Source organism: Phragmites australis, chromosome 15 (genome assembly GCF_958298935.1).
Source record: "Phragmites australis chromosome 15, lpPhrAust1.1, whole genome shotgun sequence".
Taxonomy (NCBI): Eukaryota; Viridiplantae; Streptophyta; class Magnoliopsida; order Poales; family Poaceae; genus Phragmites; species Phragmites australis.
In genome coordinates this window covers 7,672,038-7,816,216 of record NC_084935.1, presented here as the reverse complement: position 1 = coordinate 7,816,216, position 144,179 = coordinate 7,672,038, and the positions used below count along the sequence as shown (strand labels likewise).

General features: G+C 44.6%; 6 protein-coding genes and 1 pseudogene across 7 annotated transcripts; all 7 read right to left on the bottom strand.

Moving 5' to 3' along the window:
• Window positions 1–28,903: 28,903 nt before the first annotated feature.
• On the bottom strand, window positions 28,904–33,557 carry LOC133893671 (G-type lectin S-receptor-like serine/threonine-protein kinase B120). The gene is made up of 6 exons (XM_062334760.1): window positions 32,405–33,557; window positions 31,957–32,292; window positions 30,503–30,613; window positions 30,155–30,381; window positions 29,865–30,075; window positions 28,904–29,777 (listed from the first exon to the last, which is right to left on the bottom strand). The coding sequence occupies exons 1-6, from the start codon at window positions 33,396–33,398 to the stop codon at window positions 29,071–29,073; spliced, it is 2,586 nt and encodes an 861-aa protein (XP_062190744.1). The 5' UTR covers window positions 33,399–33,557; the 3' UTR covers window positions 28,904–29,070.
• Window positions 33,558–43,547: 9,990 nt separating this feature from the next.
• On the bottom strand, window positions 43,548–52,990 carry LOC133892464 (G-type lectin S-receptor-like serine/threonine-protein kinase B120). Of its 2 annotated transcripts, none has more exons than XM_062333260.1 (9): window positions 52,197–52,990; window positions 46,940–47,250; window positions 46,057–46,386; window positions 45,835–45,942; window positions 45,006–45,229; window positions 44,719–44,929; window positions 44,391–44,628; window positions 44,163–44,313; window positions 43,548–44,053 (listed from the first exon to the last, which is right to left on the bottom strand). In XM_062333260.1, exons 1-9 carry the CDS (start codon window positions 52,907–52,909, stop codon window positions 43,745–43,747), a joined length of 2,595 nt encoding a protein of 864 aa, XP_062189244.1. In that variant the 5' UTR covers window positions 52,910–52,990; the 3' UTR covers window positions 43,548–43,744. The 2 variants fall into 2 exon arrangements, with proteins under 2 accessions (XP_062189244.1, XP_062189246.1); XM_062333262.1 differs by having other exon boundaries at window positions 45,006–45,226.
• A 7,653-nt stretch (window positions 52,991–60,643) lies between these two features.
• On the bottom strand, window positions 60,644–65,870 carry LOC133892876 (universal stress protein PHOS32-like). The gene is made up of 3 exons (XM_062333863.1): window positions 64,879–65,870; window positions 61,697–61,738; window positions 60,644–60,914 (listed from the first exon to the last, which is right to left on the bottom strand). Exons 1-2 carry the CDS (start codon window positions 65,672–65,674, stop codon window positions 61,731–61,733), a joined length of 804 nt encoding a protein of 267 aa, XP_062189847.1. The 5' UTR covers window positions 65,675–65,870; the 3' UTR covers window positions 60,644–60,914; window positions 61,697–61,730.
• Window positions 65,871–96,823: 30,953 nt separating this feature from the next.
• Window positions 96,824–98,155, bottom strand: LOC133892098 (cytochrome P450 89A2-like; annotated as a pseudogene).
• A 2,949-nt stretch (window positions 98,156–101,104) lies between these two features.
• LOC133892016 (uncharacterized) lies at window positions 101,105–105,029 on the bottom strand. The gene is made up of 2 exons (XM_062332761.1): window positions 104,376–105,029; window positions 101,105–103,940 (listed from the first exon to the last, which is right to left on the bottom strand). Exon 2 carries the CDS (start codon window positions 103,935–103,937, stop codon window positions 101,397–101,399), a length of 2,541 nt encoding a protein of 846 aa, XP_062188745.1. The 5' UTR covers window positions 103,938–103,940; window positions 104,376–105,029; the 3' UTR covers window positions 101,105–101,396.
• Window positions 105,030–107,440: 2,411 nt separating this feature from the next.
• On the bottom strand, window positions 107,441–112,951 carry LOC133893657 (probable mixed-linked glucan synthase 8). Its single transcript, XM_062334746.1, has 3 exons — window positions 112,591–112,951; window positions 109,364–110,099; window positions 107,441–109,240 (listed from the first exon to the last, which is right to left on the bottom strand). The coding sequence occupies exons 1-3, from the start codon at window positions 112,842–112,844 to the stop codon at window positions 107,597–107,599; spliced, it is 2,634 nt and encodes an 877-aa protein (XP_062190730.1). The 5' UTR covers window positions 112,845–112,951; the 3' UTR covers window positions 107,441–107,596.
• A 23,277-nt stretch (window positions 112,952–136,228) lies between these two features.
• LOC133892901 (putative mixed-linked glucan synthase 1) lies at window positions 136,229–139,290 on the bottom strand. The gene is made up of 3 exons (XM_062333889.1): window positions 138,986–139,290; window positions 138,117–138,846; window positions 136,229–138,031 (listed from the first exon to the last, which is right to left on the bottom strand). The coding sequence occupies exons 1-3, from the start codon at window positions 139,261–139,263 to the stop codon at window positions 136,406–136,408; spliced, it is 2,634 nt and encodes an 877-aa protein (XP_062189873.1). The 5' UTR covers window positions 139,264–139,290; the 3' UTR covers window positions 136,229–136,405.
• Between the last annotated feature and the right edge of the window lie 4,889 nt (window positions 139,291–144,179).

Sequence of the window (144,179 nt, the reverse complement as noted above, 5' to 3'; positions counted from 1 at the left end):
AGTGGTCCTTGGTCATCTCCGCCAGTCATCGATGACCTCACTCAAGTCATTGATCAGATGATCTTTGATTAGTGAGGCTCGACGGTGATTCTTTAGCCAATTGTCGTCCTGGGAAGTCTTGTTCCGATGGTTACGCCTTTTCAAATCTGATACATCTTGCGATGGGGGGTTATGTGACTTGCCCCGGTTAGAACTATTTTTTGCTAGGGTCAGGTGAGAATTTTTGGCTTGGATGATGACCTCTTTAGTTAAGTCAATCGTCGTGTTCATCCATTCGGTGGACGCATGAGGGCCTCTTGTAGAAGAAGGATTCTCTTAGTGGTCGTAGATCTGAAATGTTCAGCTGCCTGCTAATGGTTGGGAGATGGTATAACCAGTGCTCTGTTGAGGTTTTAGGGAGGTGTGCAAATCTTGTGCTGACCATCACCCATACCCGAAACCGGAGGGCCTTGTATGTTTGCTATATCGTCATTATGGTTACCCAGACTGTCACCCCCATCTCCAACGGTGAAAAGTTCTCGGGGATAATCTCCACCAGATGAAGAGTGATCCATCATGGATTTATCATCGGATTGCTCCGGATTGGTATCTTGACAATGCATATTGTCAAAAACTTTGGAGGAGGATCCCGACTTATGGTGAATACGACATTCACCATCGATCATCTTGGTAGCCGAAGGTTCGAACTTGATGCCATAATCCTTGGTGTACTGATCCATAAATCAACTTACCTCATCATTGGAGTCGTCACCGAAGAGTTCCTCGTCGAAGTCCAACTTATCAATCACTAGCTCGCTAGTAGGAGGGGTAAAGTTGTCGTAAAATCCATCATTCAAAAAACCAGTCTTCTGGTGTCGGTGTAGTCGATGGTATGTTCTGTGTAGAATCTTCAATGCCTATTATCATGATCCCCACAGATGGTACCAGCTACCAACGATTAGTGAACTGTCGTTCTAACGAATTTGTAGAATAGATTTGTGATGCTTCGAGTAGATGAATCACAGGAAAACACAGATGGGTTTTTACATAGGTTCGGTCCTCCCTCATGATAATAACCATACATCATGTTTGTTTTGTATATCATAGGGCCTGTTGCAAGGGGTGGCTAGCCTAGATGGATCTAAACCTAATCGATGACATCCTTGCTCTGGTTGTAATGGCTTGTATGCGCTTCTAATGGATCTGTCCTCAGCAAGGGCCCCAAGATCCATATATATGGGGGTATTATACGTCCTTTAGAGTCTTTCTTCTACTCTTAGAGATAAACTTTCCTATTTATGAGATACCCTGGGATCCTACAGGTGGTTTCCTTTCATCGAGGGATCCCTTTTTTGGAGATAAAGATATACCCTGAGAGTTAGGGGAAACCCTGGGATAACCAGATATGGTAGTTACCCAATAGTCATCGTCACAAACCTTCATTTTTAGACGTTGTACGGTGGGTCTGGTCACTTAATGATTCTCGGTATGCCAAAGGTATGCTGGAGGTCAAATCACATCTACTCATAGAGCTTGCACAGACAAAGAGGCGCTTGATGACTCTCCGACTAGCATGGTAACAGTTCCAATTACCACTCGGAGCGACTATTTTTTGTGCTGGTGCCTCGGCACATTTGATGCTCATAATCTCTTTCAACGCATGCGGGAGTTATTGGAACAAAATCCCAGGGAATCCAGTGTACTACCCCGCCAAACGCGTACATTTTTCAAACGTTATCATGATCCTCTGCCAGGGAAAGAATCTCTTCACCACTACACGAGTTTTCCACTGCGACAGCTCAAATTTCAAAACCCATCAAGTGAGAAGTCGCTTTTCCCCGTCCTTTCGAAAGGTTAGGATGATATTTCTCGCTTGACCCAAAATTCCTACTCACATGAAATACCTACTCAGGGGCTTACGCAATCACCTGGAGGTGCTTAAAATCCCAATTACATGACTTGAGGACTTCTGAACACCTGGCTAGACATAAATCTTATCTGGGGACCTGAGTTATTACTCGAAGAAACAACTTGTCATAAGGTTTCTCTTTGCTAGACCAAGGTTTTGATTGGTCATAGCCTCACTTCGCGTACTGATAGGGGGCTTGATGATGGGTAGTATAAAATTACCGTATATAATTGTTCTATACATATACAGATCTCCTAGGGTTTCTTGTATTCTCAGAGCATATGTTCATGTCTATGAAAGGAATTCTTAGACATATGAAAATTGTCCACAGGTATCGGGGTATCCCATAAACAAGGAAGTTTATCTCTAAGGGTAACATAATCGTACTCGAATTGAGCTTGGAATCTACACAACAACCCCCATATGTATACAGAGCTAGGGGACCCTACGGGGCACAAACCAGTCAAGTCACAACAAGCCAAACAGAAACCACAAGCGCTCCACGAGCCTCAAGTCTTCTGCAATTGCGATCTACATCAATATCTCGTCGAGACTACACACGATAAGCCCTCGACTAGGTTTAGATCCCATCTAGACTAACCAAGACCCTTTTGTACTCTGTCTCAAAGATCAATACAAAAATATAGGAGTAGTGCTATTATCCTTCGGGAGGCCTGAACATGTATAAATCTCTATTTTTCAGCGCACGATTTTGCAAGGTGGAGTATCCTCTACTTTAATTACAAATTCGTAAGATCGAAAGTTTACTAATCCTCGACACTTAGTGTTTGGGAGGGCCAAGACGGGAGGGGCTTTCGAGGTCCAAGATGTGCTCCCTGGACTTACAGACATGCCTAGAGGCTAGAGCAGTAGGTTGGCAAATAGTGGTGGAGGACAGGGGTGGGTCGGCGATTGTGCATCTGATTAATAGTTTTACTAGACTCTAGAACATAAGGAATGAGCATAAAAAAAGACAAGGGTTGTGGGTTTCTCACCTGGAGCGACCTCTTGTATTATACATATATACACATAGATAGTTTTTGGTTCACTAATTTGTAATGTTATCCGATTACATGGTTAACTTATTACATTCATTTCTGTTTGGTTGGAGCGGAGCGCAATCAGATATCATGGAATAGCTTACCAGCCCAGTTCAAATCTGTTACACCTCGATTTGGACTGTAACCGGAACACAAAGCCGCACTCGTCCCTTCCCCCTTCAATCCAACTCATGACCCCGAAGCCCCTAACGCCATGTTGCTTGCGAGCGCACATGGCTGGTGAAGGGCACACTATGACGCCATTTTCATGAGCAAGAACGACTGGTGGAGTGTGTGGCGGTGTACAGGGATATGGCGATGAGCTCAGCTGACCGGAGCGCACAACTGGTCAAGATTTGCGTGCACGTGGCAGTGAGCGTGAATGGATTTGGTGGGGAAAACAATTTGGATGAATCTTCCGGCAGCTTGGAAGGTGAGTGTGGCCGGAGAGCACTCAAATCTGTCCGGTAGTGCGGTGGGTTTTGCAAGCCAGTCTGGCTCCATGCACAATGGGCGAGCTCGCGGATCTGGTGGCAAGCACGGCCGATGAGTATGAGCAGCTTGCAGCCGGTGAGCACATGATGATGACCATAATGTTGTGTATAGCAATTAGCACATTATCCGGTGAACAAACCACAACCATTGTATTTGATACCATTTCCAAGTGGAACCAAACATATCAAGTAATCAGCCATTCCATCCCTATTTCCATTGTAAACCATCCCCTTTACGGTGCACGTTACTGATCCATGAACCAAACACTATCATAGTTGAAATAACTTTTACATCTGCTCTAGAGCTTTGTTCTGTACAGTACTCCAGTACAACTCTCAAAACCATTTTATCGGGGGAGCAGACATCGCTCTTGACAGCCGTTTAGGCAAATCCAGACATCCAAAAGAATCAAAGTCATCTATCTGGACATAGGGGCAGGACAATGTACCATGCTACACCGGGTGGAAATAAATTTTATGTAGCGGTGATGTAGATGTATCCTTGTGCAGCATCACTGGATGGCTTCGCTTCGCTCGCTTCACTCATCCAGTCAAGAGCCATCCAGAATGTAAACAAAGTAGCTACCGCCCGCGCAGTTACTAATGAGATCAAAATTGATTTTGCTGCCATTTGTCTTTAACATGGGTCTCAAAAGCGGTGGTGAGATTCACTCAATGCTAACCATATATAGCAAGTAGTAAGCATACATGATAATTTTTCATTTGGGTGAGATCTATCACTCTGAGATCCATGTTAAGGATAAGTGGCGGCCATCCATATGGTGCCGCAAGAGATGCATCCACAACACTGCTGCAAAGAATTTATCCCTCCCCCCCCCCCCCCCGCGTTTGTATGCGAGGGTAAATCAATACTCCTACAGTCCAAAATAAGGGTCATTGTGGGTTATATGCAGCCAACTATTTCAACCTTTGGCTATTTTTTTATGTATTGAATTTAGATACTTGAAAATGACACGGGTTGATTTTTCTCGAAAAGTACTTTCATAATAATATACTTTTGTTATGCTTTATCAATATTATAATAAAAAATAGTAGTCAAAATTGTATTTTGGGAACAATATCGATGTCTAAAATTATACTTATTTTGTATTGGAGGGAGTAATAGCTTAGAAGTATAAGGCATCGTTTCACGTTTGCAGTGGTAACCTAGTAACTTTCATGGGTGGCTAGTATAAACACCCTCCCGTGACTATAATAGGGGATGTTCACGACTTGCGTAACCGAACAAAACAGAGAGCCTTCAGCTAACAGGAGGGATTCGAAGGCTTGGTGGGAAGCACCCACAATTTAGAGTATTGTACAATGCTATTAATATTACTCGTCTTTTTAGTTACAGTACTGCCCTATTTATAGGTTGTACCTGACCACTCTCTATTACAATTTATGAAATTACCCCTCTAACTGTCACAATTGCACCCTTCGTCATCCTCGATTTCTAATCCAAGTCCTTCCTTCTCTTGAGTTCCGAGATGTCTGCACCCTGAGGCACCTTCGGCATCCCCTTCGGTTGTCTCCTTCGTGTTGTCAATCGAAGGTCTTTGCCTGGATTCTGAAGACTCGATGAAAGCTTTGTCTGTGACAACATATTCAATGTCCTTTGGTTGATTCCCTCGTGTTGTCGATCGAAAGCCTTCGGTTAGACTTTAAAGGCACGACACAGGCTTCACCCATCCCAGCTGCAAGAAACGCTATAGCGGTGCTGAGCGACCGAAGGGTACCTTCAAGTTGTCGAAGGATTCCTGCAACATGATCGATCCATAGTGTAAGTTTTGTGAGTAAACAGTGGCTGCAGAGGTCTTTGACCCAACATCCGAAAGGGGTATGTGAGACCATTACCTAACAGGACACATGTAGGACCGAAAGTGGTGACTAGAGGGGGGTTGAAAGGATCGAATAGCCCAAGAGGGGGGGTGAATTGGGATATTAATTTTTCTTTTAATTAACTACCTCTTGACCAAATAAAACTTAAAAGAAACGCAAGTAAGGAATTTTAACTAGCGCAAGATAGCTAACCAAGCAAGAATTAACTAAGAAAGATAATTCCTAAGAAGAACTTGCAATAATAACAAAACTCAAAATAAGATGCAAGAAAGTAAAGAGTTGGAGAAGACAACACCGATTTTTTCCCGAGGTTTCGAGAAGTTGGCACTTCCCCCTAGTTCTCGTTGGAGCATCCACCAAGGATGTCGCTCCCCATTGAGTCACCAAGGCTCAAGTGCTCTCTCTTGATTACCCCTTCTCGATCTCCGGATTGGCGGGTATCAAACCAAGTACATCCTCTTTTTCCGGGGCTCCCACAATTCCTCCAAGAGCTCAACGAGAAATCCTCCAATCACCAAGACCGTCTAGGTGTTGCCAACCACCAAGAGTAACAAGCCTCAAGCTTCACTTGACAAAGACCAAGCCTAGACAACAGCTAGATGCACACTTGTTACTCTTCAAGCACTCAAAGAAGTCCTTAATCCTCAACTAAGAACTTAGAATGGACACAAGTGCTCTCTCTCTTGCTTCTAAATGACACACCAAGTGTATGAGCTGCTACAGGGTCGCAAGAGAGCAAGAGAGGTCCAAATGGATGGGTATTTATAGGCTAAGGATCGAAAATTAGCCGTTGCCTAACAACCCAGAATTTTTCTTAACGCCGGAAGGTCCGGTGTGAATAACACGCTTCACACCGGAATATCCGATGCTAATACTTCTGACAAAATAGCCGTTAACTGTTCCATTAGCCGTTAAAACTCCGGTGATTAATCCTGGCCTACAGCGGATCATCCGGTGCATTGAAGTGGGCCAGATGATAGTTTACAACCTCTCTGTAAAAATTCATCCGGTGATCATATTTTGCTACGCCGGACTATCCGGTGTATAGAATTAGTTCTGGACTTCATGGCTTTCTATTTATCCGGTGATTTCACCTATCGAACGCCGGACTATCCGACGTGGTCTTCAACAATTTTTCAAGTCAGAACTCTTAGGAATTTACTCCGGCGAACTCACTCTGACATCAGAGGATCATCCGGTGAACTGAAATTTTGCTGATTTTATCTATTTCAGAGAAATTTTGAGTTCTACCTTCGAGATTCGGAACCAATGATTTTCTGAGGTTAACCTAGTAATGGAAAGTCACAAGTGTGCATCGACTATGTCTAGACTCTCCTAAGTCAAGCTACAACTCTTTGCCCCTCTTTATAGTACGGTCAAAAGACTAAGAATAAAAAGAACCTATACTACTCTAAGTGTCCTTCATCTCCTTGTGACACTTAGATCTAGAAGATCCTTATCCTTCACGTTCCGGTCCTTTGATTATCACATAACTCTTTTAATGGGCAAGAGTGTAAAGTCACCATTGACAATTAAGTCTTTCTTTGTTTCTTAAAAACTGAAATGTTAGTCACAATGATATGGTTGTCATTAATCACCGAAACCCTTACCTTTTTCTTAGGGGCCTAGATGCTACAATCTCCCCCTTTTTGGTGATTGATGACAACATATATATTAAAAGAATGTGGAATTGAAGTGCAACTATGCAATCATCGGCATATATCAATTTTGAGCAATAAAACATGATAATAATTATGCGCACAAGAAAGTAAAGACAATGTAATGACAAGCGAAACACATCCATATAAAGAACCAAATAGCCTGTCATTACAGCAAAAGCCATAAGATCCGACAATCCGAAATAAAGCTACCCAAAATCTAAGCTCCCCCTGAATCTATAGCCACTACTCACACCACTCTCCCTCTACCCTCTCTACACAACTCCCCCTATCACTAGACTCTCCCCCTTTGGCATCGAAGCACCAAAAAGAGGAAGAAACGACTAAGCATCCGGAGCTGGGGGAGGCGAAGGATCTGACGCTGCCGAAGAGGGGGCTACGACGAACTGAGAGCCGTCGATCTCGGAGTCGGAGCTAGATGGACTGTGCTCCGCAGCAGCTGTCACCGCGTCAATCTGATGCTGCACTGACTGAAGAGTAGCGTCGGGCTCATCAAGTGCAGGTACAGAGATTGATGTGGGCTCAACAGGCTGCTGCTGCTCAGGTACTGTCGGCTGGGGAGTATCCTCAAAGCGTAGAGGACCAGTGGGCAGGGGTGAAGTCAATGATGGTAACATTGGCCTCCGAGATGTCCCGACAGGCTCTGAGAGTACTCCAGTAGCTAACAAAGCCGATAGTGGGAAGCTGGACTCCGGAGTACTGAGCAGACTGGTGGTGGCGTAGGTACGGGGCTAGGACCAGATGCTGAAAGCTGCTGTCCTGGCTGCTGGAGAAGGTATGAAAAGAGCCGAGTGTTGGTCTCTCTGTCGGCCAACATAGCTGCTGTTGCTGCTGTAGTGCTGCAAGCATGGCCTGCTGCTGCTGCTGTAGTGCTGCAAGCATGGCCTGCTGCTGTGCTGGAGAGACTGAATAATCAATATTTGCTGCTCCTGCTGGTGTATGATATCAGCTTGATACTTCAGCTGCCTCTCCTCCTGAGCTGCCTGCTGCTGGATGATCATCTGCTGCTGCTGTACCAGCATCTACTGCTGCTGCTGCATCATCTGCTGCTGCTGCTGCTGCATCTGCTGCAGAAACTGTGAGAACTCTGAAGAGGATGCAGCAGGAGGTCGCACAGGGTGGGTCGACTCAGGTGCTAAAGGAACTGAGGCTGAATGTTGCATACCCTGAGCAGACCCTCCTGCCTCATGATCATGTCGTCGAGGAAGAGGCGGTAAAAACTCGTGATCCGAAGAGTCGGAGTCACTGTCAGACGCTATATCCAAGAACGCCTATGGTAGATCAGCCTCGGCCTCTGCAAGAGCCTCATCCTCAGCAGCTACTCTCTCTGTCCTCAGGTGGGATCCGCTCCTGAGCATGAGCCATCGCTCGCTGGCCACGACGTCTGTCTGTAGGCGGAGCTGGAGCATACACCTTGAAAGACCGAGATGACTCATAAGTCTCGAAGAACTCTGGAGGTCTGGTGGTCTGAGCAAGCAGGAAAGATATGATATGGGCATACGGTTGCTGTCGGACCATCGTCATCCCATCGGCGATCACGTCCTCAATCTCACATAGAATAAAGTCAACAATGTCGAACAGCTGGTGAGTGAAGATGGATAGAATCAGCCACTGCTGAAGGCTAGTGATCGACTCTGCATTCTCAATCCTCGGTAGCAAACTGTGCCTCAACACGTTATGAATAACGCGCACCTCTGGGATCAGCATGTCTGGCAGTCTCCGAGATCCTGGAGGGAATGGCATCCTGACCAGTGGTCGTATCTGATCGTCAGTTGGAAAAATCCCTCCAGTCAGACCACGGCGAGGAGCACTGGCACCAGGATAAACAATCTCATGCAAGCTCCTGTCAGACTCCTGCAACCTCAATGCCTCTAGAATGTCTGTCCTGTACAGCCTCTGAGAGTCTCCCTGAAACATGAACTGCACAAACGAACGATCCTCTGCAATCCAAGCTGTGGCATAGAAAACTCTCACCCAGTCCTCCACGTAGTGATCTACATCTGTCAGCAGGTCAGTGAGTCCTGGGATAGAGTCAAAATGACGCCTCACATCTGCTCCCCCTACTGCTATCCTCATATATCTCTGGTTAAGTGTCTTGTGGATACTCAAGCTGACCTTCAGCTTCTGATATGAGACATAGAAGCTCTCCTGCAATAGGGTGTGGAATCTCGGATCTGTTCCCTCTTCTCTCATCTCAGGGAACCACTCAGCAATAGGGACGAATCGCAGCTTCTTAACTTTTGGTGACTTATAAGATGTCAAGTCACGCAACCTCCTCTCGGCCTGTGGCTGTGGGTCTGCCAACTGCTGCTGCTCCTCCTCCTCAGGCTCTGGCTCCTGACGAGCCCTTTTTCGGCTGTCTGACTGGCCAGAAGGTGTCGAGCTCGCTCCTCTGGTAGACCGAGAGCGAGTCGACCGCCGAACAGGGGTAGAAGAGTATCGAATCTGGATACCCTGACCCTGCTGCTGCCTGTTATATGCATCTACAGCTGCAGTAGCTTGCTCCCACTCTTTCGCAGATGGAGTTCTTTTGGCCTTCTTGACCATCTTGCCCTTTCCTTTGTCAGTTCGCTCACGACCCATCTGAAGAGATAAAGGATAATGCCAGCATGAGAGATTTTGGTGATAAGAGTTTCTTAAACAGATCCTAAGCATGTAAAGGATTGAAAAAGATGACTATGCTAGAATTGGATTGCGATTCAAGATGATGAATCAATTTGCAAAGTATATGAGATCAATTTGATGAATTTTGAGAGACTAAGGAAACATGGGATTATTTTGACGAATTGATTAGTTAAGGATCAGAGATGAACATATGTTTCAAATTTTGAAAATTGAAGTTTTGAATGAAACAATTTTTCAGGATTTTTGAGTCAAATGTGCATGTTTATGATCAATTGTCGCATGAACTAATGAATGGGTTGAAAGTGAAGGTAATGAGGCAAGTGTTACTAGGGATTTTGAAGTTTGAACGAAATTTACTTGAATTTTACCAAATTGGCTGAATTTTCATGGAAATACATGAGTTTTATCAAATTAAATTGCAAATCCAAGAATGTATGTGTAGACTTTCTCAAAGATTTGAAGATTAAGCTAGTGATTAAGTTTTCAACAGAAATTTGATTGAATTTGAATGAAATTTGAATAACTTTGACTAAATTTGCTTGAATTTATCATGAATTTGTCAAAATTCAGTATAGAAAGATGAATGTGTATGGGATTGATGAAATATGATCTAATGCAACACAATTTGCTCAAAGTTTGAAGAAATTTTGATGAATTTCGCATGGATTTTGATGACATTGATCTAGGGTTTGGAATTTTTGAAATTTGAGAAGAGAGTTAGATTGATTTTGAATTTGCTGCACCTTAGCCCCTGGAGAAGTTGCCGGTGAGATTTGGAGAGAGCTTGTCGGTGAGAATTGGCCGGCGGCGTTGGAGTTCGACGGCGTGGAGGGAGAAGAGCGGCGGCGGCGGTGCTTCGGGAAGAGAACCGGCGGCGGCGGCGCTTCGGGAAGAGAGAGCACAGGGAGACGTTGGGGTATGGCGACGCTGCTAGGCGCGGTGGTGATGGATGCGGTCGGCGAAGAGGGAGACCGAGGAGTACGGGCGATGGATTCGGCGGCGGCGTCGGGATGAAGAGAGAGAGCGCTTGGCAGAAGATTTATATGACAGGTGGGGTCTTTTCAATTTTTGAACGCCGGACGATCCGCTGATATAGGTTTTTAACGCCGAAAAAACACCGGATCAAAAATCCCGAGACATATTCGCCCTAGATTGTGAGCGCCGGATGGTCCGGTGATTCGGCTACCGAACACCGGATATGCGCCGGAACAAATTTTCCAGAGAGCTTTCAAAATCGCTGAAAAAACAACTTCTATACGCTGGATGGTCCTCTGAATCATAGATTGAACACCGGACACTTCGTCGGAGCAATTTTTCCAGAGAGCACTTCTAATCTGCCCAAAACAGTGTCTTCTGTACGCAGGATATTCCTCTGAGATGTGATCTGAACACCGGACCTTCCAGTGCAAGACCTTTTTGATTTCATTCTCATTGAACTGACCGGATAATCTGGTGATGACTCTGAGGAGACGCCAGATCATTTTGTGATAGAATGTTGCGCTGAACTAAAATCTCTTACCAAGTCCAAATTTTAAACAAACCACTCAACAAAAACACATATTTGGACCGATTTGAGTGAAATCTTTACCCTCTCAAACACTCCTTTGCAAATATTTGCCAAAAGGCTTTACTATATATATAATTTTTGAAATAGGCAAATAAGATCCAAAGAGCAGGAGATGGAACTCAAATGGAAATGTTTGAGCCATATTTCCTACGAACTTAAAGATTAAGACCTTAAATTCGATAGGATATGACTCAATTGGCATTAAGCACTTATATCAATTTAAACACACTTATAGAGTTGTATGCTCACATCAAGAGTGAACAACCATCTCAAAGAGTGATATTCTCCTTTATGATCTCTCTACCGCCAATGCAAGGTTCATTCATTAAAGTAAACATGAGTGCATACTATATGACATGCGAATGCAAAGCATAGAATTAATCTATCTTGTCATATTACTTCCCTTCTCAAGCTTCTTCATGGTGAACCAAACAACATGCCTTGAGAAGAACTAGTGATCCACCATCTTAAGCAAAACCCATGTTCACCATTATCTTGAGAAGGTTAGACAAGATCCTATTATGAATGCATCTATATGACAAGGTATCACATAACATTAGAAGCATCGATCACATTTAGTTCATTTTGCAATCTACTAAAAGTGGCTTCATCTAAAGGTTTAGTGAAGATATCCGCCAATTGATCTTCCGATCGAACACTACTAAGGGAGATGTCATTGTTTGCCACATGGTCTCTTAGAAAGTGATGACGGATATCAATGTGTTTTGTGCGGGAGTGTTGAACGGGATTGTTAGCAATTTTTACGACACTCTCATTATCACAAAGGAGTGGAACCTTCTCTAGATGAACACCAAAGTCTAACAAGGTTTGCTTCATATAGAGGATTTGAGCACAACATGCTCTTGCGGCAATGTATTCTGCTTCAGCTGTGGACAAGGCTACTGAGTTTTGCTTCTTAGAACTCCAAGAGACTAGGGATCGCCCTAGCAAGTGGCACCCACCCGAAGTACTCTTGCGATCCACACGGCATCCGGCAAAGTCCGAATCCGAGTATCCAAGGAGTACGAAACTAGCGCTTTTTGGGTACCACAAGCCTATGCTAGGTGTATGCTTTAGGTATCTAAGGATTCTTTTTACCGCACCAAGATGAGATTCCTTAGGATTAGCTTGAAAACGAGCGCACATGCATACACTAAACATTATGTCGGGCCTAGATGTGGTAAGGTAAAGGAGTGACCCAATCATAGAACAATAGAGTTTTTGGTCAATCGATTTACCCATTTCATCCAAGTCGAGATGTCCATTTGTAGGCATGGGGGTCTTGATTGGCTTGCACTCTTCCATCTTAAACTTGTTGAGGATATCTCTCGTGTACTTCTCTTGATGGATGAATGTCCCTTCCTTCAATTGCTTGATTTGGAATCCAAGAAAGTAATTTAGCTCGCCAATCATCGACATCTCGAACTCCTTAGACATCATGTCACCAAATTCCTTGCAAAACTCTTTGTTAGTTGAACCAAATATTATATCATCAACATAAATTTGACACAAGAAGAGCTCATCGTCGATGATTTTTGTGAACAATGTGGTGTCCACCCTCCCGATCTTGAATCCTTGGTTGATGAGGAAGTCACGTAGACGTTCATACCAAGCTCGTGGGGCTTGCTTGAGTCCATAAAGCGCCTTGACCAACCTATAAACATGATTAGGATATCTAGGATCTTCGAAACCGGGAGGTTGTTCAACATATACGAGTTCATTAATAAGGCCATTTAAGAATACACTTTTCACATCCATTTGATAAAGTTTAATGTTATGATGTGAAGCGAATGCAAGAAGGATACGGATGGCTTCAAGCCTTGCCACGGGAGCAAATGTTTCCCCAAAATTCAAACCTTTGACTTGTGCAAAATCTTGTGCGACAAGTCTTGCCTTATTGCGTACCACCACACCATGTTCATCTTGCTTGTTACGGAAGACACACTTGGTTCCAATCACATTCTTATCTTGAGGCCTCTCTTCGAGTATCCATACCTCATTGCGGGTGAAGTTGTTAAGTTCTTCTTGCATTGCCAACACCCAATCCGGATCCTTGAGAGCCTCATCTACATGTGTGGGTTCTGAACAAGAAACAAACGAGTAATGTTCACAAAATGAAGCACACTGACGAGAACGAGTTTGTACTCCCCTAGATGGACTCCCAATGATCAAGTCAATCGAGTGATCTTTGGAAATATGTGTATGCTTCACTTATGGTTGTTGAGGTGTATTTTGTGGCGGTCCAACATCTTGAGCTTGAGCTTGAGCTTCCTCTTGAGAGATATGGACGTCATGTGATGGAAGTGGTTGATCATCTTTGTCTTCATCTTTATCAACTTGGGGTGCCATTGAGGTGTGCGGTATTGAAGTAGAGGGTACATCTTCATCATCCTCCTTAGGCTTGATATCCCCAATTGCCATATTCTTCATTGCATCTCTCAAGGGTTCATCACCTACATCATCACAAGAAATATCTTCTCCTTGGGAGCCATTAGATTCATCAAACTCCACATCACAAGTTTCTTCAACAAAGCCGGTGGCATTGTTGAATACTCGATATGCTTTGGAGTTTGATGCATAGCCCAACAAGAAAACCAATATCACAACATTTTTCAAACTTGCCTAGGCGTTCCTTTTTCTTGTAGATAAAACACTTACACGCCGTATTGATTGCTTTCGCTCAAAACTTCTCCGGGGTACCATACTCATCTAACATTGCTCTTGCAAGTGTAATTAAGGTCTTGTTCTTCCTCTCCACTACGCCATTTTGCTTAGGTGTGTAGGTTGATGAAAACTCATGTTTGATGCCTCTTTATTCACAAAAATCTTCAATTTGAGTGTTCTTGAACTCTGTCCCATTGTCACTCCGGATCTTCACAAGTGTGGACTCAAACTCATTTTGAGCCCTCTTTACGAACTTCTTGAAGATTTCAACGGTCTTGCCTTTGTCATCTAAAAAGAAAGTCCAAGTATATCTTGTATAATCATCAACAATGACAAGACAATATAAATTACCACCAAGACTTTTGTAGGTAGTTGGTCCGAATAGGTCCATGTGTAGAAGTTCCAAGGGTCTTGACGTAGACATCATGGACTTGTATGGATGAGGACTTGCAACTTGTTTTCCGGCTTGACACGCACTACACAACTTGTCCTTCTCAAAAACTACATCCTTCACACCAACCACCTTCCCATTCTTGAATACCTTCTTGAGTTGGCTCATCCCAATGTGTGCAAGCCGACGATGCCAAAATCAACCCATAGATATCTTGGTGAAGAGACATGTAGTCAAGCTAGCTTCATTAGAGGAAAAATCCACAAGATAGATATGTCCATGTCTAAAATCTTTGAATATTAGGTCATTATGCTTCTTACTAGTTATGATAACATCAATATCACTAAACAAGCATGTGAAACCCAAATCACATAGTTGAGCTACGGAGAGTAGATTGAAGCTAAGTGATTCTACTAAAAGAACATTGGAAATAGAGAGATCTTTTGAGATAACCACCTTACCCAAACCTATCACATTTGCCTTAGAGTTATCACCAAAAGTGACTTTATCATGATTATCCACTTCATCTTCTAGAGAGGTGAACATCGTTATATTGCCGGTCATATGTTGTGTACATCCGCTATCAAGCACCCAATGTTTTTCACTGGCTTTGTAGTTCACCTACACATATGTGATCAAGCTTTTTGTTTAGGTACCCAACCAAGTTTGGTACCTTTCATGTGAGACACAAGAGATTTAGACACCCAAAGTTGCCTAGGAAGTTTGCCTTTAGCTTGAGTTCCAATGAATTTTGCCATAATTTTACCATTTTTAAGCTTATGCAATAGAAAATGATGATCATTAAATGTGGACTTGTATTTAGAGGGCAAAATAGGGAAAGGTTTAGTAGGAATTGGACACTCCCTTGTGTGGTGTCCGGTGACTTGACAATGTTGGCAATATGAACCAACTTCCTTGATGAAGCAATTCTTGATCTCCGGTGTCTTTATGACCCTTTTTACCGGGTTGGGGAAGCATCCAAGTCCTTTCTTGTTGTAGTACAAAGCATTCTTCATGAGGATTTCCTTGTGCTTGTACTCCCCCTTAGTCAACCGGGCCACACAAGATTTGAGACTAGCAATCTCACTTTCAAGCTCTTGCTCCCTTGCATGGTTAGTCTTAGATGATGATGTAATATCACATGATATATCAAGAAGATCATCACAAGAGGTAGATGCATTGACCTTAACTACATCATTATCAACCAATTCATCCAAGCTACGATCAATGGCATCATAGGCATACTCAAGTTCTTGGTGTTTGTATATTAGGCCATCATGCTCAAGTTTTAGCTTATAGTTACTTGCTTTGAGAGACTTGTTAGATTCAACTACTTCATCATGTTTTTCAAGCAAATTATTGTGTTTAGTGAGCAATTCATCATGTTTAGAACTAAGCATGGAATTAGCATTTTCAAGCAACTTGATTTTAGCCTTTTGCCTTTTGATAATGGTTGCATAGTCATTCATTAGCTTAGATAGATCATTAGGAGAAAGACCATTATCATCACTACTATCTTCTTCCTCACTACTCACCTTGTTGTTACCTTTTGCCATGAGGCACATAGGTGGTGGAGGTAGAGGTGGATCATTATTGACGATTACGAGACCCGCGAAGTTGTTGTCATCATTATCACTTGAGTCATCACTTGAGCTCTCACCAGAGACCCATTCACCAACAATATAGGCCTTACGTCCTCCACCTCTCTTGTTAAAGAGCTTCTTCTTCTTCTTCTTATCTTCATCCTTCTTCTTGTACTTGTCCTCATCCTCACTTGCATCAAGCTTCTTGGACTTGTTCTTGTTTCTCTTGTCAGGATGAGGGCAATCATATGATATGTGACTAAGATTACCACAATTGTAGCACTTCTTCTTGTCTCCACCACCGAACTTGTCAAATTTCTTCGGACGAAATTTGTTCTTCTTGGGATCATAGTTGTAGCCCTTCTTTTGAAACTTAGAGATCATCCTTGTGGTTCTTCTCATGAGAAGAGCAAGCTCGGTGTCGGAGTCATTATCATCATCTTCATCATTATCGTCATCTTCATCACTTTCACTTGATGATGATGGAAGCTTGATCTTTTTCTTCTTGTTGTCGACCATCTTTGCTTTGAGAGCAAGGTTTTTCTTGGATGAAGACTCATGATCTCCAAACAAGAACATCTCATACGCACATATCTTTCCAACAGCATCGGTGATGATCATGTCATTGATGTCCCTTTCATGAAGAAGAGAGATAACAATATTGTATTGTGGCTTGGTAAGTACCATCAAGATCCTACGAATAACGTCTCCATCGGACAATTGAGTGAGTTCAAGATAATTGATTTCTTCCACAAGCATGTTCATACGAGAATACATGTCATTGCATAATTCATTTGGAAACATCTTGAATTGATTTAGAGCATTCATAAGCACATGATATCTTTCTTCACGAATTCTCTTAGATCCCTCATGAATTTCACAAAGAGCGACCCAAATGTCATGAGCGAATTCCTTACTACTAACTCTAGAGAAAACTTCTTCACTAATTCCCTCAAATATAGCATTCTTAGCCTTAGCATTCCACATAACTTCTTGTTCGGTAAAAGGTTGTTCAAACCCAACGGAGGTTACTTGCCAACACTCGAGGGAAATAGCCTCAAGATAGCTCGCCATGCGAACTTTTCAATACGCAAAGTTCTTTCCCTCGAACCTTAGCACGCTACTTCCGCTCCCCGGGGCCATTTCTCTAGGATTTTAAGCCTATCAAGAGAACGTGGCTCTGATACCAATTGAAAGGATCGAATAGCCTAAGAGGGGAGGTGAATTGGGATATTAATTTTTTTTTAATTAACTACCGCTTGACCAAATAAAACTTAAAAGAAACGCAAGTAAGGAATTTTAACTAGCGCAAGATAATTCCTAACGCAAATAAAACTTAAAAGAAACCAAGCAAGAATTAACTAAGAAAGATAATTCCTAAGAAGAACTTGCAATAATAACAAAACTCAAAATAAGATGCAAGAAAGTAAAGAGTTGGAGAATACAACACCGATTTTTTCCCGATGTTTCGAGAAGTTGGCACTTCCCCCTAGTCCTCGTTGGAGCATCCACCAAGGATGTCGCTCCCCCTTGAGTCACCAAGGCTCAAGTGCTCCCTCTTGATTACCCCTTCTCCATCTCCGGATTGGCGGGTATCAAACCAAGTACATCCTCTTTTTCCGGGGCTCCCACAATTCCTCCAAGAGCTCAACGAGAAATCCTCCGATCACCAAGACCGTCTAGGTGTTGCCAACCACCAAGAGTAACAAGCCTTAATCTTCACTTGACAAAGACCAAGCCTAGACAACAGCTAGATGCACACTTGTTACTCTTCAAGCACTCAAAGAAGTCCTTAATCCTCAACTAAGAACTTAGAATGGACACAAGTGCTCTCTCTCTCTCTTGCTTCTAAATGACACACCAAGTGTATGAGCTGCTACAGGGTCGCAAGAGAGCAAGAGAGGTCCAAATGGATGGGTATTTATAGGCTAAGGATCGAAAATTAGCCGTTGCCTAACAACCCAGAATTTTTCTTAACGCCGGAAGGTCCGGTGTGAATAACACGCTTCACACCGGAATATCCGATGCTAATACTTCTGACAAAATAGCCGTTAACTGTTCCATTAGCCGTTAAAACTCCGGTGATTAATCCTGGCCTACAGCGGATCATCCGGTACATTGAAGTGGGCCAGATGATAGTTTACAACCTCTCTGTAAAAATTCATCCGGTGATCATATTTTGCTACGCCGGACTATCCGGTATATAGAATTAGTTCTGGACTTCATGGCTTTCTATTTATCCGGTGATTTCACCTATCGAACGCCGGACTATCCGGCGTGGTCTTCAACAATTTTTTAAGTCAAAACTCTTAGGAATTTACTCCGGCGAACTCACTCTGACATCAGAGGATCATCCGGTGAACTGAAATTTTGCTGATTTTATCTATTTCAGAGCAATTTTGAGTTCTACCTTCGAGATTCGGAACCAATGATTTTCTGAGGTTAACCTAGTAATGGAAAGTCACAAGTGTGCATCGACTATGTCTAGACTCTCCTAAGTCAAGCTACAACTCTTTGCCCCTCTTTATAGTACGGTCAAAAGACTAAGAATAAAAAGAACCTATACTACTCTAAGTGTCCTTCATCTCCTTGTGACACTTAGATCTAGAAAATCCTTATCCTTCACGTTCCGGTCCTTTGATTATCACATAACTCTTTTAATGGGCAAGAGTGTAAAGTCACCATTGACAATTAAGTCTTTCGTTGTTTCTTAAAAGCTGAAATGTTAGTCACAATGATATGGTTGTCATTAATCACCGAAACCCTTACCTTTTTCTTAGGGGCCTAGATGCTACAGGGGTGAATATGCGCCTCAACAATTTCTTGCGAAATAGATGACCTTATCCTATTTAATCACCCAACGCACCTCAAACCTTAAGCGGAAGAAAAATACTCAAAGAAACAAAGCAAGATGGAAAGTTTCAAGGTAATATGACTCTACGGATGGAATATGAACCATAGGTTCTGTTCAAAACCATTCCATGTGTCTTTGTGCCCAAAAGCTCACAACTTTGAAGATGAACGAAACAGAGACTTAGATCACCGGGCAAGTAAACTCTCCAAGATGATGATCTAAAGGTAAGTGAATTCAAGACGCCATCACATATGCATGTGTATGTGAATTCTATGCCTCTAGCATAAAAAAACAACTTCCCAAGGTGTTCAGATTTCAGCTCAAAAAGAAAAATGAAAATCAACAACAAAACACCAAGAACTTGCAAACTTGCAAAGGAACCAATAGAAGGAAACTAGAAGGAGAGAAATTCAAGCATATGCAAAAACTTAAACTTCATTACTCAAAGAGGTTAGCCCTATTTTAGACGGATTACAAAGATTTATCTCTCAAAACTCTCACCTATTACAAAGGCTAAGCACTCATCTCCCTCTCCTCTGAAACCCTAGCATAAGGCTCTCATATGGATGGCTCAAGAGGGTGGACTTCCCAACCAACCATATCCCTCTATTTATAGCCTAGGAAACTTGACCCTCAAATTTTCTTGACTGATTTTAAAATATTCCTCTCTTGTAGTACATGCCTACCTACCACCGGAGGCATTTTGGTCTATTTTCTCCTCCATCCATCAGACAACCGTAGCACCTTCATGACTTAGCTTCGCCTCGACGCAAGCTTTATGATGATGCCACATGCACTCCATCCGCCTACGGTATTGTTGCCAAACTAGGAAACCGACTCACACGCTTCTTAAGGCGTGACTCATAGTTGCTTGCTTTGACCTCAAGAAAGTCTTCCGATGTTGACGCATGTCCTCCCTCTTGCAATCTTGACCACTGGCAAGTCTCTCCCGCTCCCAATCCCTCGGGCCACCTTGTCACTTGCACCAGCATCCCCTTTGCTAGACTTTGTCAACACGCTGTCTTCATCAACCATCATCTCTTGCCTTGCTTGACCTCCACATATACCGCTAGGATCATCCTTGACTTCACCCAACCTCCTTGATCATCCGGCACCAAGCACCCCGCTTAGTCCCGATCACCTGCCGTCAACTGCCAAGTTGCATCCATCACCTACACATAATGAGACCAGCAAACATGCATCTCCAGAACCATATAACATCATCACATGTTAGTCCAAATCGAAATCAAATTGAAAAAGATCAGACATAACAAAAATATGAACACCGGATGGTCCGGCATTCACATCAGTGCAACACTGGACCATCCGGTGAGTACAAATCTACTGGAATCCGGTTTACATTCCTCTCTAGAAAAATTAGTCCAGTGATTACAAAAACCCAACACCGGACAATCCTATGAACACCTCAACATTTGCCTCAGAACTGAAAAGCTCCGATGATACTCATTGGTGTTCACATGCCTATCACCGGACCATTCGGTGAGTACATCATCACTGGAACTTAGTTTTAACCTCTCTGGAAATCTTTATCCGGTGAAGCCTCCAGTGATCACCCGTGCACACACCGGAACATCCGGTGAGGCTACCACACCAGACTTTCATATCTGCACTCTTCTCTGGAAAAATTAGTCTGGTGCTCACTCTCACCCACATTGGACCTTCCGGTGAATGAATTTTTCTCTACCTCTGCGCTGAAAAGCTCCGATACTCACATCTACCACACACCGGACTATCCGGTGAGGTCAAAAACCCTCACACTGGACTATCCAGTAAGTGCAAGCTTCCTGCACCGAGACACCGATACAAACTCTAATTCTTTTCAACTTTGGTTAGACAAAATCAACATTGTAGTATATAACCATGCATATGCTAACTAACAAAAGCTACACAATTGTCAATCATTCATCACACAAGATAAACTAAGACACATCTCAACTTGGTTTCTCAACACTTCTCTAGAGTTGAGATCGATTAGTAGGCCCACCGTCACCACCACCTCGGAAGCAAATGCAAGTTGTAGCTGCCGGTTTGATTTGATCTGCAGTCGCTAGCCATGGACTCAAGAGTCTCATGCCGCTAGGTAGCACTTCTCATGCGCAGCAAGATCAACTTGGACCTAATTTCCTTGTGTTGACTGCAAGGCACTGCGATTGTACGTGAGTTGATGTTGCTAGATGTGTGAAAATGTAAAATCATTTTTCTTTGAGTTGCTCCCTATGGACCTTTCAATGCAATGTTGTTGCACACGTAGAGCACAAGCACTCCTCTCTCCTCCCCCGCCCTACCCCCACCTCATCTTTGCTATGCACCTCACGGTCACAGTGTCGCCCAGCTAACCGAGCAACCACCCAATGCCACAACACACTCTTGTTCCCTAGAACTACTGCAGATGAAGATAGCCTCGCTGATGCCACGGTTCACCACCACTCGCCGTCTTCATCGATTCAACCGTCGGCCATTGCACATCTTGTGAGGAACGATGACGTTATAAGAGGGGGTGAATTAGGACACTTAGAAACCTAAACCAAATTGGCTCCAAAAACTTCACAAGATAAATCTATCTCAATTTCTATCTAAATATGCTCTAGATTTATCTAGTGTGTCTACTCTACCGCTCAAGAGGATTGCAACCTACGCTACCAAGGTAAATTGCAAGTATGTAAATGTGGCAACGTAAATAAGGTAGAGAGATAAATTCGGCATGAGATTTTTTTTATCCCGTGACATTGATGACATGAATGCCACATTTAATCCACATTGGAGCTTCACAAAGGATATGCTCCCAATCACCAAGTCTCTTCCGATCATGGCTCTTGAGCTACAAAGTCACCAAGACAAGATCTCAAGCACGATGAGCCACCAAGCCACCAAGACAACATCTCACCACTAGCCTCTCTTCCAGTCACTTGCTGTCATAATCACTTCGGAGCTTGAGCCACCAAGGCAAGGGTCTCCGCATCCTCGTACATGTGTCTTGCTGCCACTCCACACTAAGTCGAAGGGTCAACAAGCTTAAGCCACCAAGGCCTAAGATGCCGGCAAGTTACCAAGACTCCAAGATGCCGACGTACCACTCGGTACAAGTTAGGATCACTCTTTGATCCCTTCTTCAAGCTACAGAACCTAACTACAACTCACTCTAGGCCGATAAGCACTAAACACTCTTTAATCATGTCTTAATTGTCTTGGATGATTACTTTAAGCACTTTGGTGGTTTGGATGTCTTCTCAAGTATATATATGCTTCCTCTAGATTCCAGCAGCATGCCACTTCTTCAAATGACTGAGTGGAGGGGTATTTATAGCCTTAAACTCGCCAACTAGCCATTTTCCCAATGGCTCAAAAATGTTGTTAACACCGGATGACCCGATGAGAATAGTAGTACTAACACTGGATCATCCAATGAGCACAAACTCATAAACTAGCTGTTGGAACTCCACTAACAGCCTCTATGAACACCAGACACTTCGATGTGCCTTAATCCATCACCGGACCTTCCGGTGAGTTATCTTGAGTCAGTCGAGCCTTTACATCATCTCTATGTAAAATGCTTTGATGCATTCATCCAGTGTTCATTCCATTCACACCAAATCATTCGGTGAGTTGAATCTTATCTTCTTTTTCTTATAAATGGTCCGATGCAACTATCTCTGTAATCACTGGACTATCCGGTGAGTTGATCTTGATTCTTCAGCACTTGCAGTTGCCTCTACAAGAAATGCTGCAGTGCCATACTCTAGTGTGCACAAACCAAGCACCGAACCTTCCAGTGGGTTGATCTTCAATTTTCTGCACTCGAATTCTTCTTTGCAAGAAATACTCTTGCGTTACCCAGTGTAGATCACCGGACTATCCGATGAGGTTATCAGTCTTCTCCTCCTTTGTCAAAAATACTCTGGTGAGTTCAACACACAGAACATTGGATTATCCGGTGAGGCTATCAGCCTCTGTGTATAATGCTCTGGTGAGTGCAAACTCCTCTGCACCAGACCTTCTGGTGAGGTCAATTCTCCTATAACTTATCCAATTTAATCAATTTTATCCCGACTGCGGTGACTTCTTGATGTATTGCATCCATAAGACCAATCGAAAGGATATACCAATTCTAAAGATAGAAGGCATTGATATTAATTAAAAAAGACAAACAAGGATCATAATTCATGGAACTCACATAATATAATCTCAACTCTCTCTTTATGTGTGCATACATATAATGAGACCCACTTGTGAATACCACTTGTAGGTATGTAAAAATATATAAACATCTAGACAATAAGTAGAGATAGGAAATTTAAGTCATATCATGCATGGAGGCAGCTTAAATGTAGAAATGAATTGACAATGATACTAATTGAAGCATTTAAGCATTGAGTACCTCCGGGACGTGTTGATTTCTCCATGAGACTACAAAAGATATATATAGCAACACATGTTAGTCTCAAAATCATAATCCATAGGATATACTCCCTCTAAATGTGTGTATACAAGTTTTGAATACTTGCTAGACATATGCACTTGTTATTAATAACAACAGGAAGCGTACCCTATAGATTGGTTCATGGCACATAAAAGATACCAATTGTGAAACTAATGTCATATAAGGGATCTACAACTGATAAACCATGTAGGTTGCTCATAAGTTAGAGGAAAGCACAAGCAACCTACCATATGAAAACATATACTAAGCATTACAATAAATTGAAATAAGTATATGCAATCCAGACAAGGCAAATGAGCTACAACAATTGAAAGAGCTCCATTACCTTTGCCTTTTTTTATCTTTAGATGGAGATCTCGGTATATGATGATCATGATCTTTATCAAAACGTCCAATCTTATGTACTTGGCTTCTTCGACTAAACCTTCACTTTATCTTGTGAGCCAAATCTCCAAATCCCATAGCCGCCTCGGCCTTTAAGTCTTCTCTGGAACTCAAACCGATTGGGGCCTCTTCATGTTGATAATGACTTCCTTAGCACCTAAATGGGTTGGTTCCACCCCTATTTTTTTTCTCCTAACTATATGTGCAACCACCTTGCCATTGTTCTTCTTCTTGAGCTTGTAGAGGTTGCTCTTGGTCTTGGTTTTATAGTTGGATTTGGTGTAGATGTTGGAGATTTTGTTGGAGAGGTGCATGATCTTTTTCTTCTCCTTAATCTCCTTCTTGATTTGCTTTCATTGAAGGACTTGTGGCCTCTTTGATGACATTTGAAGCATGCCACGGTGAACCCCTCCGCAAGCTTCTTCACTATGGTAGCATGGTTATCTTGATAAAGTTGGATATGGTTCTTGCCTTTTAATCTTGCCAAGTCTTTCTTGAGCTTTTTGACCTCTTGCTTAAGCTTGTCATTTTCTTGCACAATGAGGTCATTAGATGGTTCTTAAAAAACATTCTCAATGCATATCTAATTGCAAAGTGGTGAGCTAGATAAATAAATTAAATTATCACAAGAAGTGCAAGCATCTACCTTATGATTGAAATTAAATAGAGAGGTAAATTGCTCCAAATAGGCCTTATATTGAGATTTAATGCACTCAAATTTTACCTTAAGCTCACCATGCTCCTTATTTAGCAAATTGAATTTGCTCAATAATTATCCATAATTAGAAACAAAGGTAGCATGAATGTCATTGAGGGCATTGAATTTCTTGAGTTCCTTAGATTGTTTCTTTAGATACCTTTGTTGCTCATTGATCAAATAAAGGAGTTCATCATAGGAGGGAGAATCCTTATCGGATTCATCATCACTTACATCACTTTTCATATCTTTGACCATAAGGCACTTGTGTTATGATGGCTTGCGTGATGACGATCTTGAGAAAGAGCTTCTCTTGGAGGAGTGGGTGATGAAGCTCTTATCACATGAGCTTGAATCTTCATCTTCACTCACCCATCTTCTCATATTTGCAAAAGCTTTGTCTCTTCCTCTTGTCTCCCTCTTGCTCTTGGTCTTCTTCTCCTTCTTGATGTGATCAATTGTTTTGATCAAGTCTTTCATGGAGATTCGTTGATCAACCTTGATCTCTTCATCTATATCTTCATCTCCATCATCTTTGTCTGAGCTTGACTCTTGCTTTTGCCTCCTCATCTTCACCTTCATGTATGAGCATGGTGCTTGTTTACTTGCGAAAGCAAGGTTCTTAGCATCGGATAAGGAAGAATCTTCAACCCCTATGTTCACAGTCATCTCATGGGCAGTGATCTTGTCGAGCACTTGACTTGGAGTCATCATCTGATGTCGTTGTTGTCATAGATGATGGAGACTATCAACTTGTACTTCGGAAGAAGAGCTTGAAATATTCTCCTCACCACTTGATCATTGTCAATAGGCGTCAAACCTAGCCCATTGATCTCATTGACAAGAATATTCAAACGTGAGTACATGCCATTAACACTTTCATGAGCAAATTGTTTGATGCTATTGAGCTTAGTAACAAGCACATGATATTTCTCATTACGCATATCCTTTGTGTCTTCATGTATTTCAATGAGACTAGTCTAAATATCATATGCATTGGTGAGAGAATAAGCATGATTAAATGTATCAACATTTAAAGATGATAAAATGATACTCTTCGTCAATGCATCTAATTGCCTCTCCTTATCAATGATACAAGGTCTCATCCCTTTCTTGGTGACTCTCTAAACATCTAGACCTTTGGCTTGCAAAAATCAAGATATTAGAATTTTCCAAACATGGGAAATTTGTGCCATCGAAAAGTTGAGCATTATGGGTATCCATCCCAACTCCGGACGTCACAACTTTAGGATGGTAAGACTATCAAGAGCACGAGACTCTGATACCAATTGTGACGAACAGAGACGTCCTAAGAGGGGGTTAATTAGGACACTTTGAAACCTAAACCAAATTGGCTCCAAAAACTTCACAAGATAAACTTATCTCAATTTCTATCTAAATATGCTCTAAGTTTATCTAGTGTGTCTACTCTACCGCTCAAGAGCATTGTAACTTACTCTATCAAGGTAAATTGTAAGTATGTAAATGTGAGAACGTAAATAAGTTAGAGAGACAAACTTGGCACAATGGATTTTTTTTCCCGTGGTATCGATAACATGAATACCACCACTAATCCACGTTAGAGCTCCACAAAGGATATGCTCCAGGTCGCCAAGTCTCTTTCGGTCACAGCTCTTGAGCTACCAAGTTACTAAGACAAGGTTTCAAGCACGATGAGCCATCAAGCCACCAAGGCAAGGTCTCACCACTAGCCTCTCTTCTGGTCACTTGCCGCCGTGATCACTTTGGAGCTTGAGCCACCAAGGCAAGGGTCTTCACGCTCTTATACACATGTCTTGCCGCCACTCCACACCAAGTCAGAGAGTCAACAAGCTTGAGCCACCAAGTCCCAAGATGACGGTGAGTCACAAAAACTCCAAGGTGCTGATGACCACTTGGTACAAACTAGGATCACTTCTTGATCCCTTCTTCAAGTTGTAGCACCTAGCTACAACTCACTCTAGGCCTATAAGCAATAACCACTCTTTAATCTTATGCTTAATTGCCTTGGATAACCACTTTAAGCACTTTTGTGGTTTTGATGTCTTCTCAAGTGTATATGAGCTTCCTCTAGATTTCAGCAGCATGCCACTTTTTCAAATGACTGAGTGGAGGGGTATTTATACCCTCAAACCCGCCAACTAGTCGTTTTTCCAATGGCTCAGAAAAGTTGTTAACATCGGATGATCCGATGAGAATAGTAGTACTAACACCAAATCATCTGGTGAGTACAAACTCAGAAACTAGCTGTTGGAACTTCCGGTGGGTTGATCTTCAGTTTTTTTGCACTCACATTCTTCTCTTCAAGAAATGCTCCGGTGTTACCCAATGCATATCAGCGGACTATCCAGTGAGGTCATCAAACTTCTCCCCCTTTGTCAGAAATACTCTGGTGAGTTCAACACACAGAGCATTGAAGTATCCGATAAGGCTATCAGCCTCTATGCACAATGCTTCGGTGAGTGCAAACTCCTCTGCACCGGATCTTTCAGTGAGGTCAATTCTCTTGGGACTTCTCCAATTCAATCAAACTTTATCCTGGTTGTAGTGGTTTCTTGATGTATTGCATCCATGAGACCTACTAACATATATTTTTGATAAACATGTTTGTCCTAATGACTATGTTATCATTAATCACAAAAATCATAATCATGGCCTAATAGAGCCTCCCTAGCCAAATCTCCTCATCGGACTACTTCTCCTCCTTCGCTTGACTCCCCACCCAAATCGCATGGCTACCGCCATAGCCGATGAGATCTTGCTCCTTGTCACCCATCACCATCTCACCTCCATCCCTTCTCCTCACCACTCTCCCCCACCGCCCTCTCCTTTTCCCTCTCACTCTTCCTCCTCCAAGTCGATCGTTGTTGCTACATTGATGTCTTGTTGCTGCCACCATGGTATGCTGCTCCGTCACGCGCTACCTGACTCCTCCACCTCTGGTGCCACTCGGCCACCTCCATGGTGGCTCTTAAGGCCTACGCACCCACCTCGGTGACGCTCACCCAGATCTGGAAGAAGGCCCAGGTAGCGTCCCTCCTGCTGCTTCTCCCTACACGTTTGGGCCGGTGCAGCTCAACCACCTCAGGCCATGGTGGGGTGCAATGCAGCTAGGAGAGGGTGGGTGCGAGGTGGGAGGCAGCGGCTAGTGGAGCCAGGGGCAACTCTGGAGGGGGGCAAGCAGGCGGTTTTCCTAAGCCCCTAAAAACTAGGGACTCTACCATATAGATATAGATGTATACTACTTGTGACCCAATAAAACACAACAGTCCAAATTTCAATCGACTAATGGCCACATTTACATGATCATGCATGGGCTTTGCCCTTTGGCCGGTCAAAAAGAAACAACTTTACTGCTTTAGTTCCTTCGCAACTGGTTAGTAGCAACCAAAATTAGCATCCTCGTGCGTAGAGAAGTCGATGAGATCACTTCCTCTTGTGCAATCTTGATCCGCCTCCTATGTTGTCTCCCTTGACAGGAAGACAGCTCTCGTGCTCTTACTCGCCAAGCACCTCGCGCCTTCGCCAACGGACATCGCCACCACCTCCTCCACCTATGATGGGAACATCACGTTATCGCCGGTGTCCGTGTACGTGGCGCTGGCACTGGTGGGTGCGGGCGCGCGTGGCGTCACACTGGAGCTGCTGCCTCCTTTGGGTGCCACATGGTGGACCACGTCCTTGCCTGCTGGTGCAAGCCGTCCGACCCTCGCGAGCCTCGCTTGCTCTTCAAAGGCGACATTTGGGTGGAAGCCTCACATGGCAGGCTCACTGACGTGTTCTACGATGTCGCCGTCGAGACCTACAAGTCCGGGGCGAGAACTGTCAACTTTGCTAAGGAGGGTAGTAGAATGGTTCCCCTTGCTAATTCCATCATCAATTTTTTTTCTTTTACTCCATTTTGCTAATAAAACTTGTTGTATGCAAGTCTTATCTCGCTACTTGTTACTCCATTTTGCAGTTAAAAACATTGAAGTAGTATGGTATTTGATCTCTAAACTTTGAATTTTTTTTTAGAATAGTCATGCATGCTTCGTTCAATGGTAATCGGATTCATCAGTGCCTTCGCATTTAGAAATGTTAAAAGAAATTATTTAAGATGATCTTTAGAAAATGTTTGAGAGGAGTGTTGTTTTTTATATACTTTAAGTGTTTCTTAGAAATAATTTTTTAATGCACCAAATATTATATTTATAATTTATATAATTAATTTTTTGATGTTTCAATTCAATAGAGTAACCGTTTTTAGTTTTATCACGAGCCACAGAATCTCAGGACCTGCCCTGGTTGGAGCATGCGCGGGGTTGCTTGCCGCAACATGAGGGAGACACGACGGCCTGAGGTCGCTCGAGGAAGAAGATGGCATAAGGGTCAATTTGTGTCTGTTGCCGCATTGCAAAGAGAAAAAATTGCCATGTGACTGGAAAAAGGCGCTCAAAATGACAAACGAGCAAATTTTCGTGTGGATCAGGTGACATTTGGGCAAAGCACTCTCATAGGATAGCATTTAGGAAGTTGCCATCCCTAAGGGTGGCAAAAAAAAATTAATTAACCCAATGGTGATAGGTGGAGAAAGGGTGGGATGGTCGCGGAGCTTGCAGTGGGGAAGAGTGGAGGAGGGCTAGGGCGCTGGGGAGCAGGAGTCGCCCACGGCGTCGCGAGAGGAGACGTGCTCCTCACCCATCGACCCCAATGCAGCGTCATACATGCACTTTCTCGTGACTGACAACCAAAAAGAAATGAAATGCCCAATTGATGAACACGCAATTACAAGATTGTGGCATGTGCAGAGCGAAGGAAGACAACCTCGGTAAGTAGTTAAAGCACCCCAAACACCTCCGGTTGAAGACCCTGTGTATATGTACAGCACTACTTGGTCGGGCCAGCCTGCTAGTGCTATGTGCTACCTGCTTTGCAGCACCGTTACGGTGAGGTCGCTGGCGGAGTAGGACTCGTCGGCCTTCTCCCTGATGAAAAGCCCTTCCCCGTCCGACGACGTGCACTGCAGCGTGAACGTCGGCGGCCTCGGCATCGGCAGCACGGAGCTGTCGCTGCCCAGCGCCAGCACCACGTAGGGGATGTCCGGCCGGTCGCACGCGTGGTTCTGCACGCATAGCAGCGCCATGTGCACGCACCGCAGCGCCTCCCGCGCCGAGCACGTCCCTCGGATCGACGGGTCGATCAGCTGCTCCCCCTTGTCCGCGTTCCACAGCTGCCACGCGTAGCCCACGATGTTGAGGGAGCCCTCCATGTGGTGGAAGCTGCTGTTCTTCTGGCCGGAGATGATCTCCAGTATCAGGATCCCGAAGCTGTACACGTCGGACCTGACCGAGAACAGCCCCTCCATCGCGTACTCCGGCGACATGTACCCCAGCGTGCCGACGACGCGGTTCGTGTTCACCTGGTTCTGGTCGCCGCCGAAGATCCGCGCCATGCCGAAGTCCGAGATCTTGGGGTTCATGTCGCGGTCCAGGAGGATGTTGCTAGCCTTGAGGTCGCGGTGCACCACCCTGAGCCTCGAGTCCCTGTGGAGGTAGAGAAGCCCCCGGGCGATCCCCTCGATGATGTGGAACCTCGTCTTCCAGTCCAACAGTCCACGCCTAGCCGGATCTGATCAGAAGTCACATTGTCAGAGACTCGCTATTTTACAAGAAACCGTACTGTACAAGTGTACGAGTTTGGTGGAATGGAGCGTACCGAAGAGGAAGGCGTCCAGGCTCGTGTTTGCCATGTACTCGTAGACCAAGATCTTCTCCTCCCCCTGAATGCAGAAACCTAGCAGCCTGACAAGGTTGCGGTGCTGCAGCTTCGCGATCAGTATCACCTCGTTCTTGAACTCCTCCAGGCCCTGGCCGGAGCTCTGGGACAGTCTCTTCACTGCAATCTCTTCGCCGCTGGGAAGCCTTCCCTGTAAGAAATCGACAACGCGGTTCAGCAAAGTAACAGTATAACTTGTAGCTTATGCGTGCAGTACATTTATGTACTACCTTGTAGACATGGCCGAAGCCTCCCTCCCCAAGCTTGTTGGCGCTGCTGAAGTCGCCGGTGGCCGCTGCCAAGATCTCGAAGGCGAACAGAGGCAGCTCGCACTTCTTGCCGTCCTCTCCTTCCTCTTGATCAGGTTGCTTCGGTCCTGAGAAATCCTGCCATGCTTCCATACCAAGAAGCAGCGATGGGGGCGTTGTCTTTTTCCTACCAACAATGCCAAGTTTCTCTGCACAAGATGAACCAATTTGTCACGCACAGTGACCTCAATGTAAAAATGTAACTGAAAAAATGCCAATTCCATTGTGTGGCAGATTCAAAATTGTCTCAGACATGAACTGTTCCCTCACCTTTGATTCTTCTCCTGCATTTACACAGAAGAAGTCCACATGCCCCAAATACAACCACCACGACGATTACTACAATAATGACAATTGTCGTCCATCGCTTTGTTGTGGAGCCTGTTTCGGACCAGGTAAAAAAGGAACAGAGAGAAAAAAGTCACCAGCAATGTGCAACTGTCAGGTAAGTAATTTTTCTTCAGTAACATAAATCAACACTTAGTTCAGGATATCACAGCAGAATAAAACTGTTTAAGCATTGGTCAAATTTTCAAAGATTTCTTTTCTGTAAACTGTGCATGCTGTTTGCCGAATTCCAATCCGAACATGCTTTCAGACCAGATGACATAAAAATCACCATATATGGTCAGACATATTGATCTACAAGGTCCAATAGTTTGTTTCACATGCTCCCTGTGTGCTAATCGAAATATATTATTGGTAAACCTAACTATCCACCTCATGGCTTCATCCAAAGCTCAGAAAAAGAATAAACCAAGTTGGGTCCATTTCATGGAGACCTCATGGCTTCATCCAAAAACTCATAAAACAATGAACCAAGTTGGATACTTTTCATGGAGCCGTCTGATGGTACTGTTTTTTTCCCTTATCTCGAATATTCTAATTGATGGAAAACTTTTAAGACCTGTCGTTGTCGAGGCAATCTTTAAGCCAAACAAAAGATTGACAATATATTGTTCTTTATGGCAAGCCAGCAACGTCTGGAACAAATTAACTGTTTGCATACATTCAGAAGTCAACATCGGTAAATTTCTATTCAAGGTTCTAGTAAACGAACTTTTAACCTGTCTTAACGCATTATCGAACAATGACAGCTAATAACGCATTAGAAATACTGTGACACTAGCATATGAAAGGGTTGTTTCCCTCATCCACAGATTCAGCTAAGATGTTTTTGGCCATTAATTCAGAAAAGTAAACAAGGCGATGCTTTGATTTTTTTTCCAAGGGTGGAATGTTCACTAGATTTTTCACCCTTCACAGTTGCTGTTCACAAGTCCAAATTGGCAACCATCTCATACTTGTCTAAGCATTTGTGAACTTTTTCACGCTGACTAGTAAAAGCATCACCTAATGAGGTCCCGAGAACTTATACGCATTGACACGGACTTATTGCTACCTCTCGAATTGCAATTTCAGTTCAACCATATCCTAAAGATTCCATCATATTTTGTTTTCCAATTTTCAAAACGGATAGAATTGTATTCTGCAATGACAGAAACCAAAGTGCCATTCTCATTCTTTCTTAAACCCAGTAGTTTGGCATTTGTCTTAGTCACTTTGTCTGTCCTAAGAACCAGCAACAACGAAGAAATTTCAGTAAGCATGTAGCAATATTTTCGGCAAACCAAGAAATCCATTCCCAACAATTTTCTATCCCTAATCTGAAATTTAGTTCACATATCATAAATATATACGAAACATGAACATATTTTTCTTACCTAATAAGGATGCAGGGACCTTGATGTGGAGATCATAGCCCCCCCCATTTGGGAACTGGTAGATGTCCACCAGCTCCTGGCCCCAGGTCAGGCACCCGGTGCCGGTGCTGTAGCTGTACGCGCCGCACGAGCAGTTGGCAAAGCACGACTGCTTGCACGCGTCCGCGTCGCCCACCGTCGACTCCCAGGTGGCGAAGTTCGGCAGCTTCACGCCCGGGAGGTCGGCGAACCCGTCACCGCCGCTTACTTTCGTCTCGCAGGTCAGCGGCGCGCTCCTCACGCAGCCCTGCGTCCAGTTCCCGCTGCTGTACTCCGCTGCGGATCTTGGCTCGAAACCTGCAAACATATATCGCACGGTGTCATTGCATGCATTTCATACGAAACGGTTCGATTCCCGTATGTTCCATGGGTGATGGGGCTTGACTCTTGAGAACCTCAAAAGGCAGACCTTTTAAGCAGCTGCAGATGGCCTGTCCATTGTCGCCGGCGGCGCACTCGGCGTTGGCGCCGCACATGTTGTAGGTCTGGCACGGGATGGTCGGCTGTGACCAGACGGTCTTCCAGTCGCCGGTGCCGAGGAGCATGTAGCACGTCTCAGTGCCGTTGGGGTGGAGCATGAACCGGTACAGCGAGCTGTTGTACGTGTTGAACGTGTAGGACATGACCCCATTGCTCTGCGACGGGTCGCCGTTGAGCTTGAACCCGTACACGTAGAGCGACCGCCACGGGATCCCTACGAAGTTGGTGTTGGCCCACTGCCCCGACCGCCAGTAGGTGGTGTTCTCGCCGCCCTGGCTCCGCCAGATGTAGAGCTGCGCCGAGCCGAACGGGTCGAGCCCGAGCGTGAAGTTGCCCGGCCCCGGGTCGATGGGGCTCCGCCACGACGTAAACAGCGTCCGGTTGACGGGGATCCCGTTGCGCCTGTCCAGCGCAATGCTCATCCCGGGGAGGAACGTGTCCGCCGGGTGGTCGAAGCTCTGCCAGATTAGCACCTCCTGCGCGCCACCGGCGGACAGCATGAGGTTCCCGTTGTCGAGGATGGTCAGCGTGACGTTGCCCAGCAGCGAGGACGTGTTGGTGCGCCAGACCACGCGCTCCCCCTCCAGCACCTGCAGCTCGCCGGAGGCCGTGACGGCGGCGGAGTAGTCTCCCGACGCCGCGCTCAAGGGGGCGTCGCGGTTGGCTACCCACGGCACGGTCTGCTCGGCCGCCTGCGCGTACATGACGCCCAGGTACCGCCGGCTCGGGTCCCCGCCGCGCGGCGCGAAGAAGGCCAGCGTGAAGGCGCCGTTGGCCGACACCAGCGCGTCGTTCGCTCCCAGCGACTGCCCCTGAGACAGCGTTGCCGCCGCGCCGCCGACATGGCCGACGTGCGCGTAGAGGAGGGAGAGCAAGGCGAGCCCCGCGACGGCGGCATGGGCCATCAATGGAGCCGGCCGCATTCAGCTTCTCCTGGCTCGAGCTTAAGGGAGAGGACGGGAGGGCAAAGTCAGAAGAGGAGCTCGATCGAATGGCAAAAGAGTTGCTATTTCTGCGAGCGAGGATATACTAGTCTCATGCACGAGCGCGCGCGAGCCGCGTGGACGAGGAATCAAGCCCCACGGTTTTGAACGGAAGGAGTAGTCGATGTCAGCAGTAACCTTGTCGTTCATGTTTTAATGTCAATCATGTTGGTCGTGTCAGAGTTTGAGTCGTTTTTGTTCAAAGTCAGAGTCAGGTTCAGAGCTGGAACGCTGCTGAACTAAGTTGCCGGCTGTTGTCATGTCTTTCCATCAGTTTGTTTAGTCGTCGATTTGGTGCGTCGAGCACAACGAGGCTAATAAGTAGTGGACAGATTCTCCTGGGTGCCACGAACGCCACGATCGGGTCATGCACAGGAGAATCGGGTGTCTTTGTTGTAGTGCTCCCGTCTGAATAAAAGGTGAGAGAAAAAAAACGGTCGTTCAGTGCGCACCAAAATTTATTGTGTTCTCCAGTTCTCGTGTGTGTGTGTGATCCATCTGAGTTAAATCATCAATTTGCAACAACAATTGACATCAGAGCAGATCAGATCGATCCGGCGATGTCTGAGGTAAGCAATGGCGAGAGGGTGTCCGGTGGTTCACAGTCACCACCGTGTCCCAGGAGCGGCAGTGGCATCGGCGATGGTGGCGACTTGGTGGTACGGCGGGTGGTGAAGGAAATCAGCGGATCGTCCACATACCCGATGCTAACGCGAACCAACTACACCGACCGGTCCCTCATGATGAAAGTCATGATGCAGGCGCGAGGGCTATGGGACGCTATCGAGCACGGCATCGATGACTTCTAGGAGGATCGCATAGCGATAGAGGCGATCCTGCGCGCAGTGCCAGCCGAGCTGTTGGCGACCCTCGCTAGCAAGGCCACTACGAAGGTGGCGTGGGATGCTTTGAAGACCATGTGGATTGGCAGTGATCGGGCGCGCAAAGCAAAGGTGCAGAGCCTTTGTCGGGAGTTCAAGGATATCTCCTTCCGTGACGGTGAATTAGTGGACGACTTTGCTGTAAGGCTATCTAGCCTTGTCAGCAACTTGCGTGTCCTCGGCGATGAGCATGGCGAGGAGGAGGTGGTTCAGAAGTACCTCTGAGTTGTGCCGTCACACCTCTCTCGATTGAGACCTTACTCGATCTTGAGACGTTGTCAATTGAGGATGTGACCAGCAGACTTAAGGTAGAGGAGGAATGACATAGAAAGAATGCCAGCGCACAGTCCATCTCGGGCGAAGCAAAATTGTTGTTGTCCAAGGAGGAGTGGATGGCGAGGTACAAGCAGTGGCAGGCCAGAGAGGAGGGCTCTGGTGGTTGCAAGACTGGGCATGCTGGGTGCGAGCATGGCTGGTCTCCCAAAGGGAGAGGTGATGACACCAGCGGGCGTGATGCCAGGCCTCCCCAGAAGGACAAGTCGTAGGACAAATGCCGGAATTGTCAAAAATTCGGGCACTGGGCACGCGAGTGCCGGCGTCCACGACAGGAGGAGGATGTGAATCTTGTGCAAGCACATGAAGATGAAGCCACACTCTTAATGGTGCATCACTGCAATCGAATCTTGACGGAAAGTACTGTCACACAGTCGTTGTCCAGTAACAAGAACACACATCAGGTATTTCTCAGTGAAGAAAAACTCATCCCTGTAGATACTGGAAAGGAATATTGGTACCTAATTACTGGTGGTAGCAATCATATGACAGAGAATTGAAAGGACAATGATGTCGCATAGAGGGGGTGAATAGACGTTTTTGTAAAAATTCATCTCCTTTTATCATTAGTCTAAACTTGTAGCGAAAAATAAACTAACGAATTTTTCACATGTAAAAATCCTAAATATGCTAGGCTCAACTAGTGCACAATCACCCTAAATAAGTATGAAAGTTACAATACTATGGTGACAAAAATTATTCAATTCTAGCAAAAGATATACAAGAAAATATTAATTGAAAAACCCTGAAAATACTGTTCACCAGAGTATCCGGGCTAACCCAAAGTATCCGGGTTGAGAGTAGATTGTACAGTATACAGAGTCTCTGGGTTCTGTACAGAATGTGTTCAAAACTGAAATTAAAGTACGGCTAAAGAGTTCTACCTCAAACCAAATGAAGTCGTGTATTCCAAGTGATGATTCTAAGTAGATTCACGAAGAACCTACAATCAATTTTACACGAGTAAGTAGATCTAGCAAAATGCATAAATATTAAGCAAGAACACAAAACATGAAAATAAGAGAGGAGACACGCGATTTGTTTCTCAAAGTTCGGACATCTCTTCTAGAGGTTCCTACGTCTTCGTTGAGGGGCTCGGTCACACTTAAGTCTGGTCTCTCTCAACCCTTTTTCTCTTCAAGCTCGGTCATACTTGAACTTAGCTTTCACTCTTGATTTCTTTCCTTGCAGAGGCGAAATCGAAGCATTCACAAACTTTTCGTGGCACACCACAACCTTGGGTGCTCGTCGGCGACGCTTAGCCTCCTAAGAGCTCAAAGCTCCAAGAGTAACAAACACAACGATGAACTTCTTATCGATGAACTCGAGTGCTCAAGAATGAATTTTAGCTCACTTGCACTCAATCTTTCAATCTCTCAACCCAACTCACTTTTTTTTCTCAAATCTCTCACTAAAATGGAGTGGGAAGGAGTTCTTTTGGTTCTAAAATTTGTTCTCTTTCGTGCCCTTGTGCCGCTCCAAAGGATGGGGGTGAGGGGGTCTAAATACCCAACCCCTAAAAATTAGCCATTACAGTACTTTTTTTACTGACCCGAAGTATCCGGATCAATCCGGAGTCTCCGAGTAAACTAAAAAGGCCAAAACCGAGACCCTATCTCGGAACCTCACCCGGAGTATCCGGGTCAACCAAAAAGGCCATAACAAACCACTCAGCTCGGAACCTCACCCAGAGACTCTGGATAACCTGGAGTATCCGGGTCAACCCGGAGTATCCGAGTTTAACACAGCCGACCCTCTCAAAACAGCTATAACTTTTGATCCCGAAGTCCTATTTTGACGATTTTGGATTCTATGGAAAGCTTATTCAGATGGCTACACATCCCAACTGAATTCATGATCTCAAAAATATTGGATAAAATTAGGAACACTCCGAAACCAAATTAGGATACTTTCACACTTTCTACACCGGAATTTCTAAAAAGAACTCTCACTTGGGTTTGGTTAGAAACTCTTGAGCACTGAGACATGGCAATTAGCTCTACATTGCATCCCTCTTAATAGTGCGGTATACATATACTCAAATTCGAATGTAAAACTCGTTTGAACCACTTTTAGCCTTTGAATAACTTTCAAGTACCGCTTCTTTCATTCAAACATTGAGAGTTGCCAACTTTTATATATTCTTCACTTCATCTCTTCTTGATTCTTCATATAATTGATGCAAATCACTCATAGCTTCGCATGGTCTCACACGGTCTATTGGTGCAAAGCCTTCAGTCGCTCTTCACCACTGCCTTGGTCCTTCGGTGTCAAGCCATTTGCTTACCCTTCACCACCGGATGGTCCATCGTAGCCGAGTCTTGCTTGCCCTTCACCGTCTTGCCATAGAAAACCACTTTGTATTTGACATCTTCAAGAAATTCACTTTATCAATATGCAGTCCACTCTTGTTCTTCACTCTTGGCATATATGATTTAAATTCAACTTATACCTTCTTATGTATCCTAACCCCAACTCACTCTCGAGCACAAAACACATGGGTTAGTCCATAAAACCTAATTGATAACTTTTGTAACTTAAGTTACTTGATCTCCACACGTAACTTATTAGCCTTCATGTATATTGTCAATCTTCATATAGAACCTAACCCCACTCATTCTTAAGCACATAGCACACGGATTAGTCTATAAAACTCTATTAACAATGTCATACCTTTAGTTACTTGATCTCCACAAGTAACTTAGTCTTCAAGTTTATTGCCAATCTTATTGAGCTTTTCCTTCTCCTTATGAGCATCACTAAGAGCTCAATGACAACAATGTATTTCTTTTATTCTCATGAAATTTCTCAGGAAATTCATGATTCATCATTTATGCATCTCCTATGGAATAACCTAATAACAATTCTTAACACAATTGTTGGTCCATAAGTATTGTCATCACTTACCCGAGCATCACTTAGAGCTCATTCATCTTGATGCATTTTCAATCTCCCCAGTCACCTAGAGCTCATGCATATCTCTCAATGCATTACCTATGGAACAACCTACTAGCAAACTCAATACCATTGTTAGTCCATAAGTATTGTCATTAATTATCAAAACCACACATAAGGGCTAGATGCACTTTTAAGAATGAATCTATGTTTACATACCTTGACAAATCCATGAGGGGATCAGTAAAATTTGGGGATGGATCACTTGTTGAAATAGAAGGAAAGGGTATAGTTATGTTTGAGTGTAAGAGCAGCGAACATTGAGCCTTGTCTAAGGCATATTTCATACCACAACTGAGAAGTAACATTATTAGCTTGGGGCAATTGGATGAAAATGGGTGTAAGATTGTAATAGAGGATGGAATACTCAGTATTTATGGTCGAGCACGTTTACTGTTGGCCAAGGTGTCTCGAGCAGGCAATAGAATGTATAAGCTGCCACTGAACATAGCTGGTAATGTGTGTTTGCTTGCAAAAATTGACGATTTGGCATGGAAATGGCTTGCAAGATATGGGCATATCCATTTCAGAGCTCTAAAGGATATGGTAAGGAAGGAGCTTGTAGAAGGTATACCTCTGATTGATCATGTTGAGCAATTGTGTGAGGGGTGTCTGATTGGGAAGCAACATTGTCAACTTTTTCCATTAGCATCTGCTTACCGAGCTAAAGAGCCACTAGAGTTGCTTCATGGAGATTTATGTGGACCTATCTCACCAGCAACACCTGGAGGAAAAAGGTACTTTATGCTTATTGTGGATGATTACACTCGGTTCATGTGGCTTGTGCTGATCAAGACCAAATATGAAGCTCTAAAGGCATTCAGATCAGTACATGCAAGGGCTGAGCTAGAAGTTGGTCTCAAGGTGAAGGAGCTGAGGATTGACAGAGGAGGTGAGTTTCTGTCAAATGAGTTTGCAGACTACTGTGAACAGCTGGGGTTGAAGAGAACACTAGTAGCCCCATACACTCCCCAGCAGAATGGGGTAATGGAAATAAGAAATCAAACAGTAGTAGCAATGACAAGGAGCTTGCTGAAAAGCATGAAGGTGCCTGGGAGATTATGGGGTGAAGCAGCTACTACTGTTGTCTATCTCCTGAATAGAGCTCAGACTAGGAGCCTAATTGGGAAAACTCCATATGAAGCTATGTACAAATAGGAAGTCAAAGGTGAAGCATCTTCGTGCTTTTGGATGTGTGGCACATGTGAGAGTTTCAAATCCCCACCCGAAGAAGTTGCAGGACAGAAGTAAGGCTATGGTGTTCATAGGCTATGAAAGTGGTTCAAAGGCATACAGGTTCTATGATCCTGACACAAGGAAGCTTCGTATGTCGAGGTATGTAGTGTTTGAAGAACATAGAAGCTGGGGCTAGGAGCAGTCAGCGGATACCTGTGATGCAAGAACAAATGAGGATACATTTGTCATACAAGAGGAGACAGTGTACAATGGATATGTAGCTAGTGAGCCCTTATGTGTTACTGCTGGTGATCAGTCAACACCAGTAACACCAAGATCAGCAGAGCCACATAAGGAAGTCGAGTGGGTCTCACCTCCACCAGGAGAAACACAAGATTCAGAAGGTGTACCACTTAGGTACAAGATAGTGGACAATGTGTGGCAGACAACTGAGCCACAGAATCTAGAGTATAGTGGCTTGTGCTTGTTTAGTGTTGAAGAACCTGCCAGTGTAGAAGCAGCAATCAGAGATGGCAATTAGAAGAAAGCAATGGAAGATGAGTTGAAATCAATTGAAAATAGCAAGACATGGGCCTTTGCAGTCTTACCAAAAGATCACAAACCAATTGGTCTAAAGTGGGTGTTTAAATTGAAGAAGGATCCAAATGGAAATGTGATAAAGCATAAAGCAAGATTAGTTGCAAAGGGCTATGCACAAAAAAAAGGTATTGACTTTGATGAGGTATTTTCTCCGGTTGCTAGAATGGAATCTGTGCTTGTGCTAATGGCATTGGCAGCACATGGGGGTGGGAAATCCACCACATGGATGTGAAATCTGCTTTTCTCAATGGTGAACTGACCGAGGAAGTGTATGTGCTACAACCTCCTGGGTTTGTTGATAATGAGAGAGCTGATATGGTATTGAAACTTCATAAAGCACTATATGGTTTGAGGCAGGCACCAAGAGCTTGGAATGCAAAAATAGACGAGACACTGATTTCACTAGGTTTTGACAGAAATTCTCTTGAGCATGCTGTCTACAAAAGGCACAAAAATGGAAAGCTACTACTGGTGGTAGTATATGTGGATGATCTAATTATCATAGGCTCAAGCACAGAGGGAATCACTGAGTTTAAGGCACAAATGATGAGGAAATTCAGCATGAGTGATCTGGATCCACTCAGTTACTATTTGGGTATTGAGGTGGAGCAATCTGCTAAAGGAATAACATTGTGCCAGAGAAACTATGTGAGGAAGATAGTTGAGATAGCGGGTATGACAGCTGTAATCCCTGCTTGACTCTAATGGAAAATCGATTGAAGCTGCAGAAACAAGATGGAAGCTCTTTTGTGGACGCAACTGAGTATAAAAGACTGGTTGGATGCTTGAGATACTTGGTTAACACCAGACCTGACATAACCTTTTTAGTGGGCATGGTCAATCGATTCATGGAAGCACCAACAACTCAGCATTTGGCAGCTCTAAAGCGCATTGTGAGATATATCAGTGGTACAGAAGGTTATGGCTATTTCTTCAGAAGAGGAGAATCTAAACTGACGATTACTAGTTTCACTGATAGTGATTTTGCTGGAGATTTGGAGAACAGAAGAAGCACAACAGGTGTGTTGTTTTTTCTAGGTCCTTCTGTAGTATCATGGAGTTCACAAAAGCAAAAGATTATGACATTATCGAGATGTGAAGCTGAATATGTGGCGGTTGCCACTGGAGCATGTCAGGATATGTGGCTGAGTAGGTTGGTCAAGAGCCTGACGGGAGGGATGACTGAAAAATTTAAGTTGCTGGTGGACAATCAATCGACAATAGCTTTGAGCAAGAACCCAATGCTACATGATCGAAGTAAACACATAGACACGACGTATCACTTCATACGTGAGTGTGTTAAAAAGGGAGGAGTGGACATTGAGTATGTGAACACCGGAGAGCAAATGGCAGACATACTGACAAAAGCCCTTGGGAGAGAGAGATTTCTTGAGCTGAGGAGGAAGATAGGAGTCGTTGATGTCAAGGTACGCCAATGTTAAGGGGATTTGTTAGTAGTAACCTTGTTGTTCATGTTTTAGTGTCAGTCATGTTGGTCGTGTCGAGTTTGAGTCGTCCTTGTTCAGAGTCGGAATCAGGTTCAGAGCTGGAACACTGCTGAACTGAGTTGCCGACTGTTGTCGTGTATTTCCATCAGTTTGTTCAGCCGTCGATTTGGTGCGTCGAGTCAGGCCTGAGCTGTGCGATTTGTTCACAACGAGGCTAATGAGTAGTGGACCGATTCTCCTGGGTGCCACGAAAGCCATGATCGGGTTGTGCGTAGGAGAATCAGGCGTCTTTGTTGTAGTGCTCCCGTCTAAATAAAAGGTGAGCAAAAAAAAAAAAAAAGCACAGTCGTTAACTAGCTAGGTTTGCCATGGCGCGACCAAGCAGTAAAGTGGTTTGGAAAGGAAGGGGCTGCGAAGGTTGGAGTTCGCATTATGGAAAGCTAGAGCATGACTGCACGAGAGAGACAAACTTGCGTTTGACTTTCATTAAAAAAAACTCGCATTTGACCGACGTACTGGTGGCAAACTAATTTGGTCAGCGAGAAAGATGAGAAGATGATGTTGTGAGGGTCTGATCGATCATCCGAGATGATTATTTCTATCTGGATCGTGAGCATGTCTAGCATATGATAGGGTTACTTCATCCATCGGTCCAGATCAGCTCAGTTGCTCTCGTCAATCTCGTGTCAGTTTCTGCTTGGATTGATCTGGATTATGAGAACGGGCTAAGATTAAGAATATATATTTCTTAGGTTCCTTGCGTGGTTCTTGATCGCGACATTGCCGACTGTAGCCGCCGAAGGTCGAGCGCCTGGCCGGCGCAGGATTCGGATGGTAAGGGTTTTAACGGAAATATTATCAGGATTGATAAGCTAAATATAAAATTAATATACAAGATATGATATTTTTTTAACAAGATTATGTTAACTTGTATATATCTTCGAAGTACGATTGCAGACGCTCTTTCTCGTATTCTTACAATAATAATATACAATATTTATAGATAAAAAATAAAAATCTGACTATAACTCTGTTTCTAGTCACACCAAATTACAATTTAAAATTATCTATAACCAACTATGCAAAAAACACATATTCCAACACTGATGCCCAGCAGTGTGATCCGTATTGGATCCAGGGTGAACAGCGCTGGTGAATCCACCACACCATGCACGCACTAGTTTTCCCCTTGTGGCACATCGAACGAAGAGGCGCCGTTCTACTTGCAACATCCATTATCCGAGACTGGATGATCGATGAACCAGACCAGCCGACGTGTCTCCGATTCAGAACAGTAATGGAGCCGTCAGTGTGGCCTGGTAACAGTTACGGTGCTGATGAGTCGACGGTCGGTTTCTGCACTGTAGGTCAAAGAACACGAGGCGAGTGACACTTTGGAGACGACCCGGCCATAGCTACCGCAGCAGAACACACGCCCCAGCATGGGACTATTCAGAGATGTCACCACTCACCAACCCTATGGCGCCGGGCCTCAACGACGAGAGAGAAAGAGAGAGCACAGCACAGGTCGTGTCTGGCGGAGTTGCCACGGAAACGAAATTCTAGAAGATTTGGTATTTCAGCTACACATGCTAGTGGTTGGATTAGAGAAAAACAGCACTGACCAGAATCTCACAACAACAGTCGCGGAGGAGAAAAATAAGCGGGGCGGGCACGTGCTCCGGGCTGGAATTTGGAACATCCGGCCAGCGAAGCGGCGTTGTTTTCTTGGCTGCTGCAACGACGCCAACGCGCCGAGGCGATCCGTGGACGGGCGGGCGTTGCCTGGCGTAGTGGCATGTGCCGGCCGGTTGGGAAAAACAAGGCGAGGGGCAGCCAGAATGCTCGAAAAAGCCGAGAAATTGCGTGAAATGAGAGAAATTGCGTGAAATGGTTGGGATCTCGACGGCCTCGGCGGGCGACGACAAGGAGAAGGTTCCGTCGCGCTCAGTATAAAACGTAGTAGAACAGTCCTATCTGGTAGCCGGTTGAGCTGCCACAGTACTACTACACCTGCTTTTGTACGGTACTGCGGTTGGTGGGTCAATGCGCGACGGAGCTATCGTTGCTCCCAGCAACTATTCGTCCCGGCAGTTGCTTTAAGGAAACGTTTTTAGAGAAACAAACGTTATCTGAAGGGAGTATCAAAACCGAAACAAAAACAAGAAAAAATGATGCTGTGTTAAGGCGGATTCCACGTTCCATTCATGTTTAGACTGATATATACATGTATAGATTTCGTATATGCATGCAATCGGCAGCAAGCAATCTGCGTGCGTGAAGCATGACCTCCAGTGAGAAATATACGGTCGCCTGGTGGGCTCATAGGTCATGGCTCTGTATTTTCCTGACAATGCATCAACTTCAGAGTGACTTGTACTGGAAATCTGGAGTGATGCAGACTCCCTTGTGATGATATACATATCTTGTTCAGCAGATGTCATACCAGATTAGATAAAGGGGGAATATAGCTCCAGGACAAGGTTTGTAGAGCTATGCTATTTTTTTTTTCAAATGAAGGGAATAAAACAAAGAATAGCAATAGAACTGCGAGAAACTAGTCAGAAATTCACATCCGATTCTGTAAAAAAAAAAAGTACTTTTTTAGCAAAGTAAGGTTGTATCAAGTTTTGTATTCATCTCATGATTAGCTTATGCATGCCCTGGGCAGTGGGCACACAAATGACAGTACTACAATCACCTGCACAATTTTTCTTTTGGAAAAATAAATGTCACATTGTCACTAGGTATGACTCAATGAATTTTTCATACAAAACAGGAAGAAAAACAATGACTAATCTACACAAAACAACGCTTTATTAACATCAGAAAGAGGGAGGGGGGGGGGGGGAGCACAAAGATACCATAATTCCGATATATTGTTCTTGCTATCCTATCTTCCATGCAACTGCGTCATTGACACAGTGCCTATGGAGTGGCTCTGTTCATTCTCACTTGATTTGCTCGTCTCAACATCACGGCCTCGAAGCATCAGAGTAGGTGGCCTCGGATTGGGAAGCCTTGAGCTGTCGCTGCTCAACATAAGGATGACAGTGGGGATGTCGGGACGCTCATCAGCATGATCTTGCACGCACAACAGTGCAATGTGGATGCATCTCAAGACTTGTCGAATTAAGCATGATGCTCTTATCATTGGATCGATCAGTTCCTCACCCTTATCTTCGTTCCATTGTCGCCATGCCTGAAAAATGGTTGTGAAGCATCAAGTAGCAAAACAGAATATGAGTGCAATGCCTGTTTGTTTAGGTAAGACCCCTCTAAATGTGGATATAGAAGAAGCATGTGCTTACATATCCACCAATGTTCAGGGAGTCCTGTTGACCATGGAAGCTCACAGCCCTCTTTCCTGTGATGATCTCCAGGATCAGGACTCCAAAGCTGTAAATGTCAGACTTGACTGAGAAAATGCCTTCCATTGCGTATTCAGGAGACATGTAGCCACTGCAAAACAATAATCAACTAATCACAACCAAGTGGGAGTGGTGTGGTTATTGTATGGTCTATTGAATTGTGCATACAATGTTCCGACGACACGATTTGTGTTGAATTGGTTTTGGTCCCCACCAAACATCCTTGCCATCCCAAAATCTGATATCTTGGGGTTCATATCTGCGTCCAGGAGAATGTTGCTGGCCTTGAGATCACGGTGAACAACACGTAGCCTCGAGTCCCGGTGGAGATATAGCAACCCTCTAGCGATACCTTCAATTATATCAAACCGCTTTTTCCAGTCTAGAAGCCCTTGCTTTTCAGGATCTATTCATCCACAGTGATCACGATTCAGTCAGCATATTTGTTCATTCAGTGGGGCAATAGAGATGCATGGGAAGTGGAAATGATACGTACTAAAGAGGAATGCATCTAGACTTTTGTTAGGCATGTACTCATACACCAAGATCTTCTCTTCTCCCTGTATGCAGCATCCTAGAAGTCTTACAAGATTGCGGTGCTGCAACTTTGCAATAAGTAAGACCTCATTCTTGAATTCCTCAAGGCCTTGACCTGAATTCCTACAAAGCCTCTTCACCGCTACTTCTTCTCCCCCAGGTAATTTTCCCTAAAGTGGTTCATGATATCCATTATTATGCCAACTATAACACAAAAATTACTGTCATTGATGACATTTAACATACCATATAGACAGGACCAAATCCTCCTGCTCCAAGCTTGTTAGAGTCACAAAAATTACATGTGGCAGCTCTTATGCGGTCCAGGGAGTATACTTTGAGTTCATGACTTTTCCCGTCCTCCACTTCATCATTAAAACGAATCGACTGTGAGATATCCAGCATACCACTAGTCTGCTGGGACTGGGTAGATGAATGTCTTGACCTCCAACTTCTGTGCACTGCATCTGCTACAGAATGGTTGTTAACATTATACATGCCACCAAGAATTCATTTTGAAACTGCCAGTTCACACCTTTTCTAGCGAGTTTATGACAGCATTACAGCAAAGTTTATGGTTTTTCTAATCACAGTTCTAACTAGAACACTTAACCCAGAACACTGACTAATAGGAGCACTTAAAAGACTTTTTACCCTAAAAAGATCAGTATGGCAACAGAAAGGAGTGGGCTTTTGCTACGCTTCAATCAGTGAACCAAAATTTCACTGCACAGGTGAGTAAAGACTATGATTTACATCACCTTGGCAAGAGAATACCTCAATTTTTACTGATGATGGGAATGTTTTCCCACAGCAAACGCATAACAAAAATCCATGGACTAATCATGATTAGTTACCACTATCTTGTTTTAGGATCACTAAAGCCTCTAATTTTGTTGATGAAAATCAAGCCCACAAACGTCTGAGCATGATGTTTGTTTATCTTTTATTACAGCATAATAATTATTGCATCCCATATTTGACTGAATTCTTACATTCAAAATATTGGTAAGTGAACAGTAGCGAGTGCCACATGGATTTCTCCACATGAAGGGTATATGGAAAGGAACCTTACCTTTAATATTTCTGCCACGCTGCCACCAGAGAACAAGGCAAGCTACCAAAACAAATAGCACCACGACAGATACTATTGTGGCTATTTTCCAAATTGCATGATGTTCTCCTGCTCATTAAGGGACAGCAGACAGTGGCATAAACATCATATTTTACAGGTGGAGAAATATAGAAATGTTGTGCAACGTTAAAACCTATTGGTTAGATAATCATCATTACTTACTTAACTCAGAAGCAGGAAGCTTGAGGTTTAGGTTATATCCCCCACTCGGCAACTCGTAGATATCGATTAGTTCGTTACCCCAGGCTAGACACCCTATTGTAGTCAAGTAAACATAGGCACCACATGAGCAGTTGTTCTGGCAGGCAGTCCTGCACCCTGTCTCATCTGCCACAGTGGACACCCAATATGAGAAATCAGGCCACTTCACGTTTCCAATAGCAAGAAATCCATCCCCAGATTGGTTGACCTGACAACCCAAAGGCGGGCTCCTGATACAACCTTGACTCCAGTTTCCTGCATTCCACCGATCCAACAATTTCGGCTGAAAACCTATTGAAATAAATAAAAAAAAAGGAAAGTCAGACCCTGGCTAGTATTTATTTTGTAAGCATGTATGAAAGAAAGCTCTATAAAGAAACAGACATAGCAATCCTAACCAACGTTTTTCATACTGTAAACTGTTTTGAACAATTGAAGAACAAATTGAAAGCACGCCCAAAGTAAGAGAAAAGACAAGCAAACAAGTTTTCTTTTAACCAAGTAAACAATCCTTCCAATGCAAAGCCCTGGACTTGAGCATGTTCCAAAAACTTTAGCCATCCAGCAAATATTGACCATTTTACAGCTAAATCAACTGGATGTTAAATAAGAACAATTGAGTTGAAGGATGAAGAGAAGGAACTAATGTTTTGGTGCATGAATTTTGCAGGAACTTGTGCAATTTTTGCAGGATTGCTATAAAAAAACCTGTGTTCCAAAAGGAGCCTTTATCTTGAATCCTTCAAAGTTTGAAAATCGAAATTGCAGACCTATTTTGGTGTGGGTAACACCTTTTGCATTGCACAGAAGATATTGCATTCTAAAATTTTGGTCAGAGACAAACCTTTCAGACACGTGCATTTTGCCTTGCCATCTTGCACCACAGTACATTTTGCATTCGCACCACATGTGGCATAGTATTCGCACTCATTTGATGGTTGCATCCAGACAGTCTCCCACTTTTGTGAGGACTTCTTAACCATGTAGCAGACGTCTGTGCCATTTGGCACAACAACAAACCTCTGCAGAGATGTGTTTGTTGCAGTGTAAGTGTAATATTGTCCTAAGACTGGATCATTTGCCGGTTTGTACCCATACATGTAGAGTGGCCTCCATGGAATGCCTACAAAATTCTGCCCAGTCCATTGTCCTGACCTGTTAAAGGATTCAAATCAAGTCATGATATATCTTGAAAAGAGATATTCAACCTTTTTTAAGTTGGACACTTATTATATTGACAGCCTATATTCATGAATCTAAACTGCTACTAATACTATCATTTGCATGGCCAAATTCCACTTCATTGCCCATCCTAGGTGCTGTGACGCTTGTGCTGCTTATTTCCTAGGTATTGACTTCTCTTCAAAGCTAGCTATTCATTTATATCCATCAGGCTATTCAACACACAGGTATTGGGATTCCACAGAGGCAAGTACTACAATGTAATGTCGAAATGTTTGTCTTTACTGGACTATTTCATAGAGGGATACCAATTACCAAAGATTCTTTCTCAAAGATTTGTCCGAATGGCAACTCCACCAATCTTGTTTCAACATAGTCAGAACCCCGCCTATGTTGTACCAACATAGCCAGTCCCAAGCCTGGTTTACGAAGGAGGGTTAGGCTTGGCGAGCCAACGTATAAAACACAGCCACTCTTATGGAGATGAAACCCAAAATAAATCCGTTGGGGTGTAACCCTCTTAGCACGCGCCATATATGAATCCGGGTGTGGTGTTAAATCGGCAAGGGCCACACCGTCACCCTCTTGGTGACACGTCGTATATTGATCCAGATACGGTGATAAGTGGGCAAGGATCGGGTCGTCTCATCCTTAGTGGTGCGCTACATCAGCACCCGGGTGTAGTGAAAAATGAGCAAGGGTCTCCCATATTTGACTTGACGGGTGCGAAGGGTAAGGAAGCTAGCCGAACCAAGTAGGATTCGTTTAGGTAAGTTGAACGTAAGGCCCCTAACGGGTAAGTTGCGAGAGTTAGTCGATACATCGATTAGGAAACTAAATGGAAGGGACAGATGGCGAAGGAGGTGAAGAATATCGGCTTCAAGCTATGGTACATGAGGACCGCGAATAGAAATGGAGTTGACATCTTGATCAACAAGAGCCTCAAGAACGGAGTGGTGGACGTCAAGAGGCAAGGAGATAGGATTATTCTTGTTAAGCTGGTTGTTAGGTATTTGATTTTGAACGTTATTAGCACGTATGCCCCTCAAGTAGGTTACAATGAGAGCGTCAAAAGGCAATTCTAGGAAGAACTGGATGACATGGTTAGTATTGTGCCTATTAGCGAGAAGCTCTTCATATGAGACCTTAATGGCCATGTAGGTACATCTAATGTAGGGTTTGAGGGGGTGCACGGGGGCTTTGGGTATGGCAGTAGCAACCAAGAGGGAGAGAATATCTTGAACTTTGCTATGGCCTACGGATAATAGCTAACACCGTCTTTAGAAAGAGACAATCCCATTTAGTAATGGCCAACACCCTAGCCAAATCGATTTTGTCCTTGCAAGAAGAGATGACAGACATGCTTGCTTAGATTGTAAGGTGATACTTGGAGAGTGTGTTGTCCCTCAACCTAAGCTTGTGGTGGCTAACTTTCACTTCCGTATACGTGTTTGACGGGACAAGCGCGCCAAAATCGAAAGAACAAAGTGGTGGAAGCTCAAAGGAGAAGCAGCACATAACTTTTAAGAGAGGGTTATTGGCGAGGGCTCTTGGAAGGAAAGAGATGATGCAAACAACATGTGGATGAAGATGGTAACTTGCATTAGGAATGTGGCTTCAGTGGTGTTTGGGGTGACCAAAGGAAGCAGGTGTGAAACTATAGACACTTGGTGGTGGAACGAGGATGTTCAGAAGGCTATCAAAGAGAGAAAATAATGTTTTAGATGCTTACACCTTGACAGGAGTGTGGACAACATAGAGAAGTACAAATTGGTAAAGAAGACCGCAAGCGAGCAGTAAGTGAAGCAAGGGATCTGACTTATAAGGACCTTTATCAGCAACTGGGCGCAAGAGAAGGAGAAAATGACATCTATAAGATGGCCAAGATCTGTGAAAGGAAGACAAGAGATGTCAAACAAGTCAAATGCATCAAGGATGTGGCTGGTCGACTTATGGTGAGATATGATGAGATCAAGACTAGATGGATGGATTGTTCAACCGGGAGAATGCAAGCTCTACCATTGAGCTGGATGACTCTTTTGATGATACCACCAGACGATTTGTACGAAGGATTCAAGAAGCTGCGATCAAGAAAGCTTTAAAAAGGATGAAAGGAGGCAGTATCCCCATTGAGGTGTGAAGATGTCTTGGAGACATAGTGATAGTACAACTAACTAAGCTCTTCAACCTCATTTTTTGGTCAAACCAGATGCTCGAAGAAGGGAGAAGTATATTAGTACCAATTTTTAAGAATAAGGGAGGTATTGAAAGTTGTACTAATTACCGTGGAATTAAGTTGATGAGCCTTACAATGAAGCCATGGGAGGGAGTTATTGTCACCTAAGAAGAATGGCGGGTATTACCAAAAACCAATTTGGTTTCATGCTCGGGAGGTCGACCATGGAAGCGATTTTTCTTGATGAGGCAACTTATGGAGAGAGATAGGGAACAAAAGGATTTGCACATGGTATTCATTGACTTAAAGACGGTTCACGATAAAATACCGAGGGATGTTATGTGGTGGACCTTGGAGAAACACGAAGTCCCAATAAAGTACATTACCCTCATCATAGATATGTACAATAATGTTGTGATAAGTGTTCGGACAAGTGATGGTGACACCGATGACTTTCCAATTAAAATAGGACTACACCAAGGGTCAGTTTTGAGCCTTTATTTATTTGATTTGATGATGGACGAGGTCACAAGAGGCATACAAGGAGATATCCTTTTGTGTATACTCTTTGCTGACAATGTGGTGCTAGTTGACGAGAGTATGATAAGAGTTAATAGGAAACTAGAGTTGTGGTGACATACTTTAGAATCAAAATGTTTTAGACATAGTATGACTAAAACTGAGTATATGAGATGTGATTTCAGTGCTACTAGGCATGAGGGGAAGATGTTAGTCTCGGTGGAGAGGTGGTTTCCAAGAAAGATACCTTTAAATACTTAGGATCGATACTATATAGGGACGGTGATATCGATGAAGATATTAGTCGTAGAATCAAAACCGAATGGATAAAATTGTGCCAAGCATTTTGGCATCCTCTGTGACAAGAGGGTGCTATAAAAGCTAAAAGGTAAGTTCTATAGGACGGTGATTCGACCCGCGAAAGTTGTATGGCACAGAATATTGGCCAACAAAAATACGACATGTCCATCAATTAAGTGTATCAAAGATATGTATATTGCGATGGATTTGTAGTCATACAAGAAAGAATCGGGTCCGAAATGATGATATACGCGATAGGGAAGAAGTAGCACCAATTAAAAGAAAATCTTGTCCAACATCAGTTGAGATGGTTTAGATATATCCAACAGAGGTCTCCAGAGTTACCTATGCATAGCAAGATACTAAGATGCACTGATAATGTAAAGAGAGGTAGGGGTCAACCAAACCTGACGTGTGAGGAGTCTATAACAAGACTTGAAGGGATAAAATATCCTCAAAGAACTATCTATTGATAGAAGTGCGTGAAAGTTAGCAATCCACATGTCAGAACCATAACTTATACATCGGTCTTCTTGTACCGTTATTGTTTTTACTATATTTTACTATTACTAGTACCTTTATTATTACTGTTGTTTTCTTATTATCTTTTTAACTGAATCTTATAGGTTTCATCTCTAGCCTAACCCAATTTGCTTGGGACTAAAAGGTTTTGTTGTTGTTGTCCAAATGGCCCTCTATCATGTAAAAGAATAATATTTTCAAACTATTGAGCTTAAGCATAACAACAAAAGAAAGGGCAACAAACAGACCGATCTATCAAGAAACAGAGGTTAAACGTGTTGGAATGGCCCACCCATCCTGACTAGCTAGCCAGTACTGCCTTGATAGACTATAAGTGAGATGTTTGGTTTGCATCTGAGTTTGTCACGTCTAAGGTTGTGACATAGATTTTAGACAACTGTTTGGTTAACTTTCACAATTGTGGCAAGCCACACTTTGTTAGCCCCTTTGCCCACACGTCATACACTCAATTTTTTGACTACCTTTGTCACACTTGTGCCTAAAAATTTGTTAGCCACACTTAGCTAACTTTAGACATAGCAAACTTAGACGCGAACCAAACAGGCCCGTAATGTTTCTCCAAAGATTTCTTTTTTTTTTTTGGCACGCAACTGCGAGGTTCTCAGATTCTTGAAATGACACTCACAATAGATGTTCCCATAGGTGCCACTGCTTTCTAATAACGCTGGTCCTGGCTTTGGCACAACCCCATCATAGATTATGACTGAACAAATTTGGTCAACAATGGCACGGACAAGTGCGTTTTTGAAATTCAGTGGCGGCTAAGGGAGAGTCAAATTTGCAGTGCCACTTCAGCGGTCCAGAAACTGGCATATAGAAAATTTCGCCTTCCCCAAATGGCTACTTTCCTACAGCTAAACTGAATCTTTTTTATGTGTCTTCTCCATCTGTCCTCTTGTACTGAAATGAAAATGATGTTTTATATGGACCATGAAAGGGAGATGCTAGAATTTCCACGGGGAATAACCGACAGTTGAAGGTGCCTTGCTGCACACTGAAGCAACTAGCACGGGATTAGCTGAAAAAGCCAAACCAAACTAGACTACCTAACCTAGCGAAACTAGCTAAATTCGAGAAATCTTGCATAGCAAATAAGCACAAATCTAGATTGCTCCCATGAATCACAATTCAGAAAGATATATCCTCCCAAATTCTGAAATTCCCGGGTCAGACGATGAAAGAACACAACAACCAGCAGCTAATTACTAGTTAGTACTACAGTACGTTCCTAACCCTGAACTGGTCAAAGGCATGATTACTAATTGTTGCCCAAATCGAACCTAGTATTAGCAAAACAATCCTCACAACCTCTCCTATCAAGAAAACTAACCAAAGGAAAAGATACCAAAAAGCTAAACTATCTCGAAACCAAGAAGCCAACCTCCAGATGATGACATTGCCGTCTTTCCAGATGTAGGCCTGGCCGGAGTTGTGCGGGTCGAGGCCGAGTGCGTAGCGCCCCGGCGAGGGGTCCGTCTCGCTGGCCCACGACGTGAACAGAAACCGCTCCACGGGGCCCCTCCCGGGCGCGAACACGGGGATGCGCATCCCGGACAGCATGGTGTCCGTGGGGTGCCAGAAGCTGTCCCACAACACGCCGTCCTCGCCACGCACCTGGAGGCTGCCGGAGTCCTGGATGGCCGCGGAGTAGCTGCCCCGCGGCACGGAGGCGCGCGAGGAGGTGTTGGAGGACCAGAGCAGCGGCGCCGGCGTGGCAGTGCCATTCGCCGCGCCGTCGAGGACGCGGAGCTCGCCGGTGTCGGTGAGCGTGAGCGACGGGGAGGCCGAGGTGGCCGCCGCGGCGCGGTTGGCGACCCAGACGACGGTCCTCGGCGAGATGACGCGGTACCAGATGCCGAGGTAGAGGCGGGAGGGCAGGTTGGTGTCCGGCGCGAAGAAGCCCACCTCGAACACCCCAGACGGCGAGGACACCAGCGTCGCCGCCCCCGACAGCGACTCCCCCTGCCGCAGCGTGTCTGTTGCCCCCGCCACCGCCACACTGCAAAGCCAGGCGAGGAGCGGGAACAGGCGCTGAGGAGAAGAGGCCATGGAGCAACAGCGCGCTCCTCCTCCTCCCCCTAGCTCCCTCCCCATCTCTCTCCCCCCTATTGGCCAGCCACCCGCAGCACCAGCCACTCCACTGTTGAGAGAGAAAAAGAGAGGAGAGGCGAGAAAGAGAGAGACGTGTTCGCTGGCTCGCTGCAGATGGAAGTGGGAGTGAATTAGTTGGTGTGGTTAAGCATAGCGTTAAAAGTGTGTGGCGTGGCAGTGACTGGGTGGAGGCTGCGAAAGCCGCGGCTCGGAGTAATTTAGCGGCAGGCGCTGCCGTGAGCTCGATGGGGGCGGCGACCCGCGCGTGTGTTGATGCGGACCTGTGGACTGTGGTAGGAACAGAACGTCGCTCGAGTGTGGAGGTTGGCTTAGTGGTGGAGATCCGGACGTATTCGTGGTGCGACACTGCGTGGATGCCCTTAAATGGCATGGAAAAGGAAGGGTGGCAAGGGAAAAGGACGGACGGGGGTTTTAGCCGCTTCAGAACTCGAGGGTGACTGCTGAATGGTTCGAACTCGGTCCTTCCTGCATGTTTCTAGGTTTGATGTTGTTTGGTTCTTGTTATTACCGGATGTGAAGATGTAAAACTAAGGATGTACTAGTGATTTCCGTTAAATTCTTAAGTGACACCGTGGTTTAGGATCCTAGCCATCTCTTAGCTCAGGGGCGGAGCTCCCACTGGGACAACCGGGTTATAACCTGGGTCACGGCTCATGTTCTGCTCTTAATTCTCCTGTAGCTCTCACGAGTCACCAGACTTTGGTAGACCTATGTCTGGACGTGGCTTGGGTCTTGGATCAAACCTAGTTTTGCCCCCGTCTTAGCCCATGGTCCTTGAAGAAGAGTGATCGATGGCGAAACAAGCTATAAAGCACTCGGATCAATTGACGCCTCATGCCATCCTTAGGTCATGGCTCTAAGCATGCTATGTCATGGCAGGCTCGCTTTTTATGTATGGCCTAAGATAAAAAGAAAGTTGTGTCGAGATTTTGGCAGGGCGAATTTGGCAAAATCCGATTAGATTTCCACCACGAAGGATGCAGTAGAGGGAGATATCCACTTCAAAGCAAGATGAGGTACAAGATGTGTCAGAGGAAGATATCCACTGCGACGCAAGAGGCAGAATTTAACTGAAGAGAGGTGGAGGCCAACACCAAAGCTTGATAGCAAAGAGGCTAGAGTCAGAGGAGGAGATGCCACCAAGTGGCATAGTGGAAGGCCGTGTGGTTGTCTTAGCTTGACACGTTGTCAAATGGGTACGATCTTTGAGACTTAGTTGGTAGGGGATTATTTTTCAAGCACCAGTTTGTAACTGGTCAAAAAAATAAAGAGAATTCTTAGTGTGTCTCCTGCCAAGCATTAGACATCTAATATACCAATAGTTGTGATGCACATGCGATGTCTTCAAATTTTTGTAGCGTATATGGCATGACGGAGGATCGCTAGACAGGCGCAAGGCAACATATTTTAAGGGCCACCATCACGACGAGTCCAAGATGGTAAAGGCAACGGCATACGAGGATGTGAACACACGGGCTATCTCTGCTATCCATCCATCTCACATAATACTTATCTAATTCTCTCACATACTCTATAATTTTTTTCACTTACCATTCTAACGAGAATCTTAATACAAATGAACGGTCCTAATAAAACATATATTTGTATAGCCCTAGGGTAATTTTGCCTTCCTTCCATGACCTTTGAATTAAAAGAGGTGGCCTTGGCTGGCCACCTGCTCTGTCCCGCCGCCATGAAAAACACAGTTTTTGCTGTACCTACATGTTCCGAGGAATGATCATAGTTCGTGCCCTCTGCCTGACTTGGAAAGGTGAATGAACTCAGCCAATAATGGCGTCTTTGGGTACTGTGCTTGGATTAGTGCAGTCTTGTTAAATCTCCTTTTCAGGATCCTTCATTGAGTACCAGGAAGATTCTTCTTCTGATGTCGGCTAGGATAGCAGTAGCACTGTCTGTGGTCAAAGGTAATCTGTGAATTTGCAAAGCGTCCATCGTTCAAAGACAAATTGGCGGTCAAAAGATATAGCAGGTTCTTGTCGTTGTTGTGCTGGAACTGTCGATTGATCGATACAGATCGGCGGTTCGGATCGTGTCACAGCGGCTATAGTGCTCACAGATCGTACCAACCCCGTAGGGTCAGATTTTGCATCAGCTGAATGGACTGGAAAAACACGGGCAACGCGGGCACTTTTAGAATTGTCATTAAGATTCAGAGCGAAGAACTGAAAACGACGATACTGATGGAGACTACGATAATGTGGTTTAGTGACAACCAAAATTCTTAATGTAGCCGCAACAATGGAAAAGCACATGTAGGTTAAGGACAAGATGCGTCCCAAATAGCTAATGAATGGATCCATGCTGCCAGCTTGTGCCTGATGATAATTAGTCAACACACGGCAGGTGGCTGAAATGAAAATTTCGCCGCTAAAAAGGGGTGATGAGAGTGGCCAAAGATAAATTATAGTATCGCAAAAGGTGACAAGTTGAGCTGGAAAATGAGCAGCTTACATGCATGAACACATTATAGAAAAAGAAAAGCATACAAACAAGAAAAGTTATAGTAAATCTATACCTCTATATAATACACAAGTTCAACTCTTTTCTACGTTCACACAATCTTCTGCTCCTACACAGATGATCTTTCATGCTTCCTCAAAATAAAACGCTCAGACCTTCATCAAATCCGATGGCCCTAAACATCCGGTTCATCCAACACTCACAGGTCCAGCCAAGGAGTGGCGCTAGGACCTTCCTCGCGACCTCACCAAGACGGAGCCGACCCGGTCTCCCCCGGTCACACCTTCTTCTTCCTCTTTGTCGGCCGCCTGAGCGCCGCTTTGCCGCCTCAACCGATGACCCACCACCTCGGCCACCCTCCGATCAAGCCGACACCACCAGGAGCTCCCCCACACCAAGGTGAAGCTCGCCGGCCCTTTCCCTCCCTCTCTCCCTCGCCAAATCACATCGTCGCTGTCGCACTTGACAGCTGCCACTGTCATTGCCGCCGTCGACCATGCACGCCGACATGCATGTTGCTGCTACCGCCTCAAACGGGTTCTTTGTGACTTGCTGATCATTTTGGAACCGGTCCCTGACCGAGATCCGTCATCGTTTGTCGATGACGAGCGGTCAAGCGTCGATCAACCCACCATTCCCCCTCCCCCACCCTGCGCTGGACCCTTCCTTCCTTTGTGGCCCATCTCTTTTACCACCTCCCCAGTTCGAGCCTCGGCCTCCACCTCACCATCACAGCTCTCTCTCTCTCTCTCTCTCTCTCTCTCTCTCTCTCTCTCTCTTCATCGCCGACATCTGCTTGTGGCGTCACGGAATTTGAATTCGAATTCGGATCCTCTCTCTCTCTCTCTCTCTCTCTCTCTCTCTCTCTCTCTCTCAGTCGCACACGGCAAGCGGAGCCGGCCGGCGGACCTGATCCACAGGATGCTGCAGAAGCTAGAGCACATGGAGGAGGAGGTCGAGGCACCCAAGGCAGCAGCAGTGATAGGCCCGGAGCTATGGTTCTGGGGGGCCAAGCGGTGGCCCCCGACGACCCCTTCTTCGTTGCCGGGGACCTCGAGCGCGAGCTCCTCGCCAAGCACATATGTTGAACCCCTTTCCCTTCCCCTCCCATCCTCTCTCAGCTTCACTCCCACACCGATCTCTTCTGCAAACACCTCGGCAGGGCATCCATGAGGTGAGGAGATTCCTCCGGTGCCATTTTTGGGTGAGGCGAATTTCGCTTCGAGTAAACAGATTCTAGCGAAAGATTAGTCACGGCACTTGATTTCCCTTTATGAACTGGTGCTGTAGCGATGTTTCTTGGGAGCTGAATTAATATCCTACATGAACTGGCACCCTGAATGACTGTTGATCCAGATTTGCGAGGTCTAATTTGCTCAAGAACTCGAGCTATCTTGATTACAGATTAGGGAGGGAAGAAGCTTGCTACTATACGTCCTTCCAAGCGTGTGTCACGATAAGAGCACCTTGGATTTCCCTAAAATTAGATACTTTTATCTCCGTCCTGTTCCTGCAAATGGCAATATTGCTATTCAGCTTGTTTGACTCCAGTTGTTGTGCAAGGCTTGCCCTGAATTTCTCTTTACTTGCTTGTTTATTGTGTAGGTTGCCATGGATCTCTCGGAAGATGAATGGAACCATCAAGAGAAGATGGACGTAGCCATCACGTGGTAAGAACTTATCTTTGGTAGTCATTTTAACCGAGGAGGGAAAAAGTTATTTGCTTTGTTTTGACCTAGCACCTTTTTAATACATAAATACTCTTTGATATGTTTCATAGAACCCATATGAACTTCCAGGTGATCGGTTAGTGGTTTGTGATTGCTGTTGTGAATGGATACCTTTCTATTTATCGCTCAAGCTAGATAAGAGTGATCATACTAACCTTGAGTTGAAATGACTTGTATTACAAATATTTTAGCAGGGAGATTCTAGCTGGCAACTTGATGTGTCTGTTGTGTTGCAAATGACTTGATTTGGTTGATTTCTTGCAAGATAATGCTAGAAGGGTATATGACAGAGGATGTGGTGGGCATACCAATTTTGGGAAGTTCTCGAAATTAGGGCTTGCACCTCTTCTTTGGTGCATTATTATTGGTATGTTTATTACGTGCATACACTCTGTTATATCAGGTAAGTTAATTAGCATTTTAATGTAATGTTTTGCACTCACTTTGATCTTCTGTAATGTGGTATTGATGATGTTTCCTTTTTTTCAGGACAATATGTCATGGATATGATAGCACCATTTGGGCTATTTGCATGGTCAGGAGTTATCTTTGCAACTGCTTGGTTGATCATGTTCTATAAATGTAGCAGGTATTTCTAAAATTTTTGCATTTGGTTGATAGTTATGAAAAGGTGAAACCACAACTTGAGGGAATGGATCTATTGCCGGTTACTACTTATTACTTCTTTATAATATTTCGGGTCAGTGACAAAAGTTTGTTGCATGTGTGTAAACGGTCTAAATTTATATTCTATGTAGAGTGGGGAAAATTAATGACTTTATGTGATATATCTAAAACCCATATATTTTTAATTATCTAACTGTTTGACCTGACTCTTGCATGTTCAGATATACAGTGGCTACTAGCCGCAGTCAGGTATGTCACACGTATCAACTTCATAGTTTGGTATGAACAAACATCCTTGTATTGCAGGCTCAATACTGATTTTCTTTGTTGTGCAGACGCATTTCATACTCCTAGAGTAGTTGATGCAGAGAGATAAAAAGCAAAACTTGCACGAGGCAATTGACACTCTGAAGCGTGCTGGCATCCCTGAGGATGAGATGGCAGCCCTAGAAAGGCAACTAGCTCCTAGACCATCCTCGGCACCACCAGCAGCTCCAAGCACCACTATGACACCCGCAAACAGGATGATGAACTTTGTCAGTGTTGGGGTAGAGGCACAGACTGAGGGTAGCAAGCAACGTAACAATGAGGACATCGAGCTACACGACGAGAGTGACGATGAGGAGGCAGGTGTCCAAATTGCAGAGAAGAGTGTTCCTGTTGTGGAGTTTGGTGAGCTTGGCAAAAGAGCTACAGAGAAGAGGAAAGCTCAGGTGCAGATGCCAAATGAGTAGCTGGGCGCCCTTGAGAGGATAAAGAGACGACGCCAATAGTCTATCAGTGCTAAGATCTGAACCTGTGTCCACCATTATGTGACATCAAACCTGTTCAAACGTCGGGTCGGGTTGAGTTTTGGGCGAGACTTTGAAAAGCCCAATGGGAAAACAGCAAGCCAGAGCCCAACGTCGAGTCGGGTTCCTAAGCCCGAGCCTGGCCCAACATTGGTTTTTTGGGGGCCGTGCTCGTCATTTTTCGGGTTTTCTCAGGTTTTGTGCCTATTTTTCAAGCTCGAGCCCAGCTTGAAAGAAACTGCGGGCATGTTTTTGAAGCTTAAGCTTGGCCCGTGCATTGGTCGGGCTTTTTCAGGTCGGGCTTTTTCAGGTCGGGTATGTCGGGTCAGGCTAGCCATGACCAGGTCCATGTGACATGAGCTTAGTGATGTTATAGTTGTTACTTGTAAACATGTTTTGAATAGCGCTTGCTCTTCATGTATAAGAATTTATTGAAATTAATCAGTGTTGATGCATGACCATTTTTGTGTAGTTTTGGACTGGTTTCTTCTATTTTAAAAGGAATTAGTACTATTTAATTTTGTTTTTCTCATTGTGGACAATTGTTCTATCAGCGCTACGTGGTGCCGATCGGCTGATGGGATAGGGTATACAGGATGACCAGGCGCTGCACTTCTACGCTGGTCACGACTTTGCTTGCCAGGAGTAGGTGCATGTGGAAGGAAAATATTGGAGTGGATGATATTAATTGAGATTAGACTGATTAGGTGGGTCCTGCCCCGTGATCAGCGAGGGTTGGTCATGAGGTTTCTTTCTACGATTAGGGCACTGGTCACGTGAGCCCCACCTGGTCGCGCGATGGGCGACGGTCTTGAAAATATCTATTTTCATCTGGCATTTACCGATGTGAACACTCCTGACAGGAGATCCCTTTATTCTTTACATTGACAATGAGATAATTGGTTTATGATTTTAGTACTAGCTTTGTTCATCCCTACTCATGAGTATGCAAATATATAATAGCTGCTCATTGAGATCTATAACATACTCTGTTATGTTCATAGAGCTTATATATTTCCAGAACTCCAAATTTCATTTTACATTTTTGAGCCATATTTGATGATGTATCATGAATGCAACTACACACGAAAGCATCGCATAGTTTTTGGTTTCATGTCTACTTGGCCAAGAGAAGCAAACTAATCATAAAAAGGCTTAGATGAAATTGATATGACAGCACACTAATCATAGTAGGGTTGCCCTGCGGTCAAAGAGGCAAGTCAAAGCAGAGATACGATACAACCCTAACCATGCGAGTTAACGAGTATTGCAGCTACATGATCATCCTGACGCGCACCCCTTATATTGGTTTCTTAGTCGGTACTACTTGAACATGATGGTTTCGCAATTACATGAATATGAGCCAAGTATAAAGTATAGAAACCTCTTAGTTTGTGTTTAAGTTGATGTGCATTAAAGGAATATGTTGCAAGAAAACTGGATTTATAAAAATGTTCAATTATTGATTAAATATTACTGAATACTTGCTGATAGGATAGGGTTATTTTAAATAATTTTAATACATATCTTATTTTTCTTATAGAAACATTAAGTATTGCTCCTCTAATCATTAAGTATTTAAGTTGCGTTAAGTGCAATATAATATGTGTCGATAGGTTTAGAAACTGTAGCATTAGCACGGGTAATCTACTAGTTGTTAACCTAATTATTCACTATTCCCGTCCGTGCGTGTAATAGGTAGGATTAGATGAACCGTACAGAATAACAAATCCAAAGAGTAACAAGAAATGCCCCCATCAAGCACAAAGTTCTAGAGACTGAACCTTTCCTCTCCGAAGTAGCCCATCTAGTATTTTTCTCAGCCCTATATTACTGGCGAGACCAAGGATTCGCCACTTGCTAGTGAGAAGGAATTTGATCTTTCTAATGGGTTCCATACTTCCATGGTTTCCACGTGCCAGAAAGGTCGTCTGAACAATAGAATATTCCACAGGACAATAACTAAACCAAGCTAGGGAACAAGGCTCTAGTACAGAAACATCTAGCTTTTTTAAAGCACATTCAGAAAAATAACGGAAGCTTCTCCAGGCAGGAAATTGGCAATGAACATCAAAAGATCAATGAAATATACCACAAAGTTACTTTTATTTAAAATAAAGCAAAGCAAAAGAAAAATATTGCCGAGGTGATGTACTTGGTTCTAAAAGTAGTCAAACTGTAACTTTCGTCAGAAACAGTAGATTTGAAGAAAGTACTAAGGAGAAAAGGCAACTGAAGATACAACAAGGAGAAATCATAGATAGACATGAGCAACGAAAGTTCAACAAACACCAGATGTCCTCAGTAGAAACCACACCTAGCACCCGGGCAACAGTTGACTGCTAGAATCTTTACATGCTGTGTAAGGAAATAGAAGGAATTAGAGGCAAAACAAAAAATAGAATGAAAATTAATCTAACATATGCATGGAAAATAAAACCTTTTGGTCGTCGTAAAATCAGATGCTAGAGCTTTGTAAAATCATGCTTAAATAGTGCAATTTCCCCCCAAAAAATCAGTTAACTGTCTACGAAATTACTAGTGACACGTTGGAGGCGGCCGTACAACACATTAAAATAGCAAAGTGCTAGTAGATGGGAGGAAAATGATCAAATCAAAGGGAGCAAAGATTTTTCAGTAGCATCAATTACCAAGGGTAGGGCAGACGAGTTTTTCAATAGTATTTTAACCTTAAGAATATAACATCGTTCAGGTCCATCTGGGATTCAGCAGTGTAGCTTTGAGCATGAAATAATCATGTTGCCCAAAGCCACAATTGATCACTTTGGGACAATCAAGCGGTCAAGCTTCACCTATCTTTCCCATTGTGATTATTAAGCATACTCGAACCTCACCAGTTATAGTAAATACTTCATTTGAAATTTTAAACTGTATTACTTGTCGTACATGTACCTAAATTACCACAAGCTACAAAGATACCAAAATTCTTATTGTATCTAAGGTTATGATCTTAACAGAATACCAAATGTGCTACTAAATCGCTGTCTTGACAGAAAACATAGAAACTTTGGACCCAATGGGTAAGGACTTACTGCTAAGAAAACATTGGATAGTTGAAAACTATGAGACAGCAATGATACAAACTAGCGGAGAAGTTTAGTTCTATGCTCACTAGTCACCTGTATCCAAGGGGGCTTCACGATACATATCCGATCAAGTATCTGCAGAAATATCATCAATTCAATATATTAGCTTAATTGATCGTGTAGGATCCTTGACATGGTAGACACAAATGGATATCGTCATTTAATCTAACACAAACATCACTAATAAGGAAACAAGAAATTTTGATAGTCAGAAAAAACCTAAAGTACAGTTCTCAGTTTTCCAGGCATCATTGCTAGCATTAAGACACAGCTTATTAGTTAGTACAGACTGATAACACACAGAAAAAAAATGAAATTTCATCTAAAATAATCCAAAATGTTAGCTGATACTTTTACTAATCGAAAGGTAAAGAGTGTAAACTACTTACTCTTTTAAAACAAGAAAAAAATTGTTAATATTTTCAACTATTTCATAAAGCTATTTAGGAATTACAAAGTTAAGCCACAGTCTATATCAGCAGACAATGTACGTACGCAGAACATACTTCTCTAAGTATATGTTCACTGCTAGTTACTAGCTAGTGGGAATCTCCCTGAGATACATTGACTAGTGGAGGTGGTTGTTACCCAGCCAACCAGGGTTTGATTCTCACCTTCTACATACCTTCTACATATTAATGCTAGTGTGGACGTCTCCCCCCCCTAGTCGAGTTTTTTTTAGTTACTAGCTAGTTAATCATAAATACTAAATTGCATGGTGCTATTATTTCTGCAAAATTAAACCATCCTAGAGAAGAGGACTTGTTGAAGCATACACATCAGACAGTACAGTGAACCGGGGTTATACAATTCAGATATATACCATTAACTTTTAAGTATCATTTTCCCATAACATGTTCATGATTAATGATTGGTTACAAAAGTAACTGTCTGTGTAAAGCAGGTTTGACTAACTGTTTATTTCCTAAAAGCTTGCCACTTTTAAAGCAGGTTCCACGCTTACTTTTCTATAGGATGATCTGGATTAATAAACACAAATGGATCCCACTGCCTAATAGTTAACTCCCAGAACCTCCCTGTTCCCTTCCCGTCCTATCTTGTTAGGATAAACACCTCTGAGAGGATAGCCGAGCGGCGTCGGCTGCTAGGGGGAGGGGGGGATTAGAATATAGATTGGGAAGACTTAGATTAATTCTTCTCTTGCTTGATTACAATGATGTGCAGCTGCCCTTTTATATAGAGTGGGAAATTACAATCCTAAATCAATCCAACTACTAACTTATCTCTAAACAAATCAACTCGAATCCTATCTCTAAATGATAGCAAATCCAATCTTACCTTTTAAATGACCCCTAACAAATCTGATCTAATCTTATCTCTAAATGCTATCTAATCTTTCCAAATAACTAACTAAAAGATAAATTAAACGAGGTGATACAGTAACACGCGCTACAGTAACGCCCATAACATGCCTTTATAATAGTTTTCCTGGAACTGGATAGCAGAAAAATAGTTATTAATAACTAACCCACACAAGCAGGCTAAGCTGCAGGTACAGTTTATCTCCATTTCAGCTGAAGTCTGAAGCCAGGACCATACAGGGGAGTTCATTTGAGGCATAACACCGTAACAACCCTTTTACAAAGGATAGACTACAGGTGAGTCACGGTAGCTACAGATGCTGTAGGGTAGGCTTACGGCTTAGCAATGGATAACATGAATATCAATTTCGTTACTCAAGGCATATCTGAGTTCAGTGATCAATTATTCATACAAGCCACAAAGGATGTCAAGATCATTGTTCACAAAGAAAAAGTGATCGTTGTGATCAGGTGCTGTTGGACCTCATCAACTCAACCTCCAACCAAGGCAACATAGGGTACATGCATCGCTGGCACAGATGGCTGTGCAGAAGCTAATTGATAGGCTGCAATCTGCAGGTGACACTCATACTCATGCCAATACAGGAGAGAAAGGAAGATATGCTCAATCACCAGAAGGCACAAGCTCAGTATCCTTAATTGAAATTGGTAGGGGAGAAGTCCATGCCATGGTTCATTCCTAAGCTGTATGTTAGAGGAGGTCGGGTTCCAAAATATTAGCCCTGCCTTAATGGGATATGCACTTCTTTACAAGCTAATTCTGTTTACTGGAGAACCATTGGCATCGGTATTAAGAGGTTGAATACATCCAACTGTATTATTGTACGCACATAAGTGAAGGAGAAGGGACAAGCAGTAACATAATGAGTATTGCACCTTAACTTTTTGGGGGGATTTATCGCTTTACCTAAGACAATATGCTACCCTTATAATAAATTAATAAGCCTAAGCATGAGCAAACAGGCTATAGTAAATTTATCATCGAAAACTAATCCAAAATCTTCCCGCAAAATGTCCAATCAGGCGGAGAACAAACGTAAAGTACTTGTCAATACAACAACAGCAGCAACAGCAGCCTTTGTTCCAAGCAAGTTGGGGTAAGCTAGAGATGAAACCCACAAGATCCAACTAAAAAGATGATGTGAAAACAATAATGATAATAAAGGTACTAACAAAATAAAAGTAATAACAGTATAACTTTATAAGGAGACTGATGCATAAGTTATGGTTCTTGCACATGGATTGCTAACTTCCACGCGCTTCTCTCCGTGTAAAGTACTTGTCAATAAACAAAAAATTTCCTTTCAAGCTCAAAATAAAACTAATTTTCAGAATTAATTGTTTTCAGACATTAAGAACTATCTGGAATATAACGGAAAAGCTAAAACACTCATGGTCTATCATTTATAGACTTGCAAAGGAAAATGTGAAGCAAAATGACCAACCATTAAATTGGTAGCCTAGTTACTGCAACGTTACATGTACAATTGTACATGACTAAACAAAACCTGTAACCCTTAAACCTTGAGATTAGGCAACCGTAACAGTGCAACCCAGCTAAATCCTTACCTTATATACCATACACCAGTTTGCTTGACCCAACAGTCAAGTTCCACAATTTATTCGATGTTACATGTTAAGTGAACCTACTAAAATGTAACAAGATCCAAGTGAAATCCGTATCAAAGGAACTCTCCCTTTCGGTTTAGTATAACTACTTAGCAGGTTAGCTAGATGTAGAATAACTTATAGTATGCAACTACTAAATTGTAATGCACATCTTATTTTGAGTTGAAGCTTTGGTTTCGTACAAATAATGACAGCAGGCACAGACACATGCTCAAGCAGCTATAAAAGTGCAAAATCAATTACCCTTGTGCTCCTCAGTAGCATCATGGTACTCGGTCTCCTCCTCCGGCACAGGGTGCAGCACCTCCTCTGCACCAACCGCTGTCTGCACACCACCGGCCTCACCACCCTCTGCCACACCGTCATCAGGGAAACGCACCACCACCACGGGGCAAACACAGTGGTGCACGCAGTAGTCACTAACGCTCCCGAGCCTCCCCTTGCTGGTCCTCCGCGAGGCGCCAATCCCTTTGCTCCCCATGATGACCGCGCTGAGCCCAAGCCTCTCAACCTCGAGGCAGAGCCGCTCCTTCATGTCGTGATCCTTGACGATGTGGATCTTGTAGGGGATGTCCGCGTCCTTGAGCGGCCTGGCCAGGTCGTCGGCCTTGGAGGCGGTGAAGGCGTCGAAGTCGTCCTCCAGCCTGCGCGCGGCGGCCTCGGCGTCGTCGCCGTCCTCGCCCTCTCCTGTGCTAGGGTTAGCGTTGGCGGCGGGGAGGGAGACGACGACGGCGCCCCAGTCGGCGCCGTAGAGCACCGAGGTGGGGCGCACGTGGAGGAGGATGACGGCGTCCCCGGGGCGGAGGTAGTTGGCGACGGCCCACTGGACGGTGTAGGCGGACTCGTCGGAGAGGTCGACGGCGATGGCGATGCGGCGGTGGGAGGAGCCCGAGGGGACGGCGGCCGCGGCCGCACTGAAGAAGACGCCAGGGGATCCGGGCTGCAGGGACGCCGGCAAAGGGGGGCGCGGGGTCGGCGCCTTCACCGGCGGCGGCGCCGCCAGCGGCAGGTCAACGGAGGGGCTCACCGGGTTCTGCATCCCGGGCGGGATCTTCTGCGGCTTCCGGTGCGTACGGGGCGATCGCGAGGGGAGGGGATCGCTCGCTCGCTCGCTTTGGGAATTGCTTCGTGGGGAGTGGGAGACTGGGAGAAGATACTGGAAGAAATGGAAGAAGCGAAGGCGTCGAGTGGAAGTCGAAGGGGAGGATAAACTTGTCACGGGTCAGGACGACCGGACTTTTTTTTTTATATGGAGACGAGCGGACGTTTGGACGACGGCAACACCACACATGGAGGATGGATAAGGACAGCGTTTGGACGGGTCTGTAATCTAACGGCTTGGATCAGCTTGCACACTCGCTGTTGCTACACTTGGAGACAAAAATCCAAAAATACATACCGGACCATATTTAAAAAATAGATAATATGGTGTTATATTTATAAAAATAGTAAGTGTATTCGACCTTGATTTTAGCATATGATGTGATGAAAATATATAGGATAAATAGTATTCAGTATACAGTGTGTCAAATATGTGGAATCTCAAGCGTATTTGATATACTGTATTCGGTATATTGTGTGCCGAATACGGATAATAGTGTCGTATTTGACACACCATATGTCAAAAATGTCATGCTCCCGTCTTGTCTGTCGATCGGCTCCCTCTCATGTTGAATGCAGCGTGCTTCTGTCGGCCGGCTCCCTCTGCCATAATTCGGTGAAAGCACAACTCGATCATATCGATCCACCGGCCTGCAATAATGAAGATGCATGCAGATTGCTATAATTCGGTGAAAGCACAGCTCAACCATATCGATCCATCAACCTGCAATAATGAGATGCATACATTTAGGATTGCAGGATTGCTTGATCATGGAAGCTCTAGTTTTCAAGATATATTTAGAAGACGGTAGCCATTTGAATTATTGGTTTATTAGTTGGCTAATTATACTCCACGCATTGCCAAATTAGTGTTCTTTTGCGTAAAGGAATGTATTATTTTTCATATGCGGTCACAATGAATGGATGCAACCGAATTTGTTAAAATTACATTTATTAGTGTTTATTCTTCTAAAATAAATTTGAATATTCCATCACAATAGTTTATTTCGTGAATAATTTATTCATTTTTGACATGGATGAACAAAGTTGGTTAAATATTAGTGTCCTTCTCGATCAATCGACGAGACTTCGACAAAGTCTATTGGACTAAGGACCCCAAATCAAAAAGGAATGAATATATTGGTTTAGGGTCGCTGTCATTCTACATGATATACGAGGGAAGCTCTATCTTTTTGGGTTTAAATTTTAAGCAGCTGACATCTTCTTCATCTCATGATCTAATTGCATTGTGTTATGATTGTGCCTTTGCCCAAAGTTGATGTTAAAGGAGAAAAAGATCGCAAGAGATTGCTTAAGCCATAAACAATACCATTATATGCATAGTGCATAGCTGTTGAATACCTAGATCATCTCAAGATGGCGGTGGAAAGTGGTGATGCAATTAGCAGAAGAATACTAAATGCGTTAGTCAATGCTATCAGGATAAGATGGTTGTCGTCTCCGATGTGGTGATGAGAAGTTGTAAGGATGGGTACAAGCAAATTCATCATCATCTTCAGGATCATCAGTGTCCTCTGAAGATAGAGGCCTCAGAGGGAGGGGTCATTGTGACATGAAATCATTGTCATCGTCGTCATCTTGAACTATCACGGTAGGAGCATATCTTATTTCCTTGTTGGTTTACGTTATCTCGATATGGTGCGTGAATGTCTTCTTGCAGTGCTCCTTGAACCTTTTCCTGTATTGTTGTTAAAATGTTGAGATATTGGTCGCATATATCCTCGTCGCCTCATTATTTTCTGGTTGAATAGTAGAGGGTGCCCATGTACCCCTTAGATTCGCTGATCTTCATCGTCTTCTATGCGAACAAGGCATCACACCCCGCCGAATAGCATATACATTATCAAGAAGTTTGGGATGTCTTTGTTGATCAACTCTACATCTTCTGGGAATTCCTAACGCAAAGGGAAGCATTCAAATCAATGGAAAAAAGATAAGTAGAGTAACCAAATAGAAAATAATGAACCTAAATACGGGATGCATACTGGTCAGGCAACATCAATATCCTTCTTTGCCTCCTAGAGAAACCTAGTACAAAAGGATGGTTGGCTAGTTCGCACACCCTGAGATCCCTTTGACGCCGCTCGTGTATGAGGGTCATAAGGTCGTCAGTGGTTACATGCTAGAGTAGAGCGGTTAACGCAGAATAGAAGGGTCTTGCATGCAATTTGGACACGACTTGGATTAGGCTGTTCTCCTAGAAGGGATCATACTTCCCTTCATGCACAACCTACAAGGAGGTATTAAGTGCTATATTGATCGTTATAGGTGTCCATAGAAAGCTTGTACTAGAAGATCTCGCCACAGATTTATTTATCCTTGACTGTAACGTTCTGGCTCTGCACCAAAGCACGAATCCTTGATTATTTAAGAAACATTAAAGAAGTATTAAATATCATAATTAATATGTAACAATGCTTAATAATAACTAATAATAAAGTTATGTGCCATAATTATTTGATAAATATTAAATAGATTAAAAGTAATTACATTAACAATACAGTGAATAAGACATAATAGAGATGACTACAACAATAAAGTGAATAATACATGTGTCATGAACAAGTACAAGTGCACCGAACAATTGCACTGGCTACTCAATGACGATGATGTCGCATGCAATCTCGAGGAGTGTAAGCCTCTGGTGGGTGTGTGGCCCTCATCCCAGTAGCCTGTGCTGGCCCCGACCACGTGTGCCCTTATTCGTCATCATCATCATCCTGCCCTATGGGACCCCCACCGAACGTGTATCCAGACCTGCTAACTTGGCCATATATATACCATGATGAAGGATCCTCATGCCGAAGTGTAGACGCCTCTAGTACGTGCTCTAATGGAGTCCAATGTGCCGAAGGCTCACCCTGCTGGTACCAATATGAACCCCCATGTGCATCGGGATAGTGGGGTACTGTCCGCTGAGGAGCTCGATGAAGCTGGCGGCCTGTATTGCAGCAGCCCAGTCAAAATCATGCATGCCACTCTAGTCAGGCATCTATTGTGTGCAGTCAATGACGTCTTTGTGATAAGTCAATGCTGCAGTCGGAGGTGTCATCGTAGTTTGAGGAGGCTGTGTCCACTACGTGAGATGTGAACCCAGTGTATATTGCTTGAACTTAGAAGCCTGCATGCACTCCTCGGCCTCAGCACGGGAACGTGACATATGATGCTCCACAGCTGAAGGTGCCTCTCGCGACTATGCTCAAATGGGTTCATGATGGGCGCTAGACGAGCCTTTGTTGTGGGAGGCATGGGACGAGTCCATAACTGGTAGGTTGTACCCCCTTCAACGCGGGGCATAACCACCTAGAACATGTATAGCGGACAACAAGCGGGACCCTCTCATCCTCATGTAGTCCTGGAGAGGGTTCGATCCCTCCGAGTTGATGACCCGCTTGCTTCCTCGCATGCTTGCTCCGTCTGTGTATGCATCTCATATGCCTCTTCGGTCTGTAAAAGTTGAGGGTCATGTCAGTAATACAGAGGTTTAACCAATAAAAATCGTTAAAAGTATCGCATCACTTACTACAACATGAAAAAGGCGGGCACGATCCTCGGGGAAGGGTCTGGGGGCTGGCTCTACAAGTCCGCTAAGTAATGTGGCACGCATACGCGGATGGTACCACGAAAGGTACTCCCAGTACGTGGCGTCGTCCGTCCACTTCTGTATGCGCTCGGCATGGATGCCTAGTCCTGCATGCCTCCGCTCCCCTGTACGCTCCTCCTGTATGTGACATAAATAGTTATAACTTCTTAACATATATCACCTAAGGTACTAATGCTACCTACAATAACACACTTATTCGTGGGGGAGATACTGGCACCACCTGTTGGTACCCAAACTGCCTCTGTACATGCTCAGGAGAATATACTTCCACGTTGTTCATGTACAACAAGAAGCATCTGGCCATCCATAAGTCTGAGTCACGCAAACAGAGGATGTGATGTGTCCTCTAGTTGAAATTTCGGCCACTCGTGCCATACGCCATGGATCCTACTCCACGAGATCAGCGCTGAGGATGTCCAGATCACTAATCACCCGGGAGTAGCTACCATGGTATTGCTGCTGACTCCATCTCAGCTTGACATGAATCCACTGATATCCCATCGTAGGCCTCATGTCATCTGCAATACCATCGAAGATAGGGATTGGATAGTAGCTCTTGCTCACCTAAGACCGATAAATCGGAAGGTACTCTCAACTCTATAGCTGTAAGAGGTGTAGGCAGCCTATAACATATCCCTTCTTCTTTGACCATTGGGTTGCAACACATAATCTGAGAAACCAAGTTGAAATATGACTTGGTTCAGATGTGATGAGTGATTGACAATGGTGTTGATTTAGTTTGATGACTTTGAGATTGCATGGGCATGGTTATGTACTGCAATTATGATGATAACTAACCAAAGTTGATGTGGGTTTACCCGATCTTCCGAAGGTAATATGATAATCGATTTGGTGGAGTTTCAACATTGATGATCCAAAGGCTTCGACCAAAACAGATCAAGAACCCTCGCAACCACTACACAACTACTCCGTGCTAATCAACCACTCCAAGACGTGGTTGACCTTGTCAAGAAGGTTTTTTTATGCAAGAGACTTGAGAAATACAAGAAAAAACAGGTAGATGTAATTTGAATATTGCTGATTACCAATGAAGTGCTCAAGTTTAGGGTTCTACAAACCGATATACAGCGAAACTGTCTAAAACAGAATAATCTAAGTAAAACCCGAGCCCAAACTATGATAGCTATTGTACATTTATAGGGGGCGTGAGGAAATCAACCTAAGGTTGTGCAGCTATGGAAAGAGGCGTACACAACCTGGACTCCATCCCCGATACGATTACATGACCCGAGAAGGTCCAAAACGGTGACGCAATACCTTATCCCTTTGACTCTGATTAAACTATATGGAATATTTAGTCGAGTCTAGATCCATTGGAATGGTTAGTCATAATCTTTCGAACAGGTTTAAGAACGTCTCAATTGGACTCCGTATGCGAGAGTTATGCCCATTTCACTGACATATTGTTCGGAGACTCCAAACCGAATTTGGAGTCCAACTTGAGCTCAACTTGTTATTCGAGTCGACTGGCACTCGAGTGATTACGTTCAGGTGAGCTTATGATGCCTCTTCTATATTCCTAAACAATAAAATATCACAAGAATTTAGTAGTAATTCATCCAAGAAGGTATGAACAGCAAGGAACGAGTTCACCTTGTGGTTTAATTATCGCGTACATGCTCTTGTAATTGGCCCTTGTATGATTTGAGGATTATTAGTAGTATTGCTCGTATCCGAAGGAACCATGTCCTCATCAAAAATTACAGAGAAAATGGAGTTGGCGTGTTTGTCTCTGAGTCTAGGAAAATTGTACACACCGGATGGTCTGGCGTTGAAGAAAATAAACTCACTGGATGATCTGGTGTTCACATGCAGTATACGCCGGAGCATTTCAACGAAGAAGCAAAAATTAAAGTACACGCCGGATGGTCAGGCGTTGGGCAGCAGTGAACACTAGAGCTTTTCTTGCAAAGAGGTTGCAAACTGGCTCTGATGGACTTATATACGTCGGATGGTCCGGCACTGGGCAATGTGTACACTGGATGTTTTGCTAGAGTAATTTTTACAGAGAGGGTGCAAAATGGGTTCCTTTAAGAATGGATACGCCGGATGGTCCGGCGACGGGCATGAATACATGCCAGACTATTTCTCACAGAGTAGATTTTAGACGGCCTAGTCTGCTGAGTTTAACACGCCGGATGGTTCAGCGCTCAGGAGTAGTGACCATCAAATCATCCGGTGTTCATGATTTTTCAGAGACGTGTCATCAGGATTTTGATTTCAACTAACTTGTGATGGATTTAAATGGTGTTGGATGCACATGTTTGCTTGTCTCATGATATGTAGGTGATGGATACAATTTGGTGGCCGACGGCGAGTAGATCAGAGCCAAGTAGGGAGCTTGGTGCCAGACGATCGAGGGAGCTGGACAGAGTTAAGGGTGATCCCAACTATACACGTGGTGTTCAAGCAAAGCATGAGATGGAGAATGAAGACAGCGTGTTGACAAAGTCAAGCGAAAGGGATACTGGTGCAAGTGATAAGGCGGCTCAAGGAATCGGAAGCGAGAGAGACTTAATGGCGATTAAGATCGCAAGATGGGAGTACACATGTCATCATCAGGATGCTTGCATAAGGTGTATGCAAGTGGTTGTGAGTCATGCTTTGAGAAGCATGTAAGGTGGTTTCCCGGTTTGGTCGCAAAAAGCACGAGAGAATGGAGTGCAAATGGCATTATCGTGAAGCCTGCATCGAGACGAGGCTAAGTCATGAAGGCGTCACGGCCATCTGATGGATGAAGAAAAATTCGGATGAAACTACCCCCGTGGTAGGTAGGAGTGTATTATAAATGAAGAGCAGTTTAGGGACATAATTGCTTAAGGGTTAGGCAAGCCCCCTAGACCTATAAATAGAAGGGTATGACTGTGAAAACACAAGAATTTTTGGGAGCCTTTCGCTTGTGTTATGTGGAGAGGGAGAGAGAGGGGTGCTTAGCCTATGTTTAGGTGAGAGATTTTGTAAGAAAAACACTTTGTAATCTGCCAAAATATGGTGTTCCTTTGACCTTAATGAAGAGAGTGTTTTTTACATATGCATGAGTTCATCTCCTTCTAGTTTACTGCTTTTGAATCTCTCATTTTTGTGCATGTTTTTGGTGTTTTCTTGTTGATTTTCGTTTTCCTTGAGAGATGCTTGTTTTGAGCCATGTAAGAGGTGTTCTTCTTGTTGCTAGAGGGTGAATCATCTCATATGAGTTGATCTTGAACCATCCTAGGCCGCTAGATCCATCAACTTGAAGAATCCCTTCTTCTGGCGACTAGTTCTTTTGTGTTTAAGTGTTTTTCGTCAAGATTGCTTGATTACTTGTGCTATGACTCTTAATATGGCCTTAACCGGAACCTAGTGTTCACATTCTTCTAAGAGGAGCGTTGGTTTTGGAAGTTTTGCATTTGTTCTTGTCTCTCTTACTTCCGCATGTGGTTTTGAGGTGCGTTGGGTTCAAAAATAGGAGAATGCCATCAATTTCGAAAGAAATTTGTTAAGGCATCTATTCACCCCCCTCTAGTCGCTTATCTCGGTCCTACAATTGGTATCAAAGTCGTGTTAGATACTATTTGACCTTAACCGGCTTTGCGATCCATATGTGATATGGAGAGACATGGGAATATTTCACTCTTTGAAGGATGTAACTTTTCATACTGGAAGGTGCACATGAAGACTTATCTCTTAAGCCAAGGAAGTGTAATATAGGAGGTTATAGACTCCAACTTTGGGATTACTGTTGCTCGCACTTTTCAAGCCTAGAACGAACAATATGAAGCCAACAACATGGCTAGAAATATATTGTTCATTAGCTTGAGTCATAAGGAGTTTGATAGAGTTCAGTACATTCATACTGCTAGGGAAATTTGGACTACTCTTAGTGTCTTTGATGAGGGCACTAACCAAATCAAGGCTTGGTGTCAAAGCACGTACAATCCAGAATATCAGACGTTTGTGCAAGGCCCTGGAGAGTCTTTGAATGCTATGTTTGCTAGATTTGATGGAATTGTGAGCAACCTTAGATCCACTGGGGTTTTGCGCTACTCTGATCATAAGAGGGCAATGAAGCTTCTCTATGCTCTTGACCATAGCATATGGTAAGTAAAAATCTCGAGCAATGAAGGATCATATAGTTATGACATAGTGACTTATGGTGAACTCTTCAGCAAGCTCAAATCCATCGAGATTGTCAAGGCAGCGAGGATAGGCCTAGGAAACCCCTTGGTCTTAGAACATGGCATCCGTTTCAAGACCTAGCGGTGGTAGTCAGTCTAGAGTTGGTATTTCTTGTGCTAACCCTTCACCGAGTGTTTTTGCTTTATCTTCTTTAGTATCCATCGCAGAGGAGCAGATGGATTCTCCTGATAATGAGGATCTTGTACTGATTGTGAAGAAGTTTACTTGCTTCTACAACAACCACCGAGACCATAGAAGGGGTGGTCCTCAAGCCTGCTTTGAGTGTGGTGACACCACCTAATTCAAGGCGAACTGCCCTAAGCTCAAGAAGAGGGAAGACCGCAATCATGACCACGACAAGCACAAGAAGTCCAAGAACCTTCTTCAAGAACTGTGATAAGTTGGCCAAGAGGCAGTCAAGGCAGCATCTCGAACTTTCATGGTGGCGCTTAGCGACGTCGACACCTCCTCAAGTGAGGAGGAAAGCTCAGAGGAGGAGACCGTGAAGCACAATGGGAAGAACAAGGACTTCACCGGTCTCTGCTTCATAGTGGACGACAATGACAGCGACCACGAGCATGATCCTTCTGAGGTATCCCCTTCTACAACAAGCTTTCTATTCAGGTTGATAACTTAAATAACACACTTGTTAGTCAGGATAGGTTACTTGAGAAAGCAGTTTGTGAGTAGGAAGTCAAGTCAAGATATGAGTGTGTGACAACCGAGTTTGCCTTGTTTAAGTTTAGGGCAAAAGATGAATAGTGTGAGAATTGCCTTGTGGTTATGAGTGAGCTTGCCGAGCTTCAGACTTTACATGCTTAAGTCACCAGTCGGCTTGAGACTACTGAGAAGAAGTTACTTAAAGAGGGGTCTAGGTCTACTCTCTTGGGTGCTTGCAAGAATTGCCATTTGCTTGCAAAGGATGTTGAGATGGAAGACAAGCACATCAAGGACCTAGAATCTAGATTGGAGATTGCTGAGAGCTCTAAGGATGTGTAGCTAACTGTTCTACCTACATTATCCTTAAGGACTAACTCAGCTAGGTTAAAGGGCAAGTGGAAAAGCTCATGGTCGAGAATGAGTATCTCCTTTCTCTTGTGAAGAAATTCTCAGAAGTTAAGGGCAAGATGAACTTGACTTTGGCTAAGACCAAAATGTGCGCAGATAAGGCGGGTTTAGCTTTGGTGTTGGGTTTGAGATGGTGTAACGGAAATGGCACTATTAGGATATGATTATGATTTTGGTGATTAATGACAACATAGTCATTGGGACTAACATATTTGTTCAGAATATATGTTAGTAGGTCTCATGGATGCAATGTGGTATAAGGGTACCATTGTACTCGTCACTCAGAAATGTGGCATCCACGCATACAACCGGCCTGCAATGTCTGAAAGCTTCGATGTATTGTCCAAATGACTATAATAACCTAGTGAGGTATCGATCAGTGGTGCTGTATGACCCATCCTCTAGCTTGATTGGCTCATCCACCATGGCCCAGTGAGTCCCTAGATTCGTTATGACAATCTTCTACAGCAGCCTTGAAGCATAGTTGTAAGACTATTCGAAGCTTCTAAACAACATATTCAACGCCTTCTGCTTCACTCGTAACACGGTGTGGTAATTGATCAGTATACTCATCTTAGTCTGCACCTCCTCCATAATCGATTTTCACGACAAACATATGTTCGTGCTAACAAGGGTGATGAGGAGTTGGGCTATCAATCTCGCATCAATATCGTGGCTCACATTCCTAATAGCTTCTTTGCTGCATGTATGTGGGGTGTGTCTATTGATCACAAAATAGTTCTCATATTTTGGCTTATGCACTCATATGAAGTAAGGACAATTCAGGTGCTTCATACACCTGATCTCGTACTCCACAGGGTTAGATTGGACACACTTGTTGTCCCTTCTTGTGGTTACAACATAGTTGCTAATAAAGTGGATGACCTTCTCTCTGTTACGAAACCGTTGTCCAACCTAGATGTCGCTATTCTAGTATCCCTAGTTAGATAAGGTGTTATACTCAATGACAGCACGATCCAGCAGCCAAATACTACGAAAGTACTGGATCACCGGCACTGGGTCCTCTTTGTCAGCAACTTCTTCATCCCCACTACCACCGACTTCATCATCCATGCATTCTGCATCTACCTCAGAAGGGTCCACTCCAGCTCCCTCTGTACCAAAACTGCCCTTCCCGACATGCCCTCCCTCCTCTTCATACATCACATGCTGGCCTGATCCTTTTACACTAGTCACTGCATCACCTTACACCAGTCGTGGAACTATTTTTACGTCCACCCCTATTTCAAAGGTCTCCTCCAATGCCTTGCGTGAGTACAAAGCCCATGCGATGTTCCTTCTCATCTCGAACAATGTATGGAAAACGACCGAGCTGTTTGAAACAAGCTGCGACCACACATCCTTCGGGACAACAGTATCAGATTGTTGGTTCACACACAAAAAGCTTATAACATGTGATTTCAGATCATCTAGGTCGATAGGTAGCTCAACCGGATTCTTTATGTGTTAGCAGTTCTGAATTGTTACGAACCTCCCGTGCAAAGTAGTGAGACGTTCTTCATAATAAATATGGATAGTCATACCATATCTGCTAAACAAACGTATATGTAATAAAATAACTATTTATGTATATGTACGATACACAACTAATTATGTCTCTTAATAAATAATAAGTAAATTAACAATACAAATTAAATAGTACAATACTTAACAATGCTAAATATTTAAGTTATTAACAATGCTAATTAAATCATCAACATTAAATACAGATGAAATAATTAATATTTAAGATTGAATTAAAATATTTAATAAACATTAACTAAATATTAATATACAACTATTGTGATTAAATATTTAATAAACATTGAAAGTAACAATAAATATTTACTGAATAACTATTATATAAACATTAAACAATTGGAATACCAGAATAATTAATAAATAATAAACATATATTAAAAATCACAATTAATATTTAAAGTTATGTGCCATGATTATTTGATAACCATTAAATAAATTCATAGTACCCTATTTAAAGAATCTGATTAATCATATTACTTTACTTAACCTAAGTTATTAAGGTAATTAATCAAATTAGTTCAATTAAACTAATTAATCCAATTAATCATATAACTCTAATAACTTTAATTAAATTACATAAATACTCTAGTTATACTGGTTAATGACATTCATACAATTATATAAAAATAATCTAATTACACTAATGAATGAAATTCATGTTATTAAACTAAGTAAATAATCTAATTACACTAACTAATCAAATTCTTATAATCAAGTTAAGCAAATAATCTAAATACTCTAATTTATGAACTTAATATAATTAAACAAATGTAATTGAATGTATTAAATAATTTACTTACTCTAATTACTATTAATAATCTAAGTATTATTTAAATACGTAATATAAGTATTTACTATAACTGAATGGAGCGCTCTTGAAGTGTTGAACTCGTGCTGCTGCTCATCGCGTTGCTCCTCTCATGCTGCTGCTCCTTTTCTCGCGCTGTTGCTTCTCCTCCTCTCGCGTTGCTGCTCCTCAACTGAAGCCAGTTCTCATTTTATAGCACTTGCTACAAAGGTGAGTGCGGGGGAAGCAACAGCACGAGATAATGCAGCAAAGATCAGGTGTTTTCGGCACCTCATATGCCGAATATGACACCGTGCATCGTATTCAGCACCTCATGTACCAAAAATTATATTGCAAAAATAGACACGTTTTCGGCACATGAGGTGCCGAAAACACCCGAACCCCTCTCTTTTTCGATACACGGTGTATCGAAAACTCATTTTCGGTGAAGAAAGTGCCGAATATATATACTATATTTGCAAATACAGCAACATATCATCTATTTTTACAATATAAGTTTTGGATATTATCTATTTTGTCAATCCTGCCTACACTTGGAGCAGCTTTGAATTGCATAATCACCACTACTACGTATTTCCTCTTTTTTTTTTTGCGAGGATACCTTAATTTGTTTTTTAATATCTTTTATTTGACGAAAACAGTAGCACAGTCCAAGTTGGATTTTGACAGCACCACGTTTTTGCTTATATGATACTGAGTCCGAATTCCAATTTTTTTCAAATAGAAGAGGAACAGAGGCCCCTTCCAGTGCCAGCGTCGGGGCTCGACCCCCAGGGCTCGAACCCGGGTCACCGGCATGGGAGGGGGCTTAGGAACCAACTCGACTCAACCCCTCCTTTCCGAGTTCCATTTTGACACATGTGTTCATGTCTATGTAACACTAATACGAACAATAAGAAAATAATGTACAACAAAACATATAGTGTAGCTCCATGTCTCGTGCTGTTTTTATGCATCAACTGATACATCAAGAACAATGCAGCATTTTCATGTACGCTTTTTTCGAAATTTGTTGGGTTCTCCCCTAAAATTGTTGGCCAAGCCATGGTCAAGAGAATGAATGTTCCAAATGTCACAAGAGGAAAGCATAATACCGATTCAGACTTCCAGAGAGAGATGTTTAGAGAGAAGAGCTTACTGAATTAAATACAAATTTAAAATTGGAAGCGATTAATCCAAATGTATGTTGCTTAATCCTCTTGTATTGCTTGTTATGTGCATTGCATCCTGTAAAATTTTGCATAAAGTTCTACATATTCAAGTCAGTCTAGTGGTGTCAATATAATAGGTAAGGGGTACCCTGCCAGATAGGTGCCATGCTGTCGAATGTCAGTCGGCGGACGGATATCCTTAAGACCATGACCTCATCTTGTGACCAGGACAGAGCTCCGTTGACTAGCCCCCTGATCAAGGATAAAACCCTGCGGTCAGCCTCTGCTAGTTGTAGGGCAGGTACGCACCTAACTAGTCAAATCACATTTAATACCGTCACTCAAATGTTTTTCTTCTCCAAGCATCTCCTTTCGACGAGCAAGGTCCTGGGCGAACATGGAGATGGAGTGACCTGTCCTGTAACATTTAATGCTACGGGATGGCCTCGTCGAAAAGCATGACAGCGTTCGGCGAACGAGACAAGACCTGGAGGACAACCAGAGTAGGTCGGGCATGCCTACCCCCCGTCATGATGATTTAGGAGTAGGTCTGCTATCGTTAGGAATAGACCGTCTACAGGGCTTGGCCCTGTCCGTTTGTACGTTCTACATTTCCTCTACTGTATAAAGGTGGAGGGGAGACCGAGAGAGGGATTATGGAACCAGTTCATCCAATCTATAAGAAAATACATATGACATAGAGCTATTATCTCACGGGAGGCATGAATCTAAATAACTCCCCGCGTTCTTGCATCCATTTGATCCCTCCACAAGAAATGCAGACCAACGTACCCATTGTTCGGTAACCTCAGATTCATTATTAGGGATCATTCCCTAAAGTACTCGGGTCAAGCTCACATCGGCAAGGAGTGAGACTCCAACTCCGACTCTGACTCCGATGATAAAGGGGTCGTCACCATTGCTATTCACTCTTCTACACCAACAAAGTCATTTTTTGGTGACATGAGCGACGATGACGACACTCCCAAGTGTCTCATGGCAAAAGAGCGCAAGGTAAAATTGCAACCCAAGCTCCTAGATAGTGATAGTGGTTGTGAAAACATGCTTAAAGGTCTTAGTAAAAATACCATATCTAAAATGAAAGAACTAATGGAAATAATAGAGAGTTAAGAGGAGATCCTTGAGAAGCAAGAGGACTTGCTTATCCTTGAAAAGGAAAGAAACCTTGAACTCGATGAGCTCTTTGCTAAAGAGAGTGAGAAGGTTGAGGAGGTGACCAAGCAACTAAGCTTGGCCAATGAATCATTTGCTAGTCTTGAGAGTAGGAATGTTACACTTCAAGAGAATTTCAAATGTTTGGACGAATCTCATAAAACTCTTGAAGTGCAATTTGATGCTCTTAAGAATAGCACTCCCACATCTAATGATGCAACCTTACTCTCTAGTGCTTCCACTAGTAATAGTTGCTCTCGTTGTTACAATATTGATATAAATACTTGTGCTACTAATGTTTAATCTTTGAAAGCATTGTAAAAATAAAATGAGAGGCTAAACGCCTTAGTTAAGTATAGGTGCATTAAGATATACAAATTCAAAGATGCACTATATAAGACCATTGAGGCCAAAGACAATAGGCAAAATAGAGGACTTGAATATTATATGCATACAAGAAAGCCAAGTGAGTGTGTGGTGATCAATGGTAAGGAGTGCCTCAAGTTCATCAAGGGAGGCAAGCAAAATGGTCTCATCACACAAGCCAAACAACCCAAATGCCATGCACCTCAATCCACATTTTATGCATCTTATGTGCTTAAGAGAAACCATCGTGGTAATGTGATTGCTCTATATGTTAGTACCCACATAAAAGATAGAGTTGAAAAGGAATGTATGGGTACCAAAAGTGCTTGTGACTAATATGAAAGGATCCAAACAAATTTGGATACCTAAAACAAAGGCTTAAAATTGTTTTGTAGGCATACTTCTCCTGTGGATCAAGCTAGGTGCTAGATAGTAGATGCACAAATCATATGACTGGAGAGAAGGAAATGTTCTCATCATTTGAATAAAATGAAGGATCTCATGAAAATATTGTTTTTGGTGATGATGGGAAAGGAGAGATAATTGGCTTAGGTAAAATTGCTATTTTCAATGACCATTCTATCTCAAATGTCTTGTTAGTTAAATCTCTTAGTTATAATTTGTTATCCATATTACAACTTCGTGAGATAGGCTACAATTATCTTTTTTACTAATGAGAGTGCGACTGCCTCTAGAAGGGATGACGCATCAATAACTTTTCTCGGTAAGTTGAAGGGTAAACTTTATCTTGTTGATTTTTCAACGGATGAAGTGAGATCTAAAACTTGCTTAATTATTAAGTCTAGCATTGTTTGGCTATGGCATCGCCGATTAGCCTATGTTGGCATAAGAAATTTGTCTACTTCTAAAGAGGGAGCACATCCGTGAACTAACAAATATTTCTTTTGAGAAACATATAATTTGTAGTGCGTGTCAAGTGGGAAAGCAAATCGGAGCTCCTTACCCCGCCAAAAATGTGATGACCACAGAACCATTGGAACTCCTTCACATGGATTTACTCGGACCAATAGCCTGCATAAGCATTGGTGGTAACAAATATGGTTTGGTTATTGTTGGTGACCATTCTCGTTTCATTTTGGTATTCTTTTTGCATGACAAAAGTGAAACACAATCCATATTCTATAAAATTTGTAAGAAGAGCTCAAAATGAATTTCATATGAATATTAAGAGGGTGAGAAGCAACAATAGAAGCGAATTCAAGAATACACAAGTTAAAGAATTCCTTGATGAAGAAGGGATCGAGCACGAGTTCTCTGCACCTTACTCCCCTTAATAAAATAGGGTTGTTGAGAGAAAGAATAGGACTCTCGTAAAGTCAACAAGGACAATGCTTGATGAATACAAGATTTCGGATCAATTTTGGGCAGAGACCGTCAACACTGCATGCCATGTCATCAACCGGTTGTATCTCCACAAGATCTTGAAGAAGACCATTTATGAGCTTCTAACCAGTAACAAGCCTAATATTTCATACTTTAGAGTTTTGGTAGTAAATAATTTATTCTAAATAATAAAGTAAGAAGTTCTAAATTTGCTTCTAAAGTAGATGAAGGTTTTTTCTTGATTATGGATCAAATGCCTACGCCTACCATGTTTTCAATAAAACCACCAGTTGTATTGAAATTGCGCGTGATGTGACATTTGATGAATCTAACGGCCTCCAAGTGGACAAGTTGATTCTAATGTTTTAGGAAATGAAGAAATTTGAAGTGAGGTGATAAAGAAGATGGCAATATGTGAAATTAAGCCTTAAGAGCCCCAAAAACTACAAATAGCCAATAATGATCAAGTTCATCCATCTTCATCAACTAAAGTGGAGCCATCTACATCAACTCATGATCAATATCAAGCTCATGATGACCCCAACAAATTTCTTGATGATAATGAAGTAGAAGACATTCAACCCCAATCCCAAGTGCCACACCTAAAAGTTCATCACAAAGAGATCACCCCGTCGACAACATACTTGGAGATATAAAAAAGGGAGTAACCACTCGTTTTAGAATTGCAAATTTTTGTGAATATTACTCTTTTGTCTCCTCTTTGGAACCTTTGAAGGTAGATGATGTACTTGGAAATCCAGATTAGGTGATAGCCATGCAAGAAGAACTCAACAACTTCAAGACAAAATGAAGTATGATCATTGGTGGAAAGACCTAATCAAAACGTGATTGACTCTAAATAGGTCTTCCGCAACAAGCAAGATGAGAACGGGATCATGACAAGAAATAAGGCAAGGTTGGTTGCTCATGGCTTTACACAAATCGAAGGTTTGGATTTTGATGGGACCTATGCTCTCGTAGCTAGAATTGAGTCTATTCAAATATTATTTGCCTATGCTAATCACCATGATTTCAAGTTATGTCAAATAGATGTGAAGAGCGCTTTTTTTAATGGACCAATCTTCGAATTGGTTTATGTGGAGCAACCACCAGGATTTGAAGATCCTAAGTATCCTCATCATGTGTATAAACTCCATAAGACGCTCTATGGGCTTAAGCAAACACCTAGAGTATGGTATGAATGCCTTAGAGATTTTCTTATCAGGAAAGGTTTTGAAATAGGCAAAGCCGATTCTACTATTTTCACTAAAAATATTGATAATGATTTATTTATTTGCCAAATATATGTCGATGATATTATATTGGTTCTACTAACAAAATGTTTTGTGAAAAGTTTAATAGAATCATGATCAAGAGTTTTGAAATATCAATGATGGGAGAGTTGAAGTTCTTTATAGGATTTCAAATCAAACAACTCAAGAAGGGACCTTCATATGTCAAACCAAGTACATCAAAGATATGCTCAAGAAGTTTGACATGGAGAATACGAAGCCTATCAAGATTCCCATGCAAGCCAATGGACATCTCAACCTCAACGAAGATGGGAATGCCGTGGATCAAAAGGTATATCGCTCCCTGATAGGATCTTTGCTTTACTTTTGTGCATCTAGGCTCGATATTATGCTTAGTGTGTGTATATGTGCAAGATTTCAAGGCATTCCAAAAGAGTGTGATTTAGTGGTTGTTAAGAGAACTCTTAGATATTTGGTTCATACTCCTTACCTTAGCTTATGGTATCCTAAAGGTTCATCCTTTGAACTCACTGGCTATTCGGATTCTGATTATGCCGGTTGCAAAGTGGATAGGAAGAGCACATCTGGGACTTACCAATTCTTATGTAGGTCCTTGGTGTCTTGGTCATCAAAGAAACAAAATTCTGTAGCCCTATCCACCGCCGAAGCCAAGTATGTTGCCGTAGGCGTTGTTGTGCTCAACTTCTTTGGATGAGACAAATCTTGAGAAATTATGGCTACAACATGACCAAAGTACCACTTTTGTGTGACAATGAGAGTACCATCAAAATAGCCAACAATATCATGCAACACTCAAGAACCAAACATATAGACATACGACATCATTTCTTGAGAGATCACTCAACCAAAGGGGACATCGATATTCACCATGTGAGAACCGAAAAACAATTAGCCGATATCCTCACCAAGCCACTAGATGAGCAAAGGTTTTACGAGTTGAGAAGTAAGCTAAATATCCTAGATTCTCGCAATGTGGCTTGATATGTTGCATACAATTAATTGTTTTAGCTTTATAGCTTTGGTATCTAGAAGTTTGAAAAAATGTCATTCGTGTGCTATTTTCAAAAATATTTGGTTCTTTGATATTTTGATCATAATTTGCTATTTGTGATCATAGTTATGTATTTTTGTTTGTTGGTTGATCACAAGTGGTAAAAAATGTCTTATATGTCCAACTATCCAATCTCCAAAAGATCCGTGTCGAATCTCATTGCCAAAAAATCAGTCATCTCCAAAACCCGGAGTATCCGAATTTTGGAGGTCTTCATGCCCTTCTCTGTTCTGTCGGGTTGACAGTACTAAGAGTGTCCGGATTCACCCAGAGTCTCTGGATTCTGTCACTCACCCCGGAGGGTCCGGGTTCCCCTCCGGGAGAGCTTCTCGGTCTAAAATTAATTTTCAACCCAGAGTCTCTGGGTTCACACAGATACTCTGGGTCATCCGGACTTTTTTATCTACTCGAGAAGTGACCCCTTCACTTCATCTTTTACAACTCCTCTTTCACCCTCTCACCATGGAGAAGCCCCCTCCAGCAATTTCAAGACTCCACCGTGGAATTTGCGAGTTCATCACCAAATCACCTTCTAGGTCAGATTCTCCGGCCCTCCCTCCGAATCGACTCTCAGTGCATCGTGTGACCTAAAGGTACTCCTCAAGAAGGATTAACCCGATCTCTCAGTGTCTTAATCTAGAGTTGAATTCCTTTGAAAGGAAAACAAGATTACATAAATGTTGCCCTGGTACGGGTGCTTCGCCCAGGGATGCGAAGACTTTCACCGCTACTACACGTAGAACTTGCGTAGGTAGTCCACATTCCAAGTATGTGGGAGCTGGTCACCCTCTAGAGTAGCCAAGTGATAGGAACCGGGCCTTAACGACCTCTTCACCAAGAAGGGGCCATCCCACTTGCTTTGTAGTTTTCCCACGGACGAAGCATTGTTGAGTCTTCGTAGTACCAGATCCCCAGGGGTGATGTTCTTTATGGATATTTTCCTGTCTCTCCACCTTCTAGTCTCCTCCTGGTATTTGTTCAAGTTTTCGGCAGCCTGCAGTCTCATTTCCTCAAGCACATCTTTTGATGTTAATTCTTTGCTTTGTGCCAATTCATTTATGACCCTAAATGATCTGTTCTTACATTCTTCTGGAGTCATCGCCTCTTCACCGAAGAGCAGACGAAATGGTGTGAAACCGGTCAGTCTTGTTACTGTTGTTCTTACATACCATAAGACCTTCAGCAGCTCTTTGACCCATTTTCCTTTCGGCAGGCCTTGCAGACGCCTCGCGACACCAGCAAAGACGATGTCGTTTGCCCTTTCCATGGTTCCATTCGACTGTGGGTAATACACGGATGCGAAGTTGACTTTGATTCCCAAACCTTCGCAAAAATGCCTGAATCTTGCACTATCAAATATGGTGCCATTATCCATGGTCACTTCGCGTGGGACTCCAAAGCGGTAGATGATGTTCTGCCATAAGAATTTTTTGGATATTTCTTGATGTTATATTCACGAGCGGCATTGCCTCCACCCACTTGGAGAAGTATTCTACTGCAACGACAGCATAACGCAAGTTTCCTGAAGTGGCTGGCAGCTGGCCGATAATGTCAATTCCCCACCGCGTTAATGGCCAGATTGGTGGAATGAGTTGTGTCTTTGTCGAAGGCTTGTTTGATCCCTTCACCTAATACTGGCATTGCGTACAACTTTGGACCATGCAATCCGCATCACTGACCGCCTTCGGCCAAAAGAATCCTAGTCTGTATACTTTTCCCACTAGGGGTCAAGTGCCTATGTGCGAGCCACGCAGTCCTCCATGTATTTCTCTCAGCAAATTTTGCCCTTCTGCCTGAGATATGCATCGCAGAAAAGGTGCACAGACTCCGACCTTGTACAAATCGTTTCCCACAATTTGTAGTTCCAAGCTCTCTGGGCCATGCGCTTCGCTTCAACATTATCTTCGGGCTCATAGTAGCCATGAAGGTAAGCCATTATGTAGAGCGTCAATCTTCACTTTCAATTATAGTAACTGATCGTGTCCGCGAAGTGTTCTCTACAGCTGGCACACTCAACTTATGGTAGAATACATCTGGCGATATTGGCAGATTTTGTGTTGCGGCCTTCGCGAGGTCATCTGCTTTGAAGTTATCATTTCTTGATATAGTCTTGACTGTGAATCCTAGAAAGTGCTTCTCCATGCTTCGGACTGCTGCCATGTACCTAACAAGCTCTGGTTATTTTGTCTGAAACATCTTGTCAATTTGGTTTGCTATTACTTTAGAGTTCGTCTTAACCAACACCCTTCGGGCACCCAAAGCTTTCGCCTTGCGAAGGCCAAGGAGGACGACTTCGTACTCCGTTACATTGTTTGTTGACCGAAATTCTAGTCTGGTAGCATATCTTAATTTTACTCCCGAAGGCGAAGATAGTACCACCACCGCACCTTCTCCTGAAGCCCCCCCAGGCCCCATCACAATATGCGATCTAGACCAGGTCTGATGGTTCTTCTGCTGGGGCTTCGGCATGCGGCGTCCTTTCTGCTACGAAGTCCGCTAATGCCTGGGACTTCATCGCTGTTCTTGCCACAAAAACTATCATGAGTGGAGCGATCTCTGCAGCCCATTTTGCCATCCTCCATGTAGCTTCCCGATTTCCAAACATGACGCGAAGGGGTAGGGAGGTGGGCATTGTAATCTTGTGAGCCGTAAAGTAATGGTGAAGCTTGCGTGATGCCATTACCAGTGCATATGCCACCTTTTCCATTTCGGTGTAGAATCTCTTCAGGCCCGCTAGAGCCTCTGACACAAAATATATGGGAAATTGTTGTAGCTTGTTATTTTCTTGCCTCTCCTGCACAAGTACGGCACTTACTGCCAAAGGGGATGCTGCTATGTACAACAACAAATCAGCCTTGGGGTCGGGACTAGATAGGGCTGTGAGCTTCGTTAGATAATTCTTCAGTTTGTCAAAGGCTTCTTGCTGCTCCGGCCCCATTTGAATGGGTCAAAGCCTTTTAGCGTCTTGAAGAAAGGTAGGCTTCGCTCTGTGGATTTTGCAATGAACCAATTTAGCGCCGCCAATCTCCCTGCCAGACGCTGTGCTTTTTTCCAGCTTTGTGGATGTCTCATGTCAATTATTGCCTGAATTTTTTGGGGTTCTACTTCGATGCCCCTCTTCGACACCAAGAAGCCCAATAGTCTCCCAGACTGTACTCCAAAGGTGCATTTTTCGGGGTTTAGCTTTAGGCCTGCGCTTCGCAAGTTTCTGAAAGTTTCTCGTAGATCTTTGAGATGTTGGTTCTTTCTGGCACTCTTGGCCACTATGTCGTCGACGTATGCCAGGACATTTCGCCCTAGTTGTGAATTTAACACTGTTTGTACCAACTTGGTGAAGGTAGCGCCAGCATTTCGAAGGCCAAAGGGCATCCTTACAAAGCAGTATATGCCGAAGTAGGTTCTGAAACTTATTTTCTCCTCATCTTCCTTCGCCATCCAAACCTGTTGGTACCCAGAGTATGCATCTAGGAAACTCAACATTTCACAACCAGCAACAGAGTCCACCAGCTGATCAATTCTTGGTAGTGGGAAATCATCCTTCGGATAGGCTCTATTTAGGTCTGTGAAGTCTATGCACATTCTCCACTTGCCATTACTTTTCCAAACTAGCACTGGGTTTGCCAGCCACTCTGAGTGTAATACTTCACGTACCACGCCAGCGTCAAGCGGCTTCTTTACTTCAGCCTTCACTGCTTCTTCTCTCTCTTTCGAAGCTTTTCGAAGCTTTTTCTTCTTTGGCTTCTCATTGGGGTCTACATTTAAAGTGTGCTGAATGATTTCCCTACTGACTGCTTGCATATCCTTTGGAGACCAGGCGAAGACATCCTTGTTGCTGCAAAGGAACATTATCAATTTTTGCTGGTCTTCCTCTAGGACCTCCGCCCCGATAATGATTTTTTTATCTGGCTTATCCGGACACAGCGGCACTATCTTGGTCTCACCTTCCGGTACAGCCTTCACCACCTTCTTTACCTTCGGTTGGTCCTCACATTCCTTGAGATCCATCGAAGGTCCTGCCACCACATGGACATTTCACTGACCTGGAGTGATTCCCACTTCGATCATATGAGCCACTTGTTGATCTCCGAGCACTGTTATGACGCCTCCAGGACTCGGCATCTTCATACACATATATGTATAGTGCAATATTGCTCCGAATGTATTCAGGACTCCTCGTCCAAATATTGCATTATAGGGATAGTTGATATCGACCACATCAAAGGTAATATCCTCTGTCCGGAAATTTAACCCTTCGCCAAATGACACCGGGATTGTTATCTTCCCCAAAGCGTTGATTGCGTTCCCGCCGAAGCCTAGTAGTGGAGACCCAGCCTGGTCAAGGTCACTTCGTCGTAAACCCATTTTGTTAAAGGCATCCGCAAAGATGATATCTGCCGAGCTTCCGCCATCTATCAGGATTCTATGCACTTCATTTTCCGAAATGTTTGCGGTAACCATGAAGGCGTCTGTGTGTGGGTAATCTAGAACCCTCATGTCATCTTGTGAGAATGTAATGGGCACATCAGACCACCTTGAGTGAACATAAGTTGGCCCTACACCAATGTGGTTAACCCTTCGCACATATTCTTTTCGCTGCCTCTTCGATTTTATCTCTTGATTGGATCCTCCTGAGATTGCCAACACCACGTTGTATCCATGATTCACTGTGTTCACTGACCTACTGGTCTCCGATGGTGCTTCGATCACTGGTCTTGGTGGAGGCGGAGGTAGCTCTCCTTGGAAAGCCAATTGTCCAGTCGTCTGATCCGGCTGGGTCGAAACTATGGGAACATATTGTTAAGCCGGCACGAGCATTGGTCGCCACTAGTTAGCGAATGTTGTGCCTAGATTGCGGTTATGATTGTTTTCCCATGCTTCGCCGCACCTGAACTGTGTGGCGTGATGCATGATTCTTGCTTTATCAAAGTATTGCTTCGCTAAGCTTTCTTTCATGGCCATGACCTGTGGACACTGCTTAGTCCTATGACCAGCGCCTTCGATATGTAACTCGCAGTAGAATGTGGCTGGGTCCTATGGAGCCCATCCACCTCGACCTCCTCAGCCTCGGCCTCTGCCACTTCGGCCTCCTCGAGTAGCCCCACTTTGCCCTTCGCTTACTGCTTGAGCAACTTCGACTGGCCCGGAGTCTATCTAATTGACTTCTTTGTCACTTCAGGTACAATATGGTTCTATTTATAGTCTGTATCCAACCACTTCACGCTAGAATTTACAGTTTCACCCTCTCAACTGCCACATTCTCAACATATTCAGGGGCATTAAAGTACAATCGAGTATATTTGCATAATTACAACTGTGCCCTGGGCAGTTAAGTGTGCCTCGACGTCCATTTGTGGTCTTCGGCCAGTCTCATGACTGCGCTGTGGGCCCCTCTCCGACTTCTAACTGAAGGTTCGCCACGACATTCGCTCCTGCTCTCTAGCGCCGTGGGTCGATCTTTGGCCTTCGGCCGAAGACACGCCAGTACCTTCACCTGCTCCGGCGAGCAGAATCGTCGATCAACCTTCAGCTTCCGACCGAAGGCCTACCGCAGCCTTCGCCTACGCGGGCGGCAGAGGTCGCAGACCCACCTTCGGGCTCCAGCCGAAGGTTCACCATGGCCTTCACCTGCACGGACGGAGGATGTTGCAGGCCTACCTTCGGGCTCCGACCGAAGGTCCACCATGGCATTCGCCTGTATTTCCTGAAATACAACTGCAACACCCATCAGTGCTCAGCCACCGGTAGACTTCGACTTGCCATACGAAGGGGGGCGAGAGATCATCCCCAACACCTTCCTTGTTTGGGGACTTAGGTTCCGACAGCTGCCTCTTCAATTCTGTTTCCTAATTAGATCCTCTAGAGATTACCAACACAACATTGTATCCACGGTTTATTGTGCTCACTGATCTGCTGGTTTCCGGGGGGGTGGGCTTCGATTGCTGGTCTTAGCGGAGGCAGTGGGAGCTCTCCTTGGAAAGTCAACTGACCAACAGTCTGGTCCAGCGGAGCCGAAGGCACATGAACATATTGGTGTGCCGACGCAGCCATAGGTTGCCACTGGTTAGTGAACATTGTGTTTGGGCTGCGGGTCTGATTGGTTTCACACGCTTTGCCCTATCTGAAATGTGTGGTATGATGCACAATTCTTGCAGGATCAAAGGATTGTTTCGCTAAGCTTTCTTTCATGGCCATGTCCTGTGGGCACTGCTTAGTCCTATGACCAGCACCTTCGCCATGTAACTCATAGTACAATGTGGTCGGGTCCTGCGGAGCCCGTACTCCTCGGCCTCTAGCATTCCGGCCTCCTAGAGTACCCCCGCCTTGTGCTTCGGAGAACCCCTGGGAGACTTCGACTAGACCAAAATCTATCTGGTTGATTTGCTTCGATGTGTATTCAAATGCTTCGGCTTTTTTGACATGCTTTGATCTGTCTCTGGAGTGTCCAGCATTTGTTTCTCTGGTTGATGCATTGGTCTGGCATTTTTTATGCTGCCATCTCACTCTTCCTCCGAATGTGGTACAACTCGAACCTTGCGTACTCTTCCATCTTACTGAAGATCTCATGTACACTCTCCGGCCTCTTGCGTGTAAGCTTTCCCGCCAAAAGCCCTCCTCTGATGCCCTATATAGCAGCATCAATGATGGTGTCTTCACTCAAGCCTTCGCTTGGCAGCAAATGTGTACAAAGCGACGCATATAGCTCTGCAGTGTCTCCGTGGGCTGTTGCTTGACTGCGAAGAGGTCGCTGGCGGTAACCTTCGCTGCTCTATTTCCTTGGAAATTACTATATAGGGCATTGCGCAATTGCTCCCATGAATAAATGGATCCTGGAGGCAGCGCGGAGTACCACGACCTCGCTATCCCCTTAACCGCCAACACAAAAGCCTTCGCCAGTGTCATGTCATCTCCTCCAGCAGATTTGACTGCCAGCTTGAAACTCATGACAAACTCCTTCAGATCTGACTCTCCATCAAACATTACCACCCTAGGCATCTTAAAGCCCGAAGGCCACGGTCGGTTCTGCAAGCCAACGGAGAGCGGTGATTCTGGATCACCCGTGCATGATCTGTGTCGAAGGTCCTACGCCGGTTGTGTTACAACTTCTGACGGAGTCATGTGGCGAGCCAGTTCATTTGCGTGCTGCAGCATGTCAATCTCTTCTTGCATTTTCTCCAGTGTTCTTCTGGCTTCTTTGGCTAGCCGACGATACTCCGTGGCCTTCCGGCTCGCTGCCAAGCTATCTAGTGTGCGCTTTTTCTGCGCAATCTGCCTCTCCAATTCTTCAGCTTCTAGCCTGGCTGCTCTTTTCTCTTCTGTCTCATCTTCGTCTTCATATTCTCTGAAGTTACCAAGGTCATCTCACTCTTCAGCAACTTGCGCCTTTCTTCTTTCTTCTGCCGAACCCTCGAAGCGGGTGCAAATATTAGCTTCTACCCTTTGCATTACTGCTGCTACGTCTTCCTAGGCAGCCACGTCATGGTGATCTCCATTATCACATGGGGGCACCACATCTACATCATCGTATTCTTGCTGGCTACCGTCGGCTCCACCGGTCAAAGCGTTGCTCGGCTCCGGGTGGAACCAGGTGCTCCGGCAATGCCGCCGATGTACCGAGTGCCTTCGTCTTCTTTTTAGGTGGCATGGCTTCAGATTGTTCGATCCCTATGGACGGCGCCAACTTTGGAATTTAAGTCACCGAACAACAGAGAAGTCCTTCGCTTAGAGGGAAAGCCAAAGGCTTCGTAGTGTGACACGTATTCGTGGGGTGGAGTAATCTTTTTTCATCTGTCACCTCAGTTACTATTTATAGCCCATACTCAACTACTCCACGCTATAATTTACAGCATTACCCCCTAACTGCCACATTCTTGATATATTCGGGGGTATTTGGTACCATCAAGTATATTTGCACATTTACAATTATATCCTAGACGACTACATGGGCTTTGACGCCTTCAAGGCACCTTCGACTAGCCTCGACGCTGCGCCGCGAGTCGACCTTCAGCCTCCGTCCGAAGGCCTGCGAGAGCTTTCGTCTGCACTTCCTGAAACACCACTACAATATTCATCGGTATGAAAGCCGCTCCGTGCCTGTCCTCATTGCTTCCTAGTGGCGCAACATCAATACCGCTGTTCGCGCCCACCCGAAGCTCCTCCGGTCGAAGCATTGCTCAACCCTGGTAGCGCCGAAGGGGGTCTTTCGACCAAAGCCCCGGTTGCAGCCGAAGGATCCGGCAACGCCTCCGATGCACCAGTTGGCTTCGTCTTCTTCTTGGGTGGCATGACTTCGGTCCATTCGGTCCCCGCGGATGGCGCCAATTGTTGAAACTGATGTCCCGAACAAGGAGAACCTCTATTTATAAGGAAAGCCAAAGGCTTCTAGGTGTGACACGTGTTTGGGGTAAATTGTCTCAATTGATTCCACCCGTCTCGGGCACAGTATGGCCCTATTTATAGTCCATACTCAACCACTTCACGCGGGGTTTACAGTTTTTACCCCCTTACCTGCTACATTCTCGGAATATTCAGGGGCATTATGGTACAAGCAAGTGTATTTACATAATTACAGCTCTGCCCCGGGCAGTTAAGTGGGCCTCGACATCCAATCGTGGTCTTCGGTTGACCCCATGACTCCGCCGAAGGCTTCTCAACTATCAGCCGGAGGTTCACCACGGGCTTCGCTCCTTCTCTTCGGCACCATGAGTTGATCTTCGGTCTCCGTTCGAAGACGCGTTGCTACCTTCGCCCACTCCGGTTAGCAAAACTGTTGGTGTAGCCTTCGGCTTCCGACCAAAGGCCCGTTGTCGCCTTCACCAACGCGGGTAGCTGGGACCGCGAACGTGCCTCCGGTCTTCGACTAAAGGATCGTCCGGGTCTTCGCCCGCACAGATGAAGGATTTGGGCCAACCTCCGGGTTGCGACCGAAGGTACTTCGTGATCTTCACCTGCAGTCCTTGAAACATCCATGTAATCACCCGAATGCGTAGCCACCTGTAGACTTCGAGTTACCCTACGAAGGGGGAGGGCGAGAGATCATCCCCAACACTAGTCCACTCGGCGCCAGAGATTTGACACTACTCCAGACACGTGCATTTTTGAAACTCAAGCAAGTCGAGAAAACGCACCTAGCAAGACACACAAGTTACAGCAGCCTAGCGGTTGCAACCCAGACTTTGAATCATGCGACCTGAGTTTGATTCCCGGCTGGGCAAGCTAATTTTTGCAGATTTAGCAAAAAAAATCCGGTGGAAAGGGTGTGCATGCTTACCTTCGACAGCCACCGAAGGTGGGCCGCACCGCTGGCCAGCCGAAGCATGGCCAAGCCTTTGCCAGGCGAAGGACATCCACTGGCCGAAGCCCGACCGAGCCTCGCAAGCGCCGGACGGACCGGCCGAAGCCAGGCTTGGCTTGACGAGCCGAAGGCCTGATGAACAAGCCGAAGACCGGATGATCAGATGGGCCTCACTGGCCGAAGGCCAGAAGCACCGGTCGAAACCCGGCGGGGCCGGTCGAAGCCTACCCAACCCTCGCCAGCCGAAGGACACGACTGGCCAAAGCTCAGTTGGGCCTCACGAGCGCCGGATGGACGAGCCGAAGACCCAGATGATCGGACGGGAGTCATGTGCCAAAGGCCAGAAGGACCGACCGAAGCCCGGATGTGCCATCCGAAGCCTCTGCCTAGCCTTCACTAGTCGAAGGCCATGGACTAGCCGAAGACCGACTGGGCCTTGCGAGCACCGAATGGACCGGCCGAAGACCAGATGATCGGACGGGAGTCACATGATGAAGGCCGGAAGCACGATCGAAGCTCGAATGGACTATCGCTAGCCGAAGGCTGGCTGGGCCTTCGCCAGCAGAAGTCTTTGAACTGAAGGCCACCCCTACGAAGGGTATTCCTGGACGAAGGGTTCCCTCGCTCTTCGAACCCGTCCTCACAGACGAACAGTTGTATCTATGCTCCAGGCAAAGAGAGGAATGGAGGTAGTGGGAAATACCTGTATCCTTGACCCTAGGGTCCTTTATATAGGAGAGGTAAACTTTCTTTTCAACCTACAAATATTACAAGAAGACCTATAGGCTACCTTTTTATGTGTGCTTCTTTGTAAGCCTGAGCCTTTCCCTCAACACATGTCATACTCATTACATTTATCAGGTTCACAAATACTTGTTGCACCCCATGAGTGCTAAGATATAGGGGTGCTCTCGCAAAAATTCCTTTAAACATATGCAAATTTAAATTTCAATCAATGCACATATTTAGTGGGAGCTCACCATACATCTTAGAATTTAAAAACCTTTAATTCAATTATCTTTTATAAGGTTTAATTGTGTTATCATCAATCACCAAAGGGGAGATTGAAAATGCATCTAGGCCACCTATATGGGTTTTAGCTAATTGATGACAAACGATTAAGGTACTAACGTATTTATTGAGGTTATGAATAGGTTTTATTCACGATGGAGAAGTTAAACGAAAATGACGTCCCTCAAAAGAAAAGAGAAGTGACATTTAGTTACTCAATAGGTTTTAATTCGCTTTATTTTTGAATTTGAGTTTTGGAATGCCGTTCTATCAAGAGGAACGTGTATTGATAGTTTTGATTGTGTCTCAATGCTCAAGTTTCCTTTTAGAACCAAAAATTGAGAGACTTAATAATCCGCAGAAACTGGGAAAGTGTTGTTTTTGTCTGAACTTGGAGTCTCCGGATTTTGGACAGCAACCTAGAGTCTCCGGGTAGAGCTCCGAGCCAGGCTCTCGGAATGGGTTTAATGTTTTAACCCGGAGTCTTTGGGTTGTCCCGGATACTCCGGGTGACCGGAGTCTCCGGACTATACTCCAATAGAGAGTCTCGGTTTGAGCCTAAAAGTTGCACCTGGACCCTTCAGGTTCTGTGTTTATCTGGACCCTCCAGGTTGGGTTCCGAACAGACTCGTGGTTGTGCGATTTGTACCAACCCAGAGTCTCTAGTTTGACCCGGATACTCCAGGTCAGTTTAAAAAGCACAGTAACCGCTAGTTTTTGAGGGGATGGTATAAATACCCCCTCACCCCCTCCTTCATTTGCTGCTGAATAACTCGTAGACAAACTCATTCATAGCCATTCAATAGCCCTCCTAACTTCTCTAAAACCTTAAATCTTGAAAGATTTGGAGAGTAGAGTTGGGAGAGTGAGACTAAGAGCTAGTGAGCTTAAATACAATCTTGAGTACTTGAGTTCATCGTCAAGTCATCAATCCACATTCTTTACTCTTGGAGCCTTGAGCTCCTAAACGGTTAGGCATCGCTCGGAGAGCACCCAAGATTGTAGAGTGTCCCGAAAAGTTTGTATTACCCCAACGATTTGAGTAAACAACCCTACCTTGATCTTGATGGTCACTTGGGTGAGGAAATGGTTGAAAGAGACCCGGCTCCTTGTGAGCTCCTCAACGGAGACGTAGGCACTTCTTTGTGGAGTGGCCGAACTTCGGGATACAAATTCTTGTCTCATTTACTTTCTTGCATACTTTTTTGTTCTAGTTGATTTTGAATGATTTGCCTCGATCTACTTGCTTGTGAGTGTGTAATTGCAGTTTGTTGATCAATAGGTCTTTAGACATCTATTAGAACATGTGATAACTCATAGACTAAAGTAGATTTGCTTAAAAGTTCTTAGTTTTTTATTTCATGTTCGGGCCGGACTATCCGATTCACTCGGAGTATCTAGGTCTGTATAACCTAGAGTCTCCGGATTGACCTGGAGTGTCCGGACACTGTAATCCGTTGCGAAGTTTTAAATTTTAGATATTGCCTATTCACCCCCCCCCCCTCTAAGCGACATCAAGTACTTTCAAGTTGCGAAGGCCGCCACCACCGCGCAGTCATCAGCATCTGCAGTGTGTCGTCTTCTTCCTCACGCTGGCCACATCCTCACTGAGCTCCTTTATCAACACGTACGACTACATCAAGCAAGCTACTTCGACTACACCGATAGTCTGCACGGCTACACCGATGCACCTCTTCTCACCCATTGCTCATGTCATCACCGAATGTAGGTTTGAGCTTCACACTCTTGTTTTTATGGGTGTTTGATTCGAAGCTTGTGAATTGATGATCACCAAAGTCTAACACCGGCCTCCCGCGAGCGAGCGACGTCTGTGTGGCGGCTTCCGGCTATTTCTTTCTGAGAGCCCAGGATGCGTACGAGGTAGCCAGCGACCAGCGAGGCAAGGGCTAGCACATGAAGCTAGCGCTAATCAGATCCAGATCGGTGAGTGCAGTGATGGCCCTGCTGCCGGTGGGCTAGTGGGTATCTGTGTGTACGGTGTGTTGCTGTGCGTGTGATGGGTTTGGGAGGGGGTGCTCTGTTTCGTGGCTTCTAATTTACACGCGTGCCAGGACACCAAGTAGTAACTTTCTTTTTTGGAAAAAAATTCTCTCTGCAACTTTCCTTTTTTAGAAAGTAAAAGTTCTTGAGAAAAATTATCGGAAAAAGTTACCAAGAAAAGTTATCGAGAAAAGTTTTTGAGACAAAGTTATCGAGAAATGTTTTTGAGAAAAAATTATCAAAAAAAGTTATACATCAGGAAAACGTTTGCTTTAAATATCAGCACAACCTTTTTTCAACAAAAATGTCAGCACAAAATTTTGAGAAAAATTCCCAACACAAACTCGCACATGGGCCTCAGCCAGCCCCACTGGACCTCCCGCCACACCCTGTGGCATCGGCCCGCAGGCCGCGTGTCCCCCGGCAGCCCCGCAGGCCGCGTGCCTCAGATTCGGACACAGGCGACCGGCCCGCGACATCCCCAGGTCGTGCGCACGCTCAAAAAGAAATTTTGGCTGTGTTTAGGGGAGCACTCTCGTACTGAACTCAAACAAGTGTGCACTGTGCAGTGACAAATGCTGCTGCTGCTCTAGGAGAACCCGGGCCGGGAGACATGAACTCAAACTGCGCGTCTGAGCCAGGACCGGCCGTGTTGCTCGCTGCATAGAGTTTCTATTTCGATCCAGGTTTATTTGGAACTTGGAAGCGAGAGTTCTTCTGATAGTGGATGATCAATGTGGTTGATGCTGGTAAAAGACCCAACTCTGTCCGACTTGGTTGCATTGCGTAGGCCTGCGCAGAAAATGTACTTTTGATGAACTGGTCTGCAGTGAGCCGATGAAGTCGACGACGAGGAGGCGTTGCAGTGGGCCGCGATGGAGCGGCTTCCGTCTTTCGAGCGCCTGCGCACGGGCCTCCTGCGGTCGGACGGCGACGGTGGCCACAGCAGGTGGACGTGCGCGCGCAGGGGCTGCCGCACCGGCAGCCGTTCATGGAGCGCGTGTTCAGGATAGCCGAGGAGTGCAACGAGCGCTTCCTCAAGAAGCTCCGCGAGCGCATAATCCGGTAGGTAATACATGCATACGCATCTGTTCTTTGGAATTTAGTTGTGCCGAGATGCAAGTGGCCCGTTTGTTCCCATCGAAGGATCCCAACACAAGTGGAAGAGTATGATACAGCTCTGACTTCATAGGGTGCATGCACTACTGTATTAGCTCTCTCCGCCGTTGGTAGAGCAAGCAGGAGGATGCCGGGGTGGATCGGCATTGGTCCAAATCTAGGAGACAGGAATGAGCAGGGATTGTGCAGCAGAGTCTGCGGAAAACATGAATGAGGATGAACGCAAGTCCGCCGTCCATCACCGCCCTGATGTACGGGCATCTCGCGGACGTCCTCCGATCCTCCGAGACTGCGCCGTCTCTGTCTCCGCAGACGGTCTTGATCTCGTCGTGGAACTTTTGCTGGACGGCCGCGTTCTTGATCAGCTCGGCCATGATCCACAGAAGCGCGGTGGATGTGTCGTCGGCCCGGAGTTCAGGAACTCGGAGCAGAGCGTGACGATCTCTTCGTCTGTGAGCGCGCGGTCCCCTCCGGCTCCTGCGGGGAGCCTGACGTCTAGGAGAGTGTCCACGTACGTAAACAGTGCTCGAACGTGGCTTCTCTTTCTCCCGAGTCCCGCCTGGCACGCGCCGCCCGGGTTGTGGCCGAGGAGCTGTTGTTGTTCCCTGTAATCCCGTCGCGCGTCGATCAGCTGCACGAACAGCTCCCTCTGCCGGCGCAGCAAGGCGCGCGCTGTGCGGAGGCGGCCGCGGAAGAGGTGCCTGGTGACCGCCGGCAAGAAGGACAAGACGCCCATCTTGGTCGAGGTGTGGACGAGCCAGGCGCGCTCCGCCTGCTGTATCGCGCGCACCGCGGGCTCATCGAGCCGCTCGCCGAAGCAAATGAGCACGAGGAGGCAGAACATGGACTACCGGAGCGCCTCCGCGACGCCGGCCACGGAGGAATTAGCGGCCCCTGCCCGCAGCTTGTGGGCGAGCACACGAGACGCACCCAGTCCCGCGCGCGCGCAAAATGCCAGATGCGCAGCATCACACCGTCGAGGTTGCGGCTCAGGGCGTGCCACGCGGGCCCGTAGCTGGCGCGCGCGACGGTGCTGCCGACGCTAACGCCGAGGAGCGCGCTCGCGGGGTCATCTTCGTCCGGCCTGTCCAGCAGTGCGGCGCCGCAATGCAGGGCGGCGGCGTGGGCGAGGCGCCGGTCGGCGACGAAGACGGAGAGCCGGGAGCCGCCGAAGTCCCGGAGCTCCACGACGGGGCCGTACCTATTGAAGAAGCGCAGGAGGAGGGGCTCCAGGTCAGCCGGGGAATGTCTCAGCGGCTCAGCCACAGCAGGCTGCCCAACAGCGGCACGGCCGGCGGGCCGGGAGGCAGGCGGCCCGCAAGCCCGCGGTTCTTGGTATCGCCGACGCTGTGCAGGATCAGGAGGGGGACAACCACGAGGAGGGCGATGGCGACAACGAGGAGCCAAGCCTCCATGGCGATGCCGGCCGATCTTTGAGCGTTGTTGTGTCATTGTGTGACTTGGCGTTGCGAGTTTCGGGTATGCATGCATAAGCGTGCTGCACAAAATCTCACACGTAGATCTTTGGTTCCCATATGACACGTGATTTTTGCCACGTCTATATGTACACGTAGAGTCGTTAGATTCAAAATGTATGATATAGATGGAGGTCTCGTGGAGTCTTTCTTCCGAAAGTCTGCTTCTGTGCTCTCATAGTATAAGACGTGTGCACTTTGGACTTCGGACTCGGACGCGGAGTACGTACTCGTTTCTTCGTATTACGTTTTCAGGTGTGGATGCCCCAGCTCGTATTCACATTGAACACAACGGTTCATTCGTATTGAGCGTCTTTCAATCATATTCGTGTTAGGAAAAAAATTTGAGAGACAATCTGAACTTCTGTTGCGTGTTGCACGGCTGCCCGACGGGAGAAAGCGCACAAGATAAAGGATCGGCGTGACCCTATCTTTGTCGCCTACAAGTTACCTTCTGCTGTCGGAATGCAGAACCACGAGCAACTGCACATAAATATTAAATACTAAATTTCAAAAATCTACCATTATTTTGACATATATTACTGAAAGCTCACAACCGGAGACAGCTTCTTTGCCGAGTGCCTCAGGCACTCGGCAAAGGACGATATACACTCGGCAACGGCTTTGCCGAGTGCTACACTCGGCAAAGGGCGCTTGGTAAAAAATTTGTCGGCAAAGACCTCTTTGCCGAGTGCAATTTATCGGGCACTCGGCAAATGCTTTGCCGAGTGCCAATGAATCAAACACTCGGCAAAGGTGGCGTCTGTGCCGAGTGCCACCTGGAGGACACTCGGCAAACAGGCCATCTTTGCCGAGTGCCTGGACCGTGGCTCTCGGCAAAGCGGAGGCCTCTTTGCCGAGTGTCATGGCCATTGCACTCGGCAAAGTGACTGAAAACAGCCTTTTTTATTTGTTTTTGACATCCCATCCAAACAAACAGATATATATATATATATATATATATATATAACAAACATCACCAACATCACATATATATCATCAACAGCACATACATATCACCAACAACACATATATATCACAAACATCACATGTCTCACAATATATCACAAATAAGTTCACAAGTAATCCAAGTGCTCCATCATCTACAACCATAATTGCAAATAGAAGTACCATTAACAACTACAAGTATCATCACCAAGATGGTCAATGAAACTGATTTGGTGAATGATTCGCTGAAGCATGAGGATCGTTCGATGCCGCCGATTGATTCTGCACAAAGGAGAAGAGATTGCATGTGTGAGACAAGATAAATATATACCATACATGAATAAAATTTTCATACTCCACTAGGTCTGACCGTAAGCATGAACATACAAACTAAAACATTTATACTCACAGGAGTAGAATAGTGAGGAGGTGGAGGTGGAGGTGGAGCGAATAGCGAAGGTGGCGGAGTCACACCCGTAGCGGCGCCAATACTTTGCATGTACTGAAGAATCTCCACCATCCTCCGCTGCTCGGCCTCCATCGTCGCCTGCATTTGCTCCCGTATCCTCCTCTCTTGTTCCAGCTGGGCCTACAATATATTCACCCTAATGTTACAATAATGCAAAGGAAAGGTATGAAAAAACCAATGAACGACGAATAAACCAGGAATAACCTCGAGTGCCTCCACCCGGTGGTGTGAAGTGTCCTTCCGAGGTCGTATGGCCGGGCTCGTGCTCGTGCTGCTTGCTCGAATCTGGGAGAGACTGGGAGTAGCGGCCGAGTCGATTGCGCCGTCGCCAATCCAGTATCGCCCATGCTTCTTGCCTCCTCCCACCCTCATGACGACTTCTCCATCAAGGTCCTCGGTGCTCGGATCGTACTCTGGCCCATGGACCTCCCTTGCCATCGATGTGTACTCACTAAGGCGGTTGTGGACGGTCGCATTGCTGTACGCCTCGGGCCCGTCCTCCGGGTTGTAGTCGACGTCGGACGTCGCCTTGCCCTTGTGGGCCATAGCAAATGCCTTGAAGATGGAGCAAGGCTGGCCACCATGTGACGCCGACTGCGAGAAAAACAGCAAGATGATTAGAAATCATGCAGAATTGAGCGTTAGAATAAATAAATGAATTCGCGTACCCATGTTTCTGCGTATCCGCTGAGGTTGCGGCTGCCTTGATGGTGTGCTACACCTGGCATCATCAAACGCCGCTCCCGGCACAAGTTGTGCGTCTCCTCCCACTCGCGTGAGCACCACTTGTCCACCATCTGTTCCCAGCACTGGGGATGCGCGGCGCACCAATAAGGAATCATCTACAGGCCATCAAGTACATGACATATCAGAAGATGAAATTAAGCCTACTTAATCTCAAAAGGAATCAGTATTAATGTTCTGTATTTACCTGCAGGTACTGGTCCCGGGTCAGCGTCATGGTTCTTGCGTCCCTTTTGGTGACCTTCGTTCCAACGACGGTCCCGTGGTAAGTTACGACGGCCTGGATGCGCGCCTCGTAATGCATGTCCACGACGAGTTTTTTGCAGCATTTGGTAGCCACCGCATCCGCCCTGGCCTCATGTCCGTCCTGGCATCTAAAGAAATCCTGCATACAAACACGATGTATCCATTCATTATTTCAAGAATGTCAAATAAATACGATGTATTGAGCAATGTAGTGCGAGGAAGACTTACCCACAGCTCTTGCTTCACCCGCTCCGCCGGGCGTAAAAACTTGAGTTCGTATATTTCTTCAATTCTTCCATAATACTCGACCTCATCAACGCCGGGCGTAAAAACTCCGGAACTTGTGGTTCTTCGATTGGGCCGACTCTGCTCGTAGCTTGTTGTGCGAAAGCGATATCCATTCACGTCATAACCAGAAAATGACATGACCCTATAGGCAAAGCCATCGGCAACCTGTCTCAACTCGGCACACATAGACGCATCCCTCTGGCCCTGCAAGCTCAAGCAGGATACATCGTTATATTATTCGCACGTACGAGTAACTTGGAATGTCAAACTACGTACGAGCTAAATTGGACGGTACCTTCCGTTTGAACCAAGAAATGAAATCGGGCATTCCATTTCCCGCACCCTGTCTAAGAAGGGTATCTACCTGCTGCGGGGTAGGATCCCTTGATTGACGCCAGAATTCATGAAGAAATTCCCTGTACCAACGAGAAACAAGGGGGTTGGATGCAGAATAGTGATGGCGTATTTAACAAGTTCGTTGAGAACTTACTGCATGTACGGTGCCACTTCGTCAAGGTTGGTCAACACGTATAGCATGATATGGCGCCACTCTTCATGATTCAAGGTCTTGGGGGTCGATGCACTTGCGCTTCCGAGTTGGCCTCGGAAAAGGCTGAGGTTCGATTCATTTTCGCCAGCATTGTAACGAGGGGGTGGATTATGCACGCTAGGGAGGTTGTCACCATAGTATGTTGTTGTGAAGTTCGCCACCTCCTCCAGAATGTATGCCTCTGCAATGGAAGCCTCGATTTTGCATTTATTTCTACATTTCTTTCGAAGAACCTTTAGACATCTCTCGATTGGATAGCACCAACGGCCCTGCACGGGCCCCCCCATTCGTGCCTCGTACGGGAGGTGCAAAATCAAATGCTGCATCGGATTGAAGAAGCCGGGTGGAAAGATCTTCTCCAACTTACAGAGCAACACAGGTGCCATTCTTTCCAAGTCAGCAATCACGGTCCGAGATAACTCCTTGGCACAAAGCTGGCGAAAGAAATAGCTCAACTCTGCTAGCACTAGCCAGACATGCTCAGGGACATAGCCCCGAACCATCGCCGGAAGAAGCCGCTCAATCCATATGTGGTAGTCATGACTCTTCATCCCTAAGACTCGCATAGTAGATAAGTTCACTCCCCTCCTCAGATTAGCTGCATACCCATCAGGGAACATTAACGTCTGGATCCATTCTAGTACTTCCCTCCTTTGAGGCTTGCTCAAGACAAAATCGGCCTTAGGCCTTCTCCATGTCTTGCCGCGACTAGGAGGCTTCATATGTTGGTTTGGTCTATCGCATATCGTTGCCAGATCCACTCTAGCCTTAACGTTGTCCTTTGACTTGTCAGGAATGTCCATGATTGTTGCCCAAAGTGCCTCGGCAACATTCTTTTCAGTGTGCATTACATCAATGTTGTGTGGAAGAAGAAGGTCATCAAAATAGGGGAGCCGAGTCAAGCCCGACTTATGAGTCCACATATGTTGCTCACCATATCCCACAAAACCACCTTCTGGATTGACCACGAGACCATCTATCTGTTCACGAACCGTGGCACCAGTCATTATCGGTGGTGCAGGGTCTGTCACTACGACACCTTTCGTAAAGTTCTTGATGTCTCGTCTGAATGCATGGTCAAGAGGGAGGAATTGCCGATGTTTGTCGAACGATGAATACTTGCCACCCTTCTGCAACCAAATGAACCTCAGACCTTCCTTGCATACTGGGCATGGGAACTTCCCGTGAACACACCAGGCGCAGAATATCCCATACGCCAGGAAGTCATGCAGGGAGTAGTGGTACCAAACATGCATTTTGAAGTTTTTCTTTGTAGCTCGGTCGTATGTCCATACCCCTTCCTCCCAAGCACGGACCAATTCATCAATCACAGGCTCCATGAACACACCCATATTATTCCCCGGGTGTCCAGGAATTATCAACGACAAGAATACGTTCTGTCGTTGAAAGCATATGCCGGGGGGGAGATTGAGGGGGATAACGAACACGGGCCAACATGTGTATGGGGCAGCCATCATTCCATAAGGATTGAACCCATCTGTTGCCAGCGCAACACGTACATTACGAGCCTCTTTAGCTTTCTCATGATGAATGCCATCGAAGTGGGTCCATGCTTCACCATCGGATGCATGTACCATCCTGTCAGGATTGTATCGTTTGCCATTTTTGTGCCATGTCATCTGTTTCGCGGATTCCTCGGTCATGTATAGCCGTTGGATCCTCGGTATGAACGGAAGGTGCCGTAGGATTGTCACGGGAATGTCAAGCTGCCTCTTCTGGCCATCACCAGAATCTACCTCCAGGAACCTAGATGATTTACACTTTGGACAGTACTTTGCTTCCACGTATTCTTTCCTAAATAGGACGCACCCCTTCGGGCAAGCATGTATCTGCTCATACGGCATCTTAAGTGCACGAAGGAGTTTCTGTGACTCGTGCATGCTCTTTGGCAGAAGGTGACCCTCCGGAAGCAGGCTGCCAATAACTGTCAACATACCATCGAAGGCGTCTCGACTCAGGCTATACTGGGACTTCAACGCCATTATGCGTCCAATGGCATCCAGTTGAGAAACCTTTGTCTGGCCGTGAAGGGGTTTCTGTGCCGCGGCAAACATGTCGTAAAACGCCTTTGCGGTTGCCTCTGGCTCCTCCTCCGTACGTCCTTCAGCGAACTGTGCCTCGTGATAGTCATTTAACATGTTTGCTACCCCGGCCTCAGCATCATAATCCTCGACGCGTGGCCTCACCACCTCCTCTCTCGTACGATCGGCTTCACCATGGTAGACCCACCGGGTATAGTCTGCCGTAAATCCATTCTTCCAAAGATGTTCCCCCATTACCTTCTTCGTTTGTCTTTTCCTGTTTGCACATTTGCTGCAGGGACAGCAAATTTTACTCGCTCCTTTAGCAGCCACGCCAAATGCCCGTTCCAAGAAAGCATCGGTCTTGTCGATCCATTCATTGGTGACCTGACCCTGACTTGCGCGGCCCGTGTACATCCACTCACGGTCCTCCATCCTCTAACATATATAGCGGCGAGTAATATAAACATCAATTGCATCTACACGACGTTCCTACTATCTTATAGGTGAGGTTAGGTCCTAATCCCACACGAGGATCCGTAGATGAGGTTAGTTTCCATTCTCTACTCCTATTCGAGACAGAATTTCGGCAGCACCTCCCCGCTGTTCTCCAAATACATGTCCTGCTAGGGAGAGTGTGTATCCGGAGAACAACAGGGAGATGATGCCGAAACTCTGTCTCCGATAGGAGCAGATCATGAAAACTAACCCCACCTACGCATCCGCGTGCTGTCCAAAAAACGTGGACAATTCGAAACAGATACGGTTTTAGATATGCAAATATCTGCATATTTCCAACCGTATCTCTTTCGAACGGGAGACGCCTAACTGGGTTACGTGATCTACAACATGATACGGAAAGAGGGGTTATACCTAGGGTGGCGGTGGAGTCAGGCGACGTGGTGCAGGCAGTCTCGCAGCGCCAAGGAAGGCGATCGGGGTCGCCGAGGTACTCCGGCGCCGCTCCGACTGGCTCTTCTCTGCCAAAAAAGAAATATAAAACTGTTAATACAAAATTTCGGCAGCACCTCCCCTGCACGGTGAGGTTTCCAAAACCTGCAACAAAACCAACGGCACGATAGCCGACATGCACATATATATGAACGGCACGATGGCCGACATCCACAAGATTATATCCAACCGCATATATATAACAATATCACAACCACTCCTACGACTACTTTGACTACCACCACAACTACTTTACCACTACTACTACCGCAACCATTAGTAATACTACGACGACGACGGTATGGCATACCTAGTGATACGGAAACATCGGGAACGTGACAACGACGACCGGAGCGCCTCCTCCTCCTCCTTCTTCTTCCTCCTTCCTCCTTCTTCCTCCTCCTTCTTCTCTTCCTCCTTCTTCCTCCTCCTCCTTCTCTCCCTCCTTCTTCCTCCTCTCCTTCCCTTCCTCCTTCTTCCTCCTCTCCTCCTCCTCCTCTCTTTCCTCCTTCTTCTTCCTCCTTCTTCCTCCTCTCCTTCCCTTCCTCCTTCTTCCTCCTCTCCTCCTCCTCCTCTCTTTCTCCTCCTCCACCGGCGGCGCGTGGCGGCGGGCGCGGCGGCGCTGGCGCGGGCGCAGGGGCCGGCGCGGGCGCAGGGGCCGGCGGCGGCGGGCGCGGGCGGCGCGGGGGCCGGCGGCGCAGGGGCCGGCGGCTGCGGGCGCAGGGGCCGGCGGCGGCGGCGCAGGGGCCGGCGGCGGCGGGCGCGGGCGGCGCTGGCGCGCTGGCGGGCGCGGCGGCAGGGGCCGGCGTCGGCGGGGGCGGGCGGCGCGGGCGCGCTGGCGGGCGCGGCGGCAGGGGCCGGCGGCGGCGGGCGCGGGAGCGGGCGCGGGCGGCGGCGGCGGCGGGTGCGCGTGCGTGCGTGCGAGCGGGCCGGCTGGGCCGGGTACTTAAATCCCTGCTTTGCCGAGTGCCCCCGATCTGGCACTCGGCAAAGAGGGGTTTTTTAAAACCATGTGCAAATTCTTTGCCGAGTGCCCCCGATCTGGCACTCGGCAAAGAAAACCGGGATTTTTTTAAAAAAAAATTTCAGGGTCTTTGCCGAGTGCCAGAAGTATGGCACTCGGCAAAGACACGCTTTGCCGAGTGCCAGACTTATGGCACTCGGCAAAGAGGGTATTTGCCGAGTGTAATTTTTTAACACTCGGCAAACCCTAATTTTTTCCCCCTTTTGGCCTCCAAATTTTTCCTACAGTCCTCATACAGTACCTGTTACTCCATGTTCCAATGTGGCACATTTCTCGGACTTTTTCTATATTTCTTTAATTCATTTCAATTAATTGAATTTTCTTGGATAATTCAAATTATAACTGCTAGTCATTCGAATAATGAAAAAAAATGAATGGAAAAATGATATTCATGTTATTTAGTATAATGTGAGGCCGTATCCAGGAACATACCACCAATTTCGAATATCAAGGTCACGAAACATGACCACGAACTTGCGATCGAGTTGTTTTTAAATTGTATAAAAATCAAACAAAGTCCGAAAATCTTGAAACTTGTCAAGATATCATGATATCATATGTGGAGGCTGTCATAAAAATTTGAGAAGATTTTAAGCAAGTTATCACGTACGATGCTTGCAAACCGAAGAATCTTCGAAAAAGTTGCTTAAAACCTTGCTGAGATTCTTCGGTTTGCAAGCATCGTACGTGATAACTTGCTTAAAACCTTCTCAAATTTTTATGACAGCCTCCACATATGATATCATGATATCTTGACAAGTTTCAAGATTTTCGGACTTTGTTTGATTTTTATACAATTTAAAAACAACTCGATCGCAAGTTCGTGGTCATGTTTCGTGACCTTGATATTCGAAATTGGTGGTATGTTCCTGGATACGGCCTCACATTATACTAAATAACATGAATATCATTTTTCCATTCATTTTTTTTCATTATTCGAATGACTAGCAGTTATAATTTGAATTATCCAAGAAAATTCAATTAATTGAAATGAATTAAAGAAATATAGAAAAAGTCCGAGAAATGTGCCACATTGGAACATGGAGTACCAGGTACTGTATGAGGACTGTAGAAAAAATTTGGAGGCCAAAAGGGGGGAAAAAAATTAGGGTTTGCCGAGTGTTAAAAATTACACTCGGCAAAGACCCTCTTTGCCGAGTGCCAGATGTTTGCCGAGCGCTTGCTCTCTGGCACTCGGCAAAGATACTCCTTTGCCGAGTGTCCTATTTCTGGAACTCGGCAAAGAGGGTCTTTGCCGAGTGCTAGATGTTTGCCGAGTGCTTTACCTCTGGAACTCGGCAAAGACCCTCTTTGCCGAGTGTCCGATAAAAAGCACTCGGCAAAGTATGGGACACTCGGCAAAGACGCCGTCTCCGGTAGTGGCTATAACTCATGATATCTATTTAAAAATCTATAACTATTTTGACATATATGTTATAAAAAACTATAACTTTCTCACTTATCATTTCTATGACATGTAATAGCAAAATTAACCGTAAACTCACATATTAACATAGGATGATAAATGAGCTTATAGTAAGAAAATTGTAGTTTTTTATAATATGTGTCAAAATAGTTATAGATTTTTTAAATGAGTATCAGATGTTGTAGTTTTTTCAACATGTGTCAAAATAATTGTATATTTTAAAATTTACTCAATATAAAATTATGAAAACAAGAAGAAAACACATAATTGATAGATGGAGCTTGGAGCACAACTTGAGCTAAGCTGTGCAAGAGCAGAGAACACATGTTGGGTTTTTACCAAGTACCAGGGTTGTCGTGCATACTCGTATCTATAGACTACCGTCATAGTCTGGTCCAGGTCACTGCTACCACACAGATCCAGACGGTTCTTCACCCCAAATCGATATTCAGGGACCATTTACTTTAGCCCAAGAAATCAGTGCCACATTGCACCCACATGCCAGTACGCGCCAAATGACGAACATATTTTTTAAATCTTTTTTCCCAGGCAAATGGCTATTTTTTCCATTCACTAAACGAACTTGTACAATCAATCCACGATTTACATCATGTAAAAACTCCACAACGAAGAAGAAACTCTGAGGTAGGGCAACAGGCTGTGACTGGCACCACTATGCAAGATGGCCACAAGCTAAAAACCCCAGCTTGTAGGGAAGCTGGCTCCACCTGAATGTCTAAAGTGGAACCGAACAAAACCAGTACGCATGGCCTGAATGGCAACATCCACCAATGCGATTACAATAAACGCAATCACGAACAGAATGAAAAGGACATAGGGTCTCTTGCTCCACCGCCCCATGATCCCTAGTGCAAACGGGTAGATCAGAAGCAAAATCCACGCGTTGAACACCAGCCCGAGGGCTGCGTCCGCCATCTGCAAGAGCGACCATCCTCCAACGATCGCCTTGCCAATCGCTGTGCCAATGGCGCAGACGTTCACGGCGATCACCACTATTGTTGGGATCAGCAACGGTGTCCACTGCACGGTGTACAGTTCAGCAAACTTCTCATTCACGCCGCCAGTTGCCTGCTTCGCCGTCAGCTTGAATGAAACACCCTTCCCACGAAGGACTAGCTTCAGCACTATATGCAGCGTTGCTAATGGGTACACGGCTGTTGCCCCAATGATGTAGAACTGCTCGTTGCGGATCCAGTCCAGCAATGGGAGGCCTGCCCACTTAATTTCAACCATACCGATCAATTCTGTCATTACTATGATGATGACGAGGTACAACACGTATGTAGGAAATGGCTTCTGTATGTAGAACTCGCCACGGAAGATCCATATGACTGGGAACAGGAGATAGAAAACAAGGAAGATGGATGAGATTGGGTAGGCTGTCATGTTGGTGTAAGCAATTCGTTGCATAAAGTTGAGTCGACGACCAGCAAGGAGTGGGCAGTGTGAGAAGAACATTTCAAGGGAACCACCCGACCAGCGCAGAATCTGGTAGAGGCGCTCAGTGAGGTTGATCGGTGCAGTGCCACGGAAAGCATCTGGTTCTATGCGGCAGTACATAGAGCGCCACCCTGTCCGGTGCAGTCGGAAGCCGGTCACCACATCCTCCGTAGCAATGTTGTACACCCAGCCGACTCCATTGCCCCACTCACCCCCGTCCTCATATGCACATTTCATGACATTGGTCAGCTCTGCCATGACCGACTCATCAAGTGCCGGTGGTGACGTCATGGACCATTCTTGGTTTGCGGCTGACGGTATGGAGTTGATGAAGGACATTGAGTTGCCAAATTTGTTGGGGTTGTTAACAATCTTGACATCATCAGATCTCCAGCGAGGCGGGTCAGTACCATAGAGAGCAATCCGGCGGAACATGCAGCCAGTGCCGACATAAGAGGGTCCCTGGATGCCATTTAGACCGAGCAAGGTGGCATCAAAGAAGACACGGTTGTGATTGCAGTACCTGTCTGTCGGGTCGACATCATCAAAGCGTTGTGGGAACTGAACAAAAGCGGTGTTATCGCCGTCACGCCGGTCGAGCATGAAGCACATTGCAGCACGGAAGGCCTGTGAGTTGTTGACGTAGTGGTCGCCATCAAAGTTGATGATGAAAGGTGCGTTAGTCAGAAGGGCAGAGACTCGCAGTTGCACGTTCATGGCGCCTGCCTTCTTTTGATGGTCATAGCTCGGGCTCTTCTCACGGGAGATGTAAACGAGCATTGGGAGCCGCACATCGACGGCACTGAAGTCTAGAGGGTTGTCAGCACTTGCTGGCAGACCAACTTGAGGTTCATTACCGGGGTGATTCAACATAACCTATTGAACAGCCATGTCAGGGTGAATATATTAATATACTTTCTAACTCATGTATGACTATGCTAAATTACCACTACAGCAAACTAAGTATTTTCCACACAAAAAGGCGAGTAAATTGTATACCTTAACAATTCCAGCATGTTGTCCTTTCTTGTGGTGCTCAGCCGGGTCAAACCATGTGCCAGGCCACTGTGTTCCATCTGCCATCCAGGTTGCCTTTGCACCTTCTTTGGCCTCTGCATTGTATGCATCCGAGCGTTGGGGGATTTTGGTAAAAAGCGCATCCAAACGCACCTTGAGCTCATCATACTTCCTAGACATGCGCCTATGATCATCAACAAACTCATCTGGTGCATTTCCTGTGTATGGGCGTGCCTTCACTGCAAAATAGCTCTCAGGAGCTCTTGGCTCAATGCAATGTTTTCGGCAAAAGGGAACCCACAGTGCAGCAAACTTTGCAGTCTCAAGCAAGCCCTCATAATGGATTATTGACCCGCCATCATCTGAGAGGTAGGTAGCACTCCTATCAACCGGGTAGTCTGCGGCAAGAATAGATAGGATAGAATTCATAGTGTATATCATAGGCTCATTTATGGGATCAACGGTGTTGATAAAAACATCAAGTCTTGGGAGATTAGAGTTGCCATCGGGGAGATCAAACTGTTGTTTCAAGAGGGCAAGGTCTGGGACACGCTTGATAGGGTTGAGCTTTGCGACTTGGTTTAGCAACCAAGTGATGCCAAACCAGAAATCTCCAATAATCGATATCCACCAGAGCCACATGCCATCGGCATATGGGTGCCTGATACGCCATATGAAAAATAGGATGATAGCAATCAATCTGGCCAAAGTCAACAACCTGTTGCACATAAATGGAAAACAAAATTAGAAAATCTACTCAGTGAATACCGTATAAGCCCTAATATTATAATTAGAATATTATAGAATATTAGACTGGAATATATTACAGTACGAATGACTTGGGTCACTGTACCTGAATGATATATATAGGACAAAGAAATTATGTCAGTCAGTCCAAGACAGCTGATTTATAAAATTCATTTCTACATGTCAGTAATGATTTGAAAAAGAAGTAATTTTACGATAATATGTACGTATAATTTTTCTCATTGTCAAATAGCAATGGTTCACCTGGTGATCGATATAGTACTATGTCATGGACAACAGAGTTGTCTGCGCTCTGTGTCACCAGTAGCCGGAAACGGTTGCTCACCTACTCCTCCAGTGCTCCTACGCCAAGCTGGTTACTTCTCAGGTTTTGCTCTGGTTCCACCTTGCAGGAAATGATGAGGCAGCCGAGCTGTAGGACAATCTCACGGAGTGGTTGCATAGGGTCACGACACCAGGGCCAAGCACGGAGCGCAACGTGAAGATTGGGGCAATCCTATATGCTTGGTGGAACATATGGAAAGAACGAAATTGACGTGTGTTTGAAGGACGCGAAGAAGACTACGTGAAGGTGGTGTTCAGAGCAAAGGCGGATATCAACAATTGACGCATGGCTATGACGAGCGAAGCTCAAGATAACTAATGGATTACCCCCCGAACAACATCATGTTGACAATTACGCTTCTAAGGCTATTCTGTAATATCTGCATGTAGGCAGCTTCGAGCTGCCACATCGAACTTCTTTTACTCTGTTTCTGAACTCGATCCTTACTTAAATGAAATGGTAGAGCACCTGCCGCCTTGCTTCAAAAAAAAAAACACTAAAGCTAATACCTAATTGTGCTAAAATTAAACCACAACCAAAGTGGTATTTGGCCATTCTCAAAATACATGTGTTTCAGACGCGGACTCCTGATTGGCAAAAACATCATTCAGATCAAGCTCAAGCTTGTTCTGGTTGCTGACAACCAAACAAACACCTTATAAATTCACCAATGTTTGACTCAGTTTAAGAGTTACAAGTACTCTCCATTACCAATAATTGCTTTCGTCACATAGCCATAACAATCTTAGTTACTGTGCATTTGCAGCAGCAAATTAGCATACCACAGAGCTCATCTGCAGTGCTGCTGCCCGAGACTCCTAGCCTAAGTAGCCTTGCAGATCAGCATTGCATTTTGTTCATACATTTCATTTGAAGAACCTAAATCTTCAATTTGACACTCGCAGATTCAAGATTGCACAATGAACACAAGCCATCTCAATTCTCAGCCACAGCTCATAGCACTGCACATTTAGAAACTAGAGGAGCCAGCGTGACAAACATACCTAGCGGGGAACGCCGAGAAGACGGTGGAGACCGGGAGACACCGTCACACCGAGAAGCTAAGAAGGTGCGAGCCGGCGTCTACACCACGCGGCTGCCCCGCGAGCAGTAGAGCCGGGTTAGCCGGACAAGGGAGGCCGCGAGGGCTCCCGCGCTGGACGTCGAAGGTTGGGGTCTGGGGAACCAAGTAGAGGAGTGGATACGCGACATTGCTCGGACGACGACCCGCCGTCGAGGTTGGTAGGGTTACGTCGCCGCCGCCGCCGCCGTGTGTTGGGACGGGGAAAGGGTGGAAGGGGGTTAGAAGCTGGTGCCGCTGACCGGTGGGGCCGGACTTCGGCTGCAACTTTTTGCCGGGTAGCCCATTGGGCCTTTGGCTCTCGCATGTAGCTGAAAAAAACCCGATTTTTTTCCCGCGCATGGTTTTGACTCCGGTTTCGTTCGAGTTGGACACACGTCAACCGGGTCGAGTCAGCTACACGCAGTGGGCCCCACGAACATTTTTTCTTTGACTCTTCACCATTGAATATAACTGTAGTATTTGAATATGAACGGCCCCACAAACATCCACTGCAGTGAAGTGTACGCGTCATCACTGGCCAGTGAACAATGTGATTTGCACACGATTACACGAACTAATAGCTCGGTCCAGTGTTGAGTATTCTTTCTCTCTCTAAAAAAACTCTGTCCAGTGATTTCCGTACCGACCTGCCTTCTCCGTTTGAGCGCCCAAGGAGTTGACTGCTGAATTTGGAAAGTGTATTTTCAGAAAGAAAAGAAAACGAATTCGCAGCATGGTACTGGTACAATTCTGCGAGACAAACGATCTGTTAATTGTTTTTCTTCTGGGAGAAGGATCAATCAGTTCACTTACGAAACAAATAGCAGCAGTAGTAGAAATTAAAATTGCCCGATATAGAGGCCGAAAGTTGTGTTTTCTTCGTTAGAAAGAAAAAACGAAAATGGACAGTTGGATGTGGATGTGCTAGCCGTCTCTTAGCGCCCCAAAATAGCAAACACGAGCTTAACCAAAACTGGATATATGCATGCATTTGCGCGTGAGCGCGAAATAAGCCGTGCTAGTTAATCAGGCCTTCGGATTTACTGTACGCACCTGTAGGGGTGTAGGAGGATGCCCTTGACCTTGAACGTCCGGAACAGCAGCGGCCGGCGCCCGTCCTCGCCGCCGTCCTCCACGGCCGCTGCCGCCTCCTCCTCGTCGATGGGCGCCCAGTACTTGTCTCTCGGATCGGTTGACGACCTCCTCGTGCCGCGGTGCTTGCCGTTGCCGTTTGCCACCGGCCGGTCGACGACGGCGGCGCCATTGCCTCCATGGCCAGCGCCGTTCGCCGCTGCCTGAGGAGCCATGCCTCTTGATTGATTAGTAGATAGCAGCCGGCTAGCTGCTTAACTAGCTGGGCTTAGGCCCCTAAGCTAAGTGGCGCAGCTGGTCACTCGGTGCACGTAGAAGAGCATAGCAGCTATATACACTGATCGCTTGCCTCCCCCCCCCCCCCCCCCTACTCCCACACAAACAGAAGGGAAAACACTGATCGCGAACGCGATCGTCGGTTAGAAGCGACCGACGAAGGACGGGCTGTCGGCCTCAATCGTCTCTCGGCATGCATCACAACGAGGGTACGCAGCTACAGTGCTATACTGTTATTAACAACTGGCATCTATAAACATGCCAGGACCAATCGGGCATGCCTGCATCCCTCTCGGGTATTTTTGGCCTATCTATCACCTAAATTTTAGCCCGTTGGATCTCTATGATCTCTCATCCAACGGCTCCTCTTCTTTCTTTCTCCTCTGGCCTTCTTCCTCGTTGTTGTGTGCCCCAGACGCCGACGCCCGACCAGCGTGCCCCGTCCCACCCTTCTCGAGTCGTCTTCAATTTCTCTTGCTGCTAGATCCGCCACCGTTCCCGTCATCACGCTAACCCGTCGGAGTAAATTGCCCCTGCCTCGACCCTCCCCACCGGCCATCCTCCACCACCACATAAGGCAGCCTCCTCCGCCTCGCTACTCCGTATCCATCGTTGGTATGATCTTCCTTATTAGAATATATAGATTTGGCACATTATATTTGAGTAATTCCAAATAAATCTTAAATGCCCAACTGAAGGAAGTGGAGGCGTATCTTTTAGTCCCATCTTACTAGTGGAGGTGGACGGAAACTAACTTATAAGAAATTATCTCATCCACTCACTTAGCATGTATGAATGAGAGAACTAGCCGAACATATAGCGCGCTCGTTTGCCTCGTCGGGTCGACACGAAAGGCGCCGACACACGGCACCTGCATGAATGGTCTGCTAAAATTGGGTCCAGTAGCTTGCGTAGGTGCGGCCTCCTTTTACAGTTATATTTATTTTGCTGCGTGGACAATATATATATATATATATATATATATATATATATATATATATATATATATATATATGCTAACCACCATCACAAAGCATATACACAATTAGGGTTTTACCTCTCTCTCTGCTATGTCACCATACGTAGTCTGCTTTATCCCGCTGCACTAGCGTGTACCGACGAATATGAGAGTAGGTCTCTGAAACCCATTTGCTCTTTAGATCCTGCATCGGGAGTGGGCGAATAAAGTTTTTAGAAAGCGCTCATCGTGACTGCTCATGATATGCTTCCTTTACATCATCACGGACAGCTTCCTCTACGTCCTCTTCGTCATCGATTGTTGCATCACCATCACGGGGGCTTCTACATCTCACGCTACCGTCAGGTACGTTCAATATGATATGTTATATTTATTATGTCTGTTTTCTTACTGATTTTATCATGAAATATACTAGAGAGTTATATATTTAGGATAGACTCTTGAAGTATTATAATAATAGTTGATATGTTCCTATTCCTATTATATTTAAGAATTAAATTAAATATGAAAGTGCGTATTTATCCAACGTTTATCCCTAGCCTTCCTTCTCTGCCTGGGAATTATAAGAGGACTCATCGGAGCTTGAACCCCTAAACCCTAACCCCTCATCCTCACCGGAGTTCTCTGAAAGTATTGCTGGGGATGGAGAAGACGAGATTGGATCTCGCCGGAGATGAGGAATCGTGTGGACATAGGTGGAAGAAAAAAATCAGGTGTGGAAAAGGTGAGAAATACCCGGGCATCATATAGCTTTTCCGTAAAATTGTTGACATATTGCCATACATTGTCGTCGCGTCCCATTCAGAGAAGCGATGATGAAGAACACTACACGCCAGAGAATAATTAAGCACCGGTCTATCAGATACTAATACGATTCCCACATCGAATCATCCAAGCCGTACGTTCATGGCGTTATGCATGGAGGACGATTGGTGCGGCCTAACCGCCTAACGGATCGATGCTAAAAGACAAACTCTCCATGCAGAGAGCAGGCATGCACTGGATTCGTAATCACCCATGTGCTGGTAGTGCGCAGATCACTGATCGACCACGCATACTGACATATTCCAGCCTGGAATTGGACAGGGACGCATGGCGTATATAACCTCTTATCATAAATACATATTATTTTAGAAAAAGATTTGATCAAATTTTTAAAGCTTTAATTAACTATATTTTTAAAATATTTAGTTTGAAAACCTTAAAATTACATATGTAGATTTATCTTAAAAAAATATTTTTACAATATCATAAATTCAATAAATTTTATAAATATATTTTAATAGAAAATAGTGGACAAATCTATGTATTGTAGACCATATTTTATCTAAAATGACATGTATTTATGATTAGAGGGAGTACAATATGTGAATTCACAGTTTCACACTAGTGCGCGCCTGAGGTATATGCACTACTACATAACCTGTCATAGATAGTGATCCATTACTACCGGTTCACCAAAAACCGACAATGGTACAGTTATCACTGTCGGTTCGTAAAAAAGTAACATCACTGTCGGTTCTTAATAAAAACCAAAATGGATGCTTACTTATCATTGTCGGTTCGTAATAAAAACTGACAGTGATAGTACCACTATCGGTTTTTAATATTAACAGTAGTGATGGGCTGTTCGGACCTGAAATTGCAATCCAATCGGATTTTGGCTTGACCTCTCATCCGACTCTCTCTCTCCCCCCCCCCCCTTATCTCTTCGCGTCAGCTCTCTCACTCCCTTATCTTCTCGCCTCTACCTCTCTCGCTCTCTGCCTTCGTCTCTCTCGCTCTCTGCCTTCTCTCCCCACCGCCGGCCTTGCTACTCTCCCACCCCACCGTACCCCATCCCAGCAGCAGTGGAGGCTAGCGAAGGTGGAGGCCAGCGGCAGCGGAGCATGCCAGATCCCCTTTGGCATCCTCCCCTCGCAAGATCCACGGTGAGATCCGGTGGAAATCTGACCAAGAATCTCGCTAGGGTAGTGGGCGTGAGGAGGAGGCGAAGGTGAGCAACCGGGGCCGAGGGCACCGTTGGTGGTCGTCGTGTGTCCTATGGCGGAGCCTTCGTGTCGCAGCATGTGCTGAGGTCGTGTGTGCTGAGGGCGTATCACTATGTGAACAACAGATAAGGAAGATACAAAATTAATAACATATTATAATATGAACCGTCACTTATGATAATAGTGATGGGTTATAGTAATGACCTGTCACTTATTATTAGTCATAAGTGACGGGTCACCTTAGATCAGTCATAACTGACAGGTCAAGTTATGACCTATCGCTTATTACCAGTCATAAGTAATGTGTTATCCTTAGCCAGTCATAAGTGACGGGTCAAATTATGATCCATCACTATACCAAATCATCAGTGACGGATCAAGTTGCGATTCGTAACTAATTACCAACTCATCAGTGACGGGTCATCCTAAAGAGTTATTAGTGATGGGTCGAATTATGATACGTCACTAATGATTAGTTTGATGAAACAGAGCAGATGAAGAAATTTTTACTTAACCAATCATTAGATGTATTAATCAATCAGTTTCCTATCACAACTTAATTTTTTACTTATATAGTAAATATATACATAGCATGATGCTATAATTTTTTTATTTTATTTTTCTCTTATTTTTTTCTCATCTCAGCAATACTAGAATAGGAATTATTGTATATTTTTGCTTAAGTTTGATGTAAGGGGTGGCGACTATGGACACAAATGCACGTTCTGAAAACGGTGCAGAAACTTCAGGGGGGCAAGAACTCAATCTTTTAGGCTATTTTTGGCCTAAAAAATTTGACAAACCTGACAAAGTCGGAAAGAAACAGATGTAACTTTTTATGTAGATATCCGTAGAGCCCAAAAAGTTAAAATCGGAGTCCGTATACAAAAGTTATGCCTATTTTATGGAAGATCACTATGGATCATCTATCAAATTATAATTTGGTAAAAAAGCAGTCATAAGTGATAGATCATAACTATTTCCATAAGTGATGTGTTACGATTATGACTCATCACTTATGACCTTCGATAATAAATGTTTAAAGGATAAAATATCCGGCTTCCTTTAGAACGCACACGAGGGTGTGGTGGTAAGGGGCAAGGCATGCGAGCAGAGGTTGCGAGTTCGATTCCTACGGAACGCGGAGTTTAAAAATAGTGTGAAAAATAGCATATGACACGTGGCGAGTGGTAATGACAAATACGTTGGGATGACTCGGGTAAAAACATATTTTTTTGACTTTTTTCATGTACGAAAAATATGAAAAACGTTCATCAGTCATAAAGTGACGGGTTATAACTGTGATCCGTCACTTATGACTTTATAAGTGATTGGTCACAGTTATGACCCGACACTTATAACTTTCATTAATGATAGGTCAAATTGTGATCTGTCACCAATAACTTTATTGGTGACGGGTCTTTACCCATCACTTGTGACTAGTTATTAGTGATGTATTTGGAGTGATGAGTGCGGAACCCGTCACTTATGATTTTTTTTCACATAGTGTGTGTGCTTAGGGCGCCGTGTGTGCTCGTCGTCGTGTGTGTTGTGATGGCGACCTTCGTGCAGTCACATTTTCTTGTGTAGGGTGGCGGCGGTGGAGCTATGTTACGGCAGTGGCAGACGAGCTGAGGCACCAGATCAGCAGCGGCGGGCCCAGTGGCGACGATGAGCTTCATCATGTGGGGTCGACGGCGGGCTCGGCTCAATGCATTGAGCTGTCTCGTTTGCCTGACTTTTTTCCTTTATTTTATTTTTTAAAAACATTATCAGTGTCGGTTCTAGAAACAACACTGCTAGTCCTTTGACTAAAGGTTTCGCTGATATAGTGTCGGTTTCAAAACTAACGCTGATGAGAGTTTGGAACCAACGCTATTAACCCGTTTTGGTGTAGTGATGATCTTCAGGTTTAACACGTGCAAAATTTAGCATAAAAATTGTCTGCTGTGCAGAGCTGTAGACCATTTATGTTGTAGAGCACTAGTATATAGTCGCAGATCCCCAGCGGCCGGCGATGAGTTATAATTCAATGTGGTTCCTGTCGGTTGATTTTTCTGAGTATTTGTCCAGCCCATTGTGTCCTCCCTTTCTCTTCTGCACGTGATGTTTCTGTTCAACGTATGTTCCATTCCTTTAATATCTTTCTATATGTGCATTCTTCTAATTTTCTAAGGCGCAATATAAGTTTTATAAATATATAGACAACTCGTATATTTCAGCAGAGATGGATGATGACCCTTCATGATTTTAGAAATCTGATAACCTTTGGATCCGGGGATTCAATTTGTTTTAATATTACATTTTTGCACAGATATTTTTGAAATAGTACCGAAAACGAGGAAATTTTAAAAATAATATCTATTTGCCCTACCATATGGCGAAATCTTGTTTTCGCTGTACCGTACGGCAAAAATACTATTTTACCGTACGGTATGACAAAAATTGCTGACATGGCGCCGGTGACATCACAGGGGTGATGGCTGCATTTACGAGGCAGTTTTCGCCGTACGGTTTGGCAAAAATTAGTTTTCGTCAAACCGTACGGCGAAAACTGTATTTTCGCCAAATGGGATAGTGAAAAATACGGATATAACCGCGGCCCTGCGCCCGCACGCCGCGCCGTCTCATTTCAATCCGCATTGTCTCGGTTCTCCTCGACCGCGTAGAGAGGAGCACGCGAGTAGAGAGGAGAAGAGAGAAGAGAAAAGATGACCAAGAGAGGAGGAAGAAGAGAGGAGGAAGAAGGGAGGAGGTAGAAGGAGGAGGAGGAAGGAGAAGGGGTGGAGGAAGAAGAAGTGTTGAGTAAAAAAAATTCTATTTACATTTAGATTGACTTAGAGATTAGCAAAATAATGTGGCATTTGTAAATGTTTATTTTAGTAGAAATCTTTGTATTAATTATTGTAGTATTAGGTTAAGAAAATAAAATTTATGTACATGCAAAAATTAGATATTGGTACTCTAGTTAAGATGATATATGTAAGATTATATTGTAGGATTGTATTATTATGTGTTACACTAAAGTGCGGTAATTATTGAATTATTTGTAACTTAGAACTAGTGGTTTGCAACAGAAAACAATAAAACAAATTGAGGATCCAAAAAGCAATGTAGCACCGAAGTATTTATGTTAAAATTTTAAAATTTAATGAACATTATATTTTTGAAAATTCGCAAGATTTCTAATATCAAATGGTATTTGTCGGATGGTGAACTCCTCAAGCGGGGATCTGAAGGGACCCCCTTTGAGATTCGGCCGGGGGGGGGGTGATTCTGAATCCGCCTCGTACGTGAAATAAATGGGAGTAAATGAGATGTCGGTGGAGTGGAATGATCAGATACCGGAGAGAGTAAATGCTCAGGGAATTTTTAGACAGGTTCGGGCCGCACTAAGCGTAATACCCTTCTCTTTTGTGTACGCTATAAATGTCTCTCTAAGGATCTACTGTGTTACAAGAATGTTTGTCTAAGTCTAGAGCTTCGTGCTTCTTTTGTCATCGTCGTCCGGAGTTCGTCCGATGTGCTTTGTCCGATCTCCGTGTTTTTTTTCTTCTCCGGGGAGCCCACCTCGCTTATATACCCGTCGGGGCGGTAGCGTGCCTGGAAAGGATTGGCGCAAGTTCCAAGGCGCAATAAATGGAAAGCAACCATCATGGGCTACTGCGTGAGGTGACGGGGAGGGTTGAAAACGCGCCCCCGTCCGGTCTTCATCGTCATCATTCCGCTTTCCAGCGGGTGCAGCGGGGAGGGCCCGCCGGGTAGTCACCGAGTGGCCCCGCGTGCCCGCCCGGTCAGAGCAAACCTGACACAGCAGGGCGGCAGCATTGCGCCTCGAGCCCTGCGACGTTATCCCGAGGCGCGTCGGATGACGTGCGATGGGACCCGTGCATTAAATGCCCTCACGCCTCCCTGCCAGACCGTGGCAGGGACTGACAGCAAGTGTGGGGGGTGGTTGGAAGTGACAGGCCACGCGCCCTCTTAAATGCAGCATTGAGCCTCTCACCAATTGACACCTCACCGCTAAGCCCCTATGGGGACCACCGGCGAAGGACTTCTCAGGCCCTCGGGAAACCGGGTGCTCGGGGACCACTGTTCACGGCCCCGAGCACTCTCTCCCGGATCTTGATTGCTCGGGTCCTCAGGGAACTTGGATACTCGGGGGGCCACTGTTCACGGCTCCGAGCACTCTCTTCCGGAACTGACTTCTCTTGTCATCGGGGAAATCGGGTGCTCGGGGGCCACTGTTCATGACCCCGAGCACCCTCTCCCGGAACTTGATCTTCTCGGGTCATCGGGGAATTCGGGTACTCGGGGATCACTGTTCATAGCCCCGAGCACTCTCTCCCGAAACTTGGTCTTCTCGGACCTCGGGGAGATAACCCCCGAGAGAGCGCCACGTGGCACTCTGCTGTTCTGGCCTCAGGACTCGGGGACCCCTAGTTCCCATATCACCAACAATATTAATAAGTAAGTTGTTGCGAATTAATTATATTAAATTTTTTGGTGCTAGTAATATATTTGTTTAATAATGATATCCTCGATGTAGATTTAGGACAGTAATATGCATTATATTTTAGGCACCGAAGACTATAGTACGTTTTATTGTAGGACAAGCAACACTGGATCGGTATGGTCATTACGTTTGTCAATTTTAAGGTAGTCGTAATGTATAAATGTAATTGGTTTTTATTTATATTTGATATATTTTTAGTGACAGTTATGTCAAACTCTATAAAGCTTAGAATATTCTATGGAAATGGTCAAATCCGTAATGGTCCAGCAGGTGTTGATTTGAGCAATTTTTCATTTAACATCCTTGAGCATCCAAATCCTGAGGGTACAATGATGAAGGAGATGAAAATGTGGTTCACCTAATTTTTTCAGCTTGACCCTTAGATTTATTCTATTACGGTGCAATGCATGTGGATTCGTACATTTGGGAGTTAAAGTCGGTGCATCAGACGGACAAGTGGTTGAAATAGTTGGAGTGGTGCAGGAGGCATCGAGCTGAGTTCAATATCTTGGTGCAACCATGTACAAGAGAAGCGTATGATTGTAGCAGTGCAGCACCTCCACCGAAAGAAGATGATACACGCGGGTATGCAGTGTCGACGGAGGAAGTTGAACAAATGCAGACGACTAAGGCGGAGGTTGTTGTGCATAGGCGGGGAGTAGAGGTTGAGGAGGGTCAGGCTGATACAGGGGAGGAAATTGAAGAAATCATTGTGGAGCTCGAGAACGTGGACCGTAACACAATTCATGAGGAAGAAGTTTTATTGGAATCTGTAAATATAGATGAAGATGATGGTGATAATGAGGATAATGAAGACGATGACTGCTCTAATACTGTCATCGCAGATGAATGGAACTTGCCTGACAAAGCGAGGATGCAAGTTATGTAGAACCATGTCTCCCCTTGGGTGTATGGTTCAAGTATGGTTCACCTAAATCAGGTGTTCTCTAATCAGTTTGAAATGAAGGATGTAGTGGCACGGTGGGTAGTGGCATCACACAGAGAGGTATTTGTTGCTGTCTCAAGCCCAGGAAAGTACAGTCTCAAGTGCAGAACACCTGGATGCAGCTTTTATGTTCATGCATACAAGTCGAAGCATTTGACCCATTGGGTAGCCTCAAGAGTGGTTCAACGCAATTGTATCCTAGAAAATGTTGGTCAAAAGCACTGCAACCTCACTGTTGCACTAGTTGCAAATGAATTGTTCATTGAGATTATTCAGAAGCGGGACATGGAATGCTTATTCATTCAACGATCAATATTATGATAGTTCAAATATGAGATTACTTATCAAAAGGTTTGGCGTGAAAACAAAAAGCCTTGGAAAAGCGGTGGGGTACATATGAGGCTTCTTATTGCAACCTAGCCCGCGTGCTTGAAATTCTGAAGATTAGGAACCCTGTCACATATACTGCTTCTAAGGAGACTGAACTTGAATAAAACCAGCCTAGGATTTTCCGGTGTGCTTTTTTTTCTTTAGGTCAGTGTATTCGGTCCTTCCAGCACTGCCGTCATTTGCTTTACGTGGATGGTACATTCTTAACTGGGAAGTACAAAGGCTAGATTCTCACTGCAATTGGTATTGATGCAAATAACCAGATACTTCCTTTGGCATTTGCATTTGTGGAGGGTGAGAGCAGGTTGAGCTGGCTTTTGTTTTTTAGGCATCTTAAGGTTGGAGTTGTCCGTGATCGACCTAACATTTGCATAATACATGACCGGCATGCTACGACATTATCTGTATAAAGACAATTCAAGAAGATTCAAGTGAGTCGTTCCCTTAGCATGACCTGTAGAATAGGTGGTGCATGCATCACATGGGAGCAAATTTTCACAAGCAATTCAAGAGCAAAGCATTGATGGACATCTTCAAATGCTTGTACAACCAGAACCAAAGTCGCAAGTTTGATGCTTTGTGGAAGGAGTTGGATAAGGAAACAAGGACGTATGTGCAGTAGAGAAATAAGGAGCCGACTACTGGTGATGACACTATACCGGAGGCGCTGCCGCCTCTTGGAGAAGGCATCGATCCTCCTAATATGAGAAGAAGGTCGGCAAGAAACATCAAATGTTTCTCGCACTAGATTGAAGCAGAGCCAAAGGAGAAGTAGTCCTTACTCTATGACACCGGAGGTGCTAGGTTCATGTATTGGGCCACGTCTTTATCGAATATGTGTAGTATGAGCTAGTATATTTGAAACTTGATACCTATTTATTTTGATATTATTTGATAGGTATGGCGTCATGATTACCAATATAGTAGAGGTTTACAATTGGGTCATCAGAGGGCTGCTAGGACTCCCTATTATTGCAATCATTGACGGAATATTGTACGGTATTATTGGTTACTACCAGAAGAGGCATGCAGCTGTTGTGAGTCACTGTACAACAATGAGTACACCGTATGCCCAACGGATGATGGAGTACCTTCAAAAGAAGAACACGAAGGCAGTACAACATATGGTTCGTAGCATGGGCGTCAATGATCACCGCTTTGAGATAACATTAAGATCAAAAGAATGAGTGGGGAGAGATACCAGAATTTTCACTCATGAGGTGAACGTAGGGCAAGTTTTCAATGGATGATGCGAATGCTCCTGCAACAAACCGAAGCTTTTACATGTGCGACTCTATCAATTCAGCACCGTGTGGTCACATTGCTCTGAAAAGGTTGCAGCGATAGGTTACGTCATTCTAAAATGTTGACAGCGTTGGGTCACCTCAACACACTGTAGTATTGATGAGCTCGCCAGCGTACGAGTAGGGTATGGGACAGTGCATATTGTCTTAGATACTGTAGCCACAAACAGGCAACAAATGCTTACGATGGCTCTTGATTTGATGTACTTTACTTTCTTCAATAAATTAGCCAGGATTTACCAATCTACCAAGACCTTATTTCTAAGGACAATGATTTCATTGAATTCCATGCCTTGCTTGCAGAGGAAACAATAACTACTAGCCCAACTTTTCCAGAATGAAATGACTACACCAAGCAAGAGCTACCAAAGGGAATCTCTACCACGCATCAGTGCTACAACTTTTCCAGGTTTCATAGGGCATTCTATGCTCCACCCCCCCTCCAAGCCCTTGCACTCAATCCATGCACCAGCCTCCATCCATTATAAATAACACCTCCATCATCCATGGATAGACCACTGCTACCTCAGCTCCCTCAACTGAAATGTCTTCCTCAGCTCCACCAAGAAATATTGGAAGATTTTCATCCCCCAAGGGGTCGAACCACCGATGTGCTTCTGTGGTGATCCTTGTAGGCTTCGCGAGTTCTAGGACATATCCTGCACCTATGGCCTACGCTTTTTCATGCATGCCAACTACGAGTACGACAAGTATCGACATTGACCATACGAGTACCCACCGGTATAGTGACATAGATCACTCATGTGGGTCTTTTCATACGATTTTATGCAATCTCTTACTAATCCCTCCTCTTGTTTCTTTTGTCCAGTCTCCTGCACCTCTCTGTGACTTCAGGCAATAGCTTGACATGGAGTAAAATGAGGATCAGAAATGGTGGGTGGACATGGAGATGCGGTGGAAGAGGGAAGCTTACCAACGCTGAGAGTACGAGAGACATCAGGATGGACTACTGATGAAGCAACAGTAGGACGAGCGCATCAGGAATGCCGCGAAGGAGCGCGCCGCGGCTCAAGCAAGCGAAGCAGGGAGGGAAAGGAAGCGAGAGAGGGCCCATCGCACTAAGGCGACGTGACCTGATGCCCAAAGAAAAGGCAAATATCCTAGGCGTACTTAGTAGAGAGCATCTATTGTACCCCGACCTATTTCCATTTTCTAAGGCATGCTTGGTTTAGTAGCGGCACGTTATTAGGTTACTCTTTAGGTGTACCGTACATGCCAATATTTATTGACGGCACCTCTTTATGGTTAGGGTCTATTCACGCTACGACGAAAAACCCCATATCACATGTAATGTTCATCAGCTTATGTAACCTCTGTACCGGGTTCTACGAAACTTATGCTTTACAGCTACTACTGCAGCCTACCATGTAATATCTATCAGCTACCTCCTATTGTCCTACAAGCGATTCTACGATTTATTTTACATCTTTCCATTCCATTTCATAAATAAGTTCAATCGCAAAATAAAAAAAGATACAATATTTTGTCGATAGAACAAAAAATTTTGACCATTATGACGCAAGAGATAGGGCTCGGGCCCACGCAGGAGGGAGGGTCCATGCTGCGGGATTTTTCTGGCCTCCCGTTTGGCAACATTTATTTTTTGCCGTATATTTGGCGATAACTAATTTTTGCCAAACCGTACAGCGAAAACTGTCTCATAACTATAGCCATGAACCCCAGTGCTGCCGCCAGTGCCACGTCAGCAATTTTCGCCATACGGTACGGTGAAAACGATATTTCGCCATACGGTAGGACGAATAGATATTACTTTTAATATTTTCACGTTTTCAGTACTATTTCTGTAATCTGTAAAAAAATGTAATATTAAAAAATTCCCAGGGATTCCGCCTGTAGTAGGGGTGCACTGATGCGGCCCAACCAGGCTTTGGCACATAGAAATCCTTCCTCTTTGGAATCCACCTAGAGGATAAACTTTTTAGATAAGCTATGAAATGCAACCCTTCGCAATGCGCCATGAAAAAGCTTTTGCCATGAGATTCAAAATCGCACCGATATGAAGGCATATATCTGGAAATGTTACAGAAACTTTTATGTTCTGTTCTGAAGCTCGGTAGAACTGAGCTTTAAATGGGGGCCTGAACCGTTAACTGAAATTCTGTGCCCCATATTCCCCTTCCCAAAGCTGAAATCGATGTAGTAGCAGATGACGGGCTGCACATCTGCGTCACGGCCGGTTGGTAGCCTCGTTGTCGTTGCCCCCACGCCGGCGCCTCATCGATAGGGTCAAATTCGGACGAGACATCACATCTGATCCTTCGGACGAACAGACAAGATCTGAAAATATTCGTCTTATGCTATCAGTTCGGCCACTTCCGGCCAGCTTATTTGCTCGCGCGCCGTTGCTCAGTGCTCGCACCGCTCAGGTGCTCGTCCTTGCCTAAAATGTCCGCTGCTTCGATCTGGCGCGCATGCAGCGTTGCAGGCTGCCCAGAGCATTATTTATGTGAGACAGGCTGCAAGTTGCGAGTGTCGGTTAGATGTCGCCGACGTTGATGAATCGCCTGTGCGTACCCTACCGTTAAGGCAAGCTCTTTTAAGGTACTCCCTCCTGCTTCTCAAGAAGTAAAAGTTATGATAGATCATACTCTGTTGATTAACAATTGTCTATTTTTCCTAATAAAAGCTATATTGGCCGCTTCTAATTACTAAGCAGCAACTAAAAGGAATGTTCTAATACATATGCGTATCCTTCGCAAGCAAACGAGGACGAGCGGTGGGACTGCACACCGCACAGCCGGCTGACACTATCTCAAACACAAGCTGCTACATGAACCGAAAACATCTACCACGAACTAGTGATCAAAACCGAGACACAGAAAGCTTGCTGCCAGCTGCTACACGAACCATGCAGCTGCAACAGAGACCAGGCACGACTACTCGCATGCAGCTACTGCCTACTGCTACCAGCAACAGCGAGATCAAGTGATTAAACTAATGCTTAATTAATGAGTAAGCTAATGATTACATTGATCATTGCTTACTGTAGCATGCAAGAAAAACCAGAACAGGTGCTGCCGAAACCAAACTCCGATTGGCTGGAGAGCTGGACTGCAGACAGGAATTTTGGGTCACCCTAAGGAACGGTGACATGACCGTAACATACGGTGCAGCACAGTATCACAGTGTACAGAATTTCAGCCAAACCGAGCCACTTCAAAAATGATCAAAACCTTATCAGATCAACTCCAAATCCTACGGAACTTAGAGGACATGTGGATGAGTTTAGAGTTTTTTTTTTCAACAAGAATTAACTCTGGGTCACAAGTTTGAAGCTTTTTCAAAATTGATGATTGCCGGTGTGAAAGATAAGGGGTGCCCCACGGGGCGAGCCCCACATCCTCAAATGTTAGCCGGTAGATATTTTCAAGACCATATAACTCATCGTGCGATCAGGACGGGGCTCGTGCGAGCAGCCCTCTGGTCGCAAACTGAGACCCTGCAGTCAGCCCTTGTTGGTCGCAAGGCAGATACTCATATAACCAGTCAAGTCTCATTTAATGCTACCCACTCGAGTATTTTCCATTCCTAGACGCTCTCTTTCGATGAAGAATGGTCGTGGGGTGGCATGGTGTTGCAGTGTCACGTCCCGTAGCATTTAATGCTGCGGGGGAATGGCCTGATGGGTGAGCATGACGGCGTTCGGGTATGGTATAGGGCGTGCAAGATGATCAAAGCTAGGTGGGCATGCTTACCCACCGTCAAGATGAGCTAGGTGGGCATGCTTACCCCCGGCTGGCTTAAGGCAAGGCTGATCGCTTCGCTGCTAACCAACACTGCTCACAAGACCTTCGCCCGCAGTCAACATTTGGCTTAGGGTAGTTTGGCCATCGCCGTTATCGCGCAGGTCAGAGGCACGACCAGCTGGGTTAGGAGTAGGTGAGGTCATGCTTGTTGGGCATCGGGATGGAGGTCACAGTGAAGTCCTCTCCCTAAGGCGGCCTGATTTGAGGTCTCTAGAACCTCATCGATGATTGGGCATAGAACGTCAACCTCAATGAGGCCCTACAATGGCGCCAACCGTGAAAATCTAACTCATGAAAAGGCTTGGGGCGGGAATTTTGAAAAAGTCAAAGTTACCATCTTGTGTTGTGCTCTCTCCAATGGGGTGAGATCACACAACGGAAGTGCGCTGGTCGAAGGACCATCTTTCCTCGGGGAAGTCAACATTAGAATTCAGATCCATGAGTTGACGACGTCGTCAGTAAGATTTGAATAACAGAAGAGATGTGAGAGGTCGCACACCTACATAAAAAGGCGACATCAAGGAAACGGCGGTGGGGTTACCTGTAAAGCTCTCTTGGGTGACATCGTTCGGCCTGGAGTACAGAAACACTGGATGTGCTTGTCTCTGCAGGAGGCACAACCGGTGCTTGATGAAGTAGCGGACGACGTCCAACCCTGTCAGCCTGGCTTCTCGAAGATGGCCAACCCGCTTGGCCAAGGTCAGTCTTTGGGGTAGTCATGTGCAAATCCCCCCAGTTCTCTGTAACCTGCGCCGGCACACTCGGCACATGGAGGTTGTCCAAGGAGCTGTCGGCCGTGAGGTGGAACTAATCCTCCCTTCAGCCCAACTGTGATGACTTGAGGCCCACCTCGATGTAGAGTCTGCGGCGTTGTCGCAAAGGTAGAACCCATAGCTTCTAGTGGTTGGCCTAATCACCAACTAGCATGTGTAGAAGAACCGGAAGAGGTCGAGGCATGGTTTGACCTCGATGAAGTTTTCACACAGATGAGTGAAGATACTTAGCATAATAATGGAGTTGAGGTTGAGATGGAGGTGGCAAATGTCATAAAAGGAGATAACAGCTGTGAAGAACTCGGAGAAGGGCGGCATGAGGCCTGCCAAAAAGAATGAGACGAAAAGCACGATCTCCCCCTAGTAGGGAGCAGACGCACTCTCCCAGGAGTAGTACCCCGTGGAAAGGCGCGGGTGAGCAGGCCGATGTCGTACATCACCTGCAGCCTCGTCGCATCGCACTTGGATCCGGGGAAGATGGGCTTGCTGCTAGTGCGTGCCATCGGATGACAATAGAAGATGCTGTGAGGGTGAGAATATAGACAGAGATGAAGGGCTCTAGAGAGAAAGATTAGAGACTAAGGGAGGTGATGAAAGGATTCATGGGGAACCATGGGTGCTCCAATTTAAAGGGCCACCACGGTATCTCAACTGTTGTGGGGTCCGATCCGCTCAAAATTCGAAAGGCTGCATGTGGGGAACAAAAATACCCTTGGTTCCAGTGGAAATTAATGTTTCTCTCTCCCACATTCTTTCTCACATTCTCTCTCTCTCTCTATCTATCTCTATCTCTTTGGACATTTAACCTCCCATCAGGATGCGGTTTCCTGAGTCGACCACGAAAGCAGGCTGCATCAACGACCACTCCCAAGGGCAAACATGAGTTCACCTGGGATCCAAGTGGTGCAACCAGGCCCGACCATGACCACTCCTCGCGCAGTGACCATGGTGTACTGTGGCAAACTACTCAGTCCACCCCATCCACGATGGAGCTTGGGGGCTACTGTCAGTATAATAGATAAGGGGGTGCCCTACGGGGTGGGCCCCACACCACTAAATGTTAGCCGATAATAGATATTTCTAAGACCACATGACTCATTGCGCGATCAAGGTGGGGCTCATGCGACTAGCCCCCTGGTCACAGACTGAGACCCTACGTCCAGCCTTTGCTGGTCGTAGGGTAGGTACTTATTTAACTAGTCAAGTCTCATTTAATACTGCCACTTGAGTATTTTCCTTCTCCATGTTCTCTTTTTTGGTGAAGCATGGTCGTGGGGCGGCGTGGTGTTGCAGTGTCACATCCCGTAGCATTTAATGCCGCATGATGGCCTGATGGGTGAGCATGGCGGCGTTTGGGGATGGTACATGGCGTGCAGAACGACCAGAGCTAGGTGGGCATGCTTACCCACCATCATGATGAGTTAGAAATAGCTAGGCTTCGCCAGGCATAGGTCTGTCATCTATTTTGATATGGTCTATTTGTATGAACATCTTTTCCCCTAGCTTATAAACGGGGTGAGGACCCAGCTTGTAGAAAAAAGAAAACAGACTTTGTAACAAGTTCACCCAATTCATAAGACAATATACATGACGTAGGGCTATTATTCTACGGAAGGTCTGAATCTGGATAAATCCTTGTGTTCTTTAGTCCAGTTCGATATACACTCACAAGGAACATAGATCAACACGTATGCCATTTGGTATACCCTAGATTCATTATCAGGGATCATCCCCCGACAATTATTTCAAGGCAACACCAAAAAACTTGACTTTTTTTGAGCTTGTGAGGGTTGGACACACTAGATGTTATAGTTATTATCCCCACTGGTCATGGCTCACAAAAACTCAATAAAATCACCACTAAAACGAAGGGAACAAGAAAGTAAAAATATTTCCATGAAAAGGCCTAAAGGCTAAACCGGGTATACTGGACAAAATCTACAAAAACTTCACATGTGCTAGGGGCTTTGCAACCAGATCATAGCTAGATCAATATCCCTATCCTTGCACACATAAAGAGCTCACCCAAAAACAAAAAAAAATACTTGCAAAACATGCAAATGAACTAATAGAGAGATAGACTAGAAAGAGAGACACAAGAAATAGAGAACAAGTTGTTCCATGGATTTTGAGTGGAACTATAGCCAAACCATCTGTCCCTCTTTTGTTTGGAATACAAATTTTCTCTCAAAATCTCATCTCTTTTCTCTCTTCTCTTCCTATCCTTAGAGCTCTTTCCAAACTGGAAATAAAAGCTCAAGAAGCTCACACAACCAACCCTATCTATTTATAGACTATCTTAGGATATTTTCCTAAAATTCCCTCGTACTAACACACTCACTACTTATCCCTAGGAACAAAATGATCAACTCTTGATCCGTCCATCCAACGGACCCGTCATCTTCATGACTTAGCTTCATCTCGATGTGTGCTTCACAATGTTGCCATGTGCACCTCTTATTGGATTTAGTCCCACATCAAAAATTAATGACGGGAGAGCATGACATAAAAGGTGGAGGGTCCCTCACCTATTAGCTTAGTCTTTTGGGTTGAGTTAGTTCGAGACCTTGGTCGTGGCTTCGATTGGACTTGTGCGTATAGCAGGCTCATTGAAATCTGGGCTGAGGCATCGACTCGTGGGTATAGTGAGCTGGGCCTAGCTGTTGTAAAACTTAACAAATGGTATCAGAGCCCAAAGTTAGTAAATCTGGAACATCCCCAAGGTTGCATAGTTGCTAGTAAGCCCGAAACGTCTCAAGGATCACATGGGTTATGTGTGATGAGGGAGATTTTTAAGACCCGATGTGTGATGGGGGAGATCGTTGGTTTAATCCCACATCAGAAATTGATGATGAGGGAGCATAGCATAAAAGACGGATGATCTCTTACCTATCATGCTAGTCTTTTGGGTTGAGTTAGACTAGAACCTTAGTCGTGGCTTTGATTTGGCCTGTGTGTATAGCACGCCCATTGAGATCTGGGTTGGGGCGTCGGCTCGTGGGTATAACGAGCTGAGCTAGGCTTAAAGATGTCAATGGGGGACCCGATTCCCTATTCCTCGCAGGGAATTCCCCTATTAGGGGACGGAGATGAGGAGATTTCGTCCCCAGTGAGGATACAAATGGTAGAAAAATAATCCCCATCAGGTCTAATGGAGATGGGTATGGGGAAGTATTCTACATCCCCGTTTTCCCGCGGGGACTCATTTAGACCATAATACCTGTATATGCATACTTGTATTATGTAACTATGTAAGGCTCATCCATTCAATGTCTTGCACTCCACCTCATCCCAAGGTCCAATTGGCTAGCAGCCAAACACCCAACCACCCATCCATTCAATTGTTAGCGGGGATCAGTTCCCTGTTGGTTCCCTATTCCCCGCGCGGGGACGGTGATGGAGAGAAGATATTCCCGTGAGCGGGGGTGGGGACAGAGACAAGAAATTTTCTTTCGTTTGGGGACAGGAATAGGGAACTATTCTCCAATGGGGAATTCCCCATTGAATCCTTGGCCAAGCTGCTGCGTACTCTAACATTTCTATTATGAGGATCGGTGACGTTTTAAGAGGGGTGGGGTGGATTAGGACACTTAAAAAATCTAACCTAATTGGCTCCAAAAACTTCATAAGATAAATCTATTTTAATTTCTATCTAAATGTGCTTTAGGTTTATCTAGTGTGTCTATTATATCGCTCAAAAGGTTTGCAACCTATAGTCAATCCTAGCAAACTACTTTAGGAAAGTAAATGCATAAATGTAGATTGCAAGAATGTAAATACGGAAGCATAAGTAAGGTAGAGAGACAAACTTCACACAAGAGATTTTTATCCCATGGTATCGATGACATTAATGCTACCTCTAGTCCACATTGGAGCTCCACCAAGGATATACTCCCGGTAGGCACCCAGTCACAGCTCTTGAGCCACCAAGCCACTAAGGCAAGGTCTCCGTGTCTCCGTACATATGTCTTACTATCGCTCCACACCAAGTCAGATGGCCAACAAGCTCGAGCAACTCTGACTCAAGTTGTCGGCGAGTCACCAAGACTCCAAGATACCGACATACCACTTGGTACAATCTAGGATCAATCCTTGATACACTCTCTAGGCAGCAATCTAGCAACACTCTCTCTAGACCTATAAGCACTAATAACTTACTAATCTTATGTTTAATTGCCTTGGATGGTCACTTTAAGCACTTTGATGGCTTGAATGTCTTCTCAAGTGTCTATGTATTTCTCTAGACTCCAACAGCATGCCACACCTTTAAATAACTAAGTGGAGGGGTATTTATAGCCTCAAACTCGCCAACTAGCCGTTTTCCCAACGACTTATAAAAGCTGTTAACATCGGATGATCCGGTGAGAACAGTAATACTAGCTGTTGGAATTCCACTCAAAGCCTCTGTGAACACCGAACAGTCCGGTGTATACTACATCTCTATCACTAGACTATTTGGTGAGTATATTTGAGTCATCTGAGTCTTTGCATCCTCTCTGTGTAAATTACTCCGATGTAAGTCTCTGGTGCATTTTCTCCTGACACCGTACCATCCGATTAGTTCATCGTCGTTCTTCGACACTTGGAATTGTTTCTGCAAGAAATGCTCCAATGTATATCTTCTACTGATCACCGAACCTTCCATTGAGTTCAACTTCTTTTGTTCCGAGCCATAATACTCTGGTGTGCACCTTTTTCATTAACATCGGACTATCTGGTGGCTTCTTTAGTTCTGCTCTTCTCTGCAGATAAAGCTATGGTGCTATACCTTGCTGAGCACCGGACTATCCGGTGAAGTCTTCAGTCTTCTCTCTCCCTTTGTCAGAGATGCTCCAGTGAGTTCAACACACAGAGTATCGGACCATTCGGTGAGAGCAATTTTCCTAGGATTTCTCCAATTCAGTCAATCTTTATTTCGGTTACGGTGACTTCTTTATGTATTGCATCTATTAGACATACTAAAATATATACTTGACAAATATATTAGTCTCAATGACTATATTATCATTAATCACTAAAATCATAATCATAACCTAATAAAACTATTTTCGCTACATCTATCCTTTACATAATATTGAGACTAAATCATAAAACCACTTTACACCTTTTTTAAAACGTGATTTCCCGCTGCTTGCTTACGTCATAAGCCAGTCTTTCGATATCGACGATTGAAATAATCGAGCTATACGAGAAGCTTTACCTCTGATGAGCATGTGAAAACATGGTAAACTTTGCTCCTAGTTCTTCCTCCCCTCGACATGGCCGAAGTAGACGCCAAAGCGCCTCGCCCTTGGACGCCGTTGTTAAATAGCAGACTAGATCTGCTCGAGCCTCGAGGAGCAGCAGGGGATTGGGAGTCGGAGGCAACGGCCAATGTGGGAAGCGGAGAGCGGGCGGGAGATGAGGAGAAGGTGGTGGGCTGTGGGCCTCTCAAAGAGAGATGGCCTATGGTCGTGCAGAGCCGGCCTGGCCAACAACCCCTTCGGGTACAGAAAGAAGTTGGTCCGGAGATGGGATACTCTTGCTCCAGTCCAGACTCCAGTGAACCTTTTTTGTCCGACAGCCTGATTTCAAATCTCATGTACATACTCCACCTTGAAATTGTATCCCGTATGCATATGTTTCTGAAAACACCATCACATTTGTGCACTACCCTTGCTGGCTTGCCAATATAATAGATATACATTTTTACAAAGCGGAACAGACTAGAAATATACTTGAAGCTAGATGCGGCCATGGTCGAACCTATGATGATTTGGTGTTAGCGTCACTTTAGATTTCGTCTTATCCTCGCACACTACTAAGATGGTCTGGAAAGTGATCTCACGCAAGGCAAGCCTCAATTCCATGTATCACCTTAGTCGATCTTGTGTGGTCATTGCTGTCCTTGACTTTCTGTACTGACATATGATTATCAGTGGCTTTATCCAAGTCCAAAAGAGATTATACTTGTTACTAGCCCATAATTTGTTGCGTATTCTTTAAATATTGTAAACTTTGTGAAGTGATGTACCAGGATCTTTCTCCCTTCTAGCTTCACAACTGATGATTATCCAAGTATCTCTGTCATAATGCGACTTAATGACCAAGCATATGTTTTCAAATGGTCTTTGCATGCTACAGGTATGAATCATGGCTTCAATAGAGTATATCGTTTTTTAAGTTAAAAATCATGGTTTTCCTGTGGTATTTAATTAGAAGGGGCACTCTCACAAAAGATATTTTGTCGGTAACTTACCAGCTCTATTAATTGCTGAAAATTTTTATTATAAACTCTTGGTGCAGGTTTGATGTTGGATGAGTACAAGTGAGTTCAAACAATTGAATGGAAAATAAATTCTTAGATACAAAGCTCTTAGTTTTTTGAAGTGTAATGTGTAAATCTTTTACCTTGTTCTCACCATTTCATTACCAAAGTGTATGGATGTAAGTATTGTTTGATGTAGACTGTACATGGATAGAATAAAATGCATGAACAATTCTTGTGAATGCCAATATATAATATAATTGGTTTTTTTTATAAAATTCATGATTTTAAATGATGCTTTCTAACTTCAATGTGACTAATTTCATTTTTACAAATGGAATTTGTTTTGGATTTTTTTTTAAAAACAAACATTCTGTGACAGTCACATAGTCACAAATTTCAAGTGCTAGAGCTACTACTCGCTCAACTATGACAATTTTTCGGTGTCACAAAATATATTTAATGTTGATCAAAAGTTGTCACAAATGAACCTGCCTGGTCGGGCAGCCTGGGTAGCAGTTTTATGACGATGTGAAATTTTTTTGTCACAAATACATAATATGACGCACTTTTTGTGACGATCACTATGACAACTCAAATTCGTCTCAAAATATATTCCATGACAAAAAACCTACAATTCTTGACATTTTTTATCATCACAAAACGTCAAAATTGTTGTAGTGAATGAAGCGGGTGTGCCGTGTCTTGGGGACTATAATAATAAAGATATTCGTCAAACATGAGTGGATGGTGAATAAAGTTGGCTTTCTATCATGTTTTTTTTACTGTTATTATAATAGCTTTTGCTATTTGTTAGCCTTTTATTCGTGGCCTATGGTTGAAACAATATAATAATAGATGGTTATGCGCATGCTTTATGCAGAGGCCAGGATAATAAAATATTTGCTTATCTAATAAAAATGTGACTGTCTGCTTGATGCTTGCTAGTGCTAATCCAGCTCTATTTAGCAAAATGGTTGCAAAATCCTCCAAAATAGCTCTTCTCAAGCTAATGAATCTTTTTCGGAAGATCACTTGTGCGCAAAAGGCTACTGAAACAACTAAAACTAACATTTCAGTATGAGATTAGCCACCTGATTAATCAGGTAACTACTTAGGACTAAAAGAGTGGGAGGGATGGTGTTGGGCTGCTGGTCTGCTGCCCGCTGGGTCTAGTTTGATTTGATACCACATACGCATAAGTTAAAATACAAAGTAAGAGACGTTGATGGTGAATGAAATTGACTTTCTATCATGTTTTTTACTGATATTATAGTAACTTTTGCTATTTGTTGGTCTTTTATTCGTGAACTATGGTTGAAACAATATAATAATAGATGGTTATGCGCATGCTTTATGTAGAGGTCAGGATAATAAAATATTTGCTTATCTAATAAAAATGTGACTGTCTGCTCGATGCTTGCTAGTGCTAATCCAGCTCTATTTAGCAAAATGGTTGCAAAATCCTCCAAAATAGCTCTTCTCAAGCTAATGAAATTTTTTCGGAAGATCACTTGTGCGCAAAAGGCTACTGAAACAACTAAAACTAACATTTCAGTATGAGATTAGCCGCCTGATTAATCAGGTGACTACTTAGGACTAAAAGAGTGGGAGGGATGGTGTTGGGCTGTTGGTCTGCTGCCCGCTGGGTCTAGTTTGATTTGATACCACATACGCATAAGTTAAAATCCAAAGTAAGAGACAATTAAATTGACTTTTTATCATATTTTTTATTGATATTATAGTAGCTTTTGTTATTTATTGGCCTTTTATTCGCGGCCTATGGTTGAAACAATGTAATAATAGATGGTTATGCGCATGCCTTGTGCAGAGACCAAAATAATAAAATATTTCCTCATCAAATATTTACCTCAACGATTCTTCTTCCTCATCCCCTTCTCCTTCCTCCTCCTCCTCCTTCTCCTACCTCCTGCCTTCTTCCTCCTCCCTTCCTCCTCTCTTCGTCCTCCTCTCTTCTTCCTATTTTCTCTTCTTTCTTCTCCTCTTTGCGCAGTCGCAAATGATACGCCGCGAAAGCAAATGAGACGGCGCGGCGTGCAAGCACAGGGGCAGGGTTATACCCGAATTGTTCACCGTCTCGTATGGCGAAAATACAATTTTTGCTGTACGGTTTGGTGACAACTAATTTTTGTCAAATCGTGGCGAAAACTGCCTCGAAACTTCAGCCATACACACTAGTCCTGCCGTCGGCATCACGTCAGCAATTTTCACCATACCATACGGTGAAAATAGTGTTTTCGCTGTACGGTATTGCGAGAACATGTTTTCGCCATATAGTAGGACGAATAGATATTATTTTTAAAATTTCCTCATTTTCGGTATTATTTCCGCAATATCCGTACATAAAAATAATATTAATTTTTTTTATTTGATACCACATACGCATAAGTTAAAATACAAAGTAAGAGACAACAAAAATCTTGAAAAATTTCATGTCAACATCTAACGTTGGATGAATACAACCCTTACTTGAGCTAACATCACAGCTGAAAGCATCCAAATTATTGCACCGAGTGTGCAGTGGCATTAGCAAATTGAACTATACCTACCCAGATGACCCAGTCATTGATTCTGCTTTACTAAGGGAAGTTGCAATTTCTGACCATCCTGTTGGGTACGCAGCATGGAAGGTGACATAGATGATCACGACTGCACCAATGGTCATGACCAGCACAACGAACAGGGTGGCAGGTTTCTTCCCCCACTGTCCCATGATCCCAAGTGCAAACGGGTAGAGGAGCACAAGAATCCACACGTTGAATACCATTCCAAGCATAGCGTGCCGTGCCTGCTCTGTGAAAAAACCCCAGGTCGCTGCCTTGCCTATTGCCACTCCAACGGCTCCGACATTCGCAACCAGAACTGCAATGGTAGGGATTAGCAATGGCACCCACCTCACGACATACAAGTCGGCGAACTTGTCATTGGAGCAAGCCACTGTCTGCTTGGACGTGAGCCTGAAGTATATCCCCTTCCCTGTGATGAGCTTCAGCGCCATGTATAGCACTGCTGTCGGGTAAACACCTGTGGCACCAATCATGTAGAACTGCTCGTTGCGGTACCAATCCAGCAAGGTGATGCTCGCCCATTTGACCTCGAACATGCCGATCACATGGATCATCGCAATGATTGTGATGAGGTATAGGATGTATGGGCCGAATGGTCTTTGGATGTAGAATTGCTCAGAGATAAGCCACATGACTGGGAAGAGGTTGTAGGCTAGGATGAATACCGTGACGATGGGATAAGTTGACATGTTGAGGTACGCAATCCGCTGCAGGGGGTGTATCCGACGACCTGCAAGGAGTGCATTGCTGTGGGAGAAGAACATCTCTAGGGAGCCACCTGACCAACGTAATATTTGGAGGAGACGCTCGGTGAGGTTGATCGGAGCGGTGCCACGGAATGCAGCTGGTTCCATGGAGCAATACATGGAGCGCCAGCCTTGCCGGTGCATGCGAAATCCAGTCACCACGTCCTCTGTTGCGATGTTGTACACCCACCCGACATCTCTCCCCCATGAAGTCCCATCCTCATAAGCGCATGTCATCAGGGTAGTCAGCTCATTGTTGACTGACTCGTCAGACCGCTCTTGGTTGGCACCATCTAGCATTGAGTTCATTAATAATGTTGATTTACCAAATTCTTTGGATTTGCATATTACCTTGACGTTGTCCGCTCTCCAACGTGGTGGCTCCATACCGTATAGTGCAACACGACGGAACATAGAGCCGGTGCCAAGATAGGAGGGGCCTTGCAGGCCATTGAGGGAGAGCATGGTGCCATCAAAGAAGACACGGTTGTGGTTGGCATACCGGTCTGTTGGGTCGACATCGTCAAAGCGTTGTGGGAATTGTACAAAAGCGGTGTTCTGGCCATCGCGTGGGTCAAGCATAAAGCACATAGCAGCGCGGAGAGCTTGTGAGTTGTTGATGTAGTGGTCACAGTCGAAGTTGATGATAAAGGGTGCGTTGGAGAGCAAGGCGGAGGCACGGAGCATCACATTCATGGCGCCAGCCTTCTTTTGGTGGTTGTAGCCGGGGCGCTTCTCGCGGGATAAGTAGACAAGCATGGGGAGGCGCATGTCAACGTTGCTAAAGTCCAATGGATTATTGCCAATGCTTGCCGGCAATCCGAGCTGTGGTTTATGGCTCGGGTGGTTTAGTATGACCTGTCAAAAGCATGCTATATAGTTCCAGTCTTCTTTTTGATAAATATGCTAAAGAAAAACAGTTAACAGATGGTGCAACTTATACCTGAACAATCCCAGAATGTTGACCTTTTCTATGGTTCTCAGCTTGCTCAATCCATGTGCCAGGCCATTGTGTCCCATCAACCATCCAAGTTGCCTTCACACCATCTTTTTCGGTATTCTTGCTGTTGTAAGCCTCAGATCTTTGGTGAATGGTGGTAAAAAGCGAGTCTATTCTCACCTTGAATTCTTCGTATTCTCTGCGCACACGCCTGTGATCACTCATGAACTCTTCTTGCATACTTCCAATGTATGATTGCCTCTTCACCCCAAAGTAGTTCTCTGGTGCTCTTGGCTCTACGCTGTGCTTTCGACAGAAGGGGACCCACAACTTAGCAAAATTTGCAACTTCAAACATTGCCTCGTAGTGGATTAACGTCCCACCATCGTCTGAAAGGTAGCATGCATACTTATCCACTGGGTAGTCAGTGGCAAGGATGGAGAGAATGGAGTTCACCGTGTACAATATAGGCTCATCCACTGGGTCGACGGTGGTGACGAAGACATCGATGCCAGGCAGCTTGGAGGAATCGTAATGATCTCTGATGGCGGCGAGGTCTGGAACATGCTTGATGGGGTTGAGCTTAGGGAGCTGGTTGAGGAGCCACGAGAAGCCGAACCAGACGTCCCCAACCATGGACATGAACCAGAGCCACACGCCATCGTGGTTTTTGTGCTTAATGCGCCATACGAAGAATGCGATGATGGCGATCAATCGCAGAAGAATCAAGAACCTGATAGATATCGGGCAAATACATTAGCATATCTATCTAGCCGTGGGCAGTAATCGTTGATGCAACTAATAAGTGACAAACAAGCTGGCTTGGTAGGAATCGTTGATGCAGATTAAGTGCTAGCTTAGGACGGCCAGACCTGTAAGGATGCAGGATGCTGCCCTTGACCTTCATGGTCCGGAACAGCACCGGCCGGCTGCACAGATCTATAGCACAGGTCCCCGACATGTCGCCTTCCTCGACGGCCACCCAGACATCATTGTCCTTAGCGTCGTTGATCTGCTTGGCCACGGGTGAGTCCACTGCTGTGTTGCTGCGCCTGCTCTCCCCATCGGCAACGCCGCTGCCGTTGGATAGCTCGACATGGAGGCCAGCATTGATCCTGCGAGTCACTGCCGCGGTCATCGTGGAAGCCATGGCCGCCGTGCGTGCACCTCCTCCCCTTGTTCGTGCTGAGTTGGTGCTTACTGCTTACTGAACGGGTATTATATAGGGCGGGAGAGCAAACAAGTTGATAGGCGGAGAGGTGTAGGATCCATACTTATGCAATAGAAGGTACATGATTGCGAAAGCTAAATTAAAATTTAATTTTAATTTATCTTTATAAAAAACTAATTTATTCTTATAATTAATTTGGAATAGACCGCTACTACATCACTAAAAATGATATATATAGAAAGATTACATGATCCGATTAACTTCAAAGTTTAACTATAAAAAGTACGAACCTACTATTTCAACAAGAATAAGTCAATCACATCTTAGATCAAGAATTACTTAACTAACATACATATATTCAGAGCAACATGCACGAGGGTACGACTAAGTCTCATGGTATCAGCTATATCATATGGAGTCAGATGGTGAGAAGTGAACCTCCATTACAAGGCATTCCGAGCAACATGCACGACAGTAATTAAGACTAAGTCTCATGGTATTAGCTATATCAAGCATGAGAGAAAATTTAACAAATCAAAAATTTTAGAATCTTACCTAGATGCTCTAGAATGATTTCGGATGATCAAATAAAAAAAATTATGTTAACTCAAAAGATACACCAAGATCAAAACCCAGAAGACAAGAACGAAAAACGCGAAGAAAAATCAAACCAACAACTCATCGACTTAGGCTTTGTTTGTTTGTATTTCTAATTATGAATTCTATCATCAAAAATAAAAGTAAAAACAAACAATCATAATTTAAAAACAGATTCTTACAATCCATAAGTAAAAGTTATACTATAAAATTTCACAATTCACAATTTAATATAAATAAATTTCTTTATAAAAATACATATTACGACAATTCAAAGCAAAAACAAATAGAATCTTACAAAATTTAATCTTTGTTATATGGATAAGTTCATAAAATACCTCTCTTAAGCATCATGCTAGAATCTCTCTTTTTATATCGCGGCATCCTAGAATCTCTCTTTTTATATCGATGCATCCTACTAGAACCTCTGTTTTTATATCGCCGCATCCTACTAGAACCTATGTTTTTATATCGCCGCATCCTTTTCTATTTGGATCCCAACACCAAACAGCACACGGTTTTCCTTTTTTTTTTTTAATCTGGAGTCAAGTCACTTGCATGTTGCATCTGTGGACTCCACGAAGTCAACCTCAGCTCATGTTGTTTCTTGCGTAACCGAACAAGAAACATCAATCTGAGTCGGCCTTCCTTTTATTAAATGGGCCCCATGTTGTCCCCTATGGCACCAACATGCATGCAAGCTCCAGCCACCCGTAGGCCTGGACAAAAACATCAAAACCGATAAATTGAACGGAACCACCGAAATTATCGGTTTTTTTTTGTTTGGTGTTTGATTTGGTTCTTGTTTCTATGCTGTTCAATGGTAATATTAGGTTCAGTTGTCAGGTGTAAAAACCAATACATCAAAGACCAACGCCTAGCTACCCTCTGACCCCCGCTTAGCTACCCGCCCAGGTGCCCACCCCCAAACAGCTCAGCCATCCCAAGCGAAACGGCCCACTCACCCTCGCTCCTAGCCAATCGTCTGTATAAAACCCTAGTAACTCACCCAATCACCTAACAATCCCGCACTTGCAATGGCGTAACCTGCCGACCCCAAGTACCCGGTCCCCATGCCTAACCCTAGCCGCCACTGCCAACCCGCCGACCACCACCGTCCACCCACCGATCGCCATGGCTCCTAGGCGCCGCCGTCTATCCCTAGCCGCTCGCCGGCTGTCACCATCTCACACTCACGACGTCCACGGACCAGACTATAAAAGGATCTAATGACCCAAGAGCGGTGGGAGGGGGGAGTGAATTAGACCCTAATTAAAACTATTTCAACCGAACTTTAAAATAAGTAAATAACCTTATCCTAAATGAAAAATAAAGCAACTACAGTGACCAAATTTGATAGAATACTAAGCCAAAAAACATGCAAGCTACAACAAGAAGAGAATTATAGAACATAAGCTCACAAGAAAGTAAATGCAGAAAAGTAAAGAGATGGGTAAGAAGATACTGAATTTTTTTTCTGATGTATCGACAAGTTGTTATAGGAACGAGATTGGTGACTAGAGAGGGAAAGGATGAATAGGCGTCTTAATACACCTCAAAACTCAAGTAGAAGCAAAAATAGAGAGAAGTTTTAACAAGAGAAAATCGATGCAATACGACTCCACGGATGGTATATGAATCATAGGTTTTATTTAAGATAAATTCATATGTCTTAGTACTCGAAAGATCATAACTTGCAAAAAAAAAAGATGAATACCAAGCAACAAAACTTTCAAAGTTGATTGTCAGAGGCAAGAGAATTCAAGACTATATCACATAAATATGTATATATGAATTTTATGTCTCTAGCAATAGGAAGAATGACATCACAAGGTGCTGAAATTTTAGCCAAAAATCAAAATGAAAATCAAATCTGGAAAAAAAAACTTACAAACTTGCAAGGGAATCAATAGAGAGAAATTAGAATGAGGTGAGCATAATAAATGAAGAAAAATAAATTTTATTGTAGCAGGTGTCAACCTTATTTTAGACAGATTACAAAGATTTTTCCTCACAAAACTCTCACCTAATATATAGCATAAGCACTCATCTTTCTCTCCTCTAAAACCCTAACCTAAGACTCTCATATGGATGGCACAAGGGACTCAAACTAGCTAGTTCCTCTCCTCTCATAGCCCTATCCCTCTATTTATAAGCTTAGAAAATTTGATCCTTAAGTTTTTTAGCTTTTTTTTCTTCAAAATATCCCTCTTTTGTAGTACACTTCTACCTACCAATGATGATATTTTGGTCCATTTCGAACGTCCGTGGTGTATTCACGACTTAGCTTTGCCTCGACGCAAGCTTCATGATGGTGTCACGTACTCCTGTAGTCCTCCTACAGTTTTAAGTCCAAACCGTAAAACCCTAGCACGTTTCTCAAAGTGTGACTCCTAACTTGCTTACATCTTAAGCAAGCGCTCTGATACCGACGCGTGTACTCCGTCTTACGATCCTGATCGCTGGTAAATCTCTCCCACAATTTGTCTTATCACTTATACCAACATCCCATTCGTTTGACTTTATTAATACATCATCTCTATTTATCTTTCATATTTTGCTTCACCGTGGTCATCGTGGAAGCCATGGCCGCCGTGCGTGCACCTCCTCCCCCTTGTTCGTGCTGAGTTGGTGCTTACTGAACGGGTATTATATAGGGCGGGAAAGCAAACAAGTTGATAGGTGGAGAGGAGAAGGGAAGTGAGGAGGGAGGAGGGAGGGACTGTTATTCATTATCATTTTTCAACTGCATGGTCAAAATACTATAACTGGGAAGACGCTGTTGCTGTATACTTTTCCTTTCTTCAAGCGAGTGCACTACAGCAAACAACCAAGTTCTGACCTTCAATAGGCCAAAAGTCACCTGCGTGATAAAGAATGGTTTCTGGACTTGCGTGTTTCGAGTATAAAGTTTCAACAGGTGTGACATCTTTTCCAAAAACGTGTACGCTACACTGGTAGTAATGATATGTACCTCTTGGTCAGATCAGTAAAACAGCTGGACCGAAAGGTACCGGAGAACGCAGTGTTGTTCACTCGTGCAGGAATCAGCAGCATGTTTTATTATTTGAGCCTCTATCTAAGTCATAGACATAACCATTCATTATTACATCTTCTCGATCATAGGCTGCAAATAAAAATCTAACAGATAGCAAAATCTATTACAAAATCAATCATAAACACGATGGAAATACAACTTCAAGAACCGAGCCTCTAAGTAAATATCCACCTATATTTAGCAAATATTTCTATTATTGTAATCTCTAAGACACGGTATGCCCACCTCACTTAATTTCTTGCCTCCTCCTTTTGCAGCACGGACCAGTATCGAATCCAATGTATTTCCTTGAAGATCACATGCATATAAGTATTTGGTTTTATTTGTCAAAACAATTTTTACTACATAAGAAATTAATATAGGAGATACCACATTAGTGAAGACCGTTTAGAAACCGTTACTAATATTCTATTGGTGACGGGTTTAATGACGATCCATCACTAATGTGACCCTAGGCTGGAACCCGATCAAGACCTATTACTAATGACACGTTATTAGTGATAGGTAAGGAAATCATCCGTCACTAAAAACCGCAATGACGGCTTACATAAAAGCCCATCAGTAATGACAGAGTCATTAGTGACAGATAGAGACAGCACACATCATAAAAAAATAGCCTATGGACCGCATAGTGTCAGAGCCAGTCATTAGTGACAAGTGACAACTATAACCCATCACTAATGACTAATCGGAATCTCGAGCATCTTATGAGATTTTGATCAATCATTAGTGACAGGTGATAACTATGACTGATTGGTCAGAATCTTGAGCACTTTATGAGATTTTGATCAGTGAGCCATAGTTATCACCTGTCACTAATGATTGGTCGGAATCTTAAGCACTTTATGAGATTTTGATCAGTTATTAGTGACAGATGATAATTATTATCTGTCACTAATGTGAAAGTCATCAGTGACAGGATCACCCGTCACTAATGACTGAGTGCTCATATAAGTGCTCGAGATTGAGTCATCAGTGATGGGTGATAGCTCATTTCAAAAATTCATAATTTTTCATACAGGGTCAAATGAAGACAAACTTTATATGAATTATAGCCCTCGATAAGATCTATAACTTTATAGTTGATCACTTTTTATTTAAAGCCATATATATACATAAATAAACATCTAAAGACTGTCGAATGAAACAACACACTTGACAACAAACAAATTATAGGATATAGTGTAAAACTAGTATGAATGCTTGAAAAAAATCACACATAGTGCCACAAAGTTGAAAA

Excerpts from the sequence above, each read along its gene's own strand:
- LOC133893671 (XM_062334760.1), bottom strand. The coding sequence starts at position 33,398 with ATGCGGCCGGCTCCATTGATGGCCCATGCCGCCGTCGCGGGGCTCGCC. Across the intron at positions 32,293-32,404 it reads CATCTGCAGCTGCTTAAAAG|GTTTCGAGCCAAGATCCGCA; the intron begins GTCTGCCTTTTG and ends ATATGTTTGCAG. Across the intron at positions 30,614-31,956 it reads GGTCCCTGCATCCTTATTAG|GCTCCACAACAAAGCGATGG; the intron begins GTAAGAAAAATA and ends GGTCCGAAACAG.
- LOC133892464 (XM_062333260.1), bottom strand. The coding sequence starts at position 52,909 with ATGGGGAGGGAGCTAGGGGGAGGAGGAGGAGCGCGCTGTTGCTCCATG. Across the intron at positions 47,251-52,196 it reads GGCAATGTCATCATCTGGAG|GTCAGGACAATGGACTGGGC; the intron begins GTTGGCTTCTTG and ends ATCCTTTAACAG. Across the intron at positions 46,387-46,939 it reads AAAATGCACGTGTCTGAAAG|GTTTTCAGCCGAAATTGTTG; the intron begins GTTTGTCTCTGA and ends TTATTTCAATAG.
- LOC133892876 (XM_062333863.1), bottom strand. The coding sequence starts at position 65,674 with ATGCAGAACCCGGTGAGCCCCTCCGTTGACCTGCCGCTGGCGGCGCCG.
- LOC133892016 (XM_062332761.1), bottom strand. The coding sequence starts at position 103,937 with ATGGAGGACCGTGAGTGGATGTACACGGGCCGCGCAAGTCAGGGTCAG.
- LOC133893657 (XM_062334746.1), bottom strand. The coding sequence starts at position 112,844 with ATGGCTCCTCAGGCAGCGGCGAACGGCGCTGGCCATGGAGGCAATGGC. Across the intron at positions 110,100-112,590 it reads ATCCTCCTACACCCCTACAG|GTTGTTGACTTTGGCCAGAT; the intron begins GTGCGTACAGTA and ends TATGTGCAACAG. Across the intron at positions 109,241-109,363 it reads AACATGCTGGAATTGTTAAG|GTTATGTTGAATCACCCCGG; the intron begins GTATACAATTTA and ends GCTGTTCAATAG.
- LOC133892901 (XM_062333889.1), bottom strand. The coding sequence starts at position 139,263 with ATGGCTTCCACGATGACCGCGGCAGTGACTCGCAGGATCAATGCTGGC. Across the intron at positions 138,847-138,985 it reads AGCATCCTGCATCCTTACAG|GTTCTTGATTCTTCTGCGAT; the intron begins GTCTGGCCGTCC and ends GATATCTATCAG. Across the intron at positions 138,032-138,116 it reads AACATTCTGGGATTGTTCAG|GTCATACTAAACCACCCGAG; the intron begins GTATAAGTTGCA and ends TGCTTTTGACAG.